At 53.0% G+C, this 137,500-nt stretch overlaps 3 protein-coding genes across 4 annotated transcripts in view; all 3 read right to left on the bottom strand.

Moving 5' to 3' along the window:
- HUNK (hormonally up-regulated Neu-associated kinase) overlaps positions 1 to 24,875 on the bottom strand; it is a 45,592-nt gene extending 20,717 nt beyond the window's left edge. Inside the window, exons 1-5 of the mRNA XM_078618318.1 lie at positions 24,604 to 24,875; positions 20,479 to 20,756; positions 18,792 to 19,093; positions 12,461 to 12,516; positions 11,482 to 11,632 (exon numbers count right to left, since the gene is read on the bottom strand). Of these exons, the coding sequence (XP_078474444.1) occupies positions 11,482 to 11,632; positions 12,461 to 12,516; positions 18,792 to 19,093; positions 20,479 to 20,745 (776 nt within the window). The 5' untranslated portion in view covers positions 20,746 to 20,756; positions 24,604 to 24,875. The remainder of the gene's footprint in view (positions 1 to 11,481; positions 11,633 to 12,460; positions 12,517 to 18,791; positions 19,094 to 20,478; positions 20,757 to 24,603) is intronic.
- A 12,710-nt stretch (positions 24,876 to 37,585) lies between these two features.
- On the bottom strand, positions 37,586 to 53,415 carry LOC144735744 (glycoprotein endo-alpha-1,2-mannosidase-like). Its single transcript, XM_078618241.1, has 6 exons — positions 52,731 to 53,415; positions 50,142 to 50,251; positions 48,004 to 48,080; positions 43,127 to 43,296; positions 41,602 to 41,839; positions 37,586 to 38,145 (listed from the first exon to the last, which is right to left on the bottom strand). Exons 1-6 carry the CDS (start codon positions 53,344 to 53,346, stop codon positions 37,878 to 37,880), a joined length of 1,479 nt encoding a protein of 492 aa, XP_078474367.1. The 5' UTR covers positions 53,347 to 53,415; the 3' UTR covers positions 37,586 to 37,877.
- A 1,422-nt stretch (positions 53,416 to 54,837) lies between these two features.
- LOC144735745 (alpha-N-acetylneuraminide alpha-2,8-sialyltransferase-like) lies at positions 54,838 to 128,197 on the bottom strand. Of its 2 annotated transcripts, none has more exons than XM_078618242.1 (12): positions 127,912 to 128,197; positions 105,372 to 105,414; positions 102,861 to 102,916; positions 87,984 to 88,079; positions 85,059 to 85,136; positions 83,616 to 83,702; positions 74,083 to 74,224; positions 72,997 to 73,109; positions 72,777 to 72,869; positions 63,864 to 63,981; positions 63,598 to 63,732; positions 54,838 to 62,021 (listed from the first exon to the last, which is right to left on the bottom strand). In XM_078618242.1, exons 1-12 carry the CDS (start codon positions 128,007 to 128,009, stop codon positions 61,701 to 61,703), a joined length of 1,380 nt encoding a protein of 459 aa, XP_078474368.1. In that variant the 5' UTR covers positions 128,010 to 128,197; the 3' UTR covers positions 54,838 to 61,700. The 2 variants fall into 2 exon arrangements, with proteins under 2 accessions (XP_078474368.1, XP_078474369.1); XM_078618243.1 differs by having other exon boundaries at positions 102,861 to 102,913.
- Between the last annotated feature and the right edge of the window lie 9,303 nt (positions 128,198 to 137,500).

Genomic DNA, 137,500 nt, shown 5'->3' with positions numbered 1-137,500 from the left:
ACCGAGAGACGCCTGTCACATTGAAGGCCGCCCTTTCAAAAGCCTCAAACTGGTCTCGCTGTCCCGCCACAAAACCCCTCCACGAAGACCAAAGCTGCGCCGCTACAGAGACGTCAATGCCACTTGTCTGTAGGTGCACGCTTGCGGCGTGGAACCGGTCAAGTACGACGTCCCAGAAATGTGCCATGAGCACAATCTCTAAGGTGTCCAATTTAGCACGTAGTCCAGCAGCCTCAATTCGAGTATCTCATTTCTCATTACCATCATTGCACACACCACCGAAGGCCTCTCTACTAGTGTGGGTGTCATTTCTCCACAGTGCCTTGGTTGACTCTGCCCGAGCCACTCCACCGAGTACTGGACAGCGATTTTAATCTCGGTCTGACATCTTTCTTCCGAAAGACTTTCCCCCATCTGTGTGTGGATGAAGAGCAAAATGTGCACAGTGACTGCAACATGTTTAAAAACTCGTCAGCCACTGGGCTACTGCCGTCTAAGGTGTTAATGCCAACTAAGTTGAGTGAATGCGCTGCGCAAGGCACAGACTCTATCAGAGGGTTAATTTTTGTTTTGTTTCAGACGGGCCTGTAGCCCATTGTATTTTCCTCACATCTTGCTTGCATTGTCATATGACTGACCTCTACAGTTTGAGAGGTCTAACCCAAGGCCCTCCACCATCAAAGTCACACAGTCTGCTCAACTTTTACCAGTGGGGCTCTCAATGGGATCAAAGCCCAGGAATCGCTCCACCACATCCCAGCTGCTGTTAACAAACCCGAGTTCGATTCCCAGCTCACTCCTAACACCGGTGGCGATTATCTGAACCGGTCCTGGGCCTCCCCTAGGTCGACTCAGCCTCAAATGAGTACCCGGGGAGACAAAGGCGGTCCGGCGTGGTGCTGGCCACCCACCCCCTCGTGTGCCGTGTCGGCCTTCATAGGTGCCTGTCGCTAACAGCACTTGCCCCAACAGTCTGTTCAGGCTACACGGGGGATCTTTGTCTTTGTCGTCGTGTGGTGGCGGTGTCTCGAGGCAGACCCTGGCAGCAGTGAGCCTTGACGACTGACCATGACCGACCTGCCGATGAGTCCTAATGACGGCAAAGCCGGCTCAGCCACAGATCGTCTGCGTCGTTACCGTGTCTATCTAAATGTGGTTACATTTACAAATCTTGCTCAGTCCGTCTCTCTGGCCTCTCCGTCTATGTGGCTATGAAGAAGAGTCAATGTTTGAAACGTCGCCTATTGTATATATATTTTTGTCTCCCTTAATGACAATGTGTTTAGTAGTTATTTATTGTTTATTTGTGCTTAGAGAATTGTATTGCTCGTCCGTGGAGTTAAACATGAAATCCCTCGTACATTATTTGTACGATTTTAGTGCATTAACATACACTTGGATTCCATACATCACATTAACATACTTCCTGGATTCCATACATCACATTAACACACACCTGGATTCCATACATCACATTAACACACACCTGGATTCCATACATCACATTAACACACACCTGGATTCCATACATCACATTAACATACACCTGGATTCCATACATCACATTAACACACACCTGGATTCCATACATCACATTAACAAACACCTGAATTCCATACATCACATTAACATACACCTGGATTCCATACATCACATTAACACACACCTGGATTCCATACATCACATTAACACACACCTGGATTCCATACATCACATTAACACACACCTGGATTCCATACATCACATTAACAAACACCTGGATTCCATACATCACATTAACACACACCTGGATTCCATACATCACATTAACACACACCTGGATTCCATACATCACATTAACACACACCTGGATTCCATACATCACATTAACACACACCTGGATTCCATACATCACATTAACACACACCTGGATTCCATACATCACATTAACACACACCTGGATTCCATACATCACATTAACACACACCTGGATTCCATACATCACATTAACACACACCTGGATTCCATACATCACATTAACATACACCTGGATTCCATACATCACATTAACACACACCTGGATTCCATTCATCACATTAACACACACCTGGATTCCATACATCACATTAACACACACCTGGATTCCATACATCACATTAACACACACCTGGATTCCATACATCACATTAACACGCACCTGGATTCCATACATCACATTAACACACACCTGGATTCTATACATCACATTAACACACACCTGAATTCCATACATCACATTAACACACACCTGGATTCCATACATCACATTAACACACACCTGGATTCCATACATCACATTAACACACACCTGGATTCCATACATCACATTAACACACACCTGGATTCCATACATCACATTAACATACACCTGGATTCCATACATCACATTAACACACACCTGGATTCCATACATCACATTAACACACACCTGGATTCCATACATCACATTAACACACACCTGGATTCCATACATCACATTAACACACACCTGGATTCCATACATCACATTAACACACACCTGGATTCCATACACCACATTAACACACACCTGGATTCCATACATCACATTAACACACACCTGGATTCCATACATTACATTAACATACACCTGGATTCCATACATCACATTAACACACACCTGGATTCCATACATCACATTAACACACACCTGGATTCCATACATCACATTAACACACACCTGGATTCCTACATCACATTAACACACACCTGGATTCCATACATCACATTAACACACACCTGGATTCCATACATCACATTAACACACACCTGGATTCCTACATCACATTAACACACACCTGGATTCCATACATCACATTAACACACACCTGGATTCCATACATCACATTAACACACACCTGGATTCCATACATCACATTAACACACACCTGGATTCCATACATCACATTAACACACACCTGGATTCCATACATTACATTAACATACACCTAGATTCCATATGTAATGTAGTAACTCGGCGGGAGACGACTTCACGGGTAGCACACTCTTTATTTCACCAACTTCGGTTCACAGGCGACTAACACCCACTGTAGTATCTCGGGTGACTAACACCCACTTGGTTACTAGGGTGACTAACACCCACTTGGTTACCCGGGTGACTAACACCCACTTAGCTACTCGGGTGACTAACACCCACTTGGTTACTCGGGTGACTAACACCCACTTAGCTACTCGGGTGACTAACACCCACTTGGTTACTCGGGTGACTAACACCCACTCAGCTACTCGGGTGACTAACACCCACTTGGTTACTCGGGTGACTAACACCCACTTAGCTACTCGGGTGACTAACACCCACTTGGTTACTCGGGTGACTAACACCCACTTAGCTACTCGGGTGACTAACACCCACTGAGCTACTCGGGTGACCAACACCCACTTAGCTACTCTGGCGACTAACGCCCACTGAGCTACTCTGGCGACTAACGCCCACTGAGCTACTCGGGTGACAAACACCCACTGAGCTACTCGGGACACACCCTGCCGGGGTGTCCGTCTCGACTGTGGGTCCCCCAGTCCCGACCCACGTGGGCGTCGAACCACAGGTCCCACAGTCTCGCCTCCGAGCCACACAGGGCCCCGGTCCCTACAAGGACAGCGGGACTAAGGGTCTCGGGGCACTATCTCTTCAACTCCGTCTTCGATCTTCAACTGGTTAACAACCCCGAGTGCTCTCGCGCGTCCCCCTTTATACCCCACCTGCGGACGTCGCTGAGAGCACCCATCCTATTTGACCAATCACTGGGCGCTGGCTACGATCCTGTTTTCCCACATCTCAGCGTGCCTCACCACCCACGCGGCGCCGCCCCGTCATCCGTCACTCCCGGCGCGCGCGTGTCCATACCACGCCCACTACGCGTGCCCAACCCCGCACCCCGTGCCGCCCCGTGATCCATCACTGTCACAGTCGGCGCGCGTCAACACCACCACTACATCACCCCCTACCACATAGCTCGCAGCCGACCCGGCTGCTATAAAAATATACAACACCCCCTCCCCCCAGTGTGCCCCGTAACACAACAACAAGAACAACAACCGACGTAACAACACAACACAACGCGAACACTGCCATCCGCAACCATCAACCAATGCCACTACACAACAACAGAACAATATATACAATCCGGCGAGTGACAATACCAAATGTGTATGCAGAAAAGAAAAATAAAAAACTTTTTTTTTCCATTTTTTTTTTTTCTTCCGACTCGTGCAGCGTCCCATTCTTTCCGAGCGTCCCTAGACGCTCGGAAAGAATGGGACACCGGGCGAGCTCGGTGTTGAAAAATGTCTTCATGAAAAGTGTTGTGCCCTAGCCCGAGTCCGCCTTGCCGGTCCGTCGTACGGCACCAAACGCGGTTGACCGTCCGGCGGTGCCGGCAGTTCAGGAAGGCACGGGCCAGGCATCGGGGACCCGCGCGTGCCGCGGGATTCCGGTTCCCGACGGTCAGCAGCCGTCAGGCCCGAGACACCTGGGGGAGGGTCAGGTAGAGACACATGAGGATCAGCCTGCGACACATCCCTCCCCGAGTCGACGGTCACATCACACGCCCGGTCGTTACGGCACAGAACGGGGTCACACGGTGCCGCATAGGGCTTCAGTCGGGAGGGGTGCACGTACCAACGGCGTTTTCCCCATTTAATCTGTATACTCTGGGGTCGTGCAACCCGCACAATTTCCACCGGTCCCCTCCAAGGTCTCAACAATTTGGGGGACGTAGCCAACGGTGCATGTGGACAATGCAGCCAGGCCTTATCGCCTGGTTTCCAATCGTGCGTATGCACCCTCCGTCCATGCAATCTCTCGTTCGCGATTTTGCCGAGACCGCGAATTCAATCTCGCCGCCTCCCGCGCTTCAGCCAATTTGGCGATATTAAATTTGATGTGGTCTGCCAATTTTGATTTTGCACGTGGCTGGGAAATCCCCAGTTGGACGTCCATGGCCGGATCGGCCTCCCGCCCATACATAAGAAAAAATGGGGAAAACCCCGTCGCCGCATGAGGGGCCATTCGATAGGCCGCGAGTACCCCCGGCACCTGTAAGTCCCAATCAACCTGATCGTCGCAGACCTGTTGGCACAGCATAGACGTAATCGTCCTGTTCAGACGCTCAACCATCCCGTCAGTCTGCGGGTGGTACGGGGAAGTCCGCACTTTCTTTGTACCCAACAGGTCGCACACCTCGCGCAACAAAACGCTCGAAAAATTCTTTCCTTGATCCGTCAGCAAGCGTTCGGGGGCGCCCTTGTCCAAAACATAACCCTGGACGAAGGCGTCCGCAACCGCTGCAGCCGACTGGTTGGCGAGTGGCCATGCCATGGGCCATCGGGTGAAGTACTCTACGCCAACCAGCAGGAACCTATTTCCCCTCGGCGTAGCAGGAAAGGGCCCCAAGATGTCTAATGCAACCAATTCGTTTGTGCGCGAAACTTGAATGGATTGCAGCGGTGGATTAGCCGCCAATGGTGGCGGTTTTCTTCGGGCGCACCCTACGCATCCCTTAAGAATGTTCGCCACGTCGTTACCCATCCCCGGCCAATAATAGTCTCGCTGGATTAGGGCGAGCGTTTTGTGAAAACCCAGATGCATTAGTCGTTCATGAGCAGCCAGAACGACCCTACCCCGCATAGCAAAAGGCACAACAAGCACGTGACGCCGGGACATGTTGTCCCACTTCATCAAGAGGCCCTGTCTGCACACCCAGGAACCGACCCGCGCATCCCCTACCTCGGGAGCGTCAACTTTCCGACGTAGCGTAAGCAGGGAGCTGTCGGACATTTGGAGACGGCCCCACTCAATGAGGGGCAACGATAACAGCGAGTCCCTCCCCGTGGGAGCGTCGACACCCGGAGTGTCAGTGGCGGCGAGCGCAACTCCCGCGGTGTCGGCGACCGGGGGTTTACACCGCGCCGATCCCAGCAAACATGCGCAGTCCGTGCGCGGTGGCAACCGCGACAAGGCGTCCGCATTTGAGTGTCGTAATCCCTTGCGGTAAATCGTCGTGAATTGGTAGTCCTGAAGGACCTCCAACCATCGGGACAATTGGCCCGATGGCTGCGCCACCCGCATAGCGTATTGGAGAGCCGCATGGTCCGTACGAACCGTAAAATGACGGCCGTAAAGGTACGGCCTGAATTGCTGTGTAAAAAACACAATCGCTAACAATTCACGGCGAGTCACGCAATAGCGTTGTTCGGCGGGGGAAAGAACTCTACTACCGTAGGCGAACACCCGTTCAACCCCCCCGACCACCTGTGAGAGCACTCCCCCGATACCCGTGTTGCTGGCATCCGTGTCAAGCAAAAACGGTTGTGTGAAATCGGGGTAACACAAGGGGGGAGCCTGCACCAAGGCGTCACGAAGGGAGCAGAATGCAGCCTCCTCTTCCGCCCCCCAGTGAAACCGCACACCCTTAGCCGTCAAAGCGTGCAGGGGCCTGGCTATGGTGGCAAACTGCTTGACAAACCGACGGTAATAGGAGGCGAATCCAATAAAGCTGCGAACCTCCGTGACCGAGGTTGGCGTTGGCCACGAGCTGACGCAGTGCGTCTTAGCAGGGTCTGTCGAGATCCCTGAACGACTCACGATATGGCCCAAATACCTGACCGATTCCCGAAGCAGAAAACATTTAGCCGGTTTAAATTTAAGCTTAGCGGAACGCATCCTGAGGAACACTCTCAGTCGCTGGAGGTGCTCCTCAAAAGTCCGGCTGAAAACGATAATATCGTCGAGATAAATCAAACAGGAGTCCCATTGGAGGCCCGACAAAACCAATTCCATGAGCCTCTGGAACGTGGCGGGAGCGGAATGTAAGCCCATGGGCAAACGGTTGAATTCAAATAGGCCACCAGGTGTCCGGAAAGTGGTTTTAGGTTTAGATTCGTTATCGAGGGGCAATTGCCAAAATCCGGAAAGCAGATCGAGTGTGGAAAAAAACTGTGCTCCCGCCAAGGCATCCAGCGACTCATCCATTCTGGGGAGCGGATACGCATCCGCCATCGAGATTTTGTTTAAGCGGCGGAAATCGACACAGAACCGCAAAGACCCGTCCTGTTTTTTAACTAGGACAATAGGAGCACCCCACGGACTAGAAGAGGGCGAAATGATGTCGGCCGCCAACATATCATTAACCGCCGACTGTACATGCTCCTTCTCGGCTGGGCTGAGCCGGAAGGGATTCTGTCGAATAGGGGCCGCGTCCCCCGTATCTATGTGGTGGCGCAACAGGTCTGTGCAGCCGATATCGTACTTATGTCTGCTGAACACGTCAGCAAACTCGAGTAGCAAACCCCTCAATGCTCCCAATTGCACCTTGGACAAGTTAGCAGACCCGGCACACAACGAGTCCAACCACTCTGTCCCCTCATCACTTGGAGGATGCGACTCGACACTGAAATCGGCGTGAGCAACGAGCTGTTCCTCAACGGGTAGCGGCGCGGCGTGAGCTAGCACCGTTCCCTGCGTAATTATGGCCGGCCGCGACCCCGTATTCAGGACCATTACGAACGGCTCACTGTCCCCTCTCACCATGGTTTGAGCTACCGCCAAGTCGAGGCCCCTTTTGGCCCTGTTAGACGGCCCCAACAGTACTCCCTGTGCCCCCGCACCCACCCCGAGTGGTTTCCTCAACCGAAGGGGTACCAACATTTGCGATCCCGGGGGCACCCATACAGTCTGAGTTGCCAGCGCCTGCACCGTCGCACAAACCGTGCGTATTTTGGTAGGGCTTGTCAAGAACGCAACCCGCCGTCCCGACGGAAGCTCAATGCAGGCCTGGTCTATGAGAATTTTGATGGGCATTTTGGACAAAAAGTCCGTACCTAGCAAACAAGGAACGGCCAGCGATGATGATACAAAAATAGGGCCCGCCAATTTGATGTCACCAATGCAAATAGTCGCCCGAATCTGGCCGATGATCCCCAGGGATCCCCCATTCGCCGCATAAAATGGCACGTCCACAGGCAGAAGGGGTCGACTTTGTTATAAATAAGGTCCGAAATGATAGTGGCCGACGCACCCGTGTCCACAAGCACCCGGACCTCAACCCCGTCAATAAACCCCGTTACCACGGACGACCCGGCCGACGCAGCCACTATCCTGTGGGCCAATTCGGACCATTCGACTGCTTGCGGGCCGTGTACGGACCCCCCTCGCCGAAGTGAACCCCCGGCACCCAGCCGCGGACCCCCCACCGCCAAGCGGCGACCCGAACGTGCCGCGTATGTGGACCGGGCGTGTGAGGTGCCGCGACTTGCCGGGTTTAGTTGGGATGACTTGTGGGCCTGGTCGTCGTCCCAACGTGGTCCCGTGGCGCGCTGACGCGGGGCCCGGCACCCGGCTGCGACGTGACCCCGAAGGCCGCAGTTGTAGCAGACGACGAGGGACGTCGTAGGTTTCGGTTGCTCCAGCTTGCGGGATGAACGTGTGGGTGAACGACCTCCCGTTCTCCATTCCCCCGGACGCGATACAGCGAAGGCCTGCTCCCGATCCGCAGCTGGCTGAGGCTCGGCGATCGTGGCGGCCAGTGCCGCGTTCCCCGCCAATTTGCAGACGACCGTCGGCTTGCGCTTGAGGACCTCGTACGCGTGAATACTCGTGGCGATCGCCAGGGAGCAGATATCCATTTCGTCCGCCACATTGATGGGAACTCCCAACTCGTGGGCCAACGCCAGCAGCTGCTCCGTCACCATGGCGTCCTTCCCCTCCTTGTCCATGCGGGGAAAAGCTGCGTCCGCCAAGGCGAGCAGCGCCGTGCGATAGGCGAGCGTTGTTTCTCCAACCACCTTCCGCCGATCGTAGAATTGGTGGCGGCAGGTCGAGGGCGGGCCGAACACCTTAGCCATCAGGTGTAGCGCGGCCTGGAGCGTTGAGCGAGACGACCTTGGGGCCGATGTGAAGGCTGCAAGCGCGTCGTCGTCGAGCATCGCTGGCAGAGCGCGCAGGGCAGTGGTGTCGGACCACCCCGACATTTCTTGATGTGCGAGGAACCTTCGGTGGAAGGCTCCCCAGTCGCCTCCGTCTGCCTTGAACGCCGACAGCACGGGCAATCGTTGCTGGAGGACTCGGTCGTCGTCGTCGGAACGATTTTCCCCTGCGCCACTGTGGTTGTACAAAATGTCGGCTCTGTCAGCAGTCGCACCCTGTGGAGCTCCGGCGCGCTCCGATGACGCGGGCCGCGCTGAGTGGAGATCTCCGGCCACGTGGTGTCCCCGCTTCCCGCCAAACAATGGCGGTCCCTCAAAAACGGCGCCAACTTCATAACTTTTGGCGCGAAGCGCCTTTTGGCGGGAACCCTCCAACCGCGCCTCCTCCCCCAACCCCGCAGCCGTCCCTCCGCCCGCTGGAACGGAGATCTCTGCCAAAACTGCAGCGGCGGCGAGCAGCAACTCCGCCAGGCGGGAGTGTGCGTCCTGTAGGCTGGTGTCGGAAGCGAGCTGAGCGTTGGCCATCGCCGCGAAGTGCTGCATCGGCGGCAACTCCTCGTCCTCTCCTCCCGAGGTTGGTGTCTCCGGTACGCCGTCGTCTTCCCGATCTCGCTCGTGGGTACGGGTAGTCTTCCTAGTATCCATTCTTCTTGAAGACAGGTTTACTTCTGACGCCAGTTGTAATGTAGTAACTCGGTGGGAGACGACTTCACGGGTAGCACACTCTTTATTTCACCAACTTCGGTTCACAGGCGACTAACACCCACTGTAGTATCTCGGGTGACTAACACCCACTTGGTTACTCGGGTGACTAACACCCACTTGGTTACCCGGGTGACTAACACCCACTTAGCTACTCGGGTGACTAACACCCACTTGGTTACTCGGGTGACTAACACCCACTTAGCTACTCGGGTGACTAACACCCACTTGGTTACTCGGGTGACTAACACCCACTTAGCTACTCGGGTGACTAACACCCACTTGGTTACTCGGGTGACTAACACCCACTTAGCTACTCGGGTGACTAACACCCACTGAGCTACTCGGGTGACCAACACCCACTTAGCTACTCTGGCGACTAACGCCCACTGAGCTACTCTGGCGACTAACGCCCACTGAGCTACTCGGGTGACAAACACCCACTGAGCTACTCGGGACACACCCTGCCGGGGTGTCCGTCTCGACTGTGGGTCCCCCAGTCCCGACCCACGTGGGCGTCGAACCACGGGTCCCACAGTCTCGCCTCCGAGCCACACAGGGCCCCGGTCCCTACAAGGACAGCGGGACTAGGGGTCTCGGGGCACTATCTCTTCAACTCCGTCTTCGATCTTCAACTGGTTAACAACCCCGAGTGCTCTCGCGCGTCCCCCTTTATACCCCACCTGCGGACGTCGCTGAGAGCACCCATCCTATTTGACCAATCACTGGGCGCTGGCTACGATCCTGTTTTCCCACATCTCAGCGTGCCTCACCACCCACGCGGCGCCGCCCCGTCATCCGTCACTCCCGGCGCGCGCGTGTCCATACCACGCCCACAACGCGTGCCCAACCCCGCACCCCGTGCCGCCCCGTGATCCATCACTGTCACAGTCGGCGCGCGTCAACACCACCACTACACATACATCACATTAACACACACCTGGATTCCATACATCACATTAACACACACCTGGATTCCATACATCACATTAACACACACCTGGATTCCATACATCACATTAACACACACCTGGATTCCATACATCACATTAACATACACCTGGATTCCATACATCACATTAACACACACCTGGATTCCATTCATCACATTAACACACACCTGGATTCCATACATCACATTAGCATACACCTGGATTCCATACATCACATTAACACACACCTAGATTCCATACATCACATTAACACACACCTGGATTCCATACATCACATTAGCATACACCTGGATTCCATACATGACATTAACAGACATTCGAATTCCACACATCACATTGACATGACCGAATACCATAGATCACGTGAACACAGAATCAAATTCCATACATCGCATTAACGGGTACGCCAATGCCATGCATCACATGGACATCCACTCGAATTCAATACACAGCATTAGCATGTTATCTGAATTTTTTTACAAATATTACATAGAAAGGGAGAGAGGGCGTAGAGAGATAGGAGGGTAGAGAGAGAGGGGTGGGGTAAGAAGAAGCAAAGCGTGAAATCTTTCATGTGAAAAGGGGGGCGGGGGGGGGGCACATAAAGCAAAGCATTGAAAAGAAACCCCCAAAAAAAACTAAATGATGAACGAAGCAAAGTGCCGACCACACCGATCATCTTCTTGCTTCCTTTGATCGTCAAACAAAAAAAAATCCCGTACGATGACACGTCACTGAATTCCACACATCACACACGAACACACGTCATCAGATTCCGTACAATGCATAGGCATGCGGTGGGGTGCACAGAGGGTAAGCCCGCCCCCCCCCCGCGCGCCTTACTCACAGCGACCAAACGTCGGCCGGGGTCCCGTAGGGTTTCTGCGACAGAATCTCGGGGGCCGCATACGCGGGACTGCCGCACTGCGTCAGTAGCAGAGCCCCCTCGCAGGGACCCCCACCGCCACACGTGGCCAGCTCATTGCTCAAGCCAAAGTCTGGGGGGGGGGGTGGGGGTCATGAGGGGGCGGAGGGAGGGGAGGAAAGGGGGGGTAGGAGGTTGTAGAGCAATAACATCATCAGCAGTAGTAGCAGCAACATCATCAGCAGCAGCAACATCATCAGCAGTAGTAGCAACATCATCATTAGCAAACTCATCAGCAGTAGCAGCAACATCACCATCAGCAAAATCATCAGCAGTAGTAGCAATATCACCATCATCAGCAGTAGCAGCAACATCACCATCAGCAAAAGCATCATCAGCAGTAGTAGCAATATCATCATTAGCAAACTCATCAGCAGTAACAGCAACATCACCATCAACAAAATCATCAGCAGTAGTAGTAGTAGCAATAACATCATCAGTAACATCATCAGCAGTAGTAGTAACATCATCAGCAGTAGTAGCAACATCATCATTAGCAAACTCATCAGCAGTAGCAGCAACATCACCATCAGCAAAATCATCAGCAGTAGTAGCAATATCAACATCAGCAAAAGCATCATCAGCAGTAGTAGCAATATCATCACCAGTAACATCATCAGTAGTAGTACTGTAGTAGCAATATCATCAGCAAACTCATCAGCAGTCGCAGCAACATCACCATCAGCAAAATCATCAGCAGTAGCAGCAACATCATAAACAGTAGTAGCAACAACATCATCAGCAACATCATCAGCAAGAGCAGCAACATCATTAGCAACATCAGTAGCATTCGAAGCATCGCCTTCGACGTCAACATTGGTCACCCAATGGATAGACCTGGCCGACGGCATAGTAATGTGGAATTTCCAGCACAGGTATAATGCATTGTAAAAATGCGTACCGATTATTTTGATGTTGTCATCTTCATCCAGCAACATGTTTTCAATCTTGAGATCTCTACACACACAAGACAAAGATTCCCCGTATAAACTTAACAGACTGTTAGGGCAAGTGCTGTTAGCGAGCAGCACCTATGAAGGCCGGCACGGCACACGAGGGAGTGGGTGGCCAGCACCACGCCCGGCCGCCTTTTTATCCCCAGTGGCGATGTTTACAGACCGCACTGGGTACTCATTTGAGGCTGAGTCGACCTAGGGGAGGCCCACGACCGATTCAAGTAATCGTCACCGGTGTTGGCCGTGAGCGGGGATCGAACCCGGATCGTCAGGTTCATAGCGCAGCGTAGCGCTAACCACTACACCACCGCTCCCCATTAACACAGGGGCTCACACACACTCACTCATTTCACCTGCAACATCCCCCATCAACACACACCTCCCACTCCCCCCCACTTCCAGACTCACCTGTGAAAAGCTCTCACACCCTCCCACCCTTCCACCTCATCACCTGCGCATCACTCACCTACAGCCAACCCCCCCACCCCCCACCTCCTCACTTGTGCAACACTCACCAATCCCCACCCCCCCACACCCACCACCTCCTCACCTGTGCATCACTCACACTCACCTACAGCCAACCACCCCCACCCACCTCCTCACCTGTGCATTACTCACCAACCCCCAACCCACACTTCCTCACCTGTGCAACAGTCACCTACAGCCAACCCCCCCCACCCCCCCACCTCCTCACCTGTGCAACACTCACCTACAGCCAACCCCCCCCACCTCCTCACCTGTGCATCACTCACCTACAGCCAACCCCCCCACCCCCCCACCTCCTCACCTGTTCAACATTCACCTACAGCCAACCCCCCCACCCCCCCACCTCCTCACCTGTGCAACACTCACCTACAGCCAACCCCCCACCCCCCACCTCCTCACCTGTGCATCACTCACCTACAGCCAACCCCCCCACCACCTCCTCACCTGTGCATCACTCACCTACAGCCAACCCCCCACCCCCCACCTCCTCACCTGTGCATCACTCACCTACAGCCAACCCCCCCCCACCTCCTCACCTGTGCATCACTCACCTGCAGCCAACCCCCCCCCCCACCTCCTCACCTGTGCAACACTCACCTACAGCCAACCCCCCACCCCCCACCTCCTCACCTGTGCATCACTCACCTGCAGCCAACCCCCCCCCATCTCCTCACCTGTGCATCACTCACCTGCAGCCAACCCCCCACCCCCCACCTCCTCACCTCCTCACCTGTGCATCACTCACCTACAGCCAACCCCCCCCCACCTCCTCACCTGTGCATCACTCACCTGCAGCCAACCCCCCCCCCCCACCTCCTCACCTGTGCAACACTCACCTATAGCCAACCCCCCACCTCCTCACTTGTGCATCACTCACCTGCAGCCAACCCCCCCCCCCCCCACCTCCTCACCTGTGCAACACTCACCAATCCCCAATCCCCTCCCCCCCATCCTACCCACCTCCTCACCTGTGCACCACTCACCAACCCCCAATCCCCTCCCCCCCACCTCCTCACCTGTACATCACTCACCAACCCCCAATCCCCCCCCACCCCCCCCCCCACCTACTCACCTGTGCATCACTCACCTACAGCCAACTCCCCCCCACCCTACCCACCTACTCACCTGTGCACCACTCACTAACCCCCAATCCCCCCCCACCCTACCCACCTCCTCACCTGTAAACCACTCACCAACCCACCCCCCCACCCCCCCCACCTACTCATCTGTGCACCACTCACCACCCCCCCCCACCCCCCCACCTCCTCACCTGTGCATCACTCACCAACCACCAACCCCCCACCCCCCCCTCCTCACCTGTGCATCACTCACCTACAGCCAACCCCCCCCCCCCCACCCACCTACTCACCTGTGCAACACTCACCAACCCCCCCCCACCCTACCCACCCGTGCACCACTCACCAACCCCCAATCCCCCACCTACTCACCTGTGCACCACTCACCAACCCCCAATCCCCCACCCCCACCTCCTCGCCTGTGCAACACTCACCTACAGCTAACCCCCCCACCCTTCCACCCCCTCACCTCTGCAACACTCACCTACAGCCAACCCCCCCCCCACCTCCTCACCTGTGCATCACTCACCAACCCACCCCCCCCACCCCCCCCACATTCTCACCTCTGCAACACTCACCTGCAGCCAACCCCCCCCCCCTCACCTCCTCACCTGTGCAACACTCACCAACCCCCAATCCCCTCCCCCACCATCCTACCCACCTCCTCACCTGTGCACCACTCACCAACCCCCAATCCCCTCCCCCCCACCTCCTCACCTGTACATCACTCACCAACCCCCAATCCCCCCCCCCCCACCTACTCACCTGTGCATCACTCACCTACAGCCAACTCCCCCCCACCCTACCCACCTACTCACCTGTGCACCACTCACCAACCCACCCCCCCACCCCCCCACCTACTCACCTGTGCACCACTCACCAACCCCCCCCCCCACCCCCCCACCTCCTCACCTGTGCACCACTCACCAACCCCCCCCCCACCCACCTCCTCACTTGTGCAACACTCACCAATCCTCACCCCCCCACACCCACCACCTCCTCACCTGTGCATCACTCACACTCACCTACAGCCAACCACCCCCACCCACCTCCTCACCTGTGCATTACTCACCAACCCCCAACCCACACTTCCTCACCTGTGCAACAGTCACCTACAGCCAACCCCCCCCACCCCCCCACCTCCTCACCTGTGCAACACTCACCTACAGCCAACCCCCCCCACCTCCTCACCTGTGCATCACTCACCTACAGCCAACCCCCCCACCCCCCCACCTCCTCACCTGTGCAACATTCACCTACAGCCAACCCCCCCACCCCCCCACCTCCTCACCTGTGCAACACTCACCTACAGCCAACCCCCCACCCCCCACCTCCTCACCTGTGCATCACTCACCTACAGCCAACCCCCCCACCACCTCCTCACCTGTGCATCACTCACCTACAGCCAACCCCCCACCCCCCACCTCCTCACCTGTGCATCACTCACCTACAGCCAACCCCCCCCCACCTCCTCACCTGTGCATCACTCACCTGCAGCCAACCCCCCCCCCCACCTCCTCACCTGTGCAACACTCACCTACAGCCAACCCCCCACCCCCCACCTCCTCACCTGTGCATCACTCACCTGCAGCCAACCCCCCCCCCCCCATCTCCTCACCTGTGCATCACTCACCTGCAGCCAACTCCCCACCCCCCACCTCCTCACCTCCTCACCTGTGCATCACTCACCTACAGCCAACCCCCCCCCACCTCCTCACCTGTGCATCACTCACCTGCAGCCAACCCCCCCCCCACCTCCTCACCTGTGCAACACTCACCTATAGCCAACCCCCCACCTCCTCACTTGTGCATCACTCACCTGCAGCCAACCCCCCCCCCCCCCACCTCCTCACCTGTGCAACACTCACCAATCCCCAATCCCCTCCCCCCCATCCTACCCACCTCCTCACCTGTGCACCACTCACCAACCCCCAATCCCCTCCCCCCCACCTCCTCACCTGTACATCACTCACCAACCCCCAATCCCCCCCCACCCCCCCCCCCCACCTACTCACCTGTGCATCACTCACCTACAGCCAACTCCCCCCCACCCTACCCACCTACTCACCTGTGCACCACTCACTAACCCCCAATCCCCCCCCACCCCCCCCACCTACTCATCTGTGCACCACTCACCACCCCCCCCCACCCCCCCACCTCCTCACCTGTGCATCACTCACCAACCACCAACCCCCCACCCCCCCCTCCTCACCTGTGCATCACTCACCTACAGCCAACCCCCCCCCCCACCCACCTACTCACCTGTGCAACACTCACCAACCCCCCCCCACCCTACCCACCCGTGCACCACTCACCAACCCCCAATCCCCCACCTACTCACCTGTGCACCACTCACCAACCCCCAATCCCCCACCCCCACCTCCTCGCCTGTGCAACACTCACCTACAGCTAACCCCCCCACCCTTCCACCCCCTCACCTCTGCAACACTCACCTACAGCCAACCCCCCCCCCACCTCCTCACCTGTGCATCACTCACCAACCCACCCCCCCCACCCCCCCCACCTCCTCACCTCTGCAACACTCACCTGCAGCCAACCCCCCCCCTCACCTCCTCACCTGTGCAACACTCACCAACCCCCAATCCCCTCCCCCACCATCCTACCCACCTCCTCACCTGTGCACCACTCACCAACCCCCAATCCCCTCCCCCCCACCTCCTCACCTGTACATCACTCACCAACCCCCAATCCCCCCCCCCCCACCTACTCACCTGTGCATCACTCACCTACAGCCAACTCCCCCCCACCCTACCCACCTACTCACCTGTGCACCACTCACCAACCCACCCCCCCACCCCCCCACCTACTCACCTGTGCACCACTCACCAACCCCCCCCCCCACCCCCCCACCTCCTCACCTGTGCACCACTCACCAACCCCCCACCCCCCCACCTACTCACCTGTGCACCACTCACCTGCAGCCAACCCCCCCCCCCCCACCTCCTCACCTGTGCAACACTCACCTACAGCCAACCCCCCACCCCCCACCTCCTCACCTGTGCATCACTCACCTGCAGCCAACCCCCCCCCCATCTCCTCACCTGTGCATCACTCACCTGCAGCCAACCCCCCACCTCCTCACCTCCTCACCTGTGCATCACTCACCTACAGCCACCCCCCCCCCCCACCTCCTCACCTGTGCATCACTCACCTGCAGCCAACCCCCCCCCCACCTCCTCACCTGTGCAACACTCACCTATAGCCAACCCCCCACCTCCTCACTTGTGCATCACTCACCTGCAGCCAACCCCCCCCCCCCACCTCCTCACCTGTGCAACACTCACCAATCCCCAATCCCCTCCCCCCCATCCTACCCACCTCCTCACCTGTGCACCACTCACCAACCCCCAATCCCCTCCCCCCCACCTCCTCACCTGTACATCACTCACCAACCCCCAATCCCCCCCACCCCCCCCCCCCCACCTACTCACCCGTGCATCACTCACCTACAGCCAACTCCCCCCCACCCTACCCACCTACTCACCTGTGCACCACTCACTAACCCCCAATCCCCCCCCCACCCTACCCACCTCCTCACCTGTGCACCACTCACCAACCCACCCCCCCACCCCCCCCACCTACTCATCTGTGCACCACTCACCAACCCCCCCCCCACCCCCCCACCTCCTCACCTGTGCACCACTCACCAACCCCCCCACCACCCCCCACCTCCTCACCTGTGCATCACTCACCAACCACCAACCCCCCACCCCCCCCTCCTCACCTGTGCATCACTCACCTACAGCCAACCCCCCCCCACCCACCTACTCACCTGTGCAACACTCACCAACCCCCCCCCCCACCCTACCCACCCGTGCACCACTCACCAACCCCCAATCCCCCACCTACTCACCTGTGCACCACTCACCAACCCCCAATCCCCCACCCCCACCTCCTCGCCTGTGCAACACTCACCTACAGCTAACCCCCCCACCCTTCCACCCCCTCACCTCTGCAACACTCACCTACAGCCAACCCCCCCCCCCCACCTCCTCACCTGTGCATCACTCACCAACCCACCCCCCCACCCCCCCACCTCCTCACCTCTGCAACACTCACCTGCAGCCAACCCCCCCCCCTCACCTCCTCACCTGTGCAACACTCACCAACCCCCAATCCCCTCCCCCCCCCATCCTACCCACCTCCTCACCTGTGCACCACTCACCAACCCCCAATCCCCTCCCCCCCACCTCCTCACCTGTACATCACTCACCAACCCCCAATCCCCCCCCCCCCACCTACTCACCTGTGCATCACTCACCTACAGCCAACTCCCCCCAACCCTACCCACCTACTCACCTGTGCACCACTCACCAACCCACCCCCCCACCCCCCCACCTACTCACCTGTGCACCACTCACCAACCCCCCCCCCCACCCCCCCACCTCCTCACCTGTGCACCACTCACCAACCCCCCACCCCCCCACCTACTCACCTGTGCACCACTCACCAACCGCCCACCACCCCCCACCTCCTCACCTGTGCATCACTCACCAACCACCAACCCCCCACCCCCCCCCTCCTCACCTGTACATCACTCACCTACAGCCAACCCCCCCACCCACCTACTCACCTGTGCAACACTCACCAACCCCCCCACCCTACCCACCCGTGCACCACTCACCCCACCCCCCACCCCCCCACCTCCTCACCTGTGCACCACTCACCCCCCCACCCCCCCCCACCTCCTCACCTGTGCACCACGCCGCGCGCGTGCAGGTGCGCAGCCGCGGCGAGCAGCTGCCGCGCGTAGCCGCGTGCGCGCGGCTCCCCGAGGGCGCCGCCGGCTCGACCCGCGAGCCGCGAGCCGAGGTCCCCTCGGGCGCACAGCTCGAGCACGAGGTAGAGGGCCCCGGGGCTGTCGAGGGCGTGCAGGAGGCGGCAAAGGCCCACGTGGGCCCCAGCGCGACGCTGCACCGCCGCCTCGCGTCGCACGGCGCGGGACAGGTACGGGTCGCCCCGCACCCGCGCCTTGTCCAGCACCTTGATGGCCACCTGCGGTGGTGGTGGTGGTGGTGGTTGTCGCTTAGTCTCTCATTCGCTTGTCCAGTCACTTAGTCGCTCGTCTAGTCACTCACTCACTCAGTCACTCGTCCAGTCACTCAGTTACTCACTCACTCGTCCACTCACTCACCCAGTCACTCACTCAGTCACTCACTCACTCACTCGTCCACTCACTCACCCAGTCACTCACTCAGTCACTCAGTCGCTCGTCCAATCACCCAGTCACTCACTCACTCATCCACTCACTCACCCAGTCACTCACTCAGTCATTCAGTCACTCACTCACTCACTCTTCCAGTCACTCACTCACTCACTCACTCACTCGTCCAGTCACTCACTCACTCGTCCACTCACCCAGTCACTTACTCACTCGTCCACTCACTCAGTCACTCAGTCGCTCGTCCAATCACCCACTCACTCACTCACTCAGTCACTCACTCAGTCACTCAGTCACTCGTCCACTCACTCACTCAGTCACTCACTCACTCGTCCACTCACTCACTTACTCAGTCACTCACTCACTCAGTCACTTAGTCACTCACTCGTCCACTCACTCACTCGTCCAGTCACCCAGTCAGTGATCCAGTAATCCAACTCAATTATTCACCAAACCACTCACTCGTTAACTCACTCACCCACTCACCACCCCACTCACTCTCTCTCTCTCCAATATAGTCCTCACCCAGCCACCCACTCACCCATCTACCCACGCAGCCACTCAGCCACCCAACCAGAGGCGGTTTCTTCATTAGGGCGATTGGGCGACGCACCACCAATGTCATTCAACCACAGAGTCACGCTAGCCGTCACTGTGCCTCTGGATATAGTCCAATCAGCGTCATGCTACGTTCTGTGGAGTACCGCCTCTTTTTGGGCGATTTCCCTCCAGCTGAGAATCGCCCCGAGTGGCCCCATAGACTTACATTCAAAGATGTTTTTTTCGAACGAGGGCGCTGCAATGCATTCTCTATGGCTTCCGGGGGGGGCTCGCACTAACGTGCTTACGTCATCATACGTAAGCACGTTGCATCCAACAATATTATTTGTCGCCACCTAGTGGAATCTTTAATAAAAGAAACTTGAGTGGATTGTATTAATGGTGAGTATAGAAACAAACAAGATGTATTGTAAGAGTCACTTTATTTTTCATTAATATTAAAGAAGTGAAGTTGCCTTTACATGCTTAAGCTGTTAATTTATCCTTTGCATGGGTGGACCTTATCCTTATAAATCATCCAGACATTTGCCCCCCCTGAGAGATTTTGCAGGAGCCGCCACTGCACCCAACTAATCCACTCGTTCACGCCCTCTCACTCACCCTGCCACTCGCCCGCCCCCTCCACTCACCCAGCCACTCGCCCGCCCCCTCCACTCACCTTCTCGCCTGTGGGGCAGTGGATAGCCTCCCTCACCTTGGCGAATGCTCCCTCCCCCAGCACCCTGCCCAGGATGTACTGCCCCACGCGCTTCGTGTGCGAGTACAGATGAGGAGAAGGGGCACCAGCAGCTGTAGTAGCAGCAGCAGCTGTAGTAGCAGCAGCAGTAGTAGCAGCGGTAGTTCCAGCAGCGGTAGTTCCAGCAGCGGTAGTAGCAGAAGCAGCTGCCGGGGCAGCAGCAGCTGCCGTCCTCAGAGCTTCAGGCATGAGTTGGATTCCTGTCACCATCATAATCTTATCTTAACGGGATTGATATTGCGTCTTAACCAAGGCGCTGCATAAAGAATTCACAACAGCAGCAACAGCTGCAACAGCAGCAGAAGCAGCAATCCGCGTGTGGGTGAATGTGACGGTGGAGATGGGGTGAATGATTTAGACGAGAGGAGGCAATGGGGGGCGAATCTGTGATGATGATGGAGGCGATTGAGTGATAGGCATGCAATGATAACAATTCGTATTCTGATTGTAAAAGATGAATGGATTGAATGGGGTTAATGAGTGACAGGCTTGCAATTATAATAATTATGATAGTAAATTATGAATGGATTGAATGAATGGGGTTAATGGGTAATAATTCTAGATTTGAAGCTTTCGTGACTGCAAGGATTCATATTCTTAGGTTTTTTCGGTAAAGTCACGTAGGTAAAAAATTAAAATTAGAATTAATGAAGGTAAAATAAAAATAAAATAAAATAATATAATATATTTTATTTTTATTTTATTAATTTTAATTTTAATCTTTTACCTACGTGACTTTACAGAAAAAACCTAAGAATATTAATGGGTAATAGGCATGCGATGATAATTAATTATTATTATTATTCTCAGTAAATTAGGAATGGATTGAAAGAATGGGGTTAACGAATTATAGTTATGCAATGATAATAATTATACTGACAGTGGGTGTAGAGTGAAACCCCTCCTAACGACCACCTCTGTTAGCGACGAATCTAACACGCAGGCTGTCGCGAGCATTGCGCGAGTAACCGATAAACTTGCCAGATGTTTGGAGAAAAAAGACCAAAACATCCGAGTCAGATTTGGCACGGTACATAAAATACAGAAATTAATATCTGCTACAAGAGATGTGTTAACGAAGCTGTCAACGGAAGGTGTGCACCGGATTAATTGCACATGTGGCAAATGCTGTGTTGGGCAGACAGGACGAATGATCAGCACGAGACTAAAAGAACATCAGAGAAATATTAAATTCTCCCAAATACAACTGTCAGCAGTAGCAGAACACGCGTGCCAACGCAAGACACTCAATTGATTTTGATAATGTTGAAGTTCCGTGCAAAAACGAGTTACGACTGGCCAAGACTCATTAAAGAATCTATGGAAATTGAGTGAAATATTTTTTTTTAACCGTGCGGATAGTTTCAGACTTAGTGCTGCTTGGAAGCGAATAATCAAATTTTTGTTTTAAATGCATGCCTGTAAAGGCCACCATACTGCAATGGGAATTACCGTTGAACAGACAATGTAACAGGTACTGCCAATGGCGGAGCCAGGATTTTCAGGTAGAGGAGTTGTTAGTAAGTAAGGAGTTGTCCCTTGCTTTTGATTCAACGCGTGTGCGGCGATGGTGCGGCCATTGATCGAGGGTCGAATTCGAACCGCGTTGTGTGATCGGCATCGCGCTCGCTGAAGGTGAATGCCTTCAGGGAAGTCGTGTACTGTATACGCAACTGCGCACAATCTATGAGTCACTTATAACTGCTTTGCCGTTACTTATTGCCAATTATGGACTCAGACTATTGTCCTATCATCTCATAGAGTCCCTGGCACGTAAGCATATGCCACAGAGTGGCAGTGGGAGTTGCAAAATGCCGATGTATTACTAATAAACCCCAATGATCCGATCGAAATTAGGGATTTCGAAATTAGGGATTTCGATCGGATCATTGGGGGGGGGGAGGGGGGGCACGTGCCACCCCACACAAAATCGACAGGCGGTTACAAGAACAGCGCGCTTGCATAATGCGCATGCATAATGAACGTTGATTGCCATATAAATAACCCAAACGGCAATGGATACCCACAGTTATTTAGACTCATTCGCTACCACCCCCTCTCACGTCGCTCAAGGGCTCACAAGTGACGTCATCACATCTACCCCTCTACTTATGGAACGAAACAGGAGGAATTATCTACAAATCGCCTGATGAAGCTGGTCGCAATTACTGGCGAAACGTCGGATTCAGATTGTAAATGTTGTGGCTTGGCTCTCCAACACACCGGTGATGCTGTACTAGTATACTGCACTATATACTACACTATACACTGCACTATACACTGCACTATATACTGCACTATACACTACACTACTATACACTACACTATATACTAGTGCTGTACTAGTACACTACACTATACACTACCATACACTACACTATACACTACACTATACACTACACTATACACTACTATACACTACACTATACACTACACTATACACTACTATACACTACACTACTATACACTACACAATACACTATACACTACACAACTATACACTACACTATACACTACACACTAGTGCTGTACGAGTGACGAATTGGCCACGTTCTGTTTACGTGACAACCCTTACTAGTTGGCTGTGTCGGTTGGTGGCGGGTTTAAGGACGCATTTATATATTTATGCGATCTAACCCAAAATAACGATGTTATGGACTAATTGTCTAACACCGGGCCTCTATAGGGCCCAATGTGTAGTGTATAGTAGTGTATAGTAGTGTAGTGTATAGTAGTGTATAGTAGTGTAGTGTATAGTAGTGTAGTGTGTAGTGTATAGTAGTGTAGTGTATAGTAGTGTAGTCTATAGTGTAGTGTATAGCAGTGTAGCGTGTAGTAGTGTATAGTAGTGTAGTGTATAGTAGTGTAGTGTATAGTAGTGTAGTATAAATTGTAGTGTATAGTAATGTAGTGTATAGTGTAGTGTATAGTACTGTAGTGTATAGTAGTGTAGTGTATAGTAGTGTAGTGTATAGTGTAGTGTATAGTAGTGTAGTGTATAGTAGTGTAGTGTATAGTAGTGTAGTGTATAGTAGTGTAGTGTATAGTAATGTAGTGTATAGTGTAGTGTATAGTACTGTAGTGTATAGTAATGTAGTGTATAGTGTAGTGTATAGTAGTGTAGTATATAGTAATGTTATGTATAGTGTAGTGTATAGTACTGTAGTGTATAGTGTAGTGTATAGTAGTGTAGTATATAGCAGTGCAGTGTACCTGGTGCGATGTGTAAAAAACATCGCCACTAGGGAGACAAAGGCGGCCGGGGGTGGGGTTGCCCACCCCCCCCTCCCTCTCGTGTTCCAGTGGCGGCCTTCACAGGCGCTGCTACTCGCTAACAGCACTTGCCCCAACAGTCTGTTACAGGCTACACGGGGGATCTTTGTCTTTGTTTAGGTGCGAATGGATAACAGCACTTGCCCCAACAGTCTGTTACAGGCTACACGGGGGAACTTTGTCTTTGTTTAGGTGCGAATGGCTAACAGCACTTGCCCCAACAGTCTGTTACAGGCTACACGGGGGGAACTTTGTCTTTGTTTAGGTGCGAATGGCTAACAGCACTTGCCCCAACAGTCTGTTACAGGCTACACGGGGGGAACTTTGTCTTTGTTTAGGTGCGAATGGCTAACAGCACTTGCCCCAACAGTCTGTTACAGGCTACACGGGGGATCTTTGCCTTTGTTTAGGTGCGAATGTCTAACAGCACTTGCCCCAACAGTCTGTTACAGGCTACACGGGGGATCTTTGTGTAGTGAGCGGTGGCGCTGTGGTTAGCGCACTGGGTTCACAAAAAAACGACCCCACGATCTCCATTCACGGCCAACATCAGTGACGAATACGTCATCCTGCCCCACTAAATCGTGTAAACATCGCCACTGGGGAGACAAAGGCGGCCGGGCGTGGTGCTGACCACCCACCCCCTCGTGTGCCATAGTACCGGCCTTCATGCTACTCGCTAACAGCACTTGCCCCGACAGTCTGTTACAGGCTACAAAGGGAGGGGGGGGGGGGTCTTCGTCTTTGGTGTGTGCGTACCTGTTCAGAGCTCACCTGTTCAGGGCTCACCTGTGGACGGTGCACCTCACCTGCCCGGAGCTGCTCAGCCAGTGCCGCTCTCCACGGCTCGAGTCTCCCACTCCCGTCTTCATCACAAACTCAGAGCCATCCCCAGGGCTTTAGAAATCCGCGGAAGTTCCCTTCGCGTTCTCCCGTAAAACGATACCGTGTGTGTGTGTCTGTGTGTGTGTGTCTGTGTGTGTGTCTGTGCGTGTGTGTCTGTGTGTGTGTGTCTCTCTGTGTGCGTGTCTCTGTGTGTGTCTGTCTGTGTGTGTCTGTGTGTGTGTGTCTGTGTCTCTCTGTGTGTGTCTGTGTGTCTCTCTGTGTGTGTCTGTGTGTGTCTGTGCGTGTGTGTCTGTGTGTCTGTGTGTGTCTGTATGTGTGTGTGTCTGTGTGTGTGGGGAGCGGTAGTGTATCGATTAGCGCGCTGCGCTCAGAACCTGGCGACCCGAGTTCGATTCCCGCTCACGGCCAACACCAGTGACGATTATCTGAACCAGTTCTGGGCCCCCCCGAGGTCGACTCAGCCTCAAATGAGTACCTGGTGCGGTGTGCAAACATCACCACTGGGGAGACAAAGGCGGTCGGGCGTGGTGCTGGCCACCCACCCCCTCGTGTGCCGTGCTCGCTAACAGCACTTGCCCCAACAGTCTGTTAAGTTTATACGGGGATCTTTGTCTTTTGTGTCTGTGTGTGTTCAAGGTTGTGCAGTTGATGAGCACCTATGAGGTTATACGGGGCATCTTTGTCTTTGTGTACGTGGTGCTGGTCACTCCACCCCCTCGTGTGCCGCTCCGGCCTTCGTGGGTTGCTGCTCGCTAACAGCACTTTCCCCAGCAGTCTGTTAAGGCTACACGGGGGATCTTTGTGTAGTGAGCGGTGGTGCAGTGGTTAGCGCACTGGGTTGCAAAATCGTCCACACCGTCTCCATTCACGGCCAACATCAGTGACGAATGCCTCATCCTCCCCCACTAAATCGTGTAATCATCGCCACTGGGGAGACAAAGGCGGCCGGGCGTGGTGGTGGTGGTGCTACTCGCTAACAGCACTTGCCCCAGCAGTCTGCTGAAAGGCTACACAGGTGGAGGGTGGCGTAGATCTTCGTCTTTGTCGTGTAGAGACCTCAAGATTGAAACGATGCTTGGCCCGGATGAAGATGACAACATCAAAATAATCGGTGCGTCTCTTTTTGAAATGCAAGTTCACTCTCCACGTTCACTCTCCACGTGCCCCCCCCCCACGAGCAGTTTCCGCGGATTTCTACTCGCCATGCATTATTGAGCTTGGTGGTGGTTGACTGCGATGCTGCTGTGGGTAACGGTGTCACTTGTAACACGAGTCCCGCACGCTAGCAGTGCCAGTGGGTGGTGGTGGGGGTGGTGGGGGTGGTGGTGGGGGTGGTGGTGGTGATGTCGTTACGCTAAACTAAAAAGTTTTTTTCGTGTTGAATTTTGGCAGGTCAAGGGCCTCGCTTGAGCCACGTAGCTCTCATTCGGGAGCGACCCTGGCCATCACGAATGAAGTGGGCTCATAATCGTCGTCATCGTCATCATCATCGTCATCATCGTCATCATCATTAGCGTCGTTGTGTGGGAATGTTATAGTAGCAGCCAAACACTATCAAGAGATGTTGTTTCTCATTGTGGAGGGGGAAAAAATGCACGTGAACATGCAGAGAGAGAGACACGCAGACTCCAAATATACAGCAGCAGGCGTCAGGGTCGGGATCGAACCCACGACCTCCTCCATACCAGACGAGGTAGTTAACATCTCCTAGCCACCGTGATGATGATGAGAGAGACACGCAAACTCCAAATATACAGCAGCAGGCGTCAGGGTCGGGATCGAACCCACGGCCTCCTGTATACCAGGCGAGGTAGTAATCATCGCCACTGGGGAGACAAAGGCGGCCGGGCGTGGTGTTGGCCACCCACCGCCTCGTGTGTCAATGCCAGTCTGAGTTGGTGTTGGCCAACAGTACTTTCCCCAAGAGTCTGTTCAGGCTATACGGGGGGAGGGGATCTTTGTCATAGATGGTAATAGTGGTGGTGTTCATGGTGGTGGTGAGAAGTCATGTGGTTTGTGTCGATGGTGTGGTACGTTTACCGAAACGTCGGACACTGTGCGCCGAACACACGCTGAGAGCTGCACCTGCACAAATTCCAAGATAGAGGTAAAGATACCCCGTATAGCCCCTAACACGCGGTTGGGGCAAGTGCGCCTGTGAAGGCCAGCACTGTGGCACACGAGGGCCAACACCACGCCCGGCCGCCTTTCTCTCCCCAGTGGCGATGATTACTACACACCGCACCAGGTACTCATTTGAGGCCGAGTCGACCTAGGGGAGGCCCAGGACCGGTTCAGATAATCGTCACCGGTGTTGGCCGTGAGCGGGAATCGAACTCGGGTGGCCGGGTGTCGTCGCACAAGGCGCTAACCGCTGCACCACCGCTCTCCACACAAACCGCACCCACACACTCACGCACTCACATTCACTCACTCACGCACACACCCACACACTCACATTCACTCACGCGCACCCACATTCACTCACGCACACCCACACACTCACGCACTCACACATTCACTCACCTCACGCACACCCACACACACTAATTCATTTACACTCACACACTCAACCATACTCACCCACGCACTCACACACACTCACGCGCACACGCACTGACACACTCACACACTTACCCGCACTCACCCTTATTAAGGCACAACAACCGCTATTTGTCACTAAGTGGCGGTGATGTCACCATGGCGCTTGTGCCAGGCTCGGTGCATGTTGAGGCCATGTGAAGTGTCGAACGCCCGCTGGCAGGTCACGGGGCAGACCCAGGTGCCACGGGTCGACTGACTGAGATGACCGAGATGACTGGCTGATGCACCACCTGTGCCCCCTACTGTACCAACTTGCTGTGCTTTAGCCACCAGGCGCTCCGCTCGTTGTGAGCATCGCTCCTCCGCCCTCCGTTGTTGTTGGAAGGCGACTGCCTCCAACTGCCCATTAGCGTCCTTCACGAGCCTCCTTCCCACAGAGGCCGATCTTGACACCGCTGGTACCAGTCATCGGCAAGTCCACTCAGCTCCACGTCCTCCTGTATCACATCACTCCGTCTCTTCTCCAGCCCGTGCCGCGCCCGTTTAGCCCCCTCGATCCGGCCAAACACAAGCTGTTTAGGCAATGCGGTGGCTGGGCATGCGGGCTATATGACCCAGCCAACGCAGCCTTGCCTACCGCGGGAGCTCACTGATGAAATTTTGTCCAGATCTTTCAAGGATTTGTGACCTCCACACACAATCCAGCCTGGTTAAACCCAGGATGGATCGTAGGCAGGCCAGCCTAAATGTTTCTAACCGGCGAAGATGTTCCATTAGGGGGGGTCCACGTTTCGCAAGAGTAGAGAAGGGAGGAAATGACTGTGGCCGAGAAGACCTGAAGCTTCGTGCGGAGCGACAGATCAGGTAGCTTCCACACAGCGTTACGCAGCTGATGAAAAGATGCCGCTCGACTGATTCGGAGTGAGACCTCTGCTGTCAAACCGGCGCATACTCACCCTCACCCACAGCCACACGCACACACTCAACACTTGTGTCAGTGGGGGTTTTGTTTTTATTTGTAAATAAATTAATAGCGAATGTACAGAAGTTCACGCACGCAGATTCACATTAAAATTCACTCCCTCCGCTCTTTGTGCAACTACGGTGACCCACCCCATCCCCCACCCCCCCCCCCCCAAATACAAATCATCGCCCATGGCCATCACCAACTCTGCATAAGAATGTGAGAACCCAGGCAAAAAAAAATCACGGACCGATACCAATACCCCTCCCCGCCACCGAGCGACGCGTCACCACGGCGCCTCGTGCCAGGCTAGGTGCACCACCGGGGAGGCCGTCGAAGGCCCCAGCTCGGCAGGAGGAGGTCGCACCAGGGTCGCAAACGGGTACCCTACCCGTACCCGGCCGTACCCGGTCGGGTACGGGTATCGGGTACCTGATTGCGACCTCTGGGATGAAGCCATGTTGCAGGCGTGGGTGGGTTGATTCTAGGAACTTGAATTGTGAGAAGAGACAAGACGTTGGGAAATGAGTGACAAACGGTTACTCATCAGTGACTCACGGCCTACCCGTACCCGGCCGCACCAGGGTCGCAAACGGGTACCCATACCCAGCCGGGTACGGGTAGCCGGGTATCGGGTAGGGTACGGGTATCAGGTACCCGGTTGCGACCTATGGGACAGACCCAGCAGGTGCTACGCGTTGACCCGGCTGGCTCTCGAACCCTCACTGCAGCCTGCGTGCGCCTCCCTCCGTCGCTGCGGTTCTCAAGAAAGGGCATCGCGCACCGGCCAAGGTGAAGAGCCACCCGGGTTAAATCGTACGGGGCAGCCGCGCACGCGCGTAGCTCAACACACCGCGAGTTGCACGTCGTGCAGAGGTCGCAACCGGGTACCCGATACCCGTACCCTACCCGATACCCGGCTACCCGTACCCGGCCGAGTACGGGTACCCGTTTGCGACCCTGGTGCGGCCAGGTACGGGTAGGCCGTGAGTCACCGGTGAGTAACCGTTTGTCACTCATTTCGGGTAGGGTACGGGTAGGGAACGGGTACCCGTACCCGGCCGGGTACGGGTACCCGTTTGCGACCCTGGTGCGGCCGGGTACGGGTAAGGAATCAAAACCCGTTTGCGACCTCTGACGTCGCGGCCTCGAACGGGCGAGCGTGGGTTCGCCGAGCGGGGAACGCCGGAGGGCGAGTCGCGAAGGCACCGGACCCAGCGCGGCGTTCGCAGCGACACGCGTGTAGGCCCGGCACTCACGTGGCAAGACCCCGCCGGAGCGAGTCTCGACTGCGTGTCTTGCCAGCGCCACCCTCTCCTCTCTCCGCGTGTGTGCTGTGAAGGGCCGTTGCCTGAAACGTTGCCGGTTATTATTATGTATATATAGGCTGAATAAGCAAAACCCTGGACGTCGTTGGGAGTTGGCCAGTGTGTGCGTGTGTCAGTGTAGCGGGTCGCATTTCAGGCAACGTTTGAAAAAAAAGTGACAGGATAGTGGTGGTGGTACGAGGGGGAGACTGCAACCTTTGCACCCCCCCCCCCCCTCTTGCTGCGAACAATCATGAATCTGCATCTATAGTGGAGGAATCCGATGAGCTACAAAGCTCAATCACAGATGCCCAGTCCACTAGTGGGGCGCAGGACCCCTACCTCTGAATACGACGACAGCGGAAGCAGCAGCGACAGTCTTGAGACTCGGGGGAGGCAGAATAAGAAGAATCATTAATAATTATTCCTGTTTAAATAATAACATTAGAATAATCTGTCGTGCAGACCCGGGGTCTTGACACTCGGCGACACTTTGGGAATAAATATAATTATTATTTAATGCCACTTCATAATAATTATGATAACAAGAACGATCTGTCGATCAGACCAGGGGTCGGGCAAAGACAAAATATCAAGGCCCGAGACGTTTATGGTTCGAAATCGGTGGGAAACAATCCACGAGATATCTGGAGAGCCGCGTGAACATGAAGCGCACTGCAAACTTCCCCACCCCTACCCACACTCACCACCCCTACCCACACCACCTCTAACCACACCCACCACCACTACCCACACCACCTCTATGAACACTCACCACCACTACCCACACCACCTCTATCAACACTCACCACCACTACCCACACCACCTCTATCAACACTCACCACCACTACCCACACCACCACTACCAACACCACCTCTACCAACACCCACCACCACTACCCACTCACCACCCCTAACCACACTCACCACCACTACCCACACCACCTCTATCAACACTCACCACCACTACCCACACCCACCTCTATCAACACTCACCACCACTACCCACACTCACCACCCCTAACCACACTCACCACCTCTATTAACACCCACCACCTCTACCAACACCCACCACCACTACCCACACTCACCACCCCTACACACACCCACCATCCCTACCCACACCACCTCTATCAACACTCACCACCACTACTCACACCACCTCTATCAACACTCACCACCCCTATAACCACACCCACCACCACTACCCACACCACCTCTACCCACACTCACCACCACTACCCACACCACCTCTACCAACACTCACCACCACTACTCACACTCACCACCCATAACCACACCCAACACCTCTACCCTACCCACACTCACCACCCCTACCCACACCACCTCTACCAACACTCACCACCACTCACCACCCCTACCCACACCACCCCCACCCACACCCACCACCCCTACCCACACTCACCACCTCTACCCACACTCACCACCCCTACCCACACCCACACCCACCACCCCTACCCACACCCCTCCCCCCCCACACACTCTGACTGCGAACAATCACAAGGGGCAGGACTCCCTCTGAACACAACAGCAGCAGCAGCAGCAACAAGAAGCGGAATCAATGATAATTATAACGATTATTAAATAAGCATAATTATAAAAAATATAATTATTAAATAATCACAATTATTGAATAACTATGGAATCATTATTTAACAATAATAATTACTTGGGCTACTGCAACCTTCACCAGTCCCCCTCGCCCCCCCCCCAACTCTTCCTGCGAGCAATCAGAATCTGAATTTCTAGCGGAGGAATCCGATGAGCTACAAATTTCTTTAATTTTTTTTTAATCATCACAGATGTCCAGTGTCCACTGGGTGGGGGCGGCAGGGCCCCCCCTTTAAAAAGAGCCACCGCACGCGGCTCCGACAGAGCCCCCCACCGCCGCCCAAGACTTGGCGCTCCCCCCCCCCCCGGGCCTGCCGCGACCTTCGCCCACATCTTTGGACACAAATGAAAACCGCTCCACGATTTAAGTTTTTTCGTTTTATCGCAAAGTGTCGGGTGATTAAAAGGGGCGACATCTCTCATCCCGGAATCCTGCCCCCCCCCAACCCCTCCCCACCACCGCCACCCACCGGGATTTAAATTTTGATTCAAAGAGGGGGTCCCACAATTGTCGACGCGGCAGGCTTCGTTTTGTTTCTGATTCTCGAAGATGCGACCTCTGAACGGGATGACGGCAGAGGTCGCAAACGGGTTGATTCCTTACCCGTACCCGGCCGCACCTGATTGCGACCTCTGGGATGAAGCCATGTTGCAGGCGCGGGTGGGTTGATTCTAGGAACTTGAATTGTGAGAAGAGACAAGACGTTGGGAAATGAGTGACAAACGGTTACTCACCAGTGACTCACGGCCTACCCGTACCCGGCCGGGTACGGGTAGCCGGGTACCCGGGTACCCGGTTGCGACCTCTGGATGACGGTGACGCCGCTGACACCGCTGCTGCCACAGCGGTAGCAGTTTCCGCGTACGCTGCGAAAGAAGTTCAAAGTACGTGCGTATTTTAACTTCGACACACGTAAGAATGTTGAACTTGTTTTACTGCTATGTAAGGTGCGAAAGAAATTAAACACATTTTACCTATTTTACTGCTACGTAAGGTGCGAAAGAAATTAAACATACGTACGTTTTACTTCCACATACGAATGTTGAACTTATTTTACTGCCACGTACGGTGCGAAAGAAGTTCAAGACGCCGGTTAGACTCCCCTACTGCCCGGCACGGGCAGTTGAACACAACGATGCTGCAAGCTTCGAAAAATGCCCCTCTCCAAAAGAGACAAAGGTCCCCCGTGCAGCCTTAACAGACTGTTGGGGCAAGTGCTGTTCACGAGTAGCAGCGCCGATGAAGGCCCGCACCGTGACACACGAGGGGGGGTAAGTTGTGGCCAGAATCGCACCCGGCCGCGTTTGTCTCCCCAGTGGCGATGTTTACGCAACGCACCCAGGTGCTCGTTTGAGGCCGAGTCGACCTAGGGGAGGGCTCAGGACCGGTTCGGATAATCGTCACTTGGTGTTGGCCGTGAGCGGGAATCGAACTCGGGTCGCCGGGTTCGTAGCGCAGTGAGCTAACCGTTGCGCCACCGCTCCCGTCACACAGACACACGGTACACACGCGTGTCGTTCTACACAAGCACACAGTGGGGTGTGCACCCCCAAGGGCACAATCGCCCGGAATTGTAAACCGATCTCACAAGCTAAGCGGGCGTTGAGCCCGGATTGGTGTTCGGATGGGTGACCGCCGCGCATATACAGGGGGCATACTCTTAGTTCTTTCGGTAAAGTCACGTAGGTAACAAAAGGCGGCTTAATCCTAGCTGGCTTATCTACATATGCCATTTACATTACAAAGGCTCAGTTCCAGCAGCAGTACTGACCATGTCACAACTCCTCCTCTCCCCCGGCCCTTCCTGGCTCCTCCCCCCTTCACCAGTATATAAGGTCGTACCTCTTGGGACTTCTCTCCACTTGATACAGATTTTTTGCTGCGACAGTTTCACCTGAAGACGGAGGCTTGTGTTGCCTCCGAAACGTCGTGATTTTATTATTTTTTTATTAATTTTAATTTCATTTTTTACCTACGTGACTTTACCGAAAGAACTAAGAGTATGGATCCTTGCAGTCACGAAAGCTTCAAATCTAGAATTATACAGGGGGCGCCTCTACTTACGAGCATTCGACTTATGGAACTTTCGGAAACACGAACACACCTGGTCCCTATGTCCAGCTGCAGCTGACCGAGCGTCGTAAGTTCAGCCGCCGTGTAACAGATGGCGGTGGTGGCATCTACATCTGCAGAACGTGAAGAACCAGTGGCATCTACAGAACGTGAAGAACCAGTGGCATCTACATCTGCAGAACGTGAAGAATCACTGGCATCTACAGAACGTGAAGAACCTAACATCTGCAGAACGTGAAGAGCCAATGACATCTGCAGAACGTGAAGAACCAGTGGCATCTACAGAACGTGAAGAACCAGTGGCATCTACATCTACAGAACATGAAGAGCCAGTGGCATCTAGAGAGCATGAAGAACTAGTGGCATCTCCATCTGCAGAACGTGAAGAACCAGTGGCATCTGCAGAACGTGAAGAACCAGTGGCATCTGCAGAAGGTGAAGAACTAGTGGCATCTACATCTGCAGAACGTGAAGAACCAGTGGCATCTACATCTGTAGAACGTGAAGAACCAGTGGCATCTACATCTACAGGAGATTAAACACTTTTAAAGCCATTCCCCGTGTCAAGTGTACACGCCGTACAACACGCTTGGAATCGACAGCAGTAAAGTTGGACTAGCGAACAAATCGACTTACGAACAGTACCTCTGGAACCTCACTCGTTCGTAAGTAGCTGAGTCCCTCGACAGGTGCTATAGGCTTGCGAGGCCACGCTTCGAGCGGCGGACAGCAGTGCTGAAACCACCCCCCCCCCCCTGTTGTGCTGTACTTCCTATGCTCCCACGTCCATTGCTCCCTCCCCGCCTTCACCGAACCGGCAAGTGACCAGCGGCGGGGGGTTAAGTACGGTGAAGTGATCCCCAGTGACGCGCGGTGTGGGGGAGGCGCTCATCCAGCAGTGGATTGACACGAGTTGTGGTGCCTATGCACGTTGAAGGTTCACATTGTCATGAGCCGGTCAATCCACTGCTGGATGAAGGCCTCCTACCCCCCCAAAAGCTGCCACTGCTGCCAAACTCCCGCGATCCCACGATGCAACCACACACAGACACGTGTACACGTGCACATACGCACACACACGTGTACACACACATGTGTACGTACATACACGCGTTTACACGTGTACGTACATACACACGTTTACACGTGCACAGACACACACACACACACACACACGTGTACACACACACACGTGTACACACACGTGTACACACACACACACGTGTACATACACACACACACACACGTGTACATACACACACGTACGTGTACATACACACACGTACGTGTACATACACACACATGTACATACACACACGTGTACACATGTACACACACACACACGTGCACACCCGTGTGTGGTCATGGCAATATGACTACACGAAGGCTGGAAAACGCGCGTGAAGCTATACACAGGGATAATGCAGAGAGTCATAATAACACGATAACATTGTGCTTACGCACACACACACACACACCTCAAATATAAACACAAACACGCACGCTTGTATAAATACACACTCGCATAATAATTACTATCGTATACACACAGCCACACTAGAATGACAGGACGTACACTCACACGCGCGCGCGCGAATGCACACACTTGCCCACACACTTCGGTTGACACCTCTCCTCGGATAAAACCTCTACACATCTCCCAGATAGGCAGCAACCCCGGTGGGTGGGCGAGTGAGTCCGTGTGTGGGTGGGCGAGTGGGTGGGCGAGCGGGTGGGTGACTAATTAAATAAATTAATGGGTGAGCGAGTTATTTAGTGGGCGAGTTGGTGAATGCGTGGGTGAATGTGTGGGCGAGTGAGTGGCTCGGTAAATTAATGAATGAGTGGATGGGTAAGTAATTGAATGGGTGGGCGAGTGAGTAATTAAGTCAAAGGGGAAGTGGATGATTGAAGTGGATGAGTGAATGTGTGAGGGTAGATGAGTGAGTGAATGTGTGAGTGCGTGGATGAGTGAGTGGATGAGTGAGTGGATGAATGAGTGAGTGAATGTGTGAGTGCGTGGATGAGTGACAAAGTGGATTAGTGAGTGAGTGGATGAGTGAGTGAATGTGTGAGTGCGTGGATGAGTGACAATGAGGATTAGTGAGTGAGTGGATGAGTGAGTGAATGTGTGAGTAGATGAGTGAGTGGATGAGTGAGTGGATGAGTGAGTGAATGTGTGAGTGCGTGGATGAGTGACAAAGTGGATTAGTGAGTGAGTGGATGAGTGAGTGAATGTGTGAGTAGATGAGTGAGTGAATGTGTGAGTGAATGTGTGAGTGCGTGGATGAGTGACAAAGTGGATTAGTGAGTGAGCGGATGAGTGAGTGAATGTGTGAGTAGATGAGTGAATGTGTGAGTGCGTGGATGAGTGAGTGGATGAGTGAGTGGATGAATGAGTGAGCGGATGAATGAGTGAGTGGATGAGTGAGTGGATGAATGAGTGAGCGGATGAATGAGTGGATGAATGAGTGAGTGGACGAGTGCGTGGACGAGCGAGTGGTAGGACCACCTTATTTTACCACTGTACACCAAACACGCAATTATTTCTCAGTCAGCCTAGCACTGTTATCAAAACTTTGCGGTGAATCACAATGAAGTTCAACACCAAACCGGTACCACGTCACGGTTAGAAATCAACTCCTTCCTCCCGAAAACTCAAGATTCCAGTTCCAGAATTGTCCGAGTTAAACTCGGCCAACAGGCAGCAACTCAAGCACACTCCAACACTCTCTATGAACACTCTCTATGAACACTCTCTATCCACCGCCGCCACCACCACCGCAGAGTCTCACACTCACTCGTTTATAAAAAGATTCTTCTGGTGTTGACGCGCACGAACAGAGACGCACGCACACTTGCACGCTCGCTCGCTCGCACCCGAGAAGAGTTCGATTCTCTGCCGCGGCCGTGTAGCCCACACAGGCAGTTGGGGAAAGTGCCGTTAGCGAGCCCCTATTAAGGGCCGGAACGACGCACCCAGACACACTTCAGCAATTGTTTCTTGCTGTGGTTGTCCCACCTGATGACGGACGCTTGTGTTGCGCCCGAAACGTCGCGATTTAATTTATTTTATACCCTACGTGACTTTACCGAAAGAACCAAAGAGCATGCAACCATACAAACTAAAAACACAGCTATTTTTTTTAATTTTACCAGGTAAGGCCCAATGAGCTGCTTTTTCAAAAGCGACCGGGTCATCACAAATGATTGCTCCAACGAAGCGGGATCATCATCCATACTCTTAGTTTTTTCGGTAAAGTCACGAAAAAAATAAGAGTATGAATTCCTTGCAGTCACGAAAGCTTCAAATCTGGGATCATCATCGTCGTCGTCATCATCGCATGGACATTTATAGCAGCAGCAAAATTCTCTAAACGCGTGACGTCGATTCGAAATGCCGAAGGGAAAAACCGGAGAAAAATCCACGTGACCACGGAGAGACACGCAAACCCCAAACACATTCCTTCGGAGTGGGCAGGGAGGAACTTGGATGGACGGCGCATTCGTGCGATCCGTGTCACGCGGCGCAAGCTGCGTGGGGCGGCGCGTCACGTGGTGCTGAGCCCGCCAGAAGCGCTCTATGACATACAAATCGGGGGCGTGGCTATGCACGACAGACAGACAAATAATCCCTGGTGGGCAGTGTGGAACCTGTTGTTCCTACCTGTGATATACAGCAGGTAAGGGTCGGGATCGAACCCACGAACTCCTGTATACCATCTTCTTGGTTCTTTCGGTAAAATCACGTAGAAGGGAAATAATAAAATAATAAAACATAATAAAATCATTCTCACGACGTTTCGGCCACAACGCAAGCAGCCGTCCTCAGGTGAAGAACAGATCTGTCGGGAAGACAGCGTCTGAATAAAACACCACCAGGCTTGGAGCGTATATTTAAGCTGGGTTGGAGGGGGAAGAGCGCCTTGACAAGGCGAGGGAGCTAACGTCTCCTAGCCACCGCGATTTCCCCCCCTGTACGATGGGGCATTGTGGCCTGTGCTATAGAATCTCGCTCGCCCACCGATGTTAGCCCTGGCTGGGAATCGAACTCGGCTCACTGGTCTTCGTAGCGCAGTGCGTCAACAACTGCGCCACTGCTCCTCTACATATACATAGACACACACACACCACACACCATCTGCCAAAAACAACCCCCACCTCTTTGCTAGTGGTCGGTAACACTGTGGTGGTAGTGGTTACCGGTCGATCAGGCTGTGGTGGCTGGTGGTTGCCGTACGGTAACGCTGCTCCACACACACTGCTACACACACCAACAACCCATCACAGTCACTACACCCACAGTGTTACACACGGAGATGTTCTCTCGCACTATCCGACACACAAACACTGCACTCTCCACCCTCTTCCCACACTCTCTCATTCACATTCTCCACTCTCTCCATCGCTCATCACTCCCTCTCATTCACTCTCCCCTCTCTCATTCACACTCTGCCCGCTCTCTCCACCACTCTCTCCATCGCTAATCACTCCCTCTCATTCACTCTCCCCTCTCTCATTCACACTCTGCCCGCTCTCTCCACCACTCTCTCCATCGCTCAGCAGTCTGTCTCTCTCTCATTCACACTCTCTCTCCGCCACACTCTCCCCACCCTCTCTCCGTCTCTCTCTCTCACTCGCCCTCCCACACGCTCACCTCCGTACCTCCCCGCGCCCCCATCACATGAGCCACTGCTGCTTCTCCTTCCTCAGCCTCATGGCCCACTTCCTGGTGAGCGACAGGTACATGTCTGGGGCCCCCGGCAGGTAGTCGAGGTAGGGGGCGCCCCCCCCAGCCCCCACCCCCGCGGCCCCCCCGTCGCGGCCCCTCCCCTTGCGGGGGATGGCCGTCTCGATCTGCGTGCCCTCGTGCCACTCGTTGAAGGAGGTGATGGAGATGATCTCCGGGCGCGTGAGCAGGGCGGCGCGGAACGCGGCCTCGTAGTACCTGCGCGGCACGCAAAGGCAAAGGTCCCCCACGTAGCCTCGTATAAGGAACGAGACAAATATGGGCGTCGCCTGATGAAGTTGGTCGTAATTGCTGGCGAAACGTCGTCACTCAGATTGTAAATGTTGTGGCTTGGCTCTCCAACGCACCGGTGTGCTGTACTAGTAGACTACACTATACAATATACTACTGTACACTACACTATACACTACACTATACAATATACTACTGTACACTACACTATACACTACACGATACACTACACTATACAATATACTACACTATACACCAGAGGTGTGGACTCGAGTCATGTGACTTGGACTCGAGTCAGACTCGAGTCATGAATTTGATGACTTGCGACTCGACTTGGACTTGCATAACAATGACTTTGTCCCACCTATGAGATGTGGACTCGAGTCATGTGACTTGGACTCGAGTCAGACTCGAGTCATGAATTTGATGACTTGCGACTCGACTTGGACTTGCATAACAATGACTTTGTCCCACCTCTGCTATACACTACACTACTATACACAATACACTACATTATACACTAGTGCTGTCCTAGTACACTACAATACACTATACACTACACACTAGTGCTGTACTAGTGACGAATTGGCCACGTTCTGGTTACGTAACAACCCTTACTAGTTGGCTGTGTCGGGTCGTGGCGGGTTTAACGACAAATTTCTATACTTACGCTATCTAACCCAAAAAACCTCTTATTACCGACTATAATCACCCAGAAATGTCTGTCTGTCCCACGCGTGACGTCACTCCACATGAGGCCCACCCCCTCCGTGTGACGTCACTCCACATGAGGCCCCCCAACGTGACGTCACTCCACGTGAGGCCCGCCCCCCTCATAAATATTCATGAGTGGATGGATTTTTAAACTAACGCAGAGGAAGGTTCGAGCTAAAATGAAATAATTTACGACGCAAAGTCGCTTACAATATGACGACGTTTCTTTACAGAAAGTGACGGTAAAAAATAAACCTACGCAGCACAGCGCTACATCCGTGCGTGACGTCACTGCAAAAGAGGCCCCCCCCTTCATTAATATTCATGCCGGCGTGGTAATTTACACTGAAGCACAAGAAGGTCGCGAACTCCACATGCCGCACCGCTCACCTCATTAATAACCAATAGCGGGTGACGTCACTCCACATGCTGCACCCCTCCCCAATAACCATTCGCGGATAACGTCACTCCACATGGGGCAACCCCATCCCCCCGCATTAATAACTCTGGTCAACACACTTTTTCTGCCATAAGATATTCCAACAGTGTTTAGGTAATTTTGGGGGGTGCTGATTCCAAATCTGGCATCAGTTTTTGTCTATCATATCAGGTTTTTGAGATATCAAATATTGCATTTTCATTAAAAACTGCAGAATAAAAATATTAAATAAATGTGGACATCTACATAAAATGATATTATAAACACACTATCCAGCTGCAAAAGTCCAGGCCAGACAAAAAAATGTTTTTTTTTTGTTGACCAGTGTAATCATGAACTGAACAATTTTTGTATTGAATATTTCAGATTTACTGCAATATTCACCCGTCCATGGACGGGCAAATAAGCAAGTGGATGATATTGGTCGCGAAAGCCTACTACGTGTTAAACCCCTAGCAGTGCTGCTAGCGAGTGGCGCTTGCGAAGGGTCGGCACGACACACGAGGGGGTGGGTGGCCAGCACCACGCCCGACCGCCTTTGTCTCCCCAGTGGCGATGTTTACACACCGCACCAGGTACTCATTTAAGGCTGAGTCGACCTAGGGGAGGCACAGGAACGGTTCAGATAATCGTCACTTGGTGTTTGTGGCCGTGAGCAGGAATCGAACTCGGGTCGCCGGGTTTGCAACGCAGCGCACCGACCGCTACACTACCGCTCCCACCACGCACACACAGGCACACACAACACACGTATATGAGTGTGTGTGTGTCCGGGTTTAGGGTAACGGCTGGGGCGCTGCGCTACGAACCCGACGACCCGAGTTTGATTACCGCTCATGGACTCCAAGACCGGTGACGATTATCTGAACCGGTCCTGGACCTCCCCTAGGTCGACTCAGCCTCAAATGAGTCCCTCGTGCGGTGTGTAACCATGGCCACTTGCCACCCATCACCTCATGTACTGTGCCGGCCTTCATCGGTGCTACTCGCTAACAGCACTTGCCCCAACAGTCTGTAAAGGCTGTACGGGGGATCTTTGTCTTGTGAGCGTAAAATACACACCTAAGCTGGTTCCATGACTGCACGCTGAATAAACGGATGATGACCGAATGGGTGAATGAACGGATGATGACCGAATGGGTGAATGAACGGATGATGACCGAACGGGTGAAAGAACGAGTAAATTAATGAATGGATGAAAGACCGGATGAATTAATTAATGATTGAACAAATGACCGTGTGAAAGAGCAGGTGAAAGAATGTACGGGTGAAAGAACGGACGGATGAATGACCGGGTGAAATAACAAATGAATGAATGTGTGAATGAACAGGGGAATGAATGAACAGGTGAAATAACTGGTGAATGATTAAGTGTGTGAATTAATTAACGGGTGAATGAACGGGCGAATGAATAAACGGGTGACATTAGGTGAATAAATAGGTGAACGAAGGGGTGAAACAACAGGCTGAGAGGGTAAATGAACAAACGGGTCAATGAATAAGTGCGTGAATAAATGAACGGGTGAAACAACAGGTGAAGGAATGAACGGATGAACAAACGGGTGAACGAACGGGTGAATGAACGAGTGGGTGAATGAACGGATAGGCCATTAAACGAACGGGTGAAATAACAGGCGAATGAGAGGGTACATGAACAAACGGGTGAATGAATAAGTGCGTGAATAAATGAACGGGTGAAACAACAGGTGAAGGAATGAACGGATGAACAAACGGGTGAACGAACGGGTGAACGAACGAGTGGGTGAATGAACGGATAGGCCATTAAACGAACGGGTGAAATAACAGGCGAATGAGAGGGTACATGAACAAACGGGTCAATGAATAAGTGCGTGAATAAATGAACGGGTGAAACAACAGGTGAAGGAATGAACGGATGAACAAACGGGTGAACGAACGGGTGAACGAACGAGTGGGTGAATGAACGGATAGGCCATTAAACGAACGGGTGAAATAACAGGCGAATGAGAGGGTACATGAACAAACGGGTGAATGAATAAGTGCGTGAATAAATGAACGGGTGAAACAACAGGTGAAGGAATGAACGGGCGAACAAACGGGTGAACGAACGAGTGGGTGAATGAACGAGTGGGTGAATGAATGGACAGGCGATTAAACGAACGGGTGACATAACAGGCGAACGAGAGAGGGTAAATAAACGAACGGGTGAATGAACGAGTGGGTGAATGAATGGGCGAGTGAATGAACGAGCGATAGGACGAACGGGGTGGTGGCGACGGCGGGGTCCCGACCTGCCGTGGACTCGCCCGCGAGCGTTCTGCTGGTTCCAGGGCCGCACGCTGGCGTCGGCGTAGCCGGGCCCCACGCTGGGCACGAAGAGGAGGCCGTTGGCGTCGCAGAACGCCTTGAGCGAGCGCCAGTTGTGGTGCGACGAACCGAACGAGAAGCCGTTGGTGGCGAAGTACGTGTAGAGGCCGTCGAAGCCGGCGCGGGCGATCTCACCCAGGTGGCGCTGCTCCACCACCAGTGCTGGGGGGGGGGGGGGGGGAGGGGTAGCGGCAGTGCCGGATTAAGCTAAGTGCCCTAAATGATTTAAACACGAATATTTAACATCTTCTTGGTTCTTTCGGTAAAGTCACGTAGAATGGAAATAATAAAATAATAAAACATATTAAAATAATTCTCACGACGTTTCGGCCACAATGCAAGCAGCCGTCCTCAGGTGAAGACCAGGTCTGTCGGGGAGACAGCGTCTGACGCGCGACAGACCTGGTCTTCACCTGAGGACGGCTGCTTGCATTGTGGCCGAAACGTCGTGAGAATGATTTTATTATGTTTTATTTTTATTATCTCCATTCTACGTGACTTTACCGAAAGAACCAAGCAGATGAATCCCTGCAGTCACGAAAGCTTTAAAACGAATATTTAAGTTGCATAGTAACGTAATTGTATTTATTCGTTTGCTATACAACCGGATAATACGACAAATCGCTAACATTAGACACCGAGTCGTTCGTAAAAGTTGAAGGCGGTATCGTATTATAAATATATATAAACACCCAGCTCTGTCATTCTGTGACTGTGATTAACGCGGCACGGATTGGTTAAAGTGCGTCACGTGACCCCGAGCAAGCAGCCAACCAGAGGTGCGCCCCTCCCAAACATGTACGACCCCGAGGTGATGTGCGCCCTAATAAGGCGCTGTGGTCAGCTGATCTGCCAGCACGCTCAGGGGCCGACAGGGGTGGGGGCTGAGGGGGACCCCCCCCCCCCCACCACCACTTCCAAAGACCCCTGAAGAGCTCCCAAATAATCCTAACAGTTCTTGCACTGATTAACAAGTCATAGCTCTGAGAAGTGAATGTCAATATCACAACTAAAGTTCAAATACATTTTCATTCATTCACATTAAAGTTACATCGCGCGATCGTCCTAAAACAATGCACACGGTTCTAATTACAAATCGCTACTAGGTTGTTGGGGGGCGCCTATGGTGCCCCCCAACAACCTAGTAGTAATAGAGCAAGTGCAGAATCGCTGAACCGGTATTGATAGCTTGAAAGCATTTAGCCCGTGGCAGGGCCTGTAGCTATATATGTAGTAGCTACTTGTGCTACTAGGATAATCACGCACTGGGTAGCGGTGGTGACGGTGGAGAGATTTTCCCCGCTAGCTCGCTCGCTCGCCCGCGAGCATCTGTCAATCGCTCGCCCCCTCACTCACCCCCACCCTCAACCCCACCCTCACCCCCACCCTCACCCCCACCCTCACCCCCACCCTCACCCCCACCCTCACCCTCACCCCCACCCCGCTCACCCAGGAAGACGGCGTCGTACTGCGTGCCCCTCACGCTCTGCGCGCCCCCCGGGGTGAGGATCTCGGCCCAGGCGTCGGGCGCCGTCAGGTACGAGTCGTAGACGTAGAGCAGCGGCAGGGCCTGCCCGGAGCTCGTGCGGTAGCGGTGGAACGCCGGGTGGCTGCCGTACCTGGTGGGCCACGCGGGGCGGAGGGTGGGTGGGGAGGAGTGGGTGGGGAGGGTGGGGGTGGGTGGATGAGGAGGGTGGGGGTGGGTGGGGGGCGGAGTAGGTGGGGAGGGTAGGGTGGGGGGGAGGGGGTGGGGTGGGGGGAGTGGGTGGGGTGGGAGTGGGTGGAGCGGGTGGGGAGGGGAGTGGATGGGGAGGGTGGGGGTGGGTGGGGGGCGGAGTAGGTGGGGAGGGTACGGTGGGGGGGAGGGGTGGGGTGGGGAGGGTGGGGTGGGACTGGGTGGGGAGGGTGGGGTGGAGGTGGGGGGTGGGAGGGGAGTGGTTGTGGGGGGAGTGGGAAGGTGAGGGGTGGAGGGGAGTGGGTGGGTGAGGGGTGGGGGGTGCACCAATTTTAAGTCGTCCACGCAACAGGAACGCCAGCGCGGCACGCCTGGACGTCTGTGGGAAAAAGAGCTTTTCGCTCATCGGATTCCTCCAGCGTCAATACCGATTCTGATTGCGGAAGGCTCCTCCATCCGGTATCAGGAAGCCACTGGATCTATGCACTTGTACATCATCTGCACTGACAAACTCATTTCTTTACAACTGATTGTTGTTGCTGTTGTTGTGTTTAGTTTGTTATCCTTCCCCCCGCACCTCCAATTCGCGCGGTTGGCTACGCACGGTGCGAAAAAAGTTTGACGTGCACTTACATAATACTATACACTACATACTACACTACTATACACTTCACTTGACACTACACTATACACTGCCCTACTATACTACATTGAAAACTAATTCATCATCATCATCATCGTCGTGCGGCGCTTTCAGATGCACTTCTGCGGCCGTCTGGAATGCTCCTTCCTCACCAATCTTCGGAAACCACTGGGAGCTGTGCTGCACTTTGAAATCATCATCTAGATTGACAAACTCATTTATTTAGAACTGCTAGTTGTTGCGTTTAGTTTGTTGTGCTTCCCCCCGCACTTCCGATTAAAGAAGTTCACCGTGTACGTGCAGTAGAAACGCCCGGACTGGCGCTGCCTAACCAACCATCCCTCAAACAAATAACCCACATCCTGAAGCAGAGGGTCAGTGGCGGACACAGCAGTCACATTTGCCAATGCGGTTTGCGAACTTTGACCATTGCCCTGCGTAGTTAATCGATAAACTCAATGTTTGCACGCCATTTCAACGAGGAACCACCACTACTACTACTACCTCCGTGCGGTTGTCATCTTGCTGTGGTCTGGGACTAATTGGTTTCTCTTGTGCATGACCTTGGCCCAATCTTGATAAATCGGACTCATGCAAATTATTCATTAATCTTTTTTTTTATTTAAAGCTTTCGTGACTGCAGGGATTCATCTTCTTGGTTCTTTCGGTAAAGACACGTAGAATGGAAGACAGCGTCTCGACAGACCTGTTCTTCACCTGAGGACAGCTGCTTGCGTTGTGGCCGAAACGTCGTGAGAATTATTTTATTATGTTTTATTTTATTATTTCTATTCATTCATCGTTTATTAATATGTTGGTGACTTATTTACCATTTTTTGTGTATACTCCTGTCGTGTTTTCTGGTCTAGTTTGTTGTTGCAACGCTCTGGCCCCGTGCCCCCCGTACTGGACGAAGCTTTATAGCTATTCTGATTCCTCCTCCTGCAGTCTAAATAAATATTCTGATTCTGAACCAGGCTGGAAAAGGTAAGCAGAGAGAAACACTAAGACAGAGAGAGACATTGAGACAGAGAGAGGCAGAGAGAGACATTGAGACAGAGAGAGACAGAGAGAGAGACATTGAGACAGAGAGAGACAGAGAGAGACATTGAGACAGAGAGAGAGACAGAGAGAGACAGAGGGAGACATTGAGACAGAGAGAGACACAGAGAGAGACATCTTCGTTCGTTCATTGATCCGCTCGCTCACACACATTCCGTTAGTCACCCGTTCAGTCATTCACCCATTCATTCATTCATTCACTCATTCATTCAGTAACCCGTTCAGTCACCCGTACAGTCACCCGTACAGTCATTCACCCATTCATTCACCCTTTCATTCACTCATTCATTCAGTCACCCGTCCAGTGACCCTTTCGGTCACCCGTTCATTCACTCATTCATTCACCCGTCCAGTCACCCATTCGGTCACCCGTTCACGGATGGACGAATGAGTCAACAAACGGCTGAATGAAAGTCCGTTATTTAAGTTAAGCTTGTTTAGCCAGGAGAGTCTCATTATCATCTCTCTCTCTTTCACGAGGATCCTGCCAAACTTATCCACAGTAGTAGTGGGGGCGGATGCTGCTGCAGTTGCTCCGGCTGTTCCGTACGATCCCAAATGAGTCGGTTTTTTTTTTGGCAAGCGCTGGGATATGTTGGCCAACAATGGTCGTGACAATTGACGTGGGGTGACTTCCTTGCTTAGGGAGAAAACCCAAGGTTGTGGTGCAGCAAACACGAGCAGAATCGGAATCAGTATATCACTGGTCAACACACTTTTTCTGGAATAAGGTATTCCAACGGTTTTAAGGTATTTTTGGGGTGCTGATTCCAAATCTGGCATCAGTTTTTGTCTATCACATCAGTTTTTTGAGATATAAAATATTGCATTTTCAATAAAAACTGCAGAAGAAAAATATTACGTAAATGTGGGTATCTACATAAAATGATATTATAAACACACTATCCTAAAAATACAGCACCATATTCTAACACTAAAGCAGTCACTGACTCGCAACAACTTGCAATCATACGTGACAGAGTTAATTTCGGGTAAAATCAATGAAAATGGGGTATGCCGATAGCATAAAAATGAGATGTGATAGAGCAAATCTGAGATCTGTCTATCACATCAGTTCTAGATTTGAAGCTTTCGTGACTGCAATGATTCATATTCTCAGGTTTTTTCGGTAAAGTCACGTAGGTAAAACATTAAAAGTAATGAAAGTAAAATAAAACAAAACAAAAATAAAATTCACGACGTTTCGGAGGCAACACAAGTCTCCGTCATCAGGTGGGACCGTCACAGCCAGATTAGCTGCATCAGCTAAGGTTTTTGAGATATCAAATGTTGCATTTTCAATAAAAACTGCAGAAGAAAAATATTAAATAAATGTGTATATCTACATAAAATTATATTATAAACACACTATCCTAAAAATACAGCACCATATTTTAACGCTAAAGCAGTCACTGACTCGTAACAACTTGCAATCATAAGTGACAGAGATAATTTCGGGTAAAATCAATGAAAATGGGGTATGCCGATAGCATAAAAATGAGATGTGATAGAGCAAATCTGAGATCAGATTTGGAATCAGCACCCTGAAATTAGTCTAGAACAGCTGCAAAAGTCCAGGCCAGAAAAAAATGTTTTTTTTTTGTTGACAGTGTATTTAGTTATACTGCAGGAGGGGGAATCCGATGAGTTTTAAAACTCTTTTTTTTAACAGATGACCCAGCAGGAGCACGGGGTCAGAACGTGACCACAGCAAACGATGCAAACGCACGATAGGAGAGCAAAGTGTAGGATAGGTAAATAAATCACTTGAAAAAATAAACACACGAATGAAATCAAACTATTTAGTTTTTAATGATAGGGTTTTTCCCCATTTTTCTGGCAACAACACTGAAAGCTTTTAACAAGGATTCATGTCTGCATTAACCACAATACTTGCAGTCAAAATGCAAACAAAAACACACACTCTGATAATAAATGCATTGTCCTTGAAAATGATTGGTCCACACCCTATTATTATATGTTGGTACTGGCAAAGGAGGTCTAATGATGTAGATGCTCACCCAGAGCCCTCATTACTTTGATAGTGCATTGTCTTGGAGCTGTATGCCTTTTGGCGTCATCTGGTCTAACACCGTTTGAAACGAGGCTCAAAAGAAAGCTGTCTCTGGTGTGGACCAATCAGTTTCAAGGACAATGCATATATTATCAGAGTGTGTGTTTTGTTTGCATTTTGACTGCAAGTATTGTGGTTAATGCAGACATGAATCCTCGTAAAAAGGTTTCAGTTTTGTTGCCAAAAAAAAAGGGGAAAAACCCTATTATTTAATGTTGGGACTGGCAAAGGAGGTCTAATATTTGTTTTGCCCATAGACTAACACTGCCCATAGACTAACACTGCCCATAGACTAACATTGCCCACAAACTCAACACTGCCCACAGACTCAGCACTGCCCACAGACTTACAGTCCCCATAGACTAACACTGCCCATAGATTAACACTGCCCATAGACTAACACTGCCCACAGACTAACACTGCCCACAGACTAAAACTGCCCATAGACTAACACTGCCCATAGACTTACAGTCCCCATAGACTAACACTGCCCACAGACTAACACTGCCCACAGACTAACACTCCCCATAGACTAACACTGCCCATAGACTAACATTGCCTACAGACTAACACTGCCCATAGCATAACACTCCCCATAGACTAACACTGCCCACAAACTCAACACTGCCCATAGACTCAGCACTGCCCATAGACTCAGCACTGCCCACAGACTTACAGTCCCCATAGACTAACACTGCCCACAGACTAACACTGCCCACAGACTAACACTGCCCACAGACTAACACTGCCATCGACGCTAAGCCGCTTCGTTGAGCTATCATGTGACAGCCTGTTCGCATCTGAAAAGCGGCTGTGTATCTCAGTGGGCCCTTACCTGTCAAAACATAAACAACAACGAAGGTGCGACTCGCCTGTCGATGATGTACTTGACATCGTTGCGGACCGACCGCTCGTCCCTGTTCTTGTACGGCTCGATGTGAAACGTCACCTGCAACCACACAGAGGCACTCAGCTCCCTCGAGCTGACAAAGACAAAGAATCCCTCCCCCCCCCACTCTGTATAGCCTTAACAGACTGTTGGGGCAAAGGTGTCAGTTTGTTGCCAGATAGAAGGGTAAAAAAAACAATTATCATATTTTTTACTGGCAAATGAGGTTCCAATGGTGTAAATGCTTACCCCGAGCTCTCATACTCTAATGGTGCATTGCCTTTGAGTTGTGCACCTTTTGGCGTCATCTGGTCCAACCCATGTGAGACACTAGGCTCTAAGGAAAGCTGTCTCGGGTATGGACCAATCAACTTCAAGGACAGTGCATACATTATCAGAGTTATGTTTTTTTTTGCATTACGGCTGCAGGTATTGTGGTCTATGCAAACATGACTCCTTGTAAAAAGAGGTGCCAGTTTTGTTGCCAGATAGAAGGGTAAAAAACCAATTATCCTTAACAGACTGTTGGGGCAAGTGCTGTTGGCAAGTAGCACCGGCGAAGGCCGTAACGGCACACGCGAGGGAGGTGGGTGGCCAGCACCACGCCCGGCCGCCTTTGTCTCCCGCGCGGTGATGTTTACACATCGCACACACTATACACTACACACAACTCTATATACCAATCTATACACACTTTACACTACCCACTACTCTATACACTGCACTACCCACTACTCCACACACTACTCCATATACCACTCTATAGACACTTTACACTACACACTACTCTATACACTACACACAACTCTATATACCACTCTATACACACTTTACACTACACAATACTCTATATACACTACACTATATACTACCCTTTTGGCTGACCATCAAACAAAGACAGTGGTCACCGCTATGCGCGAATTCAGACGCGCTTCTGCGGCCGTCTGGAATGCTCTTGCTTCCGATGTTAGGAAGCTGCTGGAGCCCTGCCACTTTGAAATCATCATCATCTAGATTTACAAACTCAAATCTTTACTACTGCTTCTTGTTCTTGTGTTTAGTTTGTTGTCCTTCCCCCGCACCTCGGTCGTCTACGTATGATGCAAACGTTCAACGTGCAGTCTGTTCTCCTGTAATGCGGTAGTAGTTGTGTTTCCTGAAGAACACCGAGTTATAATGAATATACAGCATGGGCTAAACCACGGTCCGCGATAACGTGCGTGAGATGCGCACGCAGGGCTCAACAAAGACTGAGGACGCGCGGTGGGTAGCATCTAGAAGCATCCAGCAGCATCCCAATTCCTTCTCGTGACGCTAGGTAGCATCTAGAAGAATCCAGCAGCATCCCAATGTCTTTGATGTGACGCTCGGTGGCCTCTAGAAGCATCCAGCAGCATACCAATCCCTTGTTGTGACGCTAGGTAGGATCTAGAAGCATCCAGCAGCATCCCAAAGCCTTTAATGTGACGCTAGGTAACATCTAGAAAGATCCAGCAGCATCCCAATACCTTTGTTGTGACGCTAGGTAGCATCTATAAGAATCCAGCAGCATCCCAATTCCTTCTCGTGACGCTAGGTAGCAACTAGAAGAATCCAGCAGCATCCCAAAGCCTTTTGCTGTGTGACGCTAGGTAGCATCTAGAAGAATCCAGCAGCATCCCGAAGCCTTTGTTGCGACGCTAGGTAGCATCTAGAAGAATCCAGCAGCATCCCAATGCCTTTGATGTGACGCTCGGTGGCCTCTAGAAGCATCCAGCAGCATACCAATCCCTTGTTGTGACTAGGTAACATCTAGAAAGATCCAGCAGCATCCCAAAGCCTTTTGCTGTGTGACGCGAGGTAGGATCTATAAGCATTCAGCAGCATCCCAATGCCTTTGTTTCGCGACGTTAAACCGCGAGGCAGCCGTACGACCGCTTATCCCCACCCGCGCGACCGACCGTAGCTCCGTTCGCTCGATCGCGCCGTATATCCGAATCGCATCCGCGTGAAAAAACAAAAAAACGCGCGCCCCCTAGTCCGACACCCATCGCGCCCTGCATCCCAACGGGTGTCGTGACAACGCAACGCCATTCGGACAGTGGACTGTCCCCTCGCCGAAACCGCGTTGCCGGGCAGCACCTTGAGCGCGTGGCGGTGAGCGGCGTCCAGCAGCATCGGCACGAGATCGTCTACGGGGTCTCCGTTGTCGTCCTTCCTGCCGGGGGGGTACCACGAGAGCACGAGTACGCCTGCGCAGAAAACACACAAAAGTCGGCGTGCAGCCTTTAGCCGACCGTCGGGGGCGAGCGCTGCACTAAATAAAGGGTGGTCGTTTTATCAACTTTCCCACTGCTCATTAATTCCGCACTTTGTTTAACCATTTATATAGCATTCACTATTACCACCACCAACTACCAACAAGACAAAGACCCCCCGTATAGCCAGCACCACGCCCGGCCACCTTTGTCTCTCTCCAGCTGGCGATGTTTTTACCCACCGCACCCAGGTACTCATTTGAGGCCGAGTCGACCTAGGGGAGAGGCCCAGAACCGGTTCAGATAACCGCCGCCGGCCTTGGCCGTGAGCGGGAATCGAACTCGGGTCGTCGGGTTCGTAGCGCAGTGCGCTGACCGCTACACTACACCAGGCACGCGCACACACACACGCACGAACAGGCAAAGGTCCTCCCCCCGTGTAGCCTTAACAGGCTGTTGGGGCAAGTGCTGTTAAGGCCGGCATGCTCGCACCTCACTAGAGGAAGGTGTGGCCCACACGACGCCCGGCCGCCTTTGTCTCCCCAGTGCTGACGTTTACACACCACAGCCGGTACTAATTATTGGCCGAGAAGACCTCGCGAATTGCTCATTGGCAAGTTGAACGACTGAACGACAGACCTGTTCTTCACCTGAGGACGGCTGCTTGCGTTGTGGCCGAAACGTCGTGAGAATTGTATTTTATTATGTTTTATTTTTATTATTTTATTATTTCCCTTCTACGTGACTTTACCGAAAGAACCAAGAAGATGAATCCCTGCAGTCACGAAAGCTTTAAATCGAGACTGAACGTCCGTCCAGTGCAATGACCGAGTGAATGACAGTAGACTCGTCACAAGCGAATGACTGATCACCGGTGCAAACGATACAACTCACATTAATTTACACTCGTGTCATCACTGTCTTTCCTCCAATAAGCACGGTTGGCTATGTACGGTGCAAAAGAAATCCATACCGTGTCAACCCATACGGTTTACCCCGTATTCTTGTACAGAGAAATTGAATTTTCTGGTCCATACGCCGTACAGCCGTTTCAATAGGGCAACAACATTGTCTATTTGTTTGTGTGTCTGCCATGTGATGGGACTTTGTAGGACGAACGTTGATATGTATAAGGGGGCACGGGGTGACCAATAGTCTGAATTGGTCTGTAATAAGGTAGGGCACTGATAAGGGGTTGACAGGTATGGAAATTCTACATATATACATAATGGGCAACCATGGTAGATCCACTGCTAGATGGAAGGCCTCCCCAAGTCGCCGTTACCTCTCAGGACGAGGCTATGAATGAGCCACGCGAGTCAATGAAGGACTCAACACCCATACAAATGAATGAATCACCTGCCCCAGGCTGAACGAATAAGCCACACGAGTCAATGAAGGACTCAACGCCCATACAATTGTACCGCTGAATGAATGAACCATGTGCCCTCGACTGAACGCACCAACTTAACGACTGATTGAACGACTGACTGAACGAAAGAAGACCTATGCGAAACGATTGAATGAGTGAGCGAATCGCCTCTTGACTTAACACCCATACAAACGAATGAGTTATCAAATAGACACCCATGCCAATTATTTAATAAACGAGTGAGATGCCCGTCATCCCCCGACTGAACACCCATACAAATGAATGAGCGAATGAACACCAATGAGAATGATTTAGTAAGGGAGTGAACCCCCGCCCCCCACTCTAACCAGACTGAACGAACGACTGAGCGCGCACACAAATGAACGAACACCCATGCGACCGACTGAGTGTGCGAATCGACACTGAACACCCATACAAATGAATGAAGAGTGAACGAACGCGTAAACACCCGTGCGATTGACATGCCCGACCCCTCCAGCCAATCGTGCGAGCGAATGAATGAACGAGCGAACGGAGTAACGAACGACCAAATGAGCGAGAGAACGAAGGAACGAATGAGCGAGCGAATGATCGAATTAGTGAACGAGGGAGCGAATGAGCGAGAGAGCGAATGAATGAACGAGCGAACCAATTAATGAGCGAGCGAACGAGGGAACGAATAAGGGAACGAGCGAATGGATGAGCGAACGAATGAGCGAATGAAAGGACGAATGAAGGAACGAGCGAATTAAGAAACGAGTGAATGAGCGAATGAAGGAACGAGCGAACGAATGAGCGAGAAAGCGAGGGAACGAATGAGGGAACGAACGAATGGATGAGCGAACGAGCCAACGAATGAGCAAACGAATTAGCGAATGAAAGAACGAAATGAAGGAACGAGCGAATGAAGGGACGAGCGAATGAGTGAATGAACGAGCAAACGAATTAATGAGCGAGCGAACGAGGGAACGAGCTAATGGATGAGGGAACGAGCCAACGAATTAGCGAACGAAAGAACGAACAAGCCAACGAACGAGCGAACGAATGAGCGAATGAATGAAGGAACGAACGAGCGAATGAATGAAGGAGCGAGCGACTCGCCGGCGGCGGCGTGTCGCAGCTGTCGCATGTGTCCGTGCACGGCGGCGGGGTCGCGGGACGAGTAGGGGCCCAGCTCGGGGTAGAAGGAGGCTGCAACGTCTCCGGGCGGCTCGTGGGCCCCCGTGGGCCACGCGGCCGCCACCTTCGCGTCCCAGTGGCGCAACAGCGCGTGGTTCCAGTGCACGTAGCGGCCGTCGAAGCGCGGGTTGCCGAACCAGGCGTAGTAGAAGATGTGCACGTCGTAGTTCACGTCTCCTCCTCCTCCGTCTCCGTCGTTGTCGTCGTTGTTGTTGTCGTTGTTGCTGCTCCCATTCGCGCCGTCCCCCTTGACGAGTCCCGTAGACGCGGCCTGGTCGCCGTCCGAAGCCTCGGTCTTGCGCGGCGGCCCCGCCGGCAGAGGCGACGCGGGAGCCGGCCGAGCGGGAGCGGCGAGGGGGTCGCCTCCGACAACGGCTCGGGGTCGCGGCATGAACTCCCACAAGGAGCCGCCGCCGCCACCGCCGCCGCCGTCGTCGTCGTCGGCCCGTCGCGACACGGCCCCGAGCCCCATCATGACGCCCACGACGAAGACGACGAAGACCACCAGCGCAAGCCACTTTCTGCGTAGCCTCACCATCGCGGGTGGCTGGCCCGAGGCGGCGGTCGGACGAGGCCGATGCAGTTGCCTGAGGGGCGGAGGGCTGCGATTGGCTGGCCGGCGGGGGGAGGGGGCGGGGCAGCGGGAGAGGGGGCGGGGCAGAGGGGTAGGGGGCGGGGGGAGCGGGGGGCGGGGCAGCGGGGGGAGGGGGGCGGGGCGGCGGGGGGAGATCTGCATTCAATGTTAAACAATGACATTAGTAAATAGGTCTTCTTGGTTCTTTCGGTAAAGTCACGTAGAATGGAAATAATAAAATAAAAAACGCTTTTTTTATTCTTTTATTATTTCCATTCTACGTGACTTTACCGAAAGAACCAAGAAGATGAATCCCTGCAGTCACGAAAGCTTTAAATCGAAAAATGTGCAACTTAGTTTGTAGACTCCAGGATATTGCATGTCAGCAATGACATCCTTCACTGATGGGATTAGATCACGGATTTGTGTACTCTACTGAATCGGACCCGGATCTTTTGATTGGCGTCTCAGGGGGTTGTTTCTCCCTGGTTGGAGACACAGCTTTGCGAATAATACGGTCTGAGTACCCATTCATCTTCAGGGCCTGGTGTACGTGTTCCAGTTCACTGGTTAGGTGGTGTTTGTCAGAAATGCAGTGGGCCCTATGGTGTAGTGTTTTGATGAGGGAATTCTTCTGTGCCGGATGGTGGTGGGAATCAGGTTTCAAATAGATCTGTGTGCGTGGCTTTCCAGTAGATAGAGTGTCCCAACGAGCCATCAGGTCTCTTCTCAAACATAACATCCAGGAATGGTAGCTTACCCCCTCCCATGGGGGGGTGGGGGGGGGGGTCAGACATTTTTGACGATGTGTGACGAGGGGGGGGGGGGGGGGTGAGAAATGTGACGTCACATCAAAATGCGCAATTTTAAATAAATATAGAATTGTTACAACAACACTAATTGTTATAACAACACTCCTACAACATCAGAGTGCAGCGCCACATTAAATACGCACTACAATGACAGTTTAAAGCGATTTTAAGCATGTTTTATTTTAAAAGTGGAAATATGGTTTTGGGGGGGGGGCAGAGCTTTGTGACGTCATATTTGCGGGGGGGGGGGGGTCTGACTTGTTGTGACGCCGTGTGACGAGGGGGGGGGGGGTAAAAAATTGTCCAAAATCGCGTGACATCATTTATGGACAGCCCCGTAGCGGGTTAGCGCGTTGCGCTACGAACCCGGCAAACCCGAGTTCGATTCCCGCTCACGGCCAACACCAGTGACGATTATTATCTGAACCGGTCCTGGGCCTCCCCCAGGTCGACTCAGCCTCAGATGAGTACCTGGTGCGGTGTGTCATAAACATCGCCACTGGGGAGACAAAGGCGGCCGGGCGTGGTGCTAGCTATACGGGGGATCTTTGTCTTGTTGGTAGTTGGTGGTGGTGGTGGTAACAGTGAATGCTATATAAATGGTTAAACAAAGTGCGGAATGAATGAGCAGTGGGAAAGTTGATAAAACGACCAACCTTTATTTCCCACTGGATAAGTGATCCCACAATTGTACAAACACACACACAAACGTAAACATAGCCCTCGTCGTTATCATCTCACGGCGAAGTAACGCGAGTCAATGAACCTACAAAAAATTCACATTGTCAGTGGAGCGACCTCGAGTGACTGGGCGATGAGGGTGGGTGGCGTCACAAAAAAGCTTCGAGGTTTTTGCGTTGGCCGGGGGAGCGGTGGCGCAGTGGTGAGCGCGACTCGCGAGGTCGATTCACACTCACGGCCAACGTCAGTGGCGAAGTGGTAATTCGAACTGGTCCTCCGAAGACAAAGATCATCCCACACCCCCGGTGTAGCCTCAAATTTGAAGCATGAAACTGGTCAACACACTTTTTCTGGCATAAGGTATTCCAACGGGTTTAAGGTAATTTTGGGGTGCCGATTCCAAATTTGTCTATCACATCAGGTTTTTGAGATATCAAATGTTGCATTTTCAATAAAAACTGCAGAAGAAAAATATTAAATAAATGTGTATATCTACATAAAATTATATTATAAACACACTATCCTAAAAATACAGCACCATATTTTAACGCTAAAGCAGTCACTGACTCGTAACAACTTGCAATCATAAGTGACAGAGATAATTTCGGGTAAAATCAATGAAAATGGGGTATGCCGATAGCATAAAAATGAGATGTGATAGAGCAAATCTGAGATCAGATTTCGAATCAGCACCCTGAAATTAGTCTAGAACAGCTGCAAAAGTCCAGGCCAGAAAAAAATGTTTTTTTTTTGTTGACAGTGAAATAGACTGTGGGGCCAAGTGCTGTCAGCGTGCACCTCCGAAGGCAGGCACGGAACGCGAGCGGGTGGGTGGGCCAGCACCGCGCCCGACCGCCTTTGTCTCCCCAGGACCAGTTCAGGTAATCGCCGCCGGTGTTGGCCGTGAGCTGGCATCGATCAAACTCGGGTCGCCGGATCTGTATGGCGCAGCGCGCGAACAGCAACACTACCGCTCCCCCACGCTGGATGACCAGCATGGTGAAGTATGGTCAACCAAGCCTCATGACTCACACGGCGTGGGGAGGGCGGAGGCCTTCATCTAGCAGTGGATGGCCAAAGGGTCTGTAATGTTTTTCTTTTTAAAATGACACATTAAAACTCAAATCTATTGGAATCTTAGATCAATAACAATCGATGCGAATCAATAACAATCGATGCGAATCAATAACAGTAGATGCAAATACTTATTGACATCTCCACGGTGTTATCACGATATGTGTGCCTTCACGATATGTGTGCCTTCCTTTCGTCAGTGGTGAGCGCCTTGCTTCCATTTAGCTGTCCGTGATTACTCCGTGGGCAATGTCACTCGATGGGCAATGTTAGTCAATGGACAATGCTCGTCTATGGGCAATGTGTCTATGGGCAATGTCAGTCCATAGGCAATGTTATTCCATCAGCAATGTTAGTCTATGGGCAATGTTAGTCTATGGGCAATGTTAGTCTATGGGCAATGTAAGTCAATGGACAATGCTAGTCTATGAGCAATGTTAGTCTATGGGCAATGTTAGTCTATGGGCAATAATAGTTCATGGGCAATGTTAGTCTGTGGGCAATTTACATCTATGGGCAATGTTAGTCTATGGGCAATGTTAGTCTGTGGGCAATGTTAGTCTATGGGCAATGTTAGTCTATGGGCAATGTTAGTCTGTGGGCAATGTTAGTCTATGGGCAATAATAGTTCATGGGCAATGTTAATCTATGGGCAATGTTAGTCTATGGGCAATGTTAGTCTATGGGCAATGTAAGTCAATGGACAATGCTAGTCTATGAGCAATGTTAGTCTATGGGCAATGTTAGTCTATGGGCAATAATAGTTCATGGGCAATGTTAGTCTGTGGGCAATTTACATCTATGGGCAATGTTAGTCTATGGGCAATGTTAGTCTGTGGGCAATGTTAGTCTATGGGCAATAATAGTTCATGGGCAATGTTAGTCTGTGGGCAATTTACATCTATGGGCAATGTTAGTCTATGGGCAATGTTAGTCTGTGGGCAATGTTAGTATATGGGCAATGTTAGTTTATGGGCAATGTTAGTCTATGGATCGTGCTCGTCCGAGATAAGATAAGTAACAACAACAAACCCGCATCGAGTTTCTTACGCCCCAGTTGCATCCGATCGTTCGAACCGCGTCTACGCCGAGACTTTATTCGCTGTCTTCCCCTCTGCTTCTATACTGTCCCCCATATACATTTACCAGCTAAGACAGCATTTATATATATGTGTGTCCGCACGTTAGAATATTTTTAAAATAAAACTAATTCTCATTGCACGTTTCGCCGGCGAAAACACACACACACGCGTGCCTATGTTTGTTTATCGCTCTCAACATTTTTTTTGCGTGCGACTAACCGGTTTAACCTGGTTTCCCCCCACCCCACCTATTGCGGTAACCGATTATGCAACAAAAAACAACAACAAACCACGCGCCTTCATGCGCATCGACTCAAAAATCCCTTCGCAAATTTTTGCCCGTACACTTTTTTTTATCGACCAAAACGCCAAACGCCTCCGCCATTCGCCACCAGGTGGTGGTGACGCGCGCCGCCCACGTGGTCTGTGCCAGGCCAGGCCACGTGCACGCCGAGGTCACGCGAAGTGCCGTCAAACGCGCCACGCTTGCTGCCAGGAGGAGGGTCACGGGACCAACCCTGCAAGTGCCTTGGCTTTGATGGACTGAGAGCAAATATTATCCATGATAGAGGTGTATTTTTTTTTTGGGCTAAATCGCGTACAGACAAATGCATACCCGTCAACCCGTACGGTTTAACCCCGTGTTATTGTACAGGGAAAGGTAGTTTTTCAGATCCATACGGAGAACAGCCGTTTCAATACCGGCAACAAGAAAAGAATTGTGTCCATTTGTTTGTGTTTCTCCCTTGTGATGGGACTTTGTAGGATGAACTTTGAGATTTATAAGGAGCACGGGGTGACCAATACGGTCTCAATTGGTCTTTAATAAACTAGGGCACTGATGAGGGGTTAACAGGTAATGTCTCCAGGCCATTCTTTGTGAGGTCTTCCTCTCCTTTTCTTAAAGGCCACACATCTTCCTTCAAGGTCCTGCCCCTCTTTGTCATCGGTCCCCACCACTTTCTTAAAATTCCCACCATTCTTAAAAGGTCCTCCACCTCTTTCTTCAAGGCCCAGTGGTCATTTCTGTCCGCGAATGATTCCAAGCCTTCCGTGGTGGCAATATAAATAATATCGCTATCATAATTGTTATTTTACCCTTCTATCTGGCAACAAAACTGACACCTTTTTTACAAGGAGTCATGTTTGCATAGACCACAATACCTGCAGTCATAATGCAAACAAAAAACATAACTCTGATAATGTATCCAATCGTGTAAATGCTTACCCCGAGCTCTCATACTCTGATGGTGCATTGTCTTTGAGTTGTGCGCCTTTTGGCGTCATCTGGTCCAACACCATGTTAGACTAGGCTCAAAGGAAAGCTGTCTCGGGTGTGGACCAATCAACTTCAAGGACAGTACATACATTATCAAAGTTATGTTTTTGTTTGCATTATGACTGCAGGTATTGTGGTCTATGCAAACATGACTCCTTGTAAAAAAAGGTGTCAGTTTTGTTGCCAGATAAAAGGGTTAAAAAACAATTATCATATTTTTTTACTGGCAAATGAGGTTCCAATGGAATATCGCTATCGTCGTCATTGAAATGGCTCGGCGAGACTAAGGCCGCTTGCTCGGGATTATTGGGGTTCGTAGTTAATGCCCGAGAGCCCAGAGGGCCCAGTCTAAGGCACGTGCAACGATTCCTGACGGTTCAGTGCTAAAACACCTCAGGCCCATAAAATGCGAAGGGCACACTTCGGCTGCAGAGGATGTCCGATGTAAATAGCTGCGACTTCGGAGAGCCAGGCTAAGGCACGTAAACTACAGCTACTAACTCTTAGGGCTGAGTGTTCGAGGTTATAGATTCCATGCAGAGGGGCGACAGGACGAGGAAGGGGAATGTGCGATGGAGAAGAGGTGAGGATTTAAGAGAGGAACGGAAGGAGGTTAAGGAGGTGGATTGATAAAATGTACAGGGGAGTTGTTGAGTCTGTGGGCAGTGTTGAGTCGATGGGTAAGTGTTGACTCTATGGGGAGCAGTGCTGAGTCTATGTACAGGGGAAGTTGATTCCCGTGGAAGCATACATATTACAGAATTGCCATATATTTTCTACCATGAAACATAGATAACTGTGATCACACCGAAAAACAATCATAATCACCCTTTACACACCGCGAAGAAAGTAATAAATTAAGTTTCTGTATCTGCGCAAGTTGCACATCCACTTTGGAGATCGTAACGTTTACATGTGAGAGAGGGCATTGAGGGGATTGTAAACAGAAAGACTAAATATCCTGGGTCACAGCTGTCATGGTTGCTGTGGTTGTTGTAGTTGTTGTTGCTGTCGTTGTTGTGGTTGTTGTTGTTGTGGTTGTTTTCGTTGTTGCGGTTGTTGTTGCGGTGGTTGTTGTGGTTGTTGTTGCGGGTAAGTACGCGTGAGTGCGTGCACGTGTTCACGAACCCGTCCGTGCGTACCCTTTCAGCGTCACCTCGCTGATCTCGTCAATTAGCTACATACTACATACCGTCGGTCACGCGAACTCCCTCGTCATCCTCGCAAGCGGCGGCGGCGATGGCTTCTGGCCAAGTCATCGAACGAAGACGGCAATCACCGCATCGTCGCCGCGCGGTGCTTTCGGACGCGCTTCTGTGGCCGTCTGGAACGCTCCTTCCTTTAGAAATTATTGTTGTTGTGTTTAGTTTGCTGTTCTTCCCTCCCCCCTACACCTCCTATTAGCGCGGTTGGCTACGTACGGTGGTGAGAAAGAAGTTCAACATATTACGTACGAAAAATCAGAATAGGCTTTACCCTTTCTGTCAATAAAACAGGAGGTATCTATTTGGTGTTTGAACCAAATAAAAACCTATCGCAAGGAGTCAAGCACCACATTAACCAAACACGTTACTTGTGGTGAATATGCAAACAAACATGGCTCTGATAAAAAATGGACGTTGTCTTTGAAATGGATTGGCCTACACCAGAGACAGCAGCCTTCTTTAGGGCCTAGTCTCACCACCAGTGTCAGACCAGAGAACGCCAAAAGGCGAACAGCACAAGGACAATGCACGTGTATAGTTGCATGTATAGTTCGTGGTGAGCAGCTAAATCATGAGATACCTTTTATGCCAGCATCAAAGCATGAAAAATAATAAAAGGTGTTTACCCTCTCTGGCAATAAAACGGGAATTGTGTTAAGATATTCAAACACCTAAATAAATACCGAATGTCGTTCATATGACGTTCCTGCTGCCCGACAACGCGGCGGGAGGCAGTAGTTGGGTTCCCGAAGAACGTCGCGTTATTGAAACATGCCGCGGTAATAAATAATATATAATGCAGGAGGTAAAGCACGGTCCGCAATAACGTGCATGAAATGCGTACGCAGGGCCCAACGAAGCACCCCAATGCCTTGTTGTGTAGGTAGCATCTATAAGCATCTAAAACCTGGGTACCGGGGGGAACGTGGGTTCTGGTGGGGGAACGCGAGTTCTGGAGGAGGAACGTGAGTTCTGGTGGTGGAACGTGGGTTCTGGAGGAGGAACGTGGGTTCTGAAAGGGGAACGTGGGTTCTGGAGGGGGAACGCGAGTTCTGGAGGAGGAACGTGAGTTCTGGTGGTGGAACGTGGGTTCTGGAGGAAGAACGTGGGTTCTGAAAGGGGAACGTGGGTTCTGGAGGGGGAACGCGAGTTCTGGAGGAGGAACGCGAGTTCTGGAGGAGGAACGTGAGTTCTGGTGGTGGAACGTGGGTTCTGGAGGAAGAACGTGGGTTCTGAAAGGGGAACGTGGGTTCTGGAGGGGGAACACGAGTTCTGGAGGAGGAACGTGAGTTCTGGTGGTGGAACGTGGGTTCTGGAGGAGGAACGCGAGTTCTGGAGGAGGAACGTGAGTTCTGGTGGTGGAACGTGGGTTCTGGAGGAAGAACGTGGGTTCTGAAAGGGGAACGTGGGTTCTGGAGGGGGAACGCGAGTTCTGGAGGAGGAACGTGAGTTCTGGTGGTGGAACATGGGTTCTGGAGGAAGAACGTGGGATCTGAAAGGGGAACGTGGGTTCTGGAGGAGGAACGCGAGTTCTGGAGGAGGAACGTGAGTTCTGGTGGTGGAACGTGGGTTCTGGAGGAAGAACGTGGGTTCTGAAAGGGTGAACGTGGGTTCTGGAGGAGGAACGCGAGTTCTGGAGGAGGAACGTGAGTTCTGGTGGTGGAACGTGGGTTCTGGAGGAAGAACGTGCGTTCTGAAAGGGGAACGTGGGTTCTGGAGGGGGAACGCGAGTTCTGGAGGAGGAACGCGAGTTCTGGAGGAGGAACGTGAGTTCTGGTAGTGGAACGTGGGTTCTGGAGGAAGAACGTGGGTTCTGAAAGGGGAACGTGGGTTCTGGAGGGGGAACACGAGTTCTGGAGGAGGAACGCGAGTTCTGGAGGAGGAACGTGAGTTCTGGTGGTGGAACGTGGGTTCTGGAGGAAGAACGTGGGTTCTGAAAGGGGAACGTGGGTTCTGGAGGGGGAACGCGAGTTCTGGAGGAGGAACGTGAGTTCTGGTGGTGGAACGTGGGTTCTGGAGGAAGAACGTGGGTTCTGAAAGGGGAACGTGGGTTCTGGAGGAGGAACGTGAGTTCTGGTGGTGGAACGTGGGTTCTGGAGGAAGAACGTGGGTTCTGAAAGGGGAACGTGGGTTCTGTTGGGGGATGCGGGTTCTGGAGGGAACCGCCGCCACCACCGCGGCACCATCACTGACCCCCGCAAGCGTTCACGTGCAGGCGGAGCACCCCGCGGCTGTGCAGCCGCAGAAGTTCGGCAAACTCGCTGGGCATGGAGTGCACTTTCTTGGGCTGCTGGTCGTCATAGTAGTGGTGGGGCAACTGGCGGCCCTGCGGTGGGTCGACAGGGGCGGCCGCGGCGGCCTGCGCCCCCTTCTTACTCTTCCTGCTCCTCTTCGGCTTCCTCCTCCTCTGGTCCTCTTTCACCTGCGCTGGGGTGGGCAGGTCGTGCACGAACGGCCAGAAGCCATAGACGTGCACCTCGTCGCACAGGTCCATGGCCACGCTCGTCTGGGGGGAGGGGGGGTAGGGGCGAGTGAGAGATGTTTTGGGAAACACGGGGAGAATGTGGTAGAAGTGTGCGCAGTCTATTTAAACTATTACACCATTTTTAGCTGGTTATAGTACGAATGTTTAATGTGCATTCCATCTGAGGATCCCAATGCGTAAGAAACCACTGAGCTGCTATCTTGCTCTTCTTTCATGCAACGACCTCCTGCATACCAGGCAAGGTAGTTAACATCTCCTCGCCACCATGATGATGATGAGAGAGAGAGAGACACGCAAACTCCAAATATACAGCAGGCGTCAGGGTCGGGATCGAACCCACGACCTCCTGTATACCAGGCAAGGTAGTTAACATCTCCTTGCCACCGTTATGATGATGAGAGAGAGAGACACGCAAACTGCAAATATACAGCAGGCGTCAGGGTTGGGATCAAACCCACGTCCTCCTGTACACCAGGCGAGGCAGTTGGCATCTCCTAGCCACCGTAGCAGTTCACTCATAAGAAAATGCTCAGACTTACTTAGGAGGGAAGATGCAAGGGAAAGTTGGGAGACACGGGAAGACACAAGGATACACGGAGAGACACAAGGAGACATGGGGAGACACGGGGAGACACAAGGATACACGGAAAGACACAGGGAAGACACAAGGAGACACGGGGAGACACGGGGAGACACAGGCCGAAGCTGCACCTTGACTCAAACCCAGTTCGTCTCATCTCTTGATTGGTGCTTCAGTATTAACCACTATCTGATTGTGCTACCAGCACACCTGGCCATCTTGGCCTCTGGTCGATATTTTGATACGCGTCTTGATTTTATACGTGGCACATTAGGAATGGACCACTCTTTTAATTATTTCCTCGTACAGCAATGGAGTAAAGTGTGGTTTTGTGAAGGTCCCTTATGTGCTGTGCAGTACATCAATGCTCGTGTGGACACCAGCAAGCGATACTGAGTTGGGCCTGTAGGTGGCTGGCAGGGTTTATGAGTAACCTGACCTGTACACCAGTCACGTGGTTAATGGCGACTGGGTTGAGAATTTCTCTATGACACACGTGCTGTTGCATTTTACAGATTATCACAATTAATGTGTGAGCCCTCGATTTGGAGCACCTGCCCACGTCCTTCATTTCGAGTGTGCAACATATAGGTTGGAGGACTACCTTCTTTTAATTTATACTTTGACGTATTGGGATGCCCTCTCCAGTGGGGGCAAGTTTTTACGCATACAGTAAATTGAATTAATGAAACAAAAAGGGAGACGCGGGGGGACGCAGGAAGACACGGGAGGCAGGGGTGTAGACACGGGGAGACACTGGGAGACTGGGAGACACGGGAGACAGGGAGGCAGAGGTGTAGACACTGGGAGACAATGAGAGAAATGGGAGACACTGCCAGACACGGGGAGACACGAGCAGGCAGAGGTGTAGACACTTGGAGATACGGGGAGACACTGGGAGGTAGGGTATAGACGCTGGGAGACACGGGGAGGCACTGAGAGACACGGGTGTAGACACTGGGAGACATGCCGTGACACTGGGAGACACTGGAGACGGTTCCCGTGGCGCATTGTTACCATCATGAGGCCCGAGGTGATGTGCGACTCCTTGACGCCGCGTTTCTTCCAGAAGCGGGAGATGGCCCTCATGTAGGAGGGGTTGAAGATGGCCACGCGCTGCTGGGACTCAAAGTCGTCCAGGGTAAATATGGCCTGGGGGGCGTGGGGGGAGGAAGGGGGGCGGGGGGAGTGAGGAATCGCTGCCGCGTGTGATCCCGTATGGACACGTGGTGCACAGGTGGATACTGGTGGACACGGTTGGATGTGAGTGGGCCCGTAGTTACCCTGTACGCGAGCGACGTGTACGCAGATACAGAGAAGGCGGGGATGAGCAGGATGCTGGCGCCGTACGAAGACATCTTCCTGATGAACTCCTTTCTTCTCCCGATCAGGGACTCGAATCTACACACACACGGGGTTACACACACACACACACGGGGTTACACACACACACACGGGGTTACACACACACACACACGGGGTTACACACACACACACACACACGGGGTCACACACACACACACACGGGGTTACACACACACACACACGGGGTTACACACATACACACACGGGTTACACACACACACAGGGTTACACACACACAGTCACACACGGGGTTACACACACACACACGGGGTTACACACACACACACGGGGTTACACACACACACAGGGTTACACACACACACACACGGGGTTACACACACACACTCACACACGGGGTTACACACACACACACGGGGTTACACACACACACGGGGTTACACACACACACGGGGTTACACACACACGGGTTTACACACACACACACGGGGTTACACACACACACGGGGTTACACACACACACACACGGGGTTACACACACACACTCACACACGGGGTTACACACACACACACGGGGTTACACACACACACGGGGTTACACACACACACGGGGTTACACACACACGGGTTTACACACACACGGGGTTACACACACACACACGGGGTTACACGTACGCACACACGGGGTTACACACACACACACACGGGGTTACACACACGGGTTACACATACACGGGGTTACACACACACATACACGGGGTTACACACATGTAGGGGTGTTACGGAGGGGCTGTATACAATGGGATCAGATGGGAAAGAAACACAGTGGGCGTGGCTATGTCGGTGCACGGGCAGGTGCTCCCAGCGACGTCCGCATCGGGCAGCCTGGGGGGCTGACTCGGAGCTGGGATCCCCCGGGGCCCCACCCCTCAGCGGGGGGTTTGGTATAAAAGGGGATGAGCCGGAGGGCTCGGGGAGATATGTTAAGCTAAACCAGTGAAGACCGAAGATCGTCTAGATAGGGCCCTGGACTCCCCTGGATCGCCGCCCTTATCAGGGCCGCACAGGACCGAGCCAGCGGCGTGGTCCCGAGAGCCAGAGCCAGTGCTCTGGGACTCCGGGTACCGTAAGCCCGACTTACCAGTGTCGGGCCAGATAGCCTCCCCTAGCCCGTTAGTGGAGGACTAGGAGGACAGAAGTGAACAACCACGAACATGGACACGCGCCGGACAGCTCGAGCCAAGGTACCGGAGGCTGAGGACACCGATGCAGTTGTGGAGCACGAGACGGCTGAAGAAGGCATCGAGCAGCCGGGGCCGGATGCATCCACACCGCAGCATTGGGATGGGGGAGATCCGTCGACAGATGGACTGAGGCAGGCTCACGCAAAACTGGCGGAGCTGCTGTACGCTGCTGCCGCCACGCTCGAACAGATCACACGGCTGGGGGCTGGTGGACCGCCACGGGGCGACGACAGCCGACGACCAGTGCGCCTTCCCGCCATTTCGACGGAGCCCAACTTCGAATCTCCCGCCATCGCCGCAGCAGCTGCTGAGGGCGTGGCCGGCCTGAGCCTTGCGTCCGACGTCGGACGTACAGTGGCTGCCGCGTCATCACCAGCGGACAGAGCGTCACCACTGGTGCGACCGGCGATGCCATCCGTCGTTCGCGCCGAAGCCGAGCAGAGTGACGGTGACAAAGGAGAGCGACCTTCCACGGCGGCTGCTGCGTTACACCAACGGCTACCTCCACTCAAGGAGTTTGTTGGCGAGGATGGCGACTGGGGCGGCTTCCAGCGGCGCTTCCTCGCGCATCAGGAAATGGCGCAGTGGACAGATGCCGAGGCTCTCCGCGCGCTGCCGGCGCTCCTCGACAGCGACGCCCTCGCCACTCTTACATCGGCATCGAAGGACAAACGCTCCACGCTGCAGATGGCACTGCAGCTGCTGGCTGCAGTCTACGGACCACCGTCGGACTGCAGGCAGCTCTTTTATGATCGCCAGCGAGTTGCAAAGGAGTCGCCCCTGGCGTATCGTACGAGTCTCCTGGCACTAGCAAAGACGGCCTTCCCACGAATGGACAACGAAGGCCTGGACGCTATGGTAACCGAGAAGATCCTCCTGCTGGCGGACGACTTAGACATCGTCGTCGTGGCACAGGACGACGCAGAAATGTGTTCCCTCCAGGCTGCACGACTCCTCCACGCCAACCTACTCTCGCAGCGACGGAAGGCCAGCAAGGCAGCGACCGGGCGTGCTGTGGCTGCAGCCACACTCCCGGCGGAGGAAATTTGCGCCGTCGATCGTCAACTGCAGCAGAGAACGGGAGTACGGGCGGGCCGGGACGGGTCGAGTCGCCTCGACCATCCATCGTCGTCGCCAGCGCTCCCGCGCTGTTACAATTGCGGCATCCGGGGCCATGTCGCCTCGGGGTGCCGCTCTCCTCGGCAGCACGGGACGATGCCTCGACAGGACGCCGGCCCTCCTCCCAAGCTCCATCAACATAACCCGGCAAGTCGCGGCACCCCTCATGTTTGGCCCACGCACACACCCGTCACACACTCGCACACCGCAGCGAACGGGGGGCCGACATTGCACACCGTCGCGCCAACACGCACCACTGTGGGGACTCATATCGAACCCAGCCAGTGGTCCGTGTTGGCCTATCGCGTTGTGGCCGCATCGTCGGGATCATCAGCCGTTGTGGGGCACATTGACAGGGTTGAGGTGCGCATCCTGGTCGATACGGGAGCATCGGCGACCATCATTTCAGAACTAATTTACAATATTCTTCTTGTCCAGAGCCGTCCTTTGCTGCCCGTTAACGTTCCATTCTATGCTGCTAACGGGGGCTCACTTGGCATCATTGGACAAATTCGAGCGCAAATTTGTATCGGTGATATCAAATTATCTGGCCCGATTTTTGTTTCCTCCTCGCTGGCGGTTCCGTGCCTGCTGGGGATTTCCTGGGCAAAATGCCGATTCGTATTTTGATCGACCAGGGCTGCATTGAGCTCCCGTCGGGCCGACGCATGGCGTTTCTGCCGTCCCCCGCTGCGAGTCGGACGGCGTTCGCGACGGTACCGGCGTTCGTCGATAGAACGGTACGCGTACCGCCGGGGGCACAAATGTTGGTGCCTCTTAAACTTCGTCGGCCCTTCGCTAAAGGCATTGGGGACCAGGGGGTTCTGCTGGGGCCGTCTAGGGCCGGGGTTAGCGGACCTCATTTAATTCCGGCCCAGACCATCGTTAAAGGGGACGGGGATCCTTTCATCGCGGTCCTCAATGTGGGGTCGCAGACGGTGGTGGTTCCACAGGGGACCGTGCTTGCTCACGCAACGCCGGTGCCCTGTGAGGAACCCATCGCGAATCACGTAAGCACTGTCCCTCTGCCGCGACCACATTCGGACAGCGATGAAGGGTGGCTCGAGGCGCTTTGTGCGGGATCGACAGACCTGTCGGATTTAGAGCGTCAAAAGCTTAAAACACTGCTGCGTGAATTTTCCGACGTTTTCAGTCGGAACAAATTCGATTTGGGCTGTACTCATCTGCTGCGTCACCATATTGATACAGGTGACAGCGCGCCAATACGCCAGAATCCTTTTCGGTTAAGTCCCGCCGAAAAGGACCATGTCAAATCGGCCGTTGATGACATGTTAGCCGCCGACATCATTTCTCCCTATACCAGCCCTTGGGGAGCGCCGATCGTCCTGGTTAAAAAACAGGACGGCTCGTTGCGTTTTTGCGTCGATTTTCGTCGCCTCAACAAAATTTCTGTTGCCGACGCATACCCGCTCCCACGGATGGACGAATCGTATGACGCCTTGGCGGGAGCGCGATTCTTCTCCACATTGGATTTGCTTTCGGGTTTCTGGCAGCTTCCTCTGGACGATGATTCAAAGCCTAAAACTGCATTCCGTACACCGCACGGCCTGTTCCAATTCAACCGGTTGCCGATGGGACTCCACTCAGCGCCGGCAACTTTCCAGCGATTGATGGAATTGGTTTTGGCTGGATTGCAATGGGACTCGTGCTTCATTTATTTGGATGACGTTATCGTCTTTAGCAAAACATTTGACGAACATCTCCAGAGGTTGCGGGCGGTTTTCCTCAAAATGCGGGCTGCTAATTTGAAATTTAAACCCCAAAAATGTCATCTGTTACGCGAATCTGTGCGTTATTTGGGACATATCGTCGGACGCTCAGGTATTGCTACCGATCCCGCCAAAACGCAGTGCGTCAGCTCCTGGCCGACTCCCACCTCTGTGGGAGAGGTCAGGAGTTTCGTTGGATTCGCGTCGTATTACCGACGGTTTGTCGCGGATTTTGCGACAATTGCGAAGCCCCTACACGCTTTGACGTCAAAGGGGGTCCGGTTTCATTGGGGACAGGAGGAGGAGGCTGCTTTTCGCTCCCTTCGGGACACTCTGGTGAAAGCTCCTCCCTTGGTTTACCCCGATTTTTCTAAACCCTTTTTGCTCGACACCGATGCGAGCAACACGGGCATTGGGGGCGTGCTTTCCCAGGTGGTTGACGGCGTAGAACGGGTAGTCGCGTACGGTAGTCGGGTGTTGTCTCCAGCGGAGCAAAGATATTGTGTCACCCATCGGGAACTGTTGGCAATTGTCAATTTCATCCAACAGTACCACCCGTATCTGTACGGTCGGCGTTTCACCGTCCGTACAGATCATGCGGCACTACAGTACGCCCTGCGAGTTCAACAACCATCGGGACAATTGTCTCGATGGTTGGAGATTCTCCAGGACTTTGATTTTGAAACTACGTACCGTAAGGGCGTTCGCCACACCAATGCGGACGCTCTGTCGCGCATGCCAACCACCTCCGAATGCGCATGCCTCCTGGGGTCGGGACGTTGCAGGCCTCCGGGTCAGATATCCGTTCCGGTCTTGGCGGCCGCCGACGATGCAGCGTCAATGACGAATTGAATCGCACAACAGGGAAAAGATTCCCTGTTGGGGTTGCCTGTCACTGAATGGGGGTGCCTCCAGATGGAGGATACCTCCCTCCTCGCGTTGCGTTGTCGCGTCGGGGGTGCTGGGCGGGGGAGGGGTGATGCCGACTCATGGGAAATGGTCCAGGGTATGCTAATGCATTGGGACGGGAGATCCCATCGACACCGGCTGGTGGTCCCTTCTGGGTTGCGGGGTAAGGTGGTGTGGGCCACTCATGAGCGCCTCCTCCACCTGGGGACCCAAAAGACCCTCGCCTTGCTCCAGCTTGATTTTTTTTGGCCAGGCATGACAAGGGATGTCGCGGATCTGTTGGGGTCATGCCCTCAGTGTGCGCAACGGAAACCACCAGCACGGGAGTCTAACCCGCCTTTGCAATCTATCAAAGTCTCCAGAGTCAACGAGCTTGTCGCGCTGGATATTCTGGGCCCATTCCCCGCCACCCCCAGGGGCAATAGATATTTGTTGACCGGTGTGGAGTACTTTACGCGCTGGCCTATGGCCTGGCCCCTTGCCAACCAGTCGGCAGCAGCCATCGTGGAGGCCTTTGTCCAGGGATACGTCCTGGACAAAGGTGCTCCGGAGCGGCTGCTGACCGACCAGGGCAAACATTTTTCCGGCAAACTACTCCAACAAGTCTGTGAGCTCCTGGGCACGAAAAAAATTCGTACCTCCCCGTATCACCTGCAAACTGACGAGATGGTCGAGCGTCTGCATCGAACCATCACGTCGATGTTGTCACAGCAGGTTTCGGACTCACAGACCGATTGGGACCTGCAAATTCAAGGGGTCTTGGCAGCATATAGAATGGCCCCCCATGCGGCAATGGGATTTTCCCCCTTCTTCCTGATGTATGGCCGCGAACCTGACCCGCCTGTTTGGGCCCAGCTGCAGATTCCCACGCCGCAGGGTTAAACTAAATTGGCCGACAATGTTAAATTTAATCTTGCTAAATTAACAGAGGCACGGGATGCTGCCATGCAAAATTCCGACCTCCGTCAGAAAGCTAATGAGAGACTCAGACTGGGTCGGGCGCACGTGCTGCAGTGGAAGCCGGGGGACAAGACATGGCTGCACTGTCCACAGGTACCACTTGCAACCTCCTCTAAACTGGTGCGGCCGTGGCGGGGCCCTGTGGAGGTGGTTGAGGTTTTGCGGCCTCAGTGCGTACGCATCAAATGGGGGAAGCGGTGGTGGTTTGTGCACCCGTCCAGATTAAAACCCTTCGTTGCGGTACGATTTCCCACTTCACACACGCGTGGCCAAACATGTGGGGGGTCGACCGACTCAAAGGGTCCGTCTCCGCTGCTCTCACCTGACGTGTTGCCGGCTGTCCCGCCCCCAGGTGCACCAGGAGTGACGGGCTCACGCCCGACAACCCCTCCTGGGGATGCCGAGGGTCTCGCGGCATCAAAAAGACACTCACTCGGAGACGGACAGTTGCCACCCGACAGTCCGCCATCCTGGGTTGCCCCGTGTGACGGGCCCGCTGCAAGAACGCGCGCAAAAATGCGCAGACTTTTGTGAGGCCCGGAGAAATGTACATATGTTGTGTTCATTGTGTGTTGTGTGGGTGATGTGTTTCCTGCACATTGGATTGTACATATGTTGTGTTCATTGTGTGTTGTGTGTGTGGTGTGTTCTCCTACATATTGTATATAGGGTGCTCTTACGGTATTCGTATTTATTCAGGGGGGTGCGCCGGGTTAATTCTCTTCTTGCTGTTGCGGTTCTTGTTGGTGTTCTTGTTATTGTTATTGTTGAAAAAAAATTGTGAGGCACACGCGGGTTCAAGGAGTAAATACACTTTTATTGTTGTTTTTTGTTTGCAGCCGGGACGGCTGCGAGCTGTACAGGGGGGGGTGATGTAGGGGTGTTACGGAGGGGCTGTATACAATGGGATCAGATGGGAAAGAAACACAGTGGGCGTGGCTATGTCGGTGCACGGGCAGGTGCTCCCAGCGACGTCCGCATCGGGCAGCCTGGGGGGCTGACTCGGAGCTGGGATCCCCCGGGGCCCCACCCCTCAGCGGGGGGTTTGGTATAAAAGGGGATGAGCCGGAGGGCTCGGAGAGATATGTTAAGCTAAACCAGTGAAGACCGAAGATCGTCTAGATAGGGCCCTGGACTCCCCTGGATCGCCGCCCTTATCAGGGTCGCACAGGACCGAGCCAGCGGCGTGGTCCCGAGAGCCAGAGCCAGTGCTCTTGGACTCCGGGTACCGTAAGCCCGACTTACCAGTGTCGGGCCAGATAGCCTCCCCTAGCCCGTTAGTGCAGGACTAGGAGGTAGGTTAGGCATAGCTAGCAAGTGTATCCCCAGCTAGCCGGGTGACGGGCCGATACCCCCTCCAATGTTGTATGTCCGTGATTGTGCCAACTGACGCGGAATAAATACAAGTGCCTCCAACCCCGGCGTCCAAGAGTCCTCAACGATATTACACACACACACACACACGGGGTTACACACACGGGGTTACACACACACATGGGGTTACACACACACGGGGTTACATACACACATACACGGGGTTACACACACACATACAAGGGGTTACACACACACACGGGGTTACACACACACACACACGGGGTTACACGTACGCACACACGGGGTTACACACACACACACGGGGTTACACACACACGGGGTTACATACACACATACACGGGGTTACACACACACACATACACGGGGTTACACACACACACGGGGTTACACACACACACACACGGGGTTACACGTACGCACATAATGGGTTACACACACATACGGGGTTACACACAAAGATCCCCGCATAGCCTTAACATACTTTTGGGGCAAGTGCTGTTAGCGAGCACCTATCAAGGCCGGCACGGCACACAAGGGGATGGGTGGCTAACACCACGGCCGGGCCGCCTTTGTGTTTACTACACACCACACTCAGGTACTCATTTGAGGCCAAGTCGACCTAGGGGAGAAGCCCAGAAACAGTTCAGATAACCGTCACCCCGAGTTGGTGGCGGCGAGCGTGGCCGGGGTTCGACAGACATCGTAGTGCGGGTCGGGGGGCGGGGCGGGAGGCGGGGGCCGTCGCCCATGGCGGTCGGCCCCCGATTCGTTCGCCCACCTACCTCCTATTGGACGACTCTGCTTACAGCGCAAATCAAATCCCGACCTCGTATGTGAGGAGCTCACAAGGGACGTCGTCACATCTCGCCCTCTATTGAAGGAACGGAAGTGGAGGAGGAGGGAGGATGTCTCCAAAAATCCGGCCACCCCACCTGATAAAGCCGGTTGTAATTGCTTGCGAAACGTCAGACTCAAATTTGTAAATGTCATGGATTTGCTCTCCAACACACCGGTGCGGCTGTACTTGTGACGAATTGGCCGCGTTCTGTTCGCGTGACACTAAAACTGACTAATTGGCTGTGCCGGGTGGTGGCGGGTTTAACGACACAACATTTATATTCACGCGATATAGCCCAAACAAAAACTATCATGAAAGACAAAGATACCCCCGTGTGTAGCCTTTGAACGGGATGTTTGAGGCACGTGCTGTTAGTGAGTCAGCACTAACAGCACACCGGGCGGGTTGGTTGGGCCTTCAACGCACCCGGGGCCGCCTTTGTCTCCCCAATGGCAACGTTTAGTACACACACGGCACACCGGTGTGCTCACTTGAGGCTGAGTCGACCGAGGCAACACAAACGACAAAGATCCGTCCGTGTTGGGGAAAGTGCTGTTCGCGAAGAGGAGCAGCAATTGTAAAAGCCGGTGGCGCGGCACACTGGCTGGGTGGGTTGGGTTGGGCCAGCGTCACAGCCGAGGCCGCCTTTGTCTCCCCAGTTGGCGTTGTTTTCTGCACACTTGACGCTGAGTCGACCATCGGCACGCGGCCATGCGCACTCGCTCGCTCGCTCACCGATTGATGAAGATGGTCGGGTTGGAGGTGACGATGTCCGTTTTGCTTCCCACGTCGTCCTGGAAGTCGCCCCCCACGGGAGGGATGTTGCATCTGGTGGACAGCGAAGGGGGTGAGCCACAACCCTGCCCACACATTTAGAGTTCAACCCCGCTCACATAGACACACTCTCACTCCTCCCTACCCCCTCTCCCTTCTCCTCTCCTCCCTCCCCTCTCACCGGATCACGAAGTCGGCTGCGTCGATCTGGGTGCCGCAGGAGCTGTTGGCGAGGATCCCTCCGTTCCCCACGACGGCACAGCGAGGGTAGCGCCCACTCCGCTCGGGGAACTCCTGTGGCCACATCACCATCATCATCAGCTATCATCATCATCAGCAGCCATTATTATCAGCCATCATCATCAGCCGCCATCATTATAATCAACCACATCATCAGCCATCACCATCATCATCAGCCATCATCAGCGGAAGCAGTCATTATCATTAGCGATCTTCATGAGCCACCATCATCAGTGATCACTCGTCATCATCATCATCATCGTGATCAGCCATGCTGTAGGTTAGTAGCTGGCGTAGCCATGGGTGGAGGTGTCACTGGGAGAGGGGTATCGGTTGGAGACCCATTGGCCATCTCGTTTCCCCGACGACCGTTGAACGCACATTTGTGACAGACAGGGGGCTTCTGAAAAGAAGCTACTAGCTAGCAGCTCAGTTGGGCCTTCCTGTACCCGGTAACAACAAAATAATGTAGACTTAATAAAAAAAAACAGTCTACCATTGGAACCTCATTTGCCAGTAAAAATATGATAATTGTTTTTTTACCCTTCTATCTGGCAACAAAACTGACACCTTTTTACAAGGAGTCATGTTTGCATAGACCACAATACCTGCAGCCATAATGCAAACAAAAAACACAACTCTGATAATGTGCACTGTCCTTGAAGTTGATTGGTCCACACCCGAGACAGCTTTCCTTAGAGCCTAGTCTCACATGGGTTGGACCAGATGATGCCAAAAGGTGCACCACAATAAACCAAAAAAATTAGTTTGTAAAAAATGGTTTCAAAGCTCATCGGATTTCTCCAAGATAAAACATTCTGATGTGGCTCAACCGAAAAACAAAACATGGATCTTTATATTCGACGACTGTGCTGCCTGCCCCGTAGTCTCACGGGGAGCGGTGGTGCAGCGGTTAGCGCGCTACGAACCCGGCGACCCAAGTTCGATTACCGCTGACGGTCACCAACCCCGGGTGTTGATTCATTGATCCGGCCCTGCCCCCACCCCACCACCTCTAGGGTCGCACCTTGAGGAAGAGATTCGTGACTTTGGCGTCCACCACGAGCGTCTTCCTGCTCTGGTCGAAGACGATGCTCGTGTTTATGGGCGAGTTGCTTCGCGTGATCACCACCTGGCTCGCTCCTCCCGTTGTGTTCGCGTGAGTCAACCTGAGGCCACAGCGATGGAGATGCAGAGATAGACATCGGTGAGACACATCAGAGAGAGGTGGAGACGTAGAGAGAGAGAGAGGGATAGAGAGAGCCATTAGAGCGATACATCAGAGAGAGAGACATGGAGAGAGAGAGACAGACAGAAACAGAGAGACATTGTAGACAGAGACATCAGAGAGAGGTGGAGACATATAGAGACAGAGAGGCATGAGAGAGACAACGGAGAGAGGCAGCGGAGAGAGAGAGAGACATTAGAGATATACATCAGAGAAAGACATCGGAGAGAGACATCAGAGAGAGGTGGAGACAGACAGAGACAAAGAGAGAGGTGGAGAGAGACATTAGAGAGAGAGAGAGCAACATAGAACGACAGAGAGACAGAGAAAGAGAGACAGAGAGAGATATACAGAGAGACATTGAGAGTGAAAGACAGAGACGGAGATAGACAGAGAGAGATCTAGAGAGTGGGTGATGCAGGGAGAGAGATAAATACAGGGTTACATTGACAGGGACACAGAGAAAGAAACGGAGAGAGAGATGGAGACATAGAGACAGACAGCAAGAGACAAAGAGAACGAAGCACAGAGGGATATAGATATACATTGACAGAGAAAGACAGAGATACAGAGAGGGATGGATACAGTCAGAGAGATGGAGAGACAAGGAGAGAGAGAGGCCGTTGGACTGCGAGAAGGGCTGCGTGCAAAAGGAGAGAGAGTGAGAGAGCGAGAGGGGGGGGTACATAAAGCAAAGTTATTAAAAAACATAATATAAACAATTAAAACAAATTACGAAATGATGAACGAAGCAAAGTGCCGACTACACCGAGCATCTTCTTGTTTCTACTGATCGTAACAAAAAAAATGAGAGACACAGTCACTGCAGCCAGTCCTGGAGATAGATGCCAGTGGTGGTATCGTTGTGAGCTGCGTCACGTGGTGCGTGGTTTCTTTGTGGGCCCCCTCGTGGAGGCTCCGCGACCTGCAGCTCGCGGCCACGAGAGGGCGACTCCACGCCAGGGAGTGGTCACGGGTGGGTGCCATGACACTGCTCCACGGGAGGTCAATGAGATTTTTGTTTAAACTTTTTTGAAACAAAATTTTTGTTTAAAAAATTTGTTTAACTGTATTTTTTTATTAAATGTTTTAACAGTTTTTTCGCAATTTTGTTTTACAATTTTTTAAAAGAGTTTTTTGTTAACAATTTTTTTACACATTTTTTGACGTTTGTTTTACTATTTCTTTCACTATAATAAAACTTTTTTTTACTGTTTCTTTTTACTATTTTTAAACAAAACCAAAAAATAAAATACGACGTTCCGGTTGCAACACAAGCAACCATCATCAGGTAAGAATGAATGATAAAACACAGACACGGAAACAACACAGGCAGACAACATGCAGAGAGAGACAGACACACCGAGTGTCTGCTTATGCTGTTTCCGTGTCTGTGTTTGCTTGGTGTGTGTCTCGCTTGGTGTGTCTTTGTGTGTGTCTCTCTCTGTATGTGTGTCTGCCTGTGTTGTTTCCCCTTCTGTGTTTTATCTTTCATTCTTACCTGATGATGGTTGCTTGTGTTGCAACCGAAACGTCGTATTCTATTATTATTTAATTTTATTTTCTATGTGACTTTACCGACAGAACCAAAGAGCAATTCCTGCAGTCACGAAAGCTTCGAATCTAGTTTATTTTTAAACACTTACTTCACCTGGAATGGTACTTTCTACGAACGACATGAAGGTACCCCCCCCCATGGGTTCCCCCTTATCACCAGTGATAGCGAATGTTTTCATGGAGAAATTTGAAACGGATGCCATCCAGACATCCACCCTACGTCCTTCCTTGTGGAAGAGATACGTAGATGACACCTTCGTCATTTGGCCACATGGCCTGCCAGCATTGAACTAATTTCTCAACTACATCAATTCCATACACCCATCCATCAAATTCACCATGGAAGTGGAGAAGGATGGTAAGCTACCATTCCTGGATGTTCTGTTTAAGAAGACGCTTAACAGCTCGTTGAGACAAATCCACCCACACAGATTCCTATCTAAAACCTGATTCCCACCACAATCCGGCACAGAAGAATTCCCTCATCAAAACACTACACCATATGGCCCACTGCATCTCCGACCAACACCACTTAACCAGTGAACTGGAACACGTACACCAAGCCCTCAAGATGAATGGGTACTCGGACCGCATTATTTGCAAAGCTGTTTCTCCAACCATGGAGAAACAATCTCCTGAGAATCCAATCAAAACCATCACTTTACCATACATAGCAGGTGTTACCAAAAAGGTTTTCAAAATATTACACAAACACAAGATCCAGGTCCGATTCAATACAGTACACAAAATCCGTGATCTTATCCCATCTGTGAAGGAGGTCATTCCTGCCATGCAATACCCTGGAGTCTACAAACTGAGTTGTACCTGCGGTAGCAGTTACATTGGGGAAACGAAATGACATGTCTCGGACCGTGTTCACGAACACAAGGCAGATCTGAAACACTTCAGAACCAATACCTCTGCCGTAGCTGACCATTGTTATAACGCTGTGGGCTCCCGTGATATTTTTTTTTCCAAGACCAAGGTACTCTGCAAACCTTCGGGCTACTATCATAAGGTTTGTTCATGAAGCCATCCAGATATATAAACATAAACAAAACTTCAACCGAGAGGATGGATACAAATTGAACAATCATTGTTGTTGTTTCCATCATTACCTGTCGGTTTACTGCTAACCCCGCCCACGTCCCCCCCCCAGCCCCACGTCCTCTTCCCCTAGTGCTCACGTGGCCCCCCTTCCCCTACCCCACACCCCCCTCTCTCCCTTTCCCCCTTGCCTCCTCCCCCCTGTCTTACCTATATAACCTCTTGCCACGGCAGCTCTCCCCCCGACTTCAGCATTTTCTTGCCGTGGTTGTCCCACTTGATTAGGATTGCTTGTGTTGCGATCGAAACGTCGTGATTTGTTCTGTTTTATTTCTACCTACGTAACTTTACCGAAAAAACCAAAGAGTGTAATTTTTTGTTTACGTAAACATTTTTTTTACAGTATTTCTTTACAGTTGTTTTCACTATTTCCAAAATGTGTAAACTGTTTTTTTACTTAATTTTTTTACTTTGTCAAGTTTTTTCGTACAATTGTAATTTTTTTTTACAACTTTTTAAAAGTTTTTGTTAAAAATGTTTTACGTAAAAAAAAAATCTGTTTCGTAACTGTTTTTTTTTACAATTTTTTAAAGCTGTAATTTTTCCTATTTTTATAATGTTTTTCAACTAATTTCTGAAACTCTTTTTTGTATAATTTGAAAGGAATTTGTTTACAAAAATTTTGCCAAAAAATTACGATACATCTACTATTTTTAAACAGTTCTTTAAAACAATTTTAACAACTTTTTTGAACAATTTGTTTGGTACTATTTTGAAACTATCATTTTTGTACTATTTTAAAACAATTTTTTTTACTATTTGAAACTATTTTTTTGGAGCGATTTTTTGTTATCTTACCGGGTATAAGGCCCCACTGAACTGCTATGTAGCTCTTTTTCAGAAGCGACCTGGACATCACAAATGACAGCTCCAAAGAAGTGGGCTTAACATCATCATCATCACGTGTGGAGATTTCTAGCAGCAGGCAAATTCTCCACACCGGTGGTTCTTAACCCGTGTGGGCACGCACCCCCTGGGAGTGTAAGCTGCCCTTTCTGCAGGCTGCAGGGGTGCAAGGTGCAGGCTTCTCTAAACGCACGTTTGTAAATGTGGAGGGATAAAACCGGAGGACATTGGAGCAAAATCCACGCGACCGCGGGGATAGAAAGAAAGAGACACGCAAACTCCAAATATACAGTAGCAGGCGTCGGGGTTGGAATCGAACCCACGACCTCCTCCATACCAGGCGAGGTAGTTAACATCTCCTAGCCACCGTTATGATAATGAGAGAGAGAGACACGCAAACTCCAAATATACAGCAGCAGGCTACGGGGTTCGGAAAGAAGCCACGACCTCCTGCATACCAGGCGAGGTAGTTAACATCTCCTAGCCACCGTTATGATGATGAGAGAGAGAGACACGCAAACTCCAAATATACAGCAGCAGGCGTCAGAGTTGGAATCGAACTACGACCTCCTGTATACTACGCGAGGTAGTAAACATTTCGTCACCGTGGCGCCGCATGATTTCCTGGACTAAAAACGAAACGACAGCCGAGGAATGGAATGGGTCCGCGTGAACGTCCAACCGAGGAGACGGAGCAAAACTCAGCACCGGTTTCGACATTCATCGTCTCATCAGCAGTCCACCTTTGCTTGAGCCACTGCTGGTGATCTGCCAGATGTTTATAGGCACGGGCCGGTTTAATCATTCACTGACTCATCATCAGTAAACCTTTTCTTGTGCCACTGCTGGTCATCTGCCAGATGTTTATAGGCACGGGCTGGTTTTATCATTCACTGACTAATCAGCAGTCAGGATTTGCTTGTGTCACTACTGGTGATTTGGCAGATGTTAATTGGTCAGGGCCCTCCCTGTGAGACGTGGGTTCCAGCTCCACAAATCGTCTGCAGTCGTAAACAACGCACAGAACCATGACGGGAGTCGCCGTGGGGGGAAATAATAAATCAGCTAAATTCATCATCAGAGAATTCGCATCCTTTCCGTATTGTGTCTCTCACGCGTAAAGCAATCCCGAGGATTTGTTTTTTTTTCTACAAATCCGATCAACCAGCGACAGGACAATCTGGAAGAAAGTTAATTTAGTTTTAAACTTTAAAAACATTTGACGACAAATCTCCCCTGCCACCCTGGCACTCACGAGGTCTGCTGAACGAGGCCGAGTCTAAGATTAGAACTCGGATTGAATAACGGAGTGGCGGTGGATTGAATCACCTGACACCGATTCTCCCTCCCCTCCCTCCCTCCCATCTCTCCCTCCCACCCTTCCCCCCTCCCCTCTCTCCTTTTTTACGATCAAAAGAAGCAGAAAGACCCTCTGTTATTAGGCACTTTGCTTCGGTCACCAAGTCGTTTAATTTTTGTAGCTTTTATGTTCTTTTTTTCACTCAATAAAACATAACACATTCACACCCTTTTCCCTGGAACACACGCCCAGTGTGTACCATATGTGTTCACAGACACCAACAACACGCAAAACAACACCCTAAAAAACCCGTTACTAGATCGTCTCCGTCAGCAGTCACATTACACAGAGTTGTAAGCACCCTCTGTAGCGCCAACCAAGGATGGGACGGCCCCCGTCAACTGGACGTAGCGAAATTCCAACACAAATTGTGGCAGACACCAGGGCCTTGAAGATGCGACAGTGGCTGGATGAGCCATTTGCCTCAATAGCATCGTTTCCGGTGCCCCGCAGTGTCGCATTGTCCCGTGACGAAGTCCACCAAGGCCTCTGGGGAGCTTTGGTGTCCGCATTCCCCTTGTATACAACGATGATAATCGCGGGGGGAGTCCCCCCGACTCTCTGCTCACAATCATGAAGGGCCTTCATGATGGTGGGCAGGCCCGGGTAAAGCCACGTGGCCAGGTGCCCAGGGCCATTCCTCGTTCACCTTGGGGTGCGACATGGATGTCCTCAGGCTCCTACGTGATTTAACGTCATCTTTGACCACGTAGTTCGAGAAGCATTCCATGGCTGTAGCAGAAGGATTTCCATCTGGTACAGATACAATGGGAGGCTGATCAGTGCCCGAGTGCGGTCGAGAGATGGCTCCCGATTGGTCAACCATGTTATGGTGTTCTTGGTTCTTTCGGTAAAGTCACGTAGAAGGGAAATAATAAAATAATAGAAATAAAACATAATAAAATACAATTCTCACGACGTTTCGGTCACAACGCAAGCAGCCGGCCACGTTGTGGCCAAAACGTCGTGAGAATTGTATTTGATTTTTTATTATTTAATGTTTCCCTTCTACGTGACTTTAGCGAAAGAACCAAGAAGATGAATCCCTGCAGTCACGAAGGCTTTAAATCGAAACATGTTATGGTGATGGAGAAAATTGTGGAGCAAGTGGAGAGCTTTACATACCTGGGCAGTGTGCTTATGACCAGTTCCGGTTTGACAGCAGAGGTCTCACTCCGGATCAGTCGGGTGGCATTAGTTTTTCATTGGCTGCGTAACGCTGTGTGGAAGGTACCGGGTCTGTCGCTCCACACAAAGCTTTGGGTCTTTTCGTCCACAGTCATGCCCTCCCTTCTAGATGCTTGTAAAACGTGCACATCTACGCTATTAAGATACATTTAGGCTGGCCTGCCCACGATCCATCCTGGGTTTAACCAGGCTGGATTATGTAAGGAGCTCACATATCCTTGAAAGATCTGGACACATTCCTATCAGTGAGCTCCTCCGGCAGGCAAAGCTGTGTTGGCTGGGCTATGTAGCCCACATTCCCAGCCACCGCATGCCCAAGCAACTTCTGTTTAGCCGGATAGAGGGGGATCAACGGGCACTGGACAGTTGGAGGCAGTCGCCCTCCAACAACAACGGAGGGTGGAGGAGCGACGCTCACAACAACGAGCAGAGTGCCGGGTGGCTAAGGCACAGCAAGTTGGCACAGTAGGGGGCACAGGTGGCGCATCAGCCAGTCATCTCGGTCATCTCAGTCAGTCGACCCGTGGCACCTGGGTCTGCCCTGTGACCTCCTGCCAGCGGACGTTTGACACTTCACATGGCCTCAAGGTGCACATGACCTGGCACAAGCGCCGTGGTGACGTCACCGCCACTTAGTGGCGAATGGCGGTTGTTGTTGTTGGTGTACACGAGTACACACGCACGCTCACCCACGCGCGCACAAAAAAGATCCCCCATATAGCCTTTAACATGTGACGAGGGGAATGATTTTGGAGCGTATTCTGCATTTGTACCTACGTGTATGTTGGACTTCTTCCGCACAGTACGTAGCCAACCGTGCTAATTGGAGGTGCGGGGAAGGACAACAAACTAAACTCAAACAGCGGTTCTAAAGAAATTTGTTTTCAATCTACGTGAGTCTGTGGGTCTCTGTGTAAGTCTATTGGTCTCTATGAATTTGTGGGTTTCTGTGTTAGTTTATGGGTCTCCATGGGAGTCTATGGGTCTATGTGCAAGTCTATCGGTCTATATGAAAACTGGGGGTGTCTGTGTGAGTTTATGGGTCTCCATGGGAGTCCATGGGTCTCTGTGTAAGTCTATCGGTCTCTGAATCTGTGGGTTTCTGAGTGAGTTTATGGGTTTCCATGGGAGTTTGTGGGGCATAGCCAACCGTGCTTATCAGAGATGCGGGGGGAAGGACAACAAACTAAACGCAACAACTAGCAGTTCTAAATGAATGAGTTTGTCAATCTAGATGATGATTTCAAAGTGCAGCACAGCTCCCAGTGGTTTCCGAATATTGGTAAGGAAGGAGCGTTCCAGACGGCCGCAGAAGCGCATCTGAAAGCGCCGCGCGACGATGATGATGATGCGGTGACCAGCTTGGGTTGAGCAGTTGTATCGATTGGACATTTTTTGCCAGGATCAAAATGATGAATAAAAAAACACAAGAATAGGATTTACTGCTTTTCTGGCAATAAAACAGGAGAGGTGTTAAGATGTTCAAACACTAAATAGATACTCTTCGATGTAAAGCTTTCGTGACTGCAGGGATTCATCTTCTTGGTTCTTTCGGTAAAGTCACGTAGAAGGGAAATAATAAAAATAAAACATGATAAAATAATTCTCACGACGTTTCGGCCACAACGCAAGCAGCCGTCCTCAGGTGAAGAACAGGTCTGTTCCGACAGGTCTGTCCCGACAGACCTGTTCTTCACCTGAGGACGGCTGCTTGCGTTGTGGCCGAAACGTCGTGAGAATTATTTTATTATGTTTTATTTTTATATTTTATGATTTCCCTTCTACGTGACTTTACCGAAAGAACCAAGAAGATAAATAGATACTCTTTGGTTCTTTCGGTAAAGTCACGTAGGTATAAAATAAAATAAATCACGACGTTTCTGGCGCAACACAAGCGTCCGTCATCAGGTGGGACAACCACAGCAAGAAACAATTGCTGAAGTGGGCAAAGGGGGCTGCTGCAACAAGAGGCCATATAGGCAAGAGAAGGGGGGGCAGGGAGGAGATACAGGGAGGGTGGGGGTGTGGGGTAGGGGGAGTGGATGATACAAGTTAGACTCAAGCACGGCATACAACGCCGGGGTGGGGAGGGGAATTGGGCGGGGCTGAGAGTGGGAGGGTTAGGAAACTGGAGATGCGGATATGAAGGCAGGCCAAAAGCAGTTATGGTTTTACCTGGTTAATAACATCCTTCCAATGATTGCTCAATCTGTATCCATCTTCCCGGTTGAAGTTTTTTCTATGTTTATATATCTGGATACACCTATTGCAAGGCATCGAGTCTGCATTAACCACACGTAATTGTGGCAAACCATGCGAACAAACATACTCGGATAATACATGCCTTGTTTTTGAAACTCACTCGCCTATGCCAGAGACAGCAGCCTTCTTTGTAGCCTTGTCCCACCAGTGTATGCCATGGTGGTGAGATGTTAACTCCCTCGCCTGGGATGCAAAGAGTCGTGGATTCAAACCCGACCGTGACGCCTGCCGCTGTATATTTGCAGTTTGCGGTGTCTCTCTCCCCCATGTTTGCGTGGATTCTTCTCCGGGCCCTCCGGTAATGCCCTTGACATTTAGAATCAACATCACGCGTTTAGAGAATTTGGCTGCCATACATTTCTACACGATGATGATCATGATAATCCCACTTCGGTGAAATATTATTTGCGATTGCCAGGTCGCTTCTGAAAAAGAGCTATGTCGCTCAGTTGGCAGTCTTACACTTGGTAACTTAAAAATAGTACAAGCTAGAGGTAGGGGTTTAAAAAACCGGAAAGCCACTGACGCAGCCACCACCCACCCACCCACTCACCCACCCACCCACCCACTCACCCACCCACAAACCACCCACTCACTCACCCACCCATCACCAGCGACCAACTACCACCACCCACCATCTTCCCACCCACCACCTTCCCACCATCAACCCACCACCCACCCACTCACGCACCAACTAAACACCCACCCACCACCAACCAACCATCACCTACCCACCCACTCAACCTCCACCCATTCATTTAGGGTATTTGGCTGATATAAAATTTCCACACGGTGATGATGGTGATGATAAGTCCACTTGGTTGAGCAATCATCTGTGATGGCCACGTGGCTTCTGAAATAGAGCTACAGAGTAGCTCAAATTGGGTCTCACCTGGTCAAAATGAAATAAAAAGTTGAGTTTATGTTTTAGTGCCAGAAGCCAAACAGTGCGAGGGCGACCAGAACCCACACCCACCCCGCCGTCGTGCGTGCCGGGAGTGAAACGCCTTACCGGAAGGCGTCGATCTCGGTGCGGTTCTCGAGCCAGGGACAATCGCGAACCTTCAGGATCTTCTCCACCACCAACTGCTCGTTGAACCTAAGGCAAGAGACAGAGCGGGGTCACCACCACCAACCCCCTCCCCGCGTCCACGGAGACTGTTGTTGACCAGTTGGTCTATTGACATGTTGACCTGTTGGCCTGTTGACATGTTGACCTGTTGGCATGTTGACATGTTGACCTGTTGGTCTGTTGACATGTTGACCTGTTGACATGTTGACCTCTTGAGCCGTTGACATGTGACCTGTTGACCAGCGGCGGCTCGCGACATTGCCACTGCAGGTGGGGCTGGTTTATGAGTCACCTCCGAAGAGACGGTGTCCAAACGAAATACAAAACAGAGCCCCGTCGCGTTATCGGCATTGCCGTGAAAGTGAAAACTATCACTGTCTCGCCTGCCAACGGTGGGGCGCTCGTACAAAACGGCACAACGAAGCACTCAAATGTTGTTCCCATGACCCCTCACATCCACACACCACACAAACCCCTTTGACTCTGCCAAAACGCCCAAAGAGCATTTCGAGATCAGCTCACAACTCGACAAATTTTAGTCGAGGTCAAGTGAAACAGAAAAGTGCATTATGCTGTGCACGTCCACAGAGCCAGGCCTTTCTGGCATACCAGCTCTGGCTAAACGTCCTCACGGCATGCTCTTTCCCCGGTCGCCTGAGAGCTGGTTGTGTCGATTTTTCGGTTGACCGAGAACCCAGCCGCTTGACACTCGACTTCTCCTGCATAGTCATCCTTTTCGAATGGAATATTTCGCAGTGACTCCCACAGCGTCCGTTCCTCATTCTTGGTTTGCTGCACCAGCTGCCATCTCCATGGCTGTTGTTTGCTCCTTAGAGCGTGTATGCTGTGTTGAGCTGCTGCATTTGCACGGTGCAACCTCGCGTTGTCGCGTCGTTTCACTATAGCCACGGGCGCCTTTTTCGCCGTCTTGAATGAGTCTCAAAACGGCGATCCATCGCCGCGCGCAGATTTCCGGTCACCCGACCCGGCAGCGGCGTCGGCGGCCGCCTTGTGACTGGCGAGCCGCCGGTCACTCAGCTAAAGTCGGTCACCTTGCTGTGACCCTTCGAGTGCTGCTGCCACGGGTGAGCGTGGCTGAGCAGCGGTCCCCCCGTCGCTCACCCGGTGAGCAATCCGAGTGGCCCTCCCCCCATCGCTCACCCGGTGAGCGTGGCCGAGTGGCGCTCCCCCCATCGCTCACCCGGTGAGCGTGGCCGAGCGCTTAACGTCCCACCGCACCGACACCGGCGTGGAACCCGCGGTCCCCACGGGGATCACGGAGCGCCCAGCACGCCAAAGTTGGCCTAAAGCTTCAGTCGACAACGACAACCCAAACCCCACCCCACCCCACCCCGTCCGGGTGTTGAACCGATGTGTTCTCACGTCTTTGGCGGAGGGTCGTTGGCGATGCTCGTCAAGGTTTGCCGGCACTGAGGGCTCAGTTTGACTTTCATCTTCGGTCTGGGAAAAGAGGAAACGACGGAGATGGGTTTAACACGTGGTAGGCTTTCGCGACCAAATGTCATCCTTAATCCAGGTTTGTTGGGTTAGGTCGCATTAAAACAGGGCGCTTCAAAAAATGTTAACACTTATGAAAATTTGCAACAATACCACAAGAAATGTGCCTCCGGGGCTCTGGAGACCACCTGGAGAAGATTCCAGGCATGCGTTGACAACTATGGCGAACAAGTGGGAGACTTTTTGAAGCTATTAACACACATTTGTTATCATGTTACAGTGTATTATCCGCTATTTTTACATTAAAAACGATAGTCCCATGTAAGTGATAAAACATTTTTGAAGCACCCTGTATTTGTCACGTAAACAGAACATGCCAATCCCTTACTAGTGTAGTAGCGTGGTTGGGCACTGTGTACATTTCCCATTCATCCTTACCTGTAGTAGCAGGCATGTGTCAATAGGGGGTGGTAAAACGAATGGGTGAGATGAATTGGCTCGTTGGGCCAACAGGGCTCCCCAGACCCCAAGAGAGGGCCTGGGGAGATATTCCAGAGCCCGCTAGAGAGTTCTAGAAGGGAGGCGTGGCTCGGGGCGGAGACACCCTGAAACGGGTATAAAAGCTGGACCTCTGGACGGGTCCGGCAGTCATCGTCAAGCTGAAGACTAAAGACCTGCTTAGGCTAGAACCCTGGGACCCGCAGATCCGACGCCCTTCTAAGGGCCGTGACCGAGTGGACCAGTGGTTGGACCCGAGGACCTTGGCTGGGTCGGGTCGGATAGCCTCCCCTAAGGCCCCTTAGACAGAGGGCCGAGAGTACGTAGCCCAGTCGATAGGACATACTAGCCCAGGGGCTATACCTCTCCAGGTATCAGGTGGAGGGGCCGCTACCCCTTTGTGTTAGGAATTGTTACCGTTGTTATTTTAATAAACGTGTTGCCTCTACAAGCCGTATCTAGTCTCCTTGAACCCACTCCGCTAGTATAGCACACCGGTGTGTTGGAGAGCAAAGCCACAACCAGCGATCGGTTACAGATCCGGCATCAATCACTGGGCTCACTCCACCCGCCCGCTGACAACCGCCAAAAAATGAAAGACAAAGATTCCCCGTGTAGCCTCAACGGGCTGCCGGGGCAAGTGCTGTTAGCGTGCAGCACCTATGAAGGCTGGCACAGTGGCACACGAGGGGGCGGGCGGGCGGCCAGCAATCACGTCCGGCCGCCTTTCTCTCCCCAATGGTGATGTTTACACACCACACCAGGTAGTCATTTGAGGCCGAGTCGACCTAGGGGGTGGCCCATGACCACTACAGATAATCGTCGCCGGTGTTAGCCGTGAGCGTGAATCGAACTCGGGTCGCCTGGCTCATAGCGCAGTGCGCTAACCACTGCGCCACCGCTCCCCACGACCACCACCAGTGACAATGATCTGAACCGGTCCTGGGCCTCCCCTAGGTCGAGTCGGTCTCAAATGAGTACCTGGTGCGGTGTGTAAACATCGCCATTTGGGAGACAAAGGCGGCCGGGCGTAGTTGCTGGCCACCCACTCCCCCGTGTGCCATGCCAGCCTTCATAGTTCCGGCTACACAGTGGCTAGGAGATGTTAATTACCTCGCCGGGTATACAGGAGGTTGTGGGTTCGATCCCGACCCTGACGCCTGCTGCTGTATATTTGGAGTTTGTGTATCTCTCTCCCCGTGGCCGCGTGTTCTTTTTCTCCGGGTCCTCCGGTTTTTCTCTTGACATTTAGAATCGACGTGCATATGAGCTATCAATTGTGATGGTCAGGTCGCTTCTGAAACACATTCCTTCGGAGTGGGCTGGTAGGAACTTGATTGGACGGCGCATTCGTGCGATCCGTGTCACGTGGCGCAAGCCGCGTGTGGCGGTGCGTCACGTGGAGCTGAGCCCGCCCGAAGCGCTCTATGAATTACAAATCGAGGGCGTGGCTATGCACGACAGACAGACAAATAATCCCTGGTGGGCAGTGTGGAACCTGTTGTTCCTACCTGTAAAAGAGCTACATAGCTAAGTGGGGCCTTACCTGGTAAAAAAATGATTGAGTTAACATGCACATTTTTACCTTGCAGCCCTTTGATTGGTGGAAAACCCACCACCGCTGCAGTCACTGCCCACCACTTACATTAACATTGGCTGGTGACATTTGGGCTACCGTCATTTCAAACCTTTATGAACAGTTGTCTTTAGAAGCTAACCCCCCTTTTCCTGATGACGACTGCTTGTGTTGCGATCAAAACGTCGTAGTTTTTTGTTATTTTGTTATTTTCTTTGAACCTATCTACGTGACTTTACCGAAAGACCTAAAGCATATGAATTCCTGCAGTCACGGAATCTTTAAGTCAAGTTTTTAGTGTAATTTAACTTAGAGTATTTGGCTGCTGTAAATTTCCACACGACGACAATGAACCACTTCGGTTAAGCTATGTAAAAGCAGCTCAGTGGACCCTTACAGCTTGCCAAAACAACAATGTGACATCTTCTTGGTTCTTTCGGTAAAGTCACGTAGAAGGGAAATAATAAAACAATAAAAATAAAACCTAAAAAAAAAATTCTCACGACGTTTCGGCCACAACACAAGCAGCCGTCCTTAGGTGAAGAACAGGTCTGTCGGAAAGACAGCGTCTGAATGAAACACCACCAGGCTTGGAGCGTATATTTAAGCTGGGTTGGAGGAGGAAGAGCGCCTTGACAAAATAATTTGCATCTCAATGTGACAGTTTACATTCTTAGTTCACTTGCTACCGAACAGCACGTGACCCCAACAGCCCGTTGAAGGCTACATGGGCTGGCGGGTGGGGGGTGGGAATTTTCGTCTCTTATTGCAATTACCTCGACTTGCTCAAGGGCACCGCCGGTGGCTCGGTGTCGTTCCGCGCGCTGAGAGAGGTGGACGCCGCGACTTGTCGGACTTGGTCAGTGGAAGCCCTAGGAGCAAGAAAGCGAGTGCAGGAAGAAAAAAAACAAGCGAGAGACAGTTCAACGCATGGTCGTGGTGGCAGCGGTGGGGAGTGGTGGCAGGGCTTTCGAGACCGGCGTTGTCCACGCACCGCAGCCGGGTACTCATTTGAGGCCGAGTCGACCTAGGGGTAGACCCATGAGCGTTACAGGTGACCGTCACGGCGGTTGGTGGCCGTGAGCGGGAATAGAAATCGGTGCGCTAGCTGCTGCGCCACCGCACCCACGACCACCACCACCAGTGACGATGATCAGATCCAGGCCTGGGCATCGTCTCGATCAGCTCGGCCTCAAATGAGTACCTGGTGCGGTGGTGGTAGTGGTAGTAGTGGTAGTGGCAGGGTTTTCGCAACCAATGTTGTCCATAATACAGGGGTGGGGGGGGGGTGATTTAGAGGTTATATTGCGTAAACATAAAAGTTTTGTCAATAAAGCGGCCACTACCACCACCCCAACACAGCCTAATCATGAACAATTATAATCGGTGTTTTACCATTTCTGGCAATAAAACAGGGGTTGTGTTATGATGTTAAGACACCAAATATAAACTTTCTGCAAAGAATCAAGTTACGCCATTAACCACACACGGTACTTGTGGTGAACATGCAAACAAACATGGCTCTATATTCTTAGGTTTTTTCGGTAAAGTCACGTAGGTAAAACATTAAAATTAATGAAAGTAAAATAAAATAAAAATCACGACGTTTCGGAGGCAACACAAGTCTCCGTCATCAGGTGGGACCGTCACAGCCAGATTTGCAGCAAATCTGGCTGTGACGGTCCCACCTGATGACGGAGATTTGCAGCAAATCTGGCTGTGACGGTCCCACCTGATGATGGAGATTTGCAGCAAATCTGGCTGTGACGGTCCCACCTGATGACGGAGATTTGCAGCAAATCTGGCTGTGACGGTCCCACCTGATGACGGAGACTTGTGTTGCCTCCGAAACGTCGTGATTTTTATTTTATTTTACTTTCATTAATTTTAATGTTTTACCTACGTGACTTTACCGAAAAAACCTAAGAATATGAATCCTTGCAGTCACGAAAGCTTCAAATCTAAAAAAAAAGCATGGCTCTGATAAAAAATGGACGTTGTCTTTGAAACTGTTTGGCCTACACCAGAGACAGCAGCCTTCTTTAGGGCCTAGTCTCACTACCAGTGGCAGACCAGAGAACGCCAAAAAGCGAACAGCACAACGACAATGCACGTGTATAGTTGCATGTATAGCTCGTGGTGAGCAGCTATATCATGGGATCCCTTTTTGCCAGTATCAAAGCATGAAAAATATGAATACGGGGTAAATCGTTTAGGTTAATAGGTATGTTACATCTATTTATCGCTATTGGTCTCTATGTATCTCTGTGTGTCTCCATCTATCTCTTTTGGTCTCTATGGGTCTCTCTGGGTCTCTGTCTATATCATATCTGCCAACACCTTATCAGCGCCCGACCTTATTACAGACCAATTCAGACCTGATTCGTCACCCAGTACTCTTTATAAATCTCAACGTTCATCCGACAAAGTCCCATCACAAGGGAGAAACACAAACAACTAGAATTTGTTTTGCCCGTATTGAAACGTCTCGACGCCGTATGGACCTGAAAACTCAATTTCCCCTGTGCTAGAATACGGAGTAAACCACGTGGGTTGACACGGTATGGTGTATCGAAGAGTGCCCCGTGTAAGTTTTGTCATTTGAGTCACAAAACTTTGTCCAATTAAGTTGACGACTTTTGCACCCACCGAGCACGTGCTGTCGGGGGAGTAAAACCCTCTCGGACTTTTACGATTCCGAGGCGAGGTTGCGGTGACATTTTGCCAAGCGATTGCAGCAGCAGCTTGGTTCAACACGGAGTAGGCTTTCGCAACCAATATCATGCATAATACAGATTTTTTGGGTTAGATTGTATATATATAAATGCGTTGTTAAACCCGGCACCGCCCAGCGCAGACAGTTTGTCACAAACAGAACGTGGCCAATTCGTCACTGGTACAGCACTAGTGTATAGTGTAGTGTATAGTAGTGTAGTGTATAGTGTAGTATACTAGTCCAGCACTAACCGGTGTGTTGGAGAGCCACGCCACAACATTTACAATCTGTGTGCGACGTTTCGCCAGTAATTACAACCAGCTTCATCAGCCGACAGCCGGATTTGTGGCAAAATCAATTTTGGTCGTAAATTGAGTGGCTGTTTATTCCGCGATTCCTGCTTCAGTCCAGCCCAAGGGGCGCCCCACCCAGTGGCAGCTGCCCCCACGTGGCACGCGAGGTGTGTACGGCAGCACCGGGGCTTGCATGTGGGTTACGGGCTCGGGGCGCCAGAGGGTCACGGGCGTGCGCAGTAATGCAGAGACTCGCAGAGATGACACGCAGAGGATCGCACAGCTACTCGCGTAGTCACACTTAGATGCATAGAGATCCATAGACTCACGCAGAGACCCACATAGACACCCATAGACTCAGAGACCCACAGACCCTCACAGCGACCCACATAGAGACCAATAGATGCACGCAGAGACCCACATAGAGACCCATAGACTCACACAGAGACCCACAGACCCTCACAGCGACTCACATAAAGACACATAGACTCACACGGAGACCCACATAAAGACCCATAGACTCAGACAGAGACGCACATAAAGACCCATAGTCTCACACAGAAACCCACATAGAGATACATAGACCCACACAATGACCCACATAGAGATCCATAGACTCACATAGAGACCCACATGACGACCCATAGACTCAAGACAGAGACGCACATGAAGACCCATAGTCTCACACATAGACCCACATAGAGACCCATAGACCCACACAGAGCCGACACAGAGACCCACATAGAGACCCACACAAAGACCCACATAGAAACCCACACAGATACCCATAGACCCACATAGAGCCCACACAGAGACCGACATAGAAACCCATAGACCCACACAGAGCCCACACAGAGACCCCAATAGAGACCCACACAGAGAACCATAGACCCACACAGAGCCCACACAGAGACCCCGATAAAGACCCACACAGAGACGCATAAACCCACACAGAGTCCCACACAGAGACCGACATAGAAACCCATAGACCCACACAAAGACTCACATAGAGACTCATAGACCCACACAGAGCCCACACAGAGACCCACATAGAGACCCATAGACGCACACAGAGACCCACACAGAGACCCACACAGAGACCCACACAGAGACCCACATAGAGACCCACATAGAGACCCACATAGAGACCCACATAGAGACCCACATAGAGACCCACATAGAGACCCATAGACCCAGAGAGAGACCCTCACAGAGGCCCAGATAGAGACCCAGATAGAGACCCATAGACGCACACAGAGACCCACATAGAGACCCATAGACCCACACAGAGACCCACACAGAGAGCCACATGGAGACCCACATAGATACCCACATAGAGACTCATAGACCCACACAGAGCCCACACAGAGACCCACATAGAGACCCATAGACCTACACAGAGACCCACATAGAGACCCATAGGCTCACACAGAGACGCGCTACCACACACACGCAGACACACAGACACACCGTGTTTGTTTACAGCTCGTGAAGTTGGAGCTTAGCCCCAAAAACATCTGGGTGTCCATAACCACCGAACCGGTTTCCGACAACATAAAAACAAAACACAAAGACCCCGTATAGCCTGCAACAGACTGTTGGGGCAAGTGCTGTTAGCGAACACCTATGAAGGCCGGCACGGGACACGAGGGGGTGGGTGGCCAGCACCACGCCCGGCCGCCTTTGTCTCCCCCAGTGACGATGTTTACACACCACACCAGGTACTCATTTGAGGCCGAGTCGACCTTGGGGAGGCCCAGTACCGGTTCACGTAATCGTCACCGGGTTTTGGCCGTGAGCGGGAATCGAACTCGGGTGGCCAGAGTTCGCAGTGTAGTGCTCTAACCGCTACACGACCGCTCCCAATCGAACCGGTTTCCGACACCACAGCAATGGCAAACCCTTATCAGTGCCTTTACCTTATTGCAAACAAACTCAGACCTTGATAACACTGGTCAACACACTTTTTCTGGCATAAGGTATTCCAATGGTTTAAAGGTAATTTTGGGGTGCTGATTACAAATCTGGCATCGGTTTTTGTCTATCACATCGGGTTTTTGAGATATCAAATATTGCATTTTCAATAAAAACTGCGGAAGAAAAATATTAAATAAATGTGGATATCTACATAAAATTATATTATAAACATACTATCCTAAAATACAGCACCATATTTTAACACTAAAGCAGTCACTGACTCGCAACAACTTGCAATCATAAGTGACAGAGTTAATTTCGGGTAAAATCAATGAAAATGGGGTATGCCGATAGCATAAAAATGAGATGTGATAGAGCAAATCTGAGGTCAGATTTGGAATCAGCACCCTGAAATTAGTATAGAACAGCTGCAAAAGTCCAGGCCAGAAAAAAATTTTTTGTTGACCAGTGTTATTGATAATTGGTTTTTTACCCTTTTATCTGGCAACAAAACTGACACCTTTTTTACAAGGAGTCATGTTTGCATAGACCACAATACCTGCAGTCATAATGCAAACAAAAAACATAACTCTGATAATGTATGCACCGTCCTTGAAGTTGATTGGTCCACACCCGAGACAGCTTTCTTTAGAGCCTAGTCTCACATGGTGTTGGACGAGATGATGCCAAAAGGCGCACAACTCAAAGATAATACACCATCAGAATATGAGAGCTCGGGGTAAGCATTTACACAATTGGAACTCAGATCTTATTTATCACCCCGTGCCTCTTATAAATCTCCACGTTCAGCGTACAAAGTTCAATGACGAGGGAGAAACACCAAGCAAATTTTGCCCGTATTGAAATAACTGTACGCCGTATGGACCGGAAAATTCGATGATGATTGGTGTTGGTGGCGTTGACGATGATTTTTGTGTTGATGCGTAAATGGAACATACAGAGGAGGAGGAGGAAGGGGAGGAGGGGAGGATTCACGACTCCCGCTCCTGCTCGTCACGCGATCATCTGCCTCGTCATGATCAATCACCTCTCCGTGTGAGGTCACGCCTGTTTCTCGCCATCAGCGTCAGGCGTGTGCAGAGGAAACGATCCGTAGAGTCACACAGAGATCCGTAGACTCACTCGCACAGAGAGCCCATACACTCGCTCGCATAGAGACCCATAGACTCGCTCGCACAGAGACCCATAGACTCGCTCGCACAGAGACCCATAGACTCGCTCGCATAGAGACCCGGAGACTCGCTCGCACAGAGACCCGGAGACTCGCTCGCATAGAGACCCGTGGACTCACTCGCATAGAGACCCGGAGACTCGCTCGCACAAAGACCCATAGACTCGCTCGCACAGAGACCCATAGACTCGCTCGCACAGAGACCCGGAGACTCGCTCGCATAGAGACCCGTGGACTCACTCGCATAGAGACCCGGAGACTCACTCGCACAGAGACCCATAGACTCACTCGCACAGAGACCCATAGACTCACTCGCACAGAGACCCATAGACTCACTCGCACAGACTCACTCGCACAGAGAGCCATAGACTCGCTCGCACAGAGACCCGTAGACTCACTCGCACAGAGAGCCATAGACTCACTCGCACAGAGACCCATAGACTCGTTCGCATAAAAACCCATAGACTCGCTCGCACAGAGACCCGTAGACTTGCTCGCACAGAGACCCGTAGACTCATTCGCACAGAGACCCATAGACTCGCTCACACAGATACCCGTAGACTTGCTCGCACAGAGACCCGTAGACTCATTCGCACAGAGACCCGTAGACTCGCTCGCACAGAGACCCGGAGACTCACTCGCACAGAGACCCATAGACTCACTCGCACAGAGACCCGTAGACTCATTCGCACAGAGACCCGTAGACTCGCTCGCACAGAGACCCGTAGACTCATTCGCACAGAGACCCGTAGACTCGCTCGCACAGAGACCCGGAGACTCACTCGCACAGAGACCCATAGACTCGCTCACACAGATACCCGTAGACTTGCTCGCACAGAGACCCGTAGACTCACTCACACAGAGACCCGTATAATTTCTCGCACAGAGACCCATAGACTTTGAGATCTATAGATTCACACAGAGACCCATAGAGTCGCTCGCACAGAGAGCCCATAGGACTCGCTCACACAGAGACCCGGAGACTCACTCGCACAGAGACCCGTAGACTCACTCGCACAGAGACCCATAGACTCGCTCACAGAGATACCCATAGAATCGCTCGCATAGAGACATATAGACTCGCTCGCACAGAGACCCGTAGACTCACTCGCACAGAGACCCGTAGACTCACTCGCACAGAGACCCATAGACTCACTCACACAGAGACCCGTAGACTCGTTCGCACAGAGACCCATAGAGTCACTCAAAAAGAGACACGTAGACTCACTCACATAGAGACCCGTAGACTTACACAGAGACCCATAGAATTGCTCGCACAGAGACCCATAGAGTCGCTCGTATAGAGACAAGTAGACTCGCTCACACAGAGACCCGTAGACTCACTCACATAGAGACCCGTAGACTCACTAACACAGAGACCCATAGAATTGCTCGCACAGAGACCCATAGACTCAGTCACACAAAAACCCGTAGACTCACTCGCACAGAGACCCGTACGCTCGCTCGCACAGAGATCCGTAAACTCACTCGCATTGAGACCCGTAAACTCACTCGCACAGAGATCCGTAGACACACTCGCACAGAGACCCATAGACTCGCTCACACAAAGACCCGTAGACTCACTCGCATAGAGACCCATAGACTCGCCAACACAAAGACCCGTAGACTCGCTCGCATAGAGACCCGTAGACTCGCTCACACAGAGAACCATAGACTCTCTCGCACAGCGCACCCATAGACTCGCTCGCATAGAGACCCGTAGACTCCCACAGAGACCCATGTATTTACACAGAGATCCATAGACTCCCACAGAGACCCATAGATTAAAACTGAGACCTAAAGACTCACAGACACCCGTGTACTCACATAGAGACACATAAACTCACATAGAGGCCCACAGATCCACACTGAGACCCATAGACTCACAGATACCCGTAGACTCACACTGAGTTCTATAGATTCAGATACAAAACGATACTCACAGATATCTCTATACAAAGGAGGCATCGTCACAGCAAAGATTCACCTCTCCGCTCCTCCTGACGGAATTGTGTGACTTAAACTAAACTGTATTTTACTCCAAATATACAACAGCAGGCGTCATGGTTGGGATCGCACCCACGACCTCCTGTAGACCAGGCGAGGTAGTTAACATCTCCTAGTCACCGTGGTGATGATGATTAGAGAACCCCCCCCCCTCCCCCTCGAGGTAAGGTTGGGGGGTGCCGCGGTGGCTGGGAGATGTTAACTACCTCGCCTGGTGTACAGAAGGTCGTGGGTTCGATCCCGACCCTGACGCCTGCTGCTGTATATTTGGAGTTTGCGTGTCTCTCTCATCATCATCACGGTGGCTATGAGATGTTAACTACCTCGCCTGCTATACAGGAGGTCGTGGGTTCGATCCCGACCCTAATGCCTGCTGCTGTATATTTGGAGTCTGCGTGTCTCTCTCTCATCATCATCACGGTGGCTAGGAGATGTTAACTACCTCGCCTGGCATACAGGAGGTCGTGGGTTCGATCCCGACCCTGACGCCTGCTGCTGTATATTTGGAGTCTGCGTGTCTCTCTCTCATCATCATCACGGTGGCTAGGAGATGTTAACTACCTCGCCTGGTGTGCAGGAGGTCGTGGGCTCGATCCCGACCCTGACGCCTGCTGCTGTATATTTGGAGCTTGCGTGTGTCTCTCTCTCTTTCCCCGTTATCGTGTGGATTTGTTCTCCGGGTCCTCCGTTTTTTTGTTCCACTTCCACATTCAGAATGAACATCACGCGTTTAAGAGTGTTTGGCTGCTATAAAAGTGCACACGGTGATGAGCCACGTTGTTGAGTCATCATTTGAAGGGCTACGCAGCTCTCTAGAGAGTATCTCGAAAAAGTGCGACGTCGCAGCTCAGTATTTTATTTACGTGGGGCAATGAAATGGTAAAAGTTACAGGTGGCGTCGGGGAGGAAGCGTTAAAAATAACGTAGAGCCACTGACGCAACCATCAACCACAACCCACCAACTCACCAATCCATCCACCAACTCACCAATCCACCCACCAACTCACCAATCCACCCCTAACCCACCCCCCATCCACCAACTCACCCCTCTACCCACCCCCCATACACCACCCACCCACCCACCCACCAACCCACCAATCCCCCCTTCCCACCACCCACCCCTAACCCACCCCCTATCCACCAACCCCCCACCCATCCACCACCCATCACCAACCCACCCCCAACCCACTCACCCACCCACCACCAACCCACCCACCCCACCCACCAACCCACCAACCAACCAACCCATCCACCAACCCATCCACCAACCCACCCACCAACCAACCCACCCACCCACCCACCCACCAACCCACCCACCCACCCACCCACCAACCCACCCACCCACCCACCAACCCACCCACCCACCCACCAACCCACCCACCCACCCACCAACCCACCCACCCACCCACCAACCCACCCACCCACCCACCCACCCACCAACCCACCCACCCACCCACCAACCCACCCACCCACCCACCCACCAACCCACCCACCCACCCACCAACCCACCCACCCACCAACCCACCCACCCACCCACCAACCCACCCACCCACCCACCAACCCACCCACCCACCAACCCACCCACCCACCCACCAACCCACCCACCCACCAAGCACCCACCCACACACACACCCACCAACCAACTCACCCACTACCCACGTCTCGAGTTTCCTGATCTCCCGGTCGCACCGCGAAAGAATTCCACACAGTCGAGCGTAGCGCATCCTGCACCGCCCTGCAGCCTCTGACGTCACAGACGGACCCCCCCACCCCCCCGGGCGCTCCCGGCCCACCAAACCCACCCACCCACATCGCCACACAAACCGAACGAAAACAAAAGAAGTCCCGACGCGCAAGCCCAGCCATTGTAATCGCTCGCTCGATCGATCGACGGCAACTTGCTGGCGGATAGGGTCTCTCCGAGCTTCTACGAGTGGAGAGGTTTGCTTGGCCTACCTCGTCCACCGCTGGTCAAGTTGAAACCAGCAAATACACTCAACTATGAAGGTTTTAAATTTTGATTTAAAGCTTTCGTGACTGCAGGGATTCATATTCTTGGTTCTTTCGGTGACTTTACCGAAAAAAAACAAGATTATGAGTTTTTTTTTGATTACCTACGAACTAAACTTTTTATTACATGAGGTAAAGCCCCCACTGTTAGGGGCCGTCCATAAATGACGTCACGCACCTAGCGGGGGGGGGGGGGTCAGATATTTGTGACGATGTGTGACGAGCGTGACGTCATTTATGGACGGCCCCTAATGGTCATTTTTTAAAAGCGACCTGGCGATCGCAAATTATAGCTTCAACCACGTGGGCGTGTCGTCATTATATCACAGTGCGGAGATTTACAGCAACAGACAAAGAATCTGAACGCGTGACGTCGATTCTAAATTTGGAGGGGAAAAAAACGGAGGATCCGGAGAAAAGTCCACGCGACCACTGAGGGAGAGAGAGATACGCAAACTCCAAATATTCAGCAGCAGGCGTCAGGGTCGGGTTCAAACCACGACCATCCTGTACACCAGGCGAGGTAGTTAACATCTCCTAGCCACCGTGATGATGATGAGAGAGAGACACGCAAACTCCAAATATACAGCAGCAGGCGTCAGGGTCGGGATCGAGCCCACGACTATCCTGTATACCAGGCGAGGTAGTTAACATCTCCTAGCCACCGTGATGATGATGAGATAGAGAGACACCCAAACTCCAAATATACAGCAGCAAGCATCAGGGTCGGGTTCGAACCCACGACCTCCTGTATACCAGGCGAGGTAGTTAACATCTCCTAGCCACCGTGATGATGATGATGATGAGAGAGAGACACGCAAACTCCAAAGATACAGCAGCAGGCGCCAAGGTCGGGTTCGAACCCACGACCTGTTGTATAACAGGCGAGGTAGTTAACATCTCCTAGCCACCGTGATGATGATGATGATGAGAGAGAGACACGCAAACTCCAAATATACAGCAGCAGGCGTCAGGGTCGGGTTCTAACCCACGACCTCCTGTATACCAGGCGAGGTAGTTAACATCTCCTAGCCACCGTGATGACAGAGAGAGACACGCAAACTCCAAATATACAACAGCAGGCGTCAGGGTCGGGATCGAGCCCACGACTATCCTGTATACCGGGCGAGGTAGTTAACATCTCCTAGCCACCGTGATGATGATGAGAGAGAGAGACACGCAAACTCCAAATATACAGCAGCAGGCGTGAGGGTCGGGATCGAACCCACGACCTCCTGTAGACCAAGCGAGGTAGTTAACATCTCCTAGCCACCGTGATGATGATGATGATGAGAGAGAGACACGCAAACGCCAAATATACAGCAGCAGGCGTAAGGTTCGGGATCGAACCCACGACCTCCTGCATACCAGGCAAGGTAGTTAACATCTCCTAGCCACCGTGATGATGATGGGAGAGAGAGACACGCAAACGCCAAATATACAGCAGCAGGCGTCAGGGTCGGGATTGAACCCACGACCTCCTGTATACCAGGCGAGGTAGTTAACATCTCCTAGCCACCGTGATGATGATGAGAGAGAGAGACACGCAAACTCCAAATATACAGCAGCAGGCGTCAGGGGTCGTTATGAAACCCACAACCTCCTGCATACCAGGCGAGGGAGTTAACATCTCCTAGCCACCGTGATGACAGAGAGAGAGAGACACGCAAACTCCAAATATACAACAGCAGGCGTCAGGGTTGGGATCGCACCCACGACCTCCTGCATACCAGGCGAGGGAGTTAACATCTCCTAGCCACCGTGATGACAGAGAGAGAAAGACACGCAAACTCCAAATATACAACAGCAGGCGTCAGGGTTGGGATCGCACCCACGACCTCCTGCATACCAGGTGAGGGAGTTAACATCTCCTAGCCACCGTGGATTGGGCAAATGGTGGGAGTTACCCACGTGTTTAACCCCACCGCGGCTACGCGACCAGTCAATTGCAAACGAACTGGTGGTCATGGAATCCGTGAACACTGCTGGGTGGACTGAGTTGGCGGCTGCGGCGGTGGTGAAGATTTAAGCCGCTTGGAATGCTGCTTCAGCTGGGTTGGCGACCTGGGTCCTGGGTTTTGTCCCAGGGTCTGGGTGTGTCTTTCCCGCTCAGCGGAATTCATAAATGGCCATGTCGGAGACATGAAGCCAGCATAGTTGAGATAATGGGGGTTTGAGCTCTGGGTCTGGGCGTCTCTCTCTCTAATACACGGTACATAATGGCCATGTCGGACACTCTGAACAAGCACAGCTGAGATCTTGGAGGGTTTGAGCCCTGGGTCTGGGTGTCTCGCTCTCTAATACACGGTTCCTAATGGCCATGTCAGATAGACTCTGAACAAGCACAGCCGAGAACTTGGGGGTTTGAGCCCTGGGTCTGGGTGTCTCTCTCTCTAATACACGGTTTTTAATGGCCATGTCAGATAGACTCTGAAGACGCACAGCTGAGATATTGGGGGGTTTGAGCTCTGGGTCTGGGTGTCTCTCTCTCTAATACACGGTTCCTAATGGCCATGTCAGATAGACTCTGAACAAGCACAGCTGAGATATTTGGGGGTTTGAGCTCTGGGTCTGGGTGTCTCTCTCTCTAATACAGGTTCATAATGGCCATGTCGGACACTGAACCAGCACAGCTGATAACTTGGGGGTTTGAGCCCTGGGTCTGGGTGTCTCTCTCTCTAATACAGGTTCATAATGGCCATGTCAGAGACTCTGAACAAGCACAGCTGAGATCTTGGGGGTTTGAGCCCTGGGTCTGGGCGTCTCTCTCTCTAATACAGGTTCATAATGGCCATGTCGGAGACTCTGAACAAGCACAGCTGAGATCTTGGGGGTTTGAGCTCTGGGTCTGGGCGTCTCTCTCTCTAATACACGGTTTATAATGGCCATGTCAGAGACTCTGAACAAGCACAGCTGAGATCTTGGGGGTTTGAGCCCTGGGTCTGGGCGTCTCTCTCTCTAATACACGGTTCATAGTGGCCATGTCAGAGACTCTGAACAAGCACAGCTGAGATCTTGGGGATTTGAGCCCTGGGTCTGGGTGTCTCTCTCTCTAATGCACGGTTCATAATGGCCATGTCGGAGACTCTGAACAAGCACAGCTGAGATCTTGGGGATTTGAGCCATGGGTCTGGGCGTCTCTCTCTCTAATACACGGTTCATAATGGCCATGTCAGAGACTCTGAACAAGCACAGCTGAGATCTTGGGGATTTGAGCCCTGGGTCTGGGTGTCTCTCTCTTTAATACACGGTTCATAATGGCCATGTCAGAGACTCTGAACAAGCACAGCTGAGATCTTGGGGATTTGAGCCCTGGGTCTGGGTGTCTCTCTCTCTAATACACGGTTCATAATGGCCATGTCAGAGACTTTGAACAAGCACAGCTGAGATCTTGGGGATTTGAGCCATGGGTCTGGGCGTCTCTCTCTCTAATACACAGTTCATAATGGCCATGTCAGAGACTCTGAACCAGCACAGCTGAGATCTTGGGGGTTTGAGCCCTGGGTCTGGGTGTCTCTCTCTCTAATACACGGTTCATAGTGGCCATGTCAGAGACTCTGAACCAGCACAGCTGAGATCTTGGGGGTTTGAGCTCTGGGTCTGGGTGTCTCTCTCTCTAATACAGGTTCATTATGGCCATGTCGGAGACTCTGAACAAGCACAGCTGAGATCTTGGGAGTTTGAGATCTGGGTCTGGGCGTCTCTCTCTCTAATACAGGTTCATTATGGCCATGTCGGAGACTCTGAACAAGCACAGCTGAGATCTTGGGGGTTTGAGATCTGGGTCTGGGCGTCTCTCTCTCTCTAATACAGGTTCATTATGGCCATGTCGGAGACTCTGAACAAGCACAGCTGAGATCTTGGGGGTTTGAGCCCTGGGTCTGGGCATCTCTCTCTAATACACGGTTCATAATGGCCATGTCAGAGACTCTGAACCAGCACAGCTGAGATCTTGGGGATTTGAGCCCTGGGTCTGGGTGTCTCTCTCTCTAATGCACGGTTCATAATGGCCATGTCGGAGACTCTGAACAAGCACAGCTGAGATCTTGGGGATTGGAGCCCTGGGTCTGGGCGTCTCTCTCTCTCTAATACACGGTTCATAATGGCCATGTCAGAGACTCTGAACAAGCACAGCTGAGATCTTGGGGGTTTGAGCCCTGGGTCTGCGCGTCTCTCTCTCTAATACACGGTTCATAATGGCCATGTCAGAGACTCTGAACAAGCACAGCTGAGATCTTGGGGATTGGAGCCCTGGGTCTGGGCGTCTCTCTCTCTAATACAGGTTCATAATGGCCAGGTCAGATAGACTTTGAACAAGCACAGCTGAGATATTGGGGGGTTTGAGCTCTGGGTCTGGGCGTCTCTCTCTCTAATACAGGTTCATAATGGCCATGTCAGAGACTCTGAACAAGCACAGCTGAGATCTTGGGGATTTGAGCCCTGGGTCTGGGTGTCTCTCTCTTTAATACACGGTTCATAATGGCCATGTCGGAGACTCTGAACAAGCACAGCTGAGATCTTGGGGGTTTGAGCCCTGGGTCTGGGCGTCTCTCTCTCTAATACACGGTTTATAATGGCCATGTCAGATAGACTCTGAACAAGCATAGCTGAGATATTGGGGGGTTTGAGCTCTGGGTCTGGGTGTCTCTCCTGTCTCTCTCTGTCTCTCACACACAAACAGGGGGTTCATGATGGTCGTGTGGGAGACGGCAGTAATTCAATTCGGAATTTTAAAAGTGCTCGCGTAAAACGTCGCTGGCGCGCGTATTTGCGTGTGCCTGTGTGTGTGCGTGACTGCGTGTGTGTGTGTGCGTGTGACTGTGTGTGTGTGCATGTGTGTGTGCATGTGTATGTGCGTTTGTGTGTGCGTGTGACTGTGTGTGTGGTGTGTGCATTATGTGTGTTTGCGTGTCTGCGTGTGTGTGTGTGTGTGCGTTTGACTGTGTGCGTGGTGTGTGCATGTGTGTGTGCGTGTGCGTGTCTGCGTGTGTGTGTGTGCGTGTGACTGTGTGCGTGTGTGTGTGCGTGCATGTGTGCGTGTGACTGTGTGTGTGCGTGTGTGCATGTGTGTCTGCGTGTGTGTGCGTGTCTGCGTGTGTGTGTGTGCGTGTGACTGTGTGCGTGTGTGTGTGCGTGCGTGTGTGTGTGTGCGTGTGACTGTGTGCGTGTGTGTGTGCGTGCGTGTGTGTGCGTGTGAGTGGGGAGCGGTAGTGTAGCGGTTAGCGCTCTTTGCTACGAACCTGGTGACCCGAGCTCAATCCCCGCTCACGGCCAATCCCGGTGACGATTATCTGAACCGGTACTGGGCCTCCCTTAGGTCGACCCAGCCTGAAATGAGTACCTGGTGCGGTGTGTAAAAACATCGCCACCGGGAAGACAAAGGCGGCCGGGCGCGGTATTGGCCACCCCACCCCCTCGTGTGCCTTGCCGGCCTTCGTAGGTGCTCGCGAACAGCACTTGCCCCAGAGGCCGTTGCAGGCTACACGGGGGACCTTTGTCTGTTGCCCTGTGGACTCACCCAGTGCTCTGGGGTTCACCATCGACCGCCGTCGCCTCGCCTCGCCTCCTCTCCTGCTGCGTGCGAGAAACACACGTGGCACTGGGGTCAGCTGCTGAGTGCGGCGGTCGTGGGATTACACAGTCGTCGTCGTCAACCAGCCAGGGTCAATCCACTGCTGGATGGAGGCCTCCTGCCCAAGACTCCTTCACCTCCATCATCATCATCATCATCATCAACCAACCAGCCAGGTTCAATCCACTGCTGGATTGAGGCCTCCTGCCCAAGCCTCCTCCATCTCCATTATCAACTTGTCAGGGTCAATACATTTCCTTAAAACTGCATTATCCTGTAGTTTGTTGTCCTTCCCACGCACCTCTGAATGGGCGCGCTACAGCGCGAACAAGTTCAACGAACACACAAATCCAAGATTATATCGGAACATGTCTTCATCATGCAAATATAAAGGGTTTATGTTTGGAGAGGGGGTGTTGGGTGGGAGGGGTGGCATTGAATCAGGGTAGTTGCACCGCAGTTTACTTTTTGTGGTTAAACAATCGCGAGCAAACAACAAAGAGAGTGATGTAAGAATTGGCGCCCGAGACGATAACTGTGAACGTCGATGAGCCTCGAGGCCGTCGTCCGAAGTCGACGACCGCGACGCTCTCGTCCACAGCCACCGCGGAGACGCACCCAGCCAGAGGGACCCGTGGAGGCCCCAACACATACACGTGGTGGTGCTGGTGGTGGTGGTGGTGGTCACCCCCAACACACACACACGTGGTGATGGTCACCCCAACACACACACACGTGCTGGTGGTCACCCCAACACACACGTGGTGGTTGTGGTGGTCACCCCAACACACACGTGGTGGTTGTGGTGGTGGTGGTCACCCCAACACACACACACACACACGTGGTGATGGTCACACCAACACACACACAGACGTGGTGATGGTGAACGGCACTTTGACAGAGGGTTTGGCGAGATAACCCTCGATGATTCTGTGTGCGACGCGGTTCGCCACTCTTACCCCCACCACCCCCCCCCACCCTCACCCCCCCACCTCCACCCTCCCCCCCACCCTCCCCCCACCACTACCACCCACACCACCCCCCACCACCACCCTCCCACCACTACCACCCACAACACCACCCCACCACCCCCCCCCACCACCCCCCCCGCCCTCACCCTCCCCCCCACCACTACCCACACCACCCCCCCACCACCCCCAACCCCCACCACTACCACCCCCCCCCACCACCTCCCCCACACCCCTTCGCACCCCCCCCCCCCGCCACGTTTCCCCCATCCGCTTTCGAGGCGCTCTCGCGCGCACGACCCGAGTTGTCGAATGGCGTCGGTGTCGTTCACGGTGACGCCACTTCGCCCGTAAACCCTGCAGAGTGTTGAGGGAGGAGGGTGGGGAGGGGGTGGGGGGCATGCCGAGGCTCTGCTGCGCTGTTCGCTCGACGCAACACATCCGTCCGCAATAAACCCTCCACCAACCCCCCCCCCCCCCTTCTAGGGATGACAACATCTCGACTTTTTTTTTAGCTCTCACTCTGCCATGAGCTGGAAACTCGGCGTGCGTGGCTTTGCGAGCTGTCGACCAAGCGCACTCAGCGCTCGAAAAATTTCACAAAAAGACAAAGACCCCCCCCCCCCATTGCCTTTAACAGACTGTTGGGGCAAGTGCTGTAAGAGATCACCTTCGAAGGCAGGAACGGCACACGAGGGGGTGGGTGGCCGGCACCACGCACCGCTGCCTTTGTCTCCCCAAGTGCCGATGTTTACACACCGCACCAGGTACCCATTTGTGGCTGAGTCGACCGAGGGGAGGTCCAGGACCGGTTCAGATAATCGTCACCGGTGTTGGCCGTGAGCGGGAATTGAACTCTGGTTGCCGGGTTCGTAGCGCAGCACGATAACTGCTACACTACAGCTCCCCACTCACTCACACACTCACTCACACGCTCACTCACTCAATTACTGCCTCACACACTCACTCACATGGCCACACGCTCACTCACATGCTCACTCGCGCCCTTGCACACTCACTCACACACTCACTCGCAAATTCACTCGCTCGCACATTCACACACTCACTCGCACACTCACACACTCACTCATTCACGTGCTTACTCACTCACTCACTCGCCCGCACACTCACACACTCACTCGCTCGCTCGCACACTCACTCACATACTCACTCACTCGCTCGGACATTCACACACTCCCTCAGTCGCTCGCTCGCATACTCACTCGCTCGCACACTCACTCACTCGCACACTCACGTACTCACATACCCACTTACTCGCATACTCACTCGCTCGCACACTCACTCACTCGCACACTCACGTACTCACATACCCACTTACTCGCATACTCACTCGCTCGCACACTCACTCACTCGCACACTCACGCACTCACATACCCACTTACTCGCGCACTCACACGCTCACTCACGTGCTCACTCATTCACTCGCAAAACTTGTGGGAAGTGGCTGGGGGTGGTGGAGTGGACGAACCTGGTGGTGCTGGAAGACGTCACGTGGCATGCTGGAAAGCGCTCTGCAATGACAAAGCAAACCAGAGCGCCGTTAATCCCCCCGACAGACTTAAATGACGCTAACAACTCCAACAACCAAAGGCAAAATGCGTTGTTCCATAGTGGCAATCGCCCAATCACCCACCAACTCACCAACCCACTCACCCACTCATCCACTCACTTTATCACGCACTCACCCACTCACTCACTCACCCACCCACCAACTCACCAACCCACTCACTTTCTCACGCACTCACCCACTCACTCACTCACTCACCCACCCCACCCACCCACTCACCAACCCACTTACCCACCCACCCACTGCTCACTTTCTCATGTACTCACCACTCACTCACCCACCCACAACTCACCAACCCACCAACCCACTCAACCATCCACTCACTTTCTCACGCACTCACTCACTCACCCAACAACCAACCAACCAACCCACTCACCCACCCACCTGCTCACTTTCTCATGCACTCACCCACTCACTCACCCACCCACCAACTCACCAACCCACTCACCCACCCACTCACTTTCTCATCCGCTCACTCACTCACCCACCCACCCACCAACCCACCAACCCACCAACTCACTCACCCACTCATCCACTCACGCACTCACCTACTCACTCACTCACCCACCCACCAACTCCCCAACCCACTTACCCACCCACCCACCTGCTCACTTTCTCATGCACTCACCCATTCACTCACCCACCCACCAACCCACTAACCCACTCACCCACCCACTCACTTTCTCATCCACTCACTCACCCACCCACCAACCCACCAACTCACCAACCCACTCACCCACTAATCCACTCACTTTCTCACGCACTCACCTACTCACTCACTCACCCACCCACCCACCAACTCACGAACCCACTTACCCACCCACCCACTGCACACTTTCTCATGTACTCACCCATTCACTCACCCACCCACCAAACCACTAACCCACTCACCCACCCACTCACTTTCTCATCCACTCACTCACCCACCCACCCACCAACTCACCAACCCACTCACCCATCCACTCACTTTCTCACTCACTCACCCAACAACCAACCAACCAACCCACTCACCCACCCACCCACTCACTTTCTCATCCACACACTCACCCACCCACCCACCCACCAACTCACCAACCCACTTACCCACCCACCCACCTGCTCACTTTCTCATGCACTCACCACTCAATCACCCACCCACCAACTCACTAACCCACTCACCCACCCACTCACTTTCTCATCCACTCACTCACTCACTCACCCACCCACCAACCCACCAACCCACTCACCGACTAATCCACTCACTTTCTCACGCACTCACCTACTCACTCACTCACCCACCCACCAACTCACGAACCCACTTACCCACCCACCCACTGCACACTTTCTCATGTACTCACCCATTCACTCACCCACCCACCAACCCACTAACCCACTCACCCACCCACTCACTTTCTCATCCACTCACTCACCCACCCACAACTCACCAACCCACCAACCCACTCAACCATCCACTCACTTTCTCACGCACTCACTCACTCACCCAACAACCAACCAACCAACCCACTCACCCACCCACCTGCTCACTTTCTCATGCACTCACCCACTCACTCACCCACCCACCAACTCACCAACCCACTCACCCACCCACTCACTTTCTCATCCGCTCACTCACTCACCCACCCACCCACCAACCCACCAACCCACCAACTCACTCACCCACTCATCCACTCACGCACTCACCTACTCACTCACTCACCCACCCACCAACTCCCCAACCCACTTACCCACCCACCCACCTGCTCACTTTCTCATGCACTCACCAATTCACTCACCCACCCACCAACTCACCAACCCACTCACCCACCCACTCACTTTCTCATCCACTCACTCACCCACCCACCAACCCACCAACTCACCAACCCACTCACCCACTAATCCACTCACTTTCTCACGCACTCACCTACTCACTCACTCACCCACCCACCCACCAACTCACGAACCCACTTACCCACCCACCCACTGCACACTTTCTCATGTACTCACCCATTCACTCACCCACCCACCAAACCACTAACCCACTCACCCACCCACTCACTTTCTCACTCACTCACCCAACAACCAACCAACCAACCCACTCACCCACCCACCCACTCACTTTCTCATCCACACACTCACCCACCCACCCACCCACCAACTCACCAACCCACTTACCCACCCACCCACCTGCTCACTTTCTCATGCACTCACCACTCAATCACCCACCCACCAACTCACTAACCCACTCACCCACCCACTCACTTTCTCATCCACTCACTCACCCACCCACCCACCAACTCACCAACCCACTCACCCATCCACTCACTTTCTCACTCACTCACCCAACAACCAACCAACCAACCCACTCACCCACCCACCCACTCACTTTCTCATCCACACACTCACCCACCCACCCACCCACCAACTCACCAACCCACTTACCCACCCACCCACCTGCTCACTTTTTCATGCACTCACCACTCAATCACCCACCCACCAACTCACTAACCCACTCACCCACCCACTCACTTTCTCATCCACTCACTCACTCACCCACCCACCAACCCACCAACCCACTCACCCACTAATCCACTCACTTTCTCACGCACTCACCTACTCACTCACTCACCCACCCACCAACTCACGAACCCACTTACCCACCCACCCACTGCACACTTTCTCATGTACTCACCCATTCACTCACCCACCCACCAACCCACTAACCCACTCACCCACCCACTCACTTTCTCATCCACTCACTCACCCACCCACCCACCAACTCACCAACCCACTCACCCATCCACTCACTTTCTCACTCACTCACCCAACAACCAACCAACCAACCCACTCACCCACCCACCTGCTCACTTTCTCATGCACTCACCCACTCACTCACCCACCCACCAACTCACCAAACCACTCACCCACCCACTCACTTTCTCATCCGCTCACTCGCTCACCCACCCACCAACCCACCAACTCACTCACCCACTCATCCACTCACTTTCTCACGCACTCACCTACTCACTCACTCGCCCACCCACCAATTCACTAACCCACTCACCCACCCACTCACTTTCTCATCCACTCACTCACCCACCCACCAACCCACAAACTCACCAACCCACTCACCCACTCATCCACTCACTTTCTCACGCACTCACCTACTCACTCACTCACCCACCCACCAACTCACCAACCCACTCACCCACCCACCAAACCACTAACCCACTCACCCACCCACTCACTTTCTCATCCACTCACTCACCCACCCACCCACCAACTCACCAACCCACTCACCCATCCACTCACTTTCTCACTCACTCACCCAACAACCAACCAACCAACCAACCCACTCACCCACCCACCCACTCACTTTCTCATCCACTCACTCACCCACCCACCCACCCACCCACCAACTCACCAACCCACTTACCCACCCACCCACCTGCTCACTTTCTCATGCACTCACCACTCAATCACCCACCCACCAACTCACTAACCCACTCACCCACCCACTCACTTTCTCATCCACTCACTCACTCACCCACCCACCAACTCACCAACCCACTCACCCACTAATCCACTCACTTTCTCACGCACTCACCTACTCACTCACTCACCCACCCACCAACTCACGAACCCACTTACCCACCCACCCACTGCACACTTTCTCATGTACTCACCCATTCACTCACCCACCCACCAACCCACTAACCCACTCACCCACCCACTCACTTTCTCATCCACTCACTCACCCACCCACCCACCAACTCACCAACCCACTCACCCATCCACTCACTTTCTCACTCACTCACCCAACAACCAACCAACCAACCAACCAACCCACTCACCCACCCACCTGCTCACTTTCTCATGCACTCACCCACTCACTCACCCACCCACCAACTCACCAAACCACTCACCCACCCACTCACTTTCTCATCCGCTCACTCGCTCACCCACCCACCAACCCACCAACTCACTCACCCACTCATCCACTCACTTTCTCACGCACTCACCTACTCACTCACTCGCCCACCCACCAACTCACTAACCCACTCACCCACCCACTCACTTTCTCATCCACTCACTCACCCACCCACCAACCCACAAACTCACCAACCCACTCACCCACTCATCCACTCACTTTCTCACGCACTCACCTACTCACTCACTCACCCACCCACCAACTCACCAACCCACTTACCCACCCACCAACTGCACACTTTCTCATGTACTCACCCATTCACTCACCCACCCACCAACCCACTAACCCACTCACCCACCCACTCACTTTCTCATCCACTCACCCACCCACCCACCAACTCACCAACCCACTCACCCATCCACTCACTTTCTCACGCACTCACCCACCAACCAACCAACCCACTCACCCACCCACCTACTCACTTTCTCATGCACTCACCCACCCACTCACTCACCCACCCACCAACCCACTCACTTTCTCATCCACTCACTCACCCACCAACCCACCAACCCACTCACCCACCTGCTCACTTTCTCATGCACTCACTCACTCACTAACCCACCCACCAACTCACTAACCCACCCACTCACTCACCCACCCACCAACTCACCAACCCACCCACCCACTCACTCACTTTCTCACGCGCTCACCCAGTCACTCACCCACCCACCAACCCACTCACTTTTTCATCCACTCACTCACCCACCAACCCACCAACCCACTCACCCACCTGCTCACTTTCTCATGCACTCACCCACTCACTCACTCACCCACCCACCAACTCACCAACCAACCCACCCACTCACCCACTCACTAACTCACCCACCACCAACTCACCCACCCACCCACTCACCCACCCACTCACCCACCCACCCCCACCCACCCACCAACCCACCCACCCACTCACCCACTCACTCACCCACCCACTCACCCACCCACCAACTCACCAACCCATCCACCCACTCACCCACTCACTCACTCACTCACCCACCCACCAACTCACCAACCCACCCACTCACTCACTTTCTCACGCGCTCACCCACTCACTCACTCACCCACACACCAACTCACCAACCCACCCACCCACTCACACACTCACTCACTCACTCACCCACCCACCAACTCACCAACCCACCCACTCACTCACTTTCTCACGCGCTCACCCACTCACTCACTCACCCACCCACCAACTCACCAACCCACTCACCCACCCACCCACCCACTCGCTTTCCTAACCAAATTCCCTGTGCGCACACGACGACGCGTTCAGACGCCCACCCCACCCCACAGCGCTGCGATTGACATTTTAACAGAACACAAACAGATTTCGCAAATCGAATATGTACTACCCTCCACGTACGCACCCACAAAGATAAAGATCCCCCGCCGCAGGTGTAGCCATGAGAGACGTGTTGGGGCAAGTGCTGTGAGTAGCAGCTGCACCCGATGAAGGCCGGCAAACTGTGGCACACGAAGGGGTTTCGATCCCGACCCTGACGCTTGCTGCTGTATATATGGAGTTTGCGTGTCTCTCTCTCTCATCATCATCACGGTAGCTAGGAGATGTTAACGACCTCGCCTGGTTAGCAGGAGGTCGTGGGCTCGATCCAGACCCTGACACCTGCTGCTGTATATTTGGAGTTTGCGTGTCTCTTTCTCTCATCATCATCACGGTGGCTAGGAGATGTTATCTACCTCGCCTGGTATACAGGAGGTCGTGGGTTCAATCCCGACCCTAACGCCTGCTGCTGGATATTTGGAGTCTGCGTGTCTCTCTCTCTCATCATCATCACGGTGGCTAGAAGATGTTAACTACCTCGCCTGGTACACAGGAGGTCGTGGGTTCGATCCTGACCCTAACGCCTGCTGTTGTATATTTGTAATGCGGGCGTAAACGGCCTCGCGGATATGACGTAACAGGGGGGAGGAGTTGGGTCACGTGGGGAGAAGGGTGAGCTCTTAAGGGCGGGAACCGGAAGAGATGAGGAGAGAGTGTAAGAATAAAGACGGGAGAAGGCCACGCAGGGCAGGAGGTGGGAAGTGGTGTGATCGCCACAGGACGGGACTCTGCACCGTTGGCCAGCGGTGTCCGGGCACGGGGGAGACGGAGAGCAGCGGTGGGGCTGCAGAGAGAGCAGCCGAGGGGCTACAGATCGGGGCGGAGAGGCTGAGAGAAAGCCAGCAGCGGAGCTGCATCGGGAGCCAGCAGAAAGGCTACGGGAGCGACGGCAGCAGAAGGGCTGCCAAGCGGGAGGTGGAGAAAGCTCCGAGCGAGGCGCCGTGCGGGAGTTTACGTGTCTCTCTCTCCCCTTGGTCGCGTGAAATTTTCTCCGGGTCCTCCGATTTATCCCTCTACATTTAGTATCAACGTCACGTGTTTGAAGTATGTGGCTGATAGAAATGTCCACACGATAAGCCCACTTCGTCGAGCTTTCATTTGTCATAGCCAGGTCGCTTTTGCAAAAGAGTTACAGAGCTCAGTGGCCTTTACCTGGTAAAAATAAAATAAAAGTTTAGTTTATAGGTTGTGAGCAGACGGTCTGGACCCCAAAAACACGAAGAAAATACCCAGAACTCTGGGCCTATTGATGATATCATAGGCCTTCGCCAGGTCAACAAATCCAAGATGGAGGGCCTTTTGGAATGCCCTACACCTCTGCTGTAACATGCGAACAAATACATTGCTGTGCGTGCAGGACCATCCTGGTCGAAACCACAGTGGTTTCACTCACTCACTCACCCAATCACTCACCATATTAGCAGGGTTGTCTACGTACGGTGTGAAAGAAGTTCAACGTACATATGTAATGACAATAGAGCCTGCCTGCGGCGTGAGGGGACTAGTAGCCATGGGTGGTAATGGTAGGGGAGTCAGCCTGCAGTCCAAATGCACTAGTAGCCACGGGAGGTAATGACAGGGGTATCAGTTGTGAGTGCGAAGAGACTGGTGGCCACAGGAGGTAATGCCAGGGGTAACAGTTGTGAGTGTGAAGGGACTGGTGGCTATGGGAGGAAATGACAGGGGAGTCAGTTGTGAGTGCGAAGGGGACTGGTCGCTACGGGAGGTAATGACGGGTATCAGTTGTGAGTGCGAAGGGACTGGTGGCCGCGGGATTATTCGAGAAGGAAGGATGGTCAGGTGACAGAAGAGGACGGTAGAGTCTGCCGGTGGAGCGAGCGCCCAGAGTCAGTGATTGGTATATAAGGGGGAGATACGCGGGAGACTCGGGGCTTTTGCAGTGGGGTCTCCTCCTGATGTCAAGTGAACGTGTCTTCAATAAAGTGCCATCTCAAGAGAAGTGTGTCAAGTCATCACTGCACGTGTGTAATGACAGTGTGACACCTGCTGGCCTGGAAGGGGAATCACAGGTACGGGCACGGTTAAGTAACAACCAATTAGAGAAGGAGGTGCATCTGGGTCAAAGGTAACAGGTGGGGTTAGCCGAGAAACTTCGGGAACCTGCTCGAAGGGTCCACGAGAGGGCCTGGAGGGATATAAGGGGGAGCGGACCCGGGGCTCGGGGCTCGTGTGTGAGGTCTTGGGTCCTGGCTGCGTTGCTGCTCGCCGACATCTCTCTCAGTCGTCCGGCCACGTGGAAGATCTTCTGCGTGGTTTCCATCGTCGTCATTGTCACGCCGCCAGTCATCGGCGTAGCCGAGTGAGGGCGATGGGACCACACCGAGTGTGTAGCCAGTAGAGACGTTAATACCTCGTGTTGTACTGTGAGGAGGAATAAGTATTGGCCTGTGTTGTGCCCAGTGTGAGCAATAAAGAAGAAGTACCCTCTACACGACGTATCGTGGAAGTCGCTCATTACACATGCATAGACTCACATGCTTTAGTCGCTCACTCACATAGTCACCCACCCACACAGTCACCGCATCCTCTGATCATTATGGTTGGCTACGTGCGTACACCACAATAACTCATTCTTGCCAGGGCATTACCCGGCACACTGAGGAGGAGAAGGAGGAGGAGGTGGGGGGAGATACCCCCCGCAAGTTAAAAGGTTGGGACCACCAGGGCATCCTTCCGGCTCTGTGGAGGCCGTCCCTGTGAACTGCGTGCCAAATGCAGCAGCCGTAGCAGCTGCATGCCTGGACAATCTGGACAATCACCCCCCCCCCCCCCCATGTCGGTGTCATGAGGAAGATGGTGGGGGGGGCGATGCAAATCACAGGCGCGAGCGATGATAACATTTCCGCGTGGAAAAAAACAAGTAAGATTAGGTTTTCAATGGGCATGGCAAAATATGTTAAAGCAACCCAATAGGAAGTGTAAAATTCCAGGTTTGAGTCCAGGCCGTTCGCGGTTCCGAGTGGGGCCCTGGATGGATGATCGTCGCCGCATTGAGAGTTATTTACAGATGCATTTTACCGACACCCCCAAGACAAAGATGTTAATCACCCTCGTCCCCTGTATAAGCGCCGCACCAGGTGTACTCATTTGAGGCCGAGTCGAACTAAGGGAGGCCCATGACCGGTTCAGATAATTGGTGTTGGACCGCAACAACCCCGCTTTCCACACACACCCCGAATAAAGACAAAGATCCCCCGTATAGCATGGACACACTGGTGGGGCAAGTGCTGTTAGCGAGCACCTATCAAGGCCGGCACGCCACACGAGTGAGTGGGTGGCCAACACCACGCACAGTCGCCTTTGTCTCCCCAGTGGCGATTATTTGAACGCCACACCAGGTGTACTCATTTGAGGCCGAGTCGACCTAAGGGAGGCCCATGATCGGTTCAAATAATCGTCACCGGTGATGGCCGTGAGCGGGAATCGAACTCGGGTCGCCGGGGTTCATAGCGCAGCGTAGCGCTAACCGCTGCACCACCGCTCCCCACATGCACCTCCACCCACCCCTCCAGCCAAACCCTCCGCCCCCACCCACCCGTCCACCCATTCCTTCACCTCCGCTTAGCAGCCTGCTGACCGCTACACTACCACTCCCTCACCATTACACACAAAGACAAAGACCCCCCGTGCAGCCTATAACAGACTGTTGGGGCAAGTGCCATGAGGGAGTAGCAGCAATGAAGGTCGGCATTGTGGCACACGAGGGAGTGGGTGGCCAGCGCCACGCTCGGCCGCCTTTGTCTCCCCAGTGGGGAGGCACCAGGTACTCATTTGAGGCTGAGTCGACCTAGGGGAGGCCCACGACTGGTTCAGATAATCGTCACCGGTGTTGGCCGTGAGTGGGAATCGAACTCGGGTGGCCGGGTTCGTAGCGCTACTACTACCGTAGCCAAAGACAAAAACACAGTTCCCCCGTGTAGCCTTAACAGACTGTTGAGGCAAGTGCTGTTAGCGAGCAAGTGTAGTGGTGGTATTGACGTGCGCCGACTGTGACAGTGATGGATCACGGGGCGGCGCGGGGTGCGGGGTTGGGCACGCGTTGTGGGCGTTGTGTGGACGCGCGCGCCGGGAGTGACAGATGACGGGGCGGCGCGGCGTGGGTGGTGAGGCACGATGAGATGTGGGAAAAGAGGATCGTAGCCAGCGCCCAGCGATTGGTCGAATAAGTGGGTGCTCGCAGCGACGTCCGCAGGTGGGGTATAAAGGGGGACGCGCGAGAGCACTCGGGGAGAGTTACCCAGTTGAAGACCCGAAGACGGAGCTGAAGACCTAGTGCCCCGAGACCCCTAGTCCCGCCGTCCTTGTGGGAACCGGGGCCCTGTGTGGCTCGGAGGCGAGGCTGTGGGACCCGGGGTCCGACGCCCCCGTGGGTCGGGCTGGGGACCCACAGTCGAGACGGATACCCCGGGCAGGGAGTGTCCCGAGTAGCTCAGTGGCGTTAGTCGCCGAGTAGCTAAGTGGATGTTGGTCATCCGAGTAGCTCAGTGGCGTTAGTCGCCGAGTAGCTAAGTGGGTGTTTGTCACCCGAGATACTAAGTGGATGTTGGTCATCCGAGTAGCTCAGTGGGCGTTAGTCGCCAAGTAGCTAAGTGGGTGTTTGTCACCCGAGATACTAAGTGGGTGTTTGTCACCCGAGATACTAAGTGGGTGGTTGTCACCCGAGATACAAAGTAGGTGTTAGTCACCTGTGAACGAGTTTGATAAAATAAAGAGTGTGTTACCCGTGAAGTCGTCTCCCGCCGAGTTACTACATTACACAAGCACCTACCTAAGGCCAGAACGGCACACGAGGGGGTGGGTGGTCAACACCGCGTCCACCCACACACACAGCCACACACACACACAGCCACACACACAGCCACACACACACACAGCCCGTCACGAAGCGGCATAAATCACCATCCACTCAAACCTCACAAGCGCGATTCGGGCTGGAGCGTGCATCGACACGCTCACCGCCCACCCGCCTCCGAGCGGCTGGGCCCCAAGTTCGGCTCGGCGAGCAGCCTCGGGCGCCCTTGGGCACGCGGAATGTGGAGGCCCATTGAGCGCGACGTCTTACAACGGAGCGTTGAAATTCCGAGCGTTTTTAAATGGAGCGTTATCGATGTAGCGTTAACGATGGAGAGGTGCCTATGGAGTGTTGCCTATGGAGCGTTGTCTATGGAGCGGTGTCTATGGAGCGTTATGAATGGAGTGTAGAACTTCAGAGCGTTGTCAATGGAGCGTTATCAATGGAATGGTGTCTACGGTGGTGGTTTCTATGGAGCGTTATCAATGGAGCGTTATCAATGGCGCGTTATCGATGGAATGGGGTCTAACGGGTGGTGCCTATAGAGCGTTATCAATGGCGCGTTATCAATGGAGAATTATAAATGGAATGGTGTCTATGGTGTGGTGCATATGGAGCGTTTTCAATAGAGCGTTATCAATGGCGTGTTATAAATGGAGCGTTATCAATGGAGCGTCATCAATCGAAAGGTGTCTACGGGGTGGGGCGTATGGAGCGTTATCAATGGCGCGTTATAAATGGAGCGCTATCAATGAAAGGATATCAATGGGGCATTGTCTATGGAGTCGTGTCTATGGAGCGTTGCTGGAGAAGATGACGACTTTCCCGTGGTCTCCACTGTGACTCGCTCGTCACAAACTAATGTCGTCGTCCCTGGCGATCAAACGCCCGAAAAGGCCCCTCCCCAATTAGGATTTGCAGCAATGCCAAAGCCAAAGCGGTCCTTTGTCAGGGCCAAACTTACCACAGCGCGGGGTCGGGTGGGTGAGGGGGCATTGCTACGTCTGTGCCGTCTAAATGTAGAGCAGGGAGGGGGGGGGGGCTATCGACGCCCAGGTGCGACCTTCGTCGGATGTTTCCTCGGAAATCACGGCTCAACATCCTCCTGGCTCCGAGAAGCTCCAAGTCCAGCCGACGACGACAACGGAAACAACAGAAGAGCCTCAAAAGTGAAAATCCTCCCACCACACCACCCCTGGATTTCTGCTTTGGCTGCCACAGCGACCAACCATCGCAGGCACGGACCGGCAAGGAATCCCATCTTAAGGATCCTGCCACAACGAGCCTGGAAAAAAAGCAACTAACCCACAGCCACCACCACCTTTGTCGCTCTCGTCGTCATCGGTAAATCGAGGATGTACTTCTGTGAGACATGTCCACAAACCTCCAAGCGCGGCACGGAGCCCCAAGCATGCCACCGGTGACTCCAACAGCCATCAACACGGCCTGGGGCTATGCGACCGATTTGAAACCTGTGGAGAAGGGTAGGTCGTCGACTGGGCAGCAAGCTGGTAAACCCGTCACCTCCTGCTCCTATGGCTAAAGATCGAGGCCGCTTCCATTCGGCACGACGGAGGAACGAATCAAAAGCCTGACCCCAGTGGCTTTGTCGTCGCGTTTGCCAGTTCGGGTGAACCGCTGTGTGTGTGTGTGCTTCCAGAAGCGTTCTGGGCAACTTACCGAACTGGTCTCAGTGCAATATCGGGGTTCGAAATCTCGACGATCACGCCCCACACCCCCTGCGCCACGGTAAAACTTAAGAAATCGTCTCCCGGATCACCACCAAAGTCAGAAAACTATGGGCACGTTTCACCAAGCTTCTGCTCATATCGTCCCGCTCACACATCCCACAGGGGTTACCGGGCGGGGATGCACTGACATGCCGGAGCGAATGAAGCGAGTCCCTACTCCGGAAATAAACAGAGTCAGGAAGGCCAGAATGTGGGAAAGCTCTTCTGGGCTCCCTAAATCAGTAGTTCTTAACCTGGGGTGCACGCACCGTCCGTCTCTGGGGGTGCCAGATGGCCTTTGTGGGGGGGGGGGGGGGGGGGGTAGCGAGACATGGCCAGACTTAGTTTTGAAGGTAATGCATTGAAACGCATTATTACATTGTTTGTTAATGATTGAGAACACTGTGTAACAAACACAAATATGTTTTTTTGTTTCTGGGTAGTAAGTGTTATTTTCTAATTGCTTATGCTTCAAAAGTACAGAAAATGGCTATTAGTACCAACAAACTTTGCATTTGTGACCAGGACAGTGATGTTTTGAAATGTACCTATTTTTAAGGAGAAAACTTGTGCGTTTGTGTCATTCCTTCACGTAAAGTCCTGGTCACAAAAGTAAAGTTTGTGGGGAATAATAGCCATTTTCTATAATTTCGTGTTCCATAGTGGATTCAAAGGGGTGCAAGGCTGCAGTAACAGGTTAGGAAGCACTACCCTAAATGAATCCAGAAAACAAAGGTGGTCGCCAGAAGCGACGGAGTCATCAGATTTCACTCAACTCACGGCGTAAAGCTCCTGGTGCCTCCTTAGACACCGAGGGAGCGACACCAGCAGGCAAAAGACTGCCAACGGTGTCCCACAACGACATCGCCGCACAAATTCTGCCGAATGGAAAGATCCCCACAGACCGGCACACACCACGAGACAGCGAAGTGACGGGGACAACTCCACGAATTGAGAGCAGAACGTGCACCGACAACGGCCTTGTCAGCCCCCTTCACCGAAGAAGACGAAGAACAAAAAGAAGAACAAGAAGAACAACAACAAGAACAAGAATAAGAACAGCAAACATAACAAGAAGAATAACAAAGAAGAACAACAATAATAAGAAGAACGAGAAGAAGAACAACAACAACAAGAAGAAGCAGAAGAAAAACAACGACAACAAGAACAAGAATAAGAACAGCAAACATAACAAGAAGAAGAATAACAAACAAGAACAACAATAATAAGAAGAGCGAGAAGAAGAAGAAGAACAACAACAACAACAAGAAGAAGCAGAATAAGAATAACAAACCAGAACAAGAAGAAGCACAACAACAACAAGAACAAGAAGACGAACAACAAAAAGAACAAGAACAAGAAGAAGCAGAAGAAGAACAACGACAACAACAAGAACAAGAACAGCAAACATAACAAGAAGAAAAATAACAAACAAGAACAACAAGAATAAGAAGAACGAGAAGAAGAATAAGAACAGCAAACATAACAAGAAGAAGAAATCTTCTTGGTTCTTTCGGTAAAGTCACGTAGAAGGGAAGTAATAAAATAATAAAAATAAAACATAATAAAATAATTCTCACGACGTTTCGTCTACAACGCAAGCAGCCGTCTTCAGGTGAAGAATGAGACACTGCCAAGCTTGGAGCTCATATTTAAGCTGGGTTGGAGGTGGAAGAAGAGCGCCTTGACAAAAGAATGTGCATATCAAGAGGAATTTAGCATATTCATGGGAAATGCGTAGGAGGTGGGCGGGGGGGGTTTCAAAGTCATATTATGCCCATGCATTATGCAGGATTAGCAGCATCAAAGGGAGGGGGTAGGGGGTAGCATTAACAAAGGGAGGGAATGTTAATAGTATGTAGAAGCAATGAAACATGTCAATGGGAGAGCGGAGCAGACCCGCAGCGGAGCAAATGATGCATTCCCTGTGGAGAACACAAGATACACAGTCAATGCCAGTCAGTGGACTGCGGTCTGAAAGTCACCGTAAACGTGAACAACAATCAGTTAAGATCCGAAATGGTTTATTACGTCCTTCCAATGATTGCTGAGCCAGAATCCGTCTTCTCGGTTGAAATTGTCTCTGTGTTTGTATATGTGGATCGCCTCATGAACGAATCTCTCATGGTAGCCAGATGGCTTGCAGAGAACCTCTGTCTTGGAGAAGTCAATGTCATGTGAGCCCACTGAATTGTAACAGTGATCTGCCACGGCTGAGGTGTTTGTCCTACCGTGTTTCAGGTCTGCTTTATGTTCACGGATGCGGTCCGAGACATGTCGTTTGGTTTCTCCAATGTAACTGCTACCACAGAGGCAACTTAGTTTGTAGACGCCAGGGTACTGTATGTCTGGAACCACGTCTTTTACAGACGGGACCAGATCACGGATTTTATGTACTGTGTTGAATCGGACCTGAATCTTGTGTTTAATCAGGATTTTGGAGATCTTTTTTGTGACCCCAGCTTTTATATAAGCTCCAAGCTTGGCAGTGTCTCATTCTTCACCTGAAGACGGCTGCTTGCGTTGTAGCCGAAACGTCGTGAGAATTATTTTATTATGTTTTATTTTTATTATTTTATTACTTCCCTTCTACGTGACTTTACCGAAAGAACCAAGAAGATGAATCCATGCAGTCACGATAGCTTTAAATCGAAAGAAGAAGAAAAACAAGAAAAACAAGATTTTTTTTTCCAGAAACCCTTATCGACACTGTGATGTAGACGTGCGCATTGTGAGCCTTCGTGGATCTCCCAGCGCCCGGCTATCTCGGGAATCTCTTTGTCCGCGATCTGCCCCCTCGACTCACCTGTAGCTACCTGCGGCACAATTTGTAAACAAACCCCAACCCACCACCCTCACCCCCACAAAGACAAAGATCCCCCTATAGCCTGCACAGACTATTGGGGCAAGTGCTGTTTGCAAGCACCTATGAAGGTCGGCACGGCACACGAGGGGGTGGGTGGCCAACACCACGCCCTGCCGTCTTTGTCTCCCCAGTGACGATGTTTACACACCGCACCAGGCACTCATTTGAGGCTGAGTCGATCTAGGAGGGGCAGGCCCAGGACCGGTTCAGATAATCGTCACTTGGCGTTGGTGGCCGTGAGCGGGAATCGAACTCAGGTCGCCGGGTTCGTAGCGCAGCGTAGCGCTAACCGCTGCACCACCGCTCCCCACATCCCCACCCCCTACCCTCCCCTACCGCCACTCGTGGGTTCTGGTTCTAGGTAGCGCGTTGGCTGGGCTCCTCGCTGCCATCCGACCACGTCCGTCGCTTCGGGCGACATCCCCTCGCTGGGAAGGCTCGAATAATTCCACACGCGTTTATTTAAGAGTTACACTAATTATTTATTTGTAAAAACAAAAACACGCAGCTAAGCAAAGCACGCTTCGTTATAAAGAGATGGATCGGGGGGGTGGGGGTCACAACTGTTGGAGCACATCGCCAGATTCGTCACCCAGCGCGGTATTTACCAGGGCGGCAGGTATACCCGAACCGCACCTGCTCCCTCCGCCGCAATGCTCACAGCCAACATCAGTGGTAAATATTTGAACCGGTCCTGGAGTCTCCCCCCCCACCCCGGCCCTCCCACCCCTAGGTCGACTCAGCCTCAAATGAACACCGTACCTGGTGCGCTGTGCAAACATTGCCCATAGGGAGATACAAAGGCGGCCGGGCGTGATGCTGCCCACAGCACCACCGTCGTGTCCCGTGCCTGCCTTCCCCACCCCCTTCCCCCCGTAGGTCGACATAGCCTTAAATGAGCACCCGGTGCGGTGGTGGAAACGTTATCAGCCCTGGGGGGGGGGCGTGGTGGGGGGAGACAAAGGCGGCTTGGAGCGGTGCTGACCACGCGTGCTCGCTAGCGGCAGTCGCCCGAACAGGTAAATCCTGAGTGGGGACATTGCAACTTCCTCGTCTCAGCAGGCAGTCACAGCTGACCTTTGCCTGTGATGCGCTGGCTGGGGCTGGCTGTGGTGCACGTTGTGGTTGTACATCTTTCGCACCGCACGTGGACAGCCGTTGCTGATATGGAGGCGCGGGGGAAGGGATCGGAGGTGACGACACGGCGCACGGTGCGAAAGAAGTTCGACACGCCAAAGCACGCGTTGACTTGACGCACGACTGAGTGGAAATCCACTCTTGTGTCGGAGGCTGTGATGACACTCGTGTGTGCAGTGAACTCGTGTGTGTAGTGAACAACTCTTGTGCACTCTTTGGTTCACTCGGTAAAGTCACGTAGGTATAAAATAAAACACGACGTTTTCGGGTGCAACACAAGCGTCCACCTGATGACGGACGCTTGTGTTGCGCCCGAAACGTCGTGATTTATTTTACTTTCTACCTACGTGACTTTAGCGAAAGAACCAAAGAGTATGGATTCCTGCAGTCACAAAAGCTTCAAATCAAGATTGAACTCTTGTGTAGTGAACTCGTGTGTGTAGTGAACAAATCTTGTGTAGTGAACTCGTGTGGGTAGTGAACAAATCTTGTGTAGTGAACTCGTATGGGTAGTGAACAAATCTTGTGTAGTGAACTCGTGTGTGTAGTCAACAACTAGTGTGTGGCCCAACGGCACTGCGCGCTGTCGCCATCGTGGCGGTCAGGGTTTAGGGGCTTCGGGGGTATCGACAGGAGAGGAATGTTACACCACGACCACAAAACAAGCGGCGGATGGGAATGGGACACCTGCAGCTAAGGGGCAGGGCGAGGCTCAACGCTGCCCCACCCACACCCCCCACATCGCCTCTTCCACTCCTCTTGCTCAGACGCTCCCGAGGGAGATGTTAACTACCTCGCCTGGTATACAGGAGGTCGTGGGTTCGGTCCCGACCCTGACGCCTGCTGCTGTATATTTGGAGGTTGCGTGTCTCTCTCTCATCATCATCACGGTGGCTAGGATATGTTAACTACCTCGCCTGGTATACAGGAGGTCGTGGGTTCGATCTCAACCATGACGCCTGCTGCTGTATATTTGGAGTTTGCGTGTCTCTCTCTCATCATCATCACGGTGGCTATGAGATGTTAACTACCTCGCCTGGTATACAGGAGGTCGTGGGCTCGATCTCGACCCTGACGCCTGTTGCTGTATATTTGGAGTTTGCGTGTCTCTCTCTCTCTCATCATCATCACGGTGGCTATGAGATGTTAACTACCTCGCCTGGTATACAGGAGGTCGTGGGTTCGGTCCCGACCCTGACGCCTGCTGCTGTATATTTGGAGTTTGCGTGTCTCTCTCTCTCATCATCATCACGGTGGCTAGGAGATGTTAACTACCTCGCCTGGTGTACAGGAGGTCGTGGGTTCGATCTCAACCATGACGCCTGCTGCTGTATATTTGGAGTGTAATTTTTCTCCGGATTCCTCCGGTGTTTTCCCCCCCTCCAACATTTAGAATGAACGCCACACGTTGAGCAACTATTTGGCTGCCGCTATTAATTTCAACACGACGATGACGACGACGATAACATGCCCAGTTTCGTTGGAGAAATCGTTGGTTGATAGCCAAGGTCGCTTCTGGAACAAAATGAGCAACGCAGCAGTTCAGTAGCGAGGCCCTTACACGCTGGGGAATGAATAAAAAAAGTTTAAATTAACAAAAAAAAATTCTTCTTTCTAAGCCAACCGGGAGGGGAACGGTGCCACCCATGAACCGCTTGGACCGGCACCGTCCGGATATCGGGAGCGAAGCAACTGCCCAACTATTGTCGATTCACCGATTGATGGTCCACCACTGGCTACATTCATTCATTTACTCACTCCAGTCGCTCGCTCCATTAATTCTCTCCATTCGCTCACTCCATTAATTCACTCCATTCATTCGCTCGCACCATTCATTCACTCCAATGACTAGCTCGCTCCATTCATTCACTACAGTCACTCGCTCGCTCTATTCATTCACTCTGTATTTCTCTCCTATCGCTACTATAACACTGAACTACCTCTCGGCACCCCTCCCCCCTCTCCCTCTCCTCCCCACCCCCCACAACGGAAGTTAGAGGTGTCACAGGACGTTGCGCGAGCGTGAGAAAAGTTCAGAAGAAGTGGTTATCGCAAGACGAGGTGTAATAACTCGAGTCGCGGCCACTGAGCTAAAGTCCGTTTAACGCGTAGTAGTATGAGTAGTCGGAATCGTTGTCGGATTAAGAATTGTAGTAGTAGGAATTGTAGTGGTAGGAATTGTAGTAGTAGGAATTGTAGTGGTAGGAATTTTAGTGGTAGGAATCGTAATATGATTAGGAATTGTATTAGTGGGAATTGTATTAGTGGGAATTATTTTAGTGGGAATAGTAGTAGTAGTCACCCCCTGTCAACATGTCAGCTGAACTCCGGTCACCCTGTCAGTCACCCCCAATCAGCCACCTCCTGTCACCTCGTCAGCCGCCCCTGGTCACCCCGTGAACCTCCTCCGATTACTCCGTCAGCAACCTCCGGCCACCCCTTCACCGCGACACCGTTACGCAATCAACGATCCCACCCAGAGCGTGACGACGTCGCCCCTTTGGACCCCGTCGCTAACGGCACTTGCCCCAACAGTCTTCTAAGGCTACACAGGGGATCTTTGTCTTTGTGTCCGTGTGTGTGCAGAGGGAGCGGTGGGCTAGCGGTTGGCGCGACTGCGTTACGAGACCCGGCCCTGCTCACGGCCAACACCGGTGACGATTATTTGAAACGGTTCTGGGCCTCACCTAGGTCTACTCAGCCTTAAATGAGTGCCCGCTGTGGTGTGTGTAAATATTGCCACTGGGGAGACAAAGGCGGCCGGGCATGCTTGCTGGCCACCCACCCCCTCGTGTGCCGTGCCTGCCTTCATGGGGCGCTCGCTAGCAGCACTTTCCCCAACAGTCTGTCAAGGCTACACGGGGGATCTTTGTCTTTGTGCGTGTGTACGTGTGTGTGTGTGAGGAGCGGTAGTGTAGCTGTTAGCGCGCTGCGCTACGAACCTGGCCACCCGGGTTCGATTCCCGCTCACGGCCAACATCAGTGACGATTATCTGAACCCGTCCCGGGCCTCTCCTAGGTCGACTCGGCCTCAAATGAGCACCTGGTGCGATGTGTAAATATCGTCACTGAAGAGACAAAGGCGGCCGGCCGTGTTGTTGGCCACCCACCCCCTCGTGTGCCGTGCCGGCCTTCATAGATGCTCGCGAACAGCACTTGCCCCAACAGTCTGTTCAGGCTATACGGGGAATATTTGTTCTGCGTGTTTGGGATGAGAGCCGCACAGGTGGTGCATCTGCCAGTCATCTCGGTGAGTCAACCCAGGGCACCCTGGCTCTGTCCCCGTGACCTCCTGCCGGCAGCGAGCCGTCGACGCCTTGCACGTGGCCGCGAGGCTGCTCTGCGGTGACGTCAACCGTCGCTTGGTGATGAATGGCGCCCGTTGGCATTTGATGGGAGCGGTAGATGCGTTGGTTGGCGCGGCGCTCCGAAACCCGCGGCGACCCGAGTTCGATTCGGCAACGCGAGTTCACCCACCCACCCCTAACCCACCCACCCCTCCCCGATGACGTTCGCGGGGACGCGCCTCCTTGTTGTGGACGCCCCAACGCAGAAGATAAAAACCCACGGGGGGAGGGGGGGGCGTTTGATTTTCCACGAAAGCTGCTCTCGAGTTCCAACCTCCAAACCGCATCGTCCACTGCACAAAGCCAATGGCAGCGGCAGCAGCGGGTAGCCGATGCCACGAATGGACAGTTAAACAACAACGCTCTCTGGCAGTGTGAGGTCTGTGCGTCATCCAGAATAGGGCCGTAAGTACAACGCGGAACGACGCCACAGAACCCTATTATTATATTTATTATTATATTTTGGTACTGGCAAAGGAGGTCTAATGATGTAGATGCTTAGCCCCGAGCCCTCATTACTTTGATAGTGAATTGTCTTTGAACTGTGCGCCTTTTGGCGTCCTCTGGTCTAGCACCAATTGAGACGAGGCTCAAAAGAAAGCCGTCTCTGGTGTGGACCAATCAGTTTCATGGACAATGCAAAAATTATCAGTGTCTTTTTTGTTTGCATTTTGACCACAAGTATTGTGGTTAATGCAGACACGATTCCTTGTAAAAAGGTTTCAGTTTTGTTGCCAGAAAAAAGGGAAAAACCCCTATTATTATATATAACCTTGTTGTAACCGCTCTCTCGTTGGTTCAGCAGTTCCACTGCTGGATTATATTTTTTCCGCGTGAGGACGACCGCTTGTGTTGCGATCGAAACGTCGTGATTCATTTTACGTTATACCTACGTGACTTTACCGAAAGAACTAAAGAGTATGAGCTCATGACTCGTTTTCATCACACGCCGAGTCATAATCTCAACAACATAGACGCATAGATACTCATAGAGATGCATATAGACTCATAGAGATACATAGGAGATACATGGAGACTCGGTTAAACGTGGGCTAGTTATTGCCCAATCCAGCTGATTCAAGAACGTAATTAACTAACAAAGACAAAGACCCCCCGTATAGCTTTAACATACTGTAGGAGCAAGTGCTGTTAGCGATTCACACTTAAATCTTAACTTAAAGCTTTCGTGACTGCAGGAATTCAAAGAAAATAACAAAAAAATAACAACAACAAGTAAAAAAAACTACGACGTTTCGCCCGCAACACACGCGTTCATCATCAGGAAGAAAAAAAAAGATGGGACAGCTGCTGAGGCAGTCTTTTGTAATTTTCTTTGAACCTAAATACGTGACTTTACCGAGAGACCCAAGAATACGATTCACACTTAACACATTCCTGCAGAGGGAGCTGGTATGAACGTTGGGTTGCTCGGTCAATGGCCAGGATCAACGGCGGCGTGGTGTATTCCGCAAATATGGCCGACTGTGAGGGCGGGCACAAGCCGGCGTGAGTAGGTTAAACGTTGAGTTTTATAAGGGCACCACGGGGTGACCAGCCCCTCCCCTCCCCACCCAGCCCCACCCCTCCCACCTCCCACCCATCCCCACCCTCCCCTCCCCACCCAGCCCCTCTCTCCCCACCCAGCCCCTCCCTGCACGACGGACGGACGGACACAATAATCCCCTGTGGGCTGGTGTAACATGGAGGTTCCTACCAGTATAAATACATAGAAATACAGAGACTCATAGAGATGCATAGAGCATCATAGAGATACATCGAGACTCATCGAGATACATATAGATATATAAAGACAAATAGAGATACATAGAGACACATATAGATAGATAGCTATGTATAGAGACTCATACAGACTCACAGAGATACATAGAGACCCATAGATATTCATAGACTCGTAGAGATATGTGGAGATGTGCTTCGATATATAGACTCACAGAGATGCATAAAGACTCATACAGACACGTAAGAGATACCTTGAGACTGGGTTAAAAGTGGGCTCGGTGTTGCCCAATCTTGGCCAGCTTGCTCAAAAAAGTTATGAACTAACAAAGACACAGGTCCCCCGCATAGCCTTCACAGACTGTTGGGGAAAGTGCTGTTCGCGAGCACCTTTGGCACACGAGGGGGTGAGTGGCCGCACCACGCCCGGCCACTTTTGTCTCCCAAGTGGCGAAGTTTACACACCGCACCAGGTACTCATTTTAGGCTGAGCCGACCTAGACCCAGGACCGGTTTATGAAATGGATGCAGGTGTTGGTCTTGAGCAGGGATCGAACTCATGTCACTAACCGCTACACTTCCGCACCCGCTAATCTAAGACGATCAAACACACACGCGCCAGTTCCTCATGAGATGTCAGTGTGTAAGTGGGTGAGTGAGTCGCTGAATGAGTGAGTGGCTGAGTGAGTGGGTGAGTGAGTGGGTGAGTGAGTGGCTGAGTGAGTGGGTGAGTGAGTGGTTGAGTGAGTGGCTGAGTGAGTGGGTGAGTGGGTGAGTGGGTGAGTGAGTGGGTGAGTGAGCGGGTGTGTGAGTGTGAGTGGGTGAGTGTGAGTGGTTGAGCGATTGGGTGAGTGAGTGAGTGGGTGAGTGAGCGGGTGTGTGAGCGGGTGTGTGAGTGTGAGTGGGTGAGTGAGTGAGTGGGTGTGTGAGTGAGCGGGTGTGTCAGTGAGCGGGTATGTGAGTGAGCGGGTGTGTGAGTGAGCGGGTGAGTGATTGGGTGAGTGAGTCGGTGGGTGAGTTGGTGAGGGAGTGAGTGACTGTGTAAGTGTGTGAGTGGGTGACTAGGTGGGTGAGTTAGTGAGTGAGTGATCGTGTGAGTGAGTGGGAGAGTGGGTGAGTGAGTGGGTGAGTGAGTGGGTGGGTGGACGAGTAATTGAGTAAGTGTGTGGGGTAAACTCATTTGCATCACACGCCGAGTCATAATCTCAACAACAATCAACTCCCACAGAGGTCGTGCACGAGCTGAGTATGAGAGAGAGGCAGAGAGTACACGCTGGTACGACTATAAGCGAGGGAGCGAAGTTGGAAGCATGCGTGTTGAACTTATGTCGCACCTCACGAAGCCAACAGTGCAAATCGCGAAGGACAGAAATTTTCTGGATAAGAGAGTCCTAGATAAGAGCGTAACGAATGACAGGAGCGTTCTGCGTGACCGAGGGCAGTACTGGCGAATTGGGTGATGGGCGAAATGTCGCGGAGTTTGCTCGATATCTCGCTCGCTTCACCCGCATTGGAGAGTCGGAGACTTGTAGTAGACGTAGCAGATCCCCAGGGACAGGAACACGGCGAAGATGAAGAGTGCTGGAGATCGAGTCGTCAGCATGGCGTCGCGTGGACGAAGTCCCCGAGGAATCCTCCTCCTCGTCTCTCTCGGTCTCTCTTGGTCACCTCGGGAGCGTCGTCACCCCGCGTGAGTGAGCGGGGGGGAGTTGTGGGGAGTTGGGTGTCGCTGTGAGGTCGGAGAGAGGAGTGAAGTTGTGGAGCGAGTGTGGTGGGGGTGGTGGTGGTGGTGGGGAGGGGAGTGTGTGGCTGAGCAGTTGCGGAGGGGGGTGGGATTGATTTGGGTGGGAGGGGTTGGTGGGTGGCTGTAGTGGGGAGGGTGAGTGGCTGTGATGTGGAGGGTGAGTGGCTGTGATGTGGAGGGTAAGTGGCAGTGATGGGGAGGGTGAGTGGCTGTGGTGGGGAGGGTGAGTGACTGTGATGGGGAGGGTGAGTGACTGTGATGGGGAGGGTGAGTGACTGTGATGGGGAGGGTGAGTGGCTGTGAAGGGGAGGGTGAGTGACTGTGATGGGGAAGGTGAGTGACTGTGATGGGGAGGGTGAGTGACTGTGATGGGGAGGGTGAGTGGCTGTGATGGGGAGGGTGAGTGGCTGTGATGGGGAGGGTGAGTGGCTGTGATGTGGAGGGTGAGTGGCTGTGATGTGGAGGGTAAGTGGCAGTGATGGGGAGGGTGAGTGGCTGTGGTGGGGAGGGTGAGTGACTGTGATGGGGAGGGTGAGTGACTGTGATGGGGAGGGTGAGTGACTGTTATGGGGAGGGTGAGTGACTGTGATGGGGAGGGTGAGTGGTTGTGATGGGGAGGGTGAGTGGCTGTGATGGGGAGGGTGAGTGACTGTGATGGGGAGGGTGAGTGACTGTGATGGGGAGGGTGAGTGACTGTGATGGGGAGGGTGAGTGGTTGTGATGGGGAGGGTGAGTGGCTGTGATGGGGAGGGTGAGTGACTGTGATGGGGAGGGTGAGTGACTGTGATGGGGAGGGTGAGTGACTGTGATGGGGAGGGTGAGTGGCTGTGATGGGGAGGGTGAGTGACTGTGATGGGGAGGGTGAGTGACTGTGATGGGGAGGGTGAGTGACTGTGATGGGGAGGGTGAGTGACTGTGATGGGGAGGGTGAGTGGTTGTGATGGGGAGGGTGAGTGGCTGTGATGGGGAGGGTGAGTGACTGTGATGGGGAGGGTGAGTGACTGTGATGGGGAGGGTGAGTGACTGTGATGGGGAGGGTGAGTGGTTGTGATGGGGAGGGTGAGTGGCTGTGATGGGGAGGGTGAGTGACTGTGATGGGGAGGGTGAGTGGCTGTGATGGGGAGGGTGAGTGACTGTGATGGGGAGGGTGAGTGACTGTGATGGGGAGGGTGAGTGACTGTGATGGGGAGGGTGAGTGACTGTGATGGGGAGGGTGAGTGACTGTGATGGGGAGGGTGAGTGGCTGTGATGGGGAGGGTGAGTGACTGTGATGGGGAGGGTGAGTGACTGTGATGGGGAGGGGGAATGACTGTGATGGGGAGGGTGAGTGACTGTGATGGGGAGGGTGAGTGGCTGTGATGGGGAGGGTGAGTGACTGTGATGGGGAGGGTGAGTGACTGTGATGGGGAGGGTGAGTGACTGTGATGGGGAGGGTGAGTGACTGTGATGGGGAGGGTGAGTGACTGTGATGGGGAGGGTGAGTGACTGTGATGGGGAGGGTGAGTGGCTGTGATGGGGAGGGTGAGTGACTGTGATGGGGAGGGTGAGTGATTGTGATGGGGAGGGTGAGTGACTGTGATGGGGAGGGTGAGTGACTGTGATGGGGAGGGTGAGTGACTGTGATGGGGAGGGTGAGTGGCTGTGATGGGGAGGGTGAGTGACTGTGATGGGGAGGGTGAGTGACTGTGATGGGGAGGGTGAGTGACTGTGATGGGGAGGGTGAGTGACTGTGATGGGGAGGGTGAGTGACTGTGATGGGGAGGGTGAGTGACTGTGATGGGGAAGGTGAGTGACTGTGATGGGGAGAGTGAGTGACTGTGATGGGGAGAGTGAGTGACTGTGATGGGGAGGGTGAGTGGTTGTGATGGGGAAGGTGAGTGACTGTGATGGGGAGGGTGAGGGACTGTGATGGGGAGAGTGAGTGACTGTGATGGGGAGGGTGAGTGACTGTGATGGGGAGGGGGAGTGACTGTGATGGGGAGGGTGAGTGGCTGTGATGGGGAGGGTGAGTGATTGTGATGGGGAGGGTGAGTGGCTGTGATGGGGATGGTGAGTGACTGTGATGGAGAGGGTGAGTGGCTGTGATGGGGAGGGTGAGTGGCTGTGATGGGGAGGGTGAGTGACTGTGATGGGGAGGGTGAGTGACTGTGATGGGGAGGGTGAGTGACTGTGATGGGGATGGTGAGTGGCTGTGATGGGGAGGGTGAGTGACTGTGATGGGGAGGGTGAGTGACTGTGATGGGGAAGGTGAGTGACTGTGATAGGGAGAGTGAGTGACTGTGATGGGGAGAGTGAGTGACTGTGATGGGGAGGGTGAGTGACTGTGATGGGGAGGGTGAGTGGCTGTGATGGGGAGGGTGAGTGACTGTGATGGGGAGGGTGAGTGACTGTGATGGGGAGGGTGAGTGACTGTGATGGGGAGGGTGAGTGGCTGTGATGGGGAGGGTGAGTGATTGTGATGGGGAGGGTGAGTGGTTGTGATGGGGAAGTTGAGTGGCGGTGATGGGGAGGGTGAGTGGCTGTGATGGGGAGGGTGAGTGGCAGTGATGGGGAGGGTGAGTGACTGTGATGGGGAGGGTGAGTGGCTGTGATGGGGAGGGTGAGTGACTGTGATGGGGAGGGTGAGTGGCTGTGATGGGGAGGGTGAGTGACTGTGATGGGGAGGGTGAGTGACTGTGATGGGGAGGGTAAGTGGTTGTGATGGGGAGGGTGAGTGGCTGTGATGGGGAGGGTGAGTGGCTGTGATGGGGAGGGTGAGTGGTTGTGATGGGGAGGGTGAGTGGTTGTGATGGGGAGGGTGAGTGGCTGTGATGGGGAGGGTGAGTGGTTGTGATGGGGAGGGTGAGTGACTGTGATGGGGAGGGTGAGTGACTGTGATGGGGAGGGTGAGTGACTGTGATGGGGAGGGTGAGTGGCTGTGATGGGGAGGGTGAGTGACTGTGATGGGGAGGGTGAGTGACTGTGATGGGGAAGGTGAGTGACTGTGATGGGGAGAGTGAGTGACTGTGATGGGGAGAGTGAGTGACTGTGATGGGGAGGGTGAGTGGTTGTGATGGGGAAGGTGAGTGACTGTGATGGGGAGGGTGAGGGACTGTGATGGGGAGAGTGAGTGACTGTGATGGGGAGGGTGAGTGACTGTGATGGGGAGGGTGAGTGACAGTGATGGGGAGGGTGAGTGGCTGTGATGGGGAGGGTGAGTGATTGTGATGGGGAGGGTGAGTGGTTGTGATGGGGAAGTTGAGTGGCGGTGATGGGGAGGGTGAGTGGCTGTGATGGGGAGGGTGAGTGGAAGTGATGGGGAGGGTGAGTGACTGTGATGGGGAGGGTGAGTGGCTGTGATGGGGAGGGTGAGTGACTGTGATGGGGAGGGTGAGTGGCTGTGATGGGGAGGGTGAGTGACTGTGATGGGGAGGGTGAGTGACTGTGATGGGGAGGGTGAGTGACTGTGATGGGGAAGGTGAGTGACTGTGATGGGGAGAGTGAGTGACTGTGATGGGGAGGGTGAGTGACTGTGATGGGGAGGGTAAGTGGCTGTGATGGGGAGGGTGAGTGACTGTGATGGGGAGGGTGAGTGGCTGTGATGGGGAGGGTGAGTGACTGTGATGGGGAGGGTGAGTGGCTGTGATGGGGAGGGTGAGTGACTGTGATGGGAAGGGTGAGTGACTGTGATGGGGAAGGTGAGTGACTGTGATGGGGAGAGTGAGTGACTGTGATGGGGAGAATGAGTGACTGTGATGGGGAGGGTGAGTGGTTGTGAAGGGGAAGGTGAGTGACTGTGATGGGGAGGGTGAGGGACTGTGATGGGGAGAGTGAGTGACTGTGATGGGGAGGGTGAGTGACTGTGATGGGGAGGGTGAGTGACTGTGATGGGGAGGGTGAGTGGCTGTGATGGGGAGGGTGAGTGATTGTGATGGGGAGGGTGAGTGGTTGTGATGGGGAAGTTGAGTGGCGGTGATGGGAAGGGTGAGTGGCTGTGATGGGGAGGGTGAGTGGCTGTGATGGGGAGGGTGAGTGACTGTGATGGGGAGGGCGAGTGGCTGTGATGGGGAGGGTGAGTGACTGTGATGGGGAGGGTGAGTGGCAGTGATGGGGAGGGTGAGTGGCAGTGATGGGGAGGGTGAGTGGCTGTGATGGGGAGGGTGAGTGGTTGTGATGGGGAGGGTGAGTGGCTGTCATGGGGAGGGTGAGTGACTGTGATGGGGAGGGAGAGTGACTGTGATGGGGAGGGTGAGTGGCTGTGATGGGGAGGGTGAGTGGTTGTGATGGGGAGGGTGAGTGGCTGTGATGGGGAGGGTGAGTTGCTGTGATGGGGAGGGTGAGTGGTTGTGATGGGGAGGGTGAGTGGCAGTGATGGGGAGAGTGAGTGGCTGTGATGGGGAGGGTTAGTGGTTGTGATGGGGAGGGTGAGTGGCTGTGATGGGGAGGGTGAGTGACTGTGATGGGCAGTGTGAGTGACTGTGATGGGGAGGGTGAGTGACTGTGATGGGGAGGGTGAGTGGCTGTGATGGGGAGGGTGAGTGGTTGTGATGGGGAGGGTGAGTGGCTGTGATGGGGAGGGTGAGTGGCTGTGATGGGGAGGGTGAGTGGTTGTGATGGGGAGGGTGAGTGGCAGTGATGGGGAGGGTGAGTGGCTGTGATGGGGAGGGTTAGTGGTTGTGATGGGGAGGGTGAGTGGCTGTGATGGGGAGGGTGAGTGGCTGTGATGGGGAGGGTGAGTGGTTGTGATGGGGAGGGTGAGTGGCAGTGATGGGGAGGGTGAGTGACTGTGATGGGGAGGGTGAGTGACTGTGATGGGGAGGGTGAGTGACTGTGATGGGGAGGGTGAGTGACTGTGATGGGGAGGGTGAGTGACTGTGATGGGGAGGGTGAGTGACTGTGATGGGGAGGGTGAGTGACTGTGATGGGGAGGGTGAGTGGCTGTGATGGGGAGGGTGAGTGACTGTGATGGGGAGGGTGAGTGACTGTGATGGGGAGGGTGAGTGACTGTGATGGGGAGGGTGAGTGGCAGTGATGGGGAGGGTGAGTGACTGTGATGGGGAGGGTGAGTGGCTGTGATGGGGAGGGTGAGTGGCAGTGATGGGGAGGGTGAGTGGCTGTGATGGGGAGGGTGAGTGGTTGTGATGGGGAGGGTGAGTGGCTGTGATGGGGAGGGTGAGTGACTGTGATAGGGAGGGTGAGTGACTGTGATGGGGAGGGTGAGTGGCAGTGATGGGGAGAGTGAGTGACTGTGATGGGGAGAGTGAGTGACTGTGATGGGGAGGGTGAGTGGTTGTGATGGGGAAGGTGAGTGACTGTGATGGGGAGGGTGAGGGACTGTGATGGGGAGAGTGAGTGACTGTGATGGGGAGGGTGAGTGACTGTGATGGGGAGGGTGAGTGACTGTGATGGGGAGGGTGAGTGGCTGTGATGGGGAGGGTGAGTGATTGTGATGGGGAGGGTGAGTGGCTGTGATGGGGAGGGTGAGTGACTGTGATGGGGAGGGTGAGTGGCTGTGATGGGGAGGGTGAGTGGCTGTGATGGGGAGGGTGAGTGACTGTGATGGGGAGGGTGAGTGACTGTGATGGGGAGGGTGAGTGACTGTGATGGGGAGGGTGAGTGGCTGTGATGGGGAGGGTGAGTGACTGTGATGGGGAGGGTGAGTGACTGTGATGGGGAAGGTGAGTGACTGTGATGGGGAGAGTGAGTGACTGTGATGGGGAGAGTGAGTGACTGTGATGGGGAGGGTGAGTGGTTGTGATGGGGAAGGTGAGTGACTGTGATGGGGAGGGTGAGGGACTGTGATGGGGAGAGTGAGTGACTGTGATGGGGAGGGTGAGTGACTGTGATGGGGAGGGTGAGTGACTGTGATGGGGAGGGTGAGTGGCTGTGATGGGGAGGGTGAGTGATTGTGATGGGGAGGGTGAGTGGTTGTGATGGGGAAGTTGAGTGGCGGTGATGGGGAGGGTGAGTGGCTGTGATGGGGAGGGTTAGTGGTTGTGATGGGGAGGGTGAGTGGCTGTGATGGGGAGGGTGAGTGACTGTGATGGGGAGGGTGAGTGACTGTGATGGGGAGGGTGAGTGACTGTGATGGGGAGGGTGAGTGACTGTGATGGGGAGGGTGAGTGACTGTGATGGGGAGGGTGAGTGACTGTGATGGGGAGGGTGAGTGACTGTGATGGGGAGGGTGAGTGGCTGTGATGGGGAGGGTGAGTGACTGTGATGGGGAGAGTGAGTGACTGTGATGGGGAGGGTGAGTGACTGTGATGGGGAGGGTGAGTGGCAGTGATGGGGAGGGTGAGTGACTGTGATGGGGAGGGTGAGTGGCTGTGATGGGGAGGGTGAGTGGCAGTGATGGGGAGGGTGAGTGGCTGTGATGGGGAGGGTGAGGGGTTGTGATGGGGAGGGTGAGTGGCTGTGATGGGGAGGGTGAGTGACTGTGATAGGGAGGGTGAGTGACTGTGATGTGGAGGGTGAGTGGTTGTGATGGGGAAGGTGAGTGACTGTGATGGGGAGGGTGAGGGACTGTGATGGGGAGAGTGAGTGACTGTGATGGGGAGGGTGAGTGACTGTGATGGGGAGGGTGAGTGACTGTGATGGGGAGGGTGAGTGGCTGTGATGGGGAGGGTGAGTGATTGTGATGGGGAGGGTGAGTGGTTGTGATGGGGAAGTTGAGTGGCGGTGATGGGGAGGGTGAGTGGCTGTGATGGGGAGGGTGAGTGGAAGTGATGGGGAGGGTGAGTGACTGTGATGGGGAGGGTGAGTGGCTGTGATGGGGAGGGTGAGTGACTGTGATGGGGAGGGTGAGTGGCTGTGATGGGGAGGGTGAGTGACTGTGATGGGGAGGGTGAGTGACTGTGATGGGGAGGGTGAGTGACTGTGATGGGGAAGGTGAGTGACTGTGATGGGGAGAGTGAGTGACTGTGATGGGAAGGGTGAGTGACTGTGATGGGGAGGGTGAGTTGCTGTGATGGGGAGGGTGAGTGACTGTGATGGGGAGGGTGAGTGGCTGTGATGGGGAGTGACTGTGATGGGGAGGGTGAGTGGCTGTGATGGGGAGGGTGAGTGACTGTGATGGGAAGGGTGAGTGACTGTGATGGGGAAGGTGAGTGACTGTGATGGGGAGAGTGAGTGACTGTGATGGGGAGAATGAGTGACTGTGATGGGGAGGGTGAGTGGTTGTGATGGGGAAGGTGAGTGACTGTGATGGGGAGGGTGAGGGACTGTGATGGGGAGAGTGAGTGACTGTGATGGGGAGGGTGAGTGACTGTGATGGGGAGGGTGAGTGACTGTGATGGGGAGGGTGAGTGGCTGTGATGGGGAGGGTGAGTGATTGTGATGGGGAGGGTGAGTGGTTGTGATGGGGAAGTTGAGTGGCGGTGATGGGGAGGGTGAGTGGCTGTGATGGGGAGGGTGAGTGGCTGTGATGGGGAGGGTGAGTGACTGTGATGGGGAGAGTGAGTGGCTGTGATGGGGAGGGTGAGTGACTGTGATGGGGAGGGTGAGTGGCAGTGATGGGGAGGGTGAGTGGCAGTGATGGGGAGGGTGAGTGGCTGTGATGGGGAGGGTGAGTGGTTGTGATGGGGAGGGTGAGTGGCTGTCATGGGGAGGGTGAGTGACTGTGATGTGGAGGGTGAGTGACTGTGATGGGGAGGGTGAGTGACTGTGATGGGGAGGGAGAGTGACTGTGATGGGGAGGGTGAGTGGCTGTGATGGGGAGGGTGAGTGGTTGTGATGGGGAGGGTGAGTGGCTGTGATGGGGAGGGTGAGTGGCTGTGATAGGGAGGGTGAGTGGTTGTGATGGGGAGGGTGAGTGGCAGTGATGGGGAGGGTGAGTGGCTGTGATGGGGAGGGTTAGTGGTTGTGATGGGGAGGGTGAGTAGCTGTGATGGGGAGGGTGAGTGACTGTGATGGGGAGGGTGAGTGACTGTGATGGGGAGGGTGAGTGACTGTGATGGGGAGGGTGAGTGGCTGTGATGGGGAGGGTGAGTGGCTGTGATGGGGAGGGTGAGTGGCTGTGATAGGGAGGGTGAGTGACTGTGATGCGGAGGGTGAGTGACTGTGATGGGGAGGGTGAGTGGCTGTGATGGGGAGGGTGAGTGGCTGTGATGGGGAGGGTGAGTGGCAGTTATGGGGAGGGTGAGTGGCTGTGATGGGGAGGGTGAGTGGCTGTGATGGGGAGGGTGAGTGACTGTGATGGGGAGGGTGAGTGGCTGTGATGGGGAGGGTGAGTGGCTGTGATGGGGAGGGTGAGTGACTGTGATGGGGAGGGTGAGTGGCTGTGATGGGGAGGGTGAGTGACTGTGATGGGGAGGGTGAGTGGCTGTGATAAGGAGGGTGAGTGGCAGTGATGGGGAGGGTGAGTGGCTGTGATGGGGAGGGTGAGTGGTTGTGATGGGGAGTGTGAGTGGCTGTGATGGGGAGGGTGAGTGACTGTGATGGGGAGGGTGAGTGACTGTGATGGGGAGGGTGAGTGACTGTGATGGGGAGGGTGAGTGGCTGTGATGGGGAGGGTGAGTGGCTGTGATGGGGAGGGTGAGTGGCTGTGATGGGGAGGGTGAGTGACTGTGATGGGGAGGGTGAGTGACTGTGATGGGGAGGGTGAGTGACTGTGATGGTGAGGGTGAATGGCTTTGATGGGGAGGGTGAGTGACTGTGATGGGGAGGGTGAGTGACTGTGATGGGGAGGGTGAGTGACTGTGATGGGGAGGGTGAGTGACTGTGATGGGGAGGGTGAGTGGTTGTGATGGGGAAGGTGAGTGACTGTGATGGGGAGGGTGAGTGGTTGTGATGGGGAAGGTGAGTGACTGTGATGGGGAGGGTGAGTGGTTGTGATGAGGAAGGTGAGTGACTGTGATGGGGAGGGTGAGTGGTTGTGATGGGGAAGGTGAGTGACTGTGATGGGGAGGCTGAGTGACTGTGATGGGGAGGGTGAGTGACTGTGATGGGGAGGGTGAGTGGCTGTGATGGGGAGGGTGAGTGGCAGTGATGGGGAGGGTGAGTGGCTGTGATGGGGAGGGTGAGTGACTGTGATGGGGAGGGTGAGTGACTGTGATGGGGAGGGTGAGTGACTGTGATGGGGAGGGTGAGTGACTGTGATGGGGAGGGTGAGTGACTGTGATGGGGAGGGTGAGTGGTTGTGATGGGGAAGGTGAGTGACTGTGATGGGGAGGGTGAGTGGTTGTGATGGGGAAGGTGATTGACTGTGATGGGGAGGGTGAGTGACTGTGATGGAGAGGGTGAGTGACTGTGATGGGGAGGGTGAGTGACTGTGATGGGGAGGGTGAGTGACTGTGATGTGGAGGGTGAGTGACTGTGATGGGGAGGGTGAGTGACTGTGATGGGGAGGGTGAGTGACTGTGATGGGGAGGGTG

Source organism: Lampetra planeri, chromosome 57 (genome assembly GCF_965212315.1).
Source record: "Lampetra planeri chromosome 57, kcLamPlan1.2.h2, whole genome shotgun sequence".
NCBI classification, from domain to species: Eukaryota; Metazoa; Chordata; class Hyperoartia; order Petromyzontiformes; family Petromyzontidae; genus Lampetra; species Lampetra planeri.
This window is presented reverse-complemented; position numbering and strand designations above follow the sequence as displayed.

Coding starts and splice junctions, on each gene's coding strand:
- LOC144735744 (XM_078618241.1), bottom strand. CDS start 53,346: ATGGTGAGGCTACGCAGAAAGTGGCTTGCGCTGGTGGTCTTCGTCGTC. Junction 43,297..48,003: donor GTCAAGTACATCATCGACAG/GCGAGTCGCACC, acceptor GTGGCCCACCAG/GTACGGCAGCCACCCGGCGT. Junction 38,146..41,601: donor CGCGGGCGAGTCCACGGCAG/GTCGGGACCCCG, acceptor CGTGCCGCGCAG/GTACTACGAGGCCGCGTTCC.
- LOC144735745 (XM_078618242.1), bottom strand. CDS start 128,009: ATGCTGACGACTCGATCTCCAGCACTCTTCATCTTCGCCGTGTTCCTG. Junction 88,080..102,860: donor GGTGAACCCCAGAGCACTGG/GTGAGTCCACAG, acceptor TCTTGCTCCTAG/GGCTTCCACTGACCAAGTCC. Junction 63,982..72,776: donor CCGACCATCTTCATCAATCG/GTGAGCGAGCGA, acceptor GTGTGTGTGTAG/ATTCGAGTCCCTGATCGGGA.